This window comes from Echiichthys vipera (genome assembly GCF_963691815.1).
Source record: "Echiichthys vipera genome assembly, chromosome: 13".
Taxonomy (NCBI): Eukaryota; Metazoa; Chordata; class Actinopteri; order Perciformes; family Trachinidae; genus Echiichthys; species Echiichthys vipera.
In genome coordinates this window covers 9,141,621-9,274,715 of record NC_139838.1, presented here as the reverse complement: position 1 = coordinate 9,274,715, position 133,095 = coordinate 9,141,621, and the positions used below count along the sequence as shown (strand labels likewise).

The 133,095-nt window shown below is 41.4% G+C and overlaps 5 protein-coding genes across 8 annotated transcripts; 3 read left to right on the top strand and 2 right to left on the bottom strand.

Annotated features, from left to right (window-relative positions):
* Window positions 1-33,329: 33,329 nt before the first annotated feature.
* Window positions 33,330-49,605, bottom strand: LOC310955372 (homeobox-containing protein 1). 4 transcript variants are annotated; one of them, XM_083925186.1, is made up of 11 exons: window positions 49,466-49,605; window positions 48,475-48,586; window positions 46,794-47,220; window positions 46,420-46,505; window positions 43,057-43,167; window positions 40,957-41,163; window positions 39,291-39,447; window positions 37,110-37,192; window positions 35,802-35,897; window positions 35,535-35,653; window positions 33,330-35,201 (listed from the first exon to the last, which is right to left on the bottom strand). In XM_083925186.1, exons 2-11 carry the CDS (start codon window positions 48,554-48,556, stop codon window positions 35,067-35,069), a joined length of 1,503 nt encoding a protein of 500 aa, XP_083781312.1. In that variant the 5' UTR covers window positions 48,557-48,586; window positions 49,466-49,605; the 3' UTR covers window positions 33,330-35,066. The 4 variants fall into 4 exon arrangements, with proteins under 4 accessions (XP_083781312.1, XP_083781314.1, XP_083781313.1 ...); XM_083925188.1 differs by having other exon boundaries at window positions 35,535-35,650; XM_083925187.1 differs by having other exon boundaries at window positions 49,454-49,598.
* A 4,058-nt stretch (window positions 49,606-53,663) lies between these two features.
* On the top strand, window positions 53,664-54,842 carry LOC310955921 (gap junction beta-4 protein-like; the record flags this gene model as incomplete). The annotated part of the gene is made up of 2 exons (XM_083926001.1): window positions 53,664-54,397; window positions 54,545-54,842. Exons 1-2 carry the CDS (start codon window positions 53,862-53,864, stop codon window positions 54,840-54,842), a joined length of 834 nt encoding a protein of 277 aa, XP_083782127.1. The 5' UTR covers window positions 53,664-53,861.
* Window positions 54,843-57,144: 2,302 nt separating this feature from the next.
* LOC310956079 (gap junction beta-3 protein-like) lies at window positions 57,145-57,876 on the top strand (the record flags this gene model as incomplete). The annotated part of the gene is made up of 1 exon (XM_083926197.1): window positions 57,145-57,876. The coding sequence occupies one exon, from the start codon at window positions 57,145-57,147 to the stop codon at window positions 57,874-57,876; it is 732 nt and encodes a 243-aa protein (XP_083782323.1).
* A 1,223-nt stretch (window positions 57,877-59,099) lies between these two features.
* Window positions 59,100-69,410, top strand: LOC310955749 (transmembrane protein 54-like). Its single transcript, XM_083925760.1, has 6 exons — window positions 59,100-59,169; window positions 60,580-60,776; window positions 63,724-63,783; window positions 66,090-66,281; window positions 68,226-68,372; window positions 68,937-69,410. Exons 1-6 carry the CDS (start codon window positions 59,157-59,159, stop codon window positions 69,270-69,272), a joined length of 945 nt encoding a protein of 314 aa, XP_083781886.1. The 5' UTR covers window positions 59,100-59,156; the 3' UTR covers window positions 69,273-69,410.
* Window positions 69,411-74,486: 5,076 nt separating this feature from the next.
* Window positions 74,487-120,372, bottom strand: LOC310955546 (hippocalcin-like protein 1). Its single transcript, XM_083925409.1, has 5 exons — window positions 120,184-120,372; window positions 83,439-83,607; window positions 80,477-80,758; window positions 77,407-77,512; window positions 74,487-74,635 (listed from the first exon to the last, which is right to left on the bottom strand). Exons 2-5 carry the CDS (start codon window positions 83,532-83,534, stop codon window positions 74,538-74,540), a joined length of 582 nt encoding a protein of 193 aa, XP_083781535.1. The 5' UTR covers window positions 83,535-83,607; window positions 120,184-120,372; the 3' UTR covers window positions 74,487-74,537.
* Between the last annotated feature and the right edge of the window lie 12,723 nt (window positions 120,373-133,095).

Sequence of the window (133,095 nt, the reverse complement as noted above, 5' to 3'; positions counted from 1 at the left end):
GGATAGATTGATATATAGGTAGATAGATCGATAAATAGATACTGTAGATGGATATATATATATACGTAGATAGAAAGATAGATATATAGATAGATAGATAGATAGATAGATAGCTTTATAGATAGATAGATTCTGTAGTTGAATAAATAGATAGATAGATAGATCGATAGACATACATACACATGGAAAGATACATGGATGGATGGATGGATATATATATAGATAGATAGATAAATAGATAGACAGACAGATAGATAAATAGATGGATGGATAGAACACATACTACTAGACAATAGAATACAAGTATGTGAATAGAAACAAAATTACAGATGAGGGCCATTTTCCACATCTAATATGTATTGACTTATTATGTAGGCTACTGCAGTATAAAACATTTTCATATCAAGTGTATAATAATTGATATAAATAGGATAATGATAGATTATGACACATCTTCAGTGTTTCATTTGTTCTTGTTGTAATTTAGTTCAGTGTGTGCCCTGAAGATGTGGCACTTCCATTCCAGGCTTTGCACTGCCCCTTAGTGGCAGTGCTGATCATGACAAACAGTGTGTCTCTGAAACTGTTGCTGAGGAAATTGGGTCCAACCGAAAGAAGATGCCTGTTTGTGGTCTAATCCCCCATTTTCCTCTTCACTTCTATTGATTCAAAAACACTTATGTGCAAGTGAAAAGCACACTGATGAGAATGTCTGGAACAGACAAGGGATTGATTCCTCTGATTCAGATGGTGGTAATGAACCTGTCACACCATTGAGTGGAGGTCAGAGGTTAGAGCTGGCCTCAAGCATACAAAGCAAGGGCGGACCATCTCTTGTGTATTGGGTCTTTAAGCATATACAGTAGCGTGCATTATGTGCAAGCGGATGCTCTTTGAGCAAACAAGCAAAAATTGCAGGTCATTTGTCAGTCTGCTGCCGGAGTGAAAACCATTAGGATCGACCGCAGCTGTACCCAGGAATGCATCTGCTCAAAACAAATGAAGGTAAAAATTGTCTGCAATAAACACTTATGGGAGGCCGAAGACCCGCTCTAACTATCAGCGTTCAGCTTGATCTATCTCTGACCGTTACAGTGTTATTAGTGTTGGGGGTTGCAAGGTTGTCCCGACTCCTCTTGTCATTGACAGAATGGCTAGCATGTGAGCTGAATATCAATGGGCTCATAAAAGGAAGAGTTACTTCTCTTGGCAGGTGGAGGGGTTCCAATCCGATAGCTCGCACTCTTGCCTTCTGCTTGTGTGGACTTCCCCTGTCCCCTGACATACAGAGCCACAGTCTGGGGTAAACAGGGGCAGATGGAAGAGGGTTAAAGACTGGGGTTAGGCTTATATAAGCCGCTGCTATTCAAGATCTTTACATCTGACCAATTTCCACGCCCCAAAGACTCCAAAAATATGGCAAGGATTTAGTGCTCCACTAGAGTTTTATCCTTGTCTGGGCAGAGGAGCCAGAGAAACAGCATTCAGAGCATCAGGGGACTCTGAAACTCCACTAAAAGTCAAATTAATACAATTCTTTGGAGCTCCTTATGGTAGGTTTCACTGCAATTTTTACAAACTGCAGTATAACAAGACTTGGAGTCATGCTTGCGGCTCTCTGCCATAGAGTACATAAAAGAAGTGGATGTAGCCACTGTGACCTCACCCATTGTTTTGTGGACTACCGTTTTGAGTTGGGGAGTTTGGCTGTTGCCATCATGTTTTAGTCAACATATTTGGACAAGTTTGGCACTATGCACAGAGCTGTGGCAGCAACTTGTCAATCACAAGGTAGCCACCCCCTAGAACACAACCTGTTTTATGGTCTGTTTTACTCTAAACAAAGTAGTACAATCATTTACAAAATGAGCACCTTGCTGTATTGGAAAACACTTGAAACAAATGACTGAAACAATAAACTCATTAGGAGAATGTTTATTGAGGTAATTAACCATTTGAGAAGTATGGTCGTTTCTCATAGACTTCAGTGGGTGCTGTACAGTGGCTGTCCACTGCTCCCAAATAAAGGATGGGTTCAAATGTGGACATGGATTCTAATACTGAACGTATGTGACAATAAATAATAATAAAACAATCAGATTTCTTTTTGCAACCAGTGAAGTCGAATGCAGGTTTAATTAGCATGGGCTTGACTTTTCCGGCCTGGTAGTTACCACTTTGGCACAGTGGTTATTTGAGCCTAATGCTAATGTCAGCTTGCTAACATGCTTCCAGTGACAATGCTAAAATGCTGTGGTTTAGCAGGTTTAATGTTTACCGTGTTCACCATCTTAGTTAAGTGATAATCAGCAAATGTTGGCATGCAAATACACTAAACACAAAGTAAAGCCGAGGCTGGTAGGAATTACATTCTATTTGTTAGTATAAATTCAAATATTGGATATTCAAAATTTGACCTGATGATGGTGCGAGATACAAGTGAAGAGGTCACCAAAGTGATATCAATTCATCATAAGGGGAAACGTGAATGTGTAGACCAAATGTCATGGCAATCCATCCTGTAGTTGTTGAGAAATTTTACTCAAAACTGTTGCAGATAGCAACCGATTTAAAACCTTCCCCCTGCAGGAGAACTACGGTGACCGACGCAAAAAAAAACAGTGGTGGGACACGATTAAAAAATGAATCTAATTAATTATCGCGATTAGTCGCATATTAATATTTACCTTGAGAAGCAATATTTTTCAATTTTTTATTTTGGTATATGACTTAATTAGTGAATAGACACAAAAATTTGTTTGAACAACAAAATGTTATCAGTGAGCACTAATTTTTTTTAAGCTTCTTCTTCTTCTTTACTTCTTAAACACATTTGTTTTGTTTTATAGAAAAGTGGAACCCTAAAAAAAATATTTAGAATAATATCCTTGGCATAAAACAGTTAAACAGTTAAACACAGATTGCTTTTTCTCCCATGTTTTCAAAAACACTTAAACAAAAATGATCCGTCGACTAATGACAGTCCCTCCTAGGAGCGTTGTCTGTGCTAACTTTAGCTGCAACATGTTCGGAGGCTGAAGAGCTCCGGTGGGAACCAAAGTCTTTGGTTCCAAATTTTCACACAACCGTGCTCTTTTTAAAACCCAAATGTCCACCCACTGAACGCAGCTTCTTATCGGTTCATTTCTCTTGTGCGTCAGTATTACGGGCCGGGCAGGAACTCGTGCAATGAGAAACACTCTGCACTGTGCAACAATAAATTGCGATTAATTGCGTTATTTTTTTTTGTTGATTTGTTTTTTCTGTAATTAATTAATTGTTATTAACACGTTAAAGTCCCAGCCCTAAAAAAACCTCAAATGGCCCTATCTAGAGCCAGTGTTTGGTTTGTCTGTTTTGGGCTACTGTAGAAACATGGCGGTGCAACATGGCTGACTGAGGAGGAGGACCTGCCCATATGTAGATAGAAACGGCCCATTCAAAGGTTACCAAAAACACAATGATTCTTATTAGTAAGTGATTATGCGCTAAAGAAAACATATGTAATAATATTATTTTCCATTTCTACCAATATATCTCCCTGGCTCGTACACAGTGGACCTTTAAGTCAACAGTAGTAAATAAAAAAGAGACAAATATACAGATACAATGAAAGATGTGGAGAGATAAATTAAAGGAGAACAGGAATTTGTAGGCGTCAATCCTTTAGTGTCACACTGTCAGTGGAGGGTTTTCCTGCTCCTGGGTGGTTTGGGCAGGGAAGCAAGTGAGAGAGATAGCTGGGTTCAGCCTGAGGGTTACGCTCAGTTTAGCATCACTACAAGGCCAGAGAAACCTTTTTTCCTCGAGAAAGCTTTCACAACTGTCACACCTGCTTAGGTCTGTAAAACCTCCCTGCTCCCCCTCCTCTTACCCTATCTCCTCTTACCACCCTCCCCCCTACCTCACCAAAGGGGAAAAAAAGCTCTCCCCTCACGCCGTCCCTATAGCCTCTCACTCTGTCACTGTCACGCCCACAAGGTGATTATTTTTGTGTTAAATGACCTGGCTCTACGTGTAGCATTCTGCTATTCCTCTGGAAATAAAGACTTACTCCATATTTGCATTGCGAGACTCTTGTTCTACCACTTTGAGACTCTCGGAGTTTAAGGAAAATGCCATTAGTGAGGGCACTTACATATTTTGCTGGTGCTGCAGAAACAGGAAGGAAAAAAATGGCACAGAGCCTGCAGGTAAAAACTTTCATTTATCCACTTAACAATCCGGAGGGCGAGAAAAAACATGGCAGATGCAATCACAATGTATTTTGCTTTAATAAATAAATAATGTGACATTTCAGGTTCCGTTATTTCTGACAGAGCTGAGAGGAATTGAGGAATTACTGTTTGAAAAAAAGTAATAGCTCACTTTGGTGTAAGAAAATGTGAGAATACTTAATGCTCTAATAATTCTGCTCCTGTTACAGCTTTTTTTTGAAATGTGAACATTATTATTCCATCCTTGTGTTCACAAAGTGGAGTGAGACCAAAATAAATTAGCACTTGGAAGTGATTAAATCCCTTTGTCTTGTTAGTGAAAAGAACCCTAGAAACCAAAATCATCCAGCAGTAGCATTCGATCAATTCTCCATGGTAATTGAACTGAAATAAAACCCTGACATACACTATATTGCTTGTAATAGAATAGCATTACCCTTATATGCTTAATTTACCTTCCATTAATATATCATTAAAATGGCATTAATCAACATTTTATATGTATATTAATGTCAATAAAGGGCTGTGAGTATTTGCTAACACTGATAATATCATTCATTCATTCATTCATTCATCTTCAACCGCTTATCCCGGGGTCGGGGTCGCTAGGGGGCTGGAGCCGATCCCACCCTGGACAGGATGCAAGTCTATCATGCCATGCAAATAGTTTAGAGATATCTGGGGACTATTTCTTTGTAAGAAAGCAGTTCCATTCACAACAAAGTCTTTGGTAAGTCTTTTTTTCAGTGTTGCGAGCACCACAAACAGGATTCCATTCAACCTCCTTTGGGGTGTCAGTGGACATCGTATTCTCATCAACAGGTTCCTATGATATCTCACAAAAAGTTCTGCACAAAAATGTGTATGATATCTTACGAAACGGTGAACGGAAGTGGACTACGGCGGTTGCTTTTGGTGTTGGTAAGGTTTATGCACCAAAACTACTGTTACGTGACTTGTTTTAGTTAGGACACAGAACGACTTGGTTAGGATTAGAAATAAGGTTGTGGTTCGGGACATGAACGGCAATGGGAAACAAACTGTGTACTGTGTTTCGGGGACCCATCCAACACCCCAACCTGCCTCCTTAAGCGTAGATTTTCTGTCTTAGACTACGTCTTCTGCTTTTAATACATAGATTACACATGATGTGGAATACACACAAATTACAGCGCATTGCTTCCTTCAGTAACAAAAACGTGGAATCCACTTCTCGGCCTGGGTCAGATAGCCGGGTGTGCCTTTCTAACACAAAATCTGCCACAGTTGAGCCCTCGGTGTGAAAGGGGTATTAGTAAATGTTACATCCTAAGCTAAAACAGCCAGTTTCCCAAATATTTCATACCTTTAAAGAATGGTATGGTTTGAAATATCTATATGAGTGGTGTGATTTGTGCTGAAAGTAGGCCACTTCAGAGCCCAGGGGGCAGAGGAAGGGGCTGGAACTATTTATTTTCATCGATGTTCAGATTTGTCTTCGAGTGCCGTTATTATTGCTTTGGCTCTGTCTGTGCGCAGATGTGTGTGTGATTTATGTAGAACATGCTTCGCACTCATGGGCTATCCTTCTCTCCTTGACGATTTGATGTAAGTGCTCTACACTCTCCTGCTAAAGATGCACCTATAGTATTGATTTATGGTACCCAGTTGCATTCATCGGATCCAAATGAAAAGCCAATAAGGTGTTTATAGACGCATATATATCTTCACATAATGCCCGGTGGCTCGTTAACTTTTTATATCCAGCGTTACCTCTGGGAGATCGCTCAGGTAGCAGTTTGCATTCAGCCTTGCTCCTGTGTCATCAGTAAGCAAACAGAGGCTGTGGGAGACGCTTACGCTCTCAGGCAGTGGTGTTGTGCCACACGCAATTTGAGTGAAGATTTAATTGTGTTGTAGGCACATTTTAACGGGCAGTATGATGGAATATACTAGTCCACATCTCCTTGAGTGAACACACTCGTCTTCTATTAATAATGGAGTATGTCATTGAAGTCCTCACAGCCCCTACGGGTAGATTTTTTAAAGTATATCATAGCATATTTCAAGTTATTCTGATGGTGTACATTTTTGTTTGCCGTTTATTCTGGATGGAAATCTGTGTACCCTGTGATGTTTTCAGCCAATTGATTCTCAGTGTTAGATTCAGGGGGAGAGGGTCAGAGTATCAGTTTTGATATTAGCATGGGGTGGCCCAAGTTAAGCATTGGAAAATCTACAGGGGATGAAAAGTGAATGTCATATCAGGGCATTTGCTGAAACAACTGATGCTGTTCTTTTTACCGGAAAGGCAGTCCCACCACGACAGTGCATTGGCTCCTTGGATTTTCCTACACTGCCTATGCCAACAGAAAGATATCCGATTGAGTTGGCATTGGATTAAAGGATAGTGAAATTATTATGCAGATATTTGTTTATAGAGATTAGTCAAATGCTGTATGGACCTATGGCTTGGTGTGTTCTTTCTGTAAGATGTGAATCCAGAAATCCAAAATATCATTGACTTACAGTAAGTATATTTTTTGGAATGGGCATCATTCCCCTTTGTATTTTCTGTCCAATTTATGAAAAAAAAAACACAAAAAAACCTCATCATCTGGCTTTCAATTCAGCCTCTCTTTACCCAAACCAGGTGGACTATCAGAGCCAAATCCCAGTCCCTTTGCTGCATCCTCTGCAGGCTCAGTGACACAGAAACATCAAACAGGGGTCACGGCCCATTTGATTTGTCAAACCATGTTCTCTCCTGCCTCTCTCTGCTGAAAAGTGTCCTCAAAGCACAATTACAGTCAATGATCTCTGAAACAGATAGAGGATTTAGGACTTGGTTTTAGGCTCCAGTAATTAGAAATCCATTTAGGCCTTCAAATGCTGGCTGCAGATGGAGATCAGACGCCTGTCTTAGCTGTTAAAGCTCCCTAAAGAAATGTTAGGAGTGCTGAGATCCCCCCCCCCACCTGCTTTCTACCTTCAGGGCATTTAGAAAAATACCGCCGTAACTCATCCCAAATTCCGTTTTTAATGATTGTAAATGATATACCTCTCTTCATAGAGCCTCTTCAAAGCCACTATTCATTTAAGGTAGAATAGGAGGGTTAAGGAGAGGAGAGAAATCCTGCCTTTGAGCTTCTTTTTAGGGTTCCCTTTGATCGACGTCTGAGTGTGTGCGTGGCAATGTGTACAAAGACGCATATACGTGTGTGTCTGTGCGCGTGTGTTCATGTAAACCGTAAACAACAACACCATGTTCCCAAGAGCCAATGACGTGTGATAACGTACGACCCTCTGAGATATATGAGAGCATGCGTGTGCATGTGCGTGTGCGTGTCGTGAGTGTGTGTGTGTGTGTGTGTGTGTGTGTGTGTGTGTGTGTGTGTGTGTGTGTGTGCGTGCGTGTGCGTGTGCGTGTGTGCGCGCACGTGTGCCGAAATGTGAGGCTCTTCCCAGCTAATGACAGACGCCCCAGAAGTGGAAAAAGTAGAGTGCCATCACTGAGCAGTCACCCAACTTTCCCTGCATCATTACCAGTTCCTTTGGATGTTTCACGCACACAAAACGAATGCGGAGGAAAGCAATTCATCACTTCTCCGCTCCACGTATCGCTAAAAATTATTCATAGGGATTCCTAATTATGTGGAGGAGACATTTTCCTGTTCACTCCCCAAGAACAATATTCATATTTTGACTCAGCTTCCTGCAAATGTTTGCATTGTCCTCCGTCCACAGCCATAACGTTGTGTTTATCTCTGCACAGTGTATGTTAACTGCATGTCGTTTTGCATTCAGCCTACCCACCGACCGACCCCACGGCGGAAAATCATGTCACACCTGGTAATTTAAAACACAATGTTTTGTTTCTCACCTCGCTGCTCCGCTCACCATGCATGCATAAACAGAAGCGTACACCCTGTGAATATTTTGGGGGGGTTAGGCTAGCTTACACAGGCAACAAAGAGGCCATCCATCAAAGCCCCTGGGGAGTTTTTATTTGTCTTTACACATATTAGAAAACTCACCTCTTTCCTGTCATTTTGGGTAAACTGATTGTTTGGCAGGCTTGACCCCCTCCTCACGTCGAGGTTACGAGGTCCTTCATGAGTGTCGAGTCAAATATGTCTGGTTTGGCCTTTAGTTAAAGCATGCACATGCATACCTACACACACACACACACACACACAAACACATACACAATGCAAACAATGCGCCACAAGCCTGAATGAAAATACACTCACATGCAAGCCATGGGTGAAGGGGAGGGAAGTGCCTCTCAACTCAGACAACACCTGGATCCAGACAGCTGGCCTGATGAGGTCTGATGTGGCCTCGGGCGTCTGAAACTCTCCATTCCCTCGGCTACCTGCAGTGTTTCCTACAGTACTGAGGTCAAGCAGACCATCCAGCACCAGCCAAGGCTGTACCTCAGATGAATTTTAAAGAAATCTTTTTTTTTTTTTTTGTTGCAATGCTCTTGCAATGTTCTGTGGAGCTGTGTGCATTAAATCCCCTCATCCTTCATCCAGCAATGGCAGTTCAGTAAAGGCTACTTTACTGGGAAAGTCTCGAAGTAACTCTCAAACCAAAGCTATACTGTACTTTCTTCACTTTTGATGACAAATTTGAACAATAAAAGATGACGTTATATAAATGATTCGACATACATCACTGTCAAAAACGATCAGTTTAAGCGGAACATTAGACCTTAATGCATCCTTCAATTACAAACACGTTAAATGACATTTTGAATGTTTTATATCTATAGCTTTCATCACTTCTTTCAGCACATACCAATCAACACTTCAGTTACTTTCAGCACACGCACGTCAACTGACATTTCAAATGCTTCTTCTTTTAGCACTTACCAGATAAAACTTACCCTCCATCTAGACTGCAAGGGGTCATACACAACAGATACACTCTCATTTTAATGTACGTGGCTGTCTGCCAGCCTCGCAAGACCATCCTGATCTTGCAAACTCCATTGTATTTTACTCGCAGATCAAAATTTGGAGAAGTTTGAGGCGGATTTAAGTGTGACTAAACGAGAAGTGAGTGTTCAGTGTAAACAACAGGGCACCTTCCGCGGATGAGATGAGCGCAGCTATTGAGCAGCCATTCGCTAACGCTTCTTTCTCTTTGATCCTTCTATCGGAATATGGACCGGGCACCTGAAATTGTGCCTTTTTATCCGTAAATTTGCCTCACATAAACGGCAAATATTCTTTACCGACATGTTGTGCACTTTCTGTGTCTTGCCTCAACGCTGTCAGCACCAAAAGATCTTTTTTTTCCAAAGGTTAACATGCAGACCTTTTTTTCAAGAGCTCAATTTGGTTTTAATTAGTCAGTTAGTTTATGTTATAAAAACAAGGTGATACGTCATTATTGACAGCTGTGACTCATGATTGGTCAGGCGGGTGCATGGGCGGGACTTAGGACTTAGATACTGCCTGATCACTACTCCGGTTGCAAAATTACCACATGGCGGGGCCTGTATCCAGGGTATTTTGGCTTCGCTATTGTACAGTGGGAGGAAGTAGAGACAAATCAGCCATCTTAATATACAGTCTGTTCCCCATGCCTGTACTGGCTAGGAACACAGCACACTCAATCAAGGGATTCAGTGATTGCAGTCACCTCTAAACTTCCCCAACTACCATCAGGCTCAAGTACCCTGCGAGTTAAAGCTGTGTGAATTCCATTAAGATATTCCACCCCCACCCCTTTCTCCTTGCGGTTTTGATTATCATATGAGCTAAGGAGTTAATAAGCGTATTAATTACCTGTGTAGGAGACAAACCAGCTCCCAGAGGCCCCCCAACACCACCATCACCTCCCTTCCCACGCACCAACCAAGGATTGTCAGCATTGTGTTTAAATGAGCCATCGTCGTCTGACTGTCTCCAAGGTCAGCCGAGGCTCTGCTGTTAGCACAGTACCCGCTGTGGGAAGTCTCTAAAGCCACTCGCTAATGAGAATAACTAGAATAATACGAGGTCAAGCAAGACGACAGAGAAATCGACGGAGGGACATGGAAATGAAGAACTGAAGTAGAAAACGAGAAGACAATTGTATTCCTCCTGGAGACTGGATGTGATCATGGCTCGATACTTAAGTTTCTAATTATCTCTCTTTGTCAGAGTGAGGTTACTGTTAGACAGTGCACAAGCCTGCACACACACACTCACACACACACACACACACTCACACACACACACACACACACACACACGCACACGCACTCGCACACGCACACGCACACGCACACGCACACGCACACGCACACGCACACACACACACACACACACGCGCGCGCGCAATCAATGCCAATCTTCAACCCGTCCAGCGCGTTCTCACTCCCAGGCCGTCAAACACAAATGTTTTGTCACGGCCCTCTGCATTTGATACCCTTGAGTATTTGTATGAAATACACTGGGGTTTTCAACTTTAAACCCATCCACGGCATAATTACATCCTCAGAGCAAGTGCTCCGTAAGTGAAAGGGATTGAGTTTGCATGGGAAAGAGGTCCAGCTGGTGGATGGGTCAAACAAACACTGGACAAACCGAGACTGCAGTTTGTCTGCTACAAACTTACGTTCTTTTCCTAACCCTAAGCAAATTTTTTGCCTAAAGCTAACCACATAGTTTTGTTTGAATTCCCACCTTTAACCATGTGATCCCCATATTTCAAACAGTGGCTGTAGTGGAGCGTCACAACTTGACGTGCAGGGCTACCCAGTGAGCCGACAACTGATGCCAAGCGGTCAAAGAGGCCTTATGTGACGAGTTTGGATGAGAACGGGTTGACTTCCCTGAAAAAAAAAAACTCATATTCACTTGACGTGACTCTATGTCTGCAACTCTCACCCCCCAAACACACATGAGCACAGTAAGCAACAATGAGATATTCTCTCCAAATATCAACTCGGATCTATTTGGCGCTGTGGGCATGCCAGGGCATAGGTGCCTCATCGCAGCAAGCTCCTGTGGAGGAAGCCAAAAGCACAATGAGGAAAGAAGAGCATCGGCTCAGTGTGTATAGCACATACAGCCAAGGGTCAGCCCAAGTCAGCACACAGGAGGAGCCCACAGCCCAAATAACAAGCAGAACAAACAGGAGGAGGCCGGATTTCTATTTCTCAGCTGCAGACATTCTCCTCTGAATGCTTATAGGAACGTGTATGCACCAGTGCTGTAGGGATAGCAGAATATTAACTTTCATAAACTGCAACAGTCAAGTTTATTCTATTTTTGACTCTTTGTTAATGTTACAAAAATAAACTTACAGACATACAGTAGATTCACTTCAGTTAGTTGACACAAAATGAATCTACATCAATTCTGTTGATCAGTTAAAAGAACTTCACTGATTTCACACATCAAAGTCTGTTTACAGGTCTTGGGGAGTACTGCTGCTCGTTTGAAAAGTTTGAAAATCTTGGGCTTTGGAATTAAACAGAAGTGAACTTACCAAACCTCTATAGCCCTCTTCTCATATCTGCTTGAGGCGAGGCTTGAGGCTAAATCAGCCACTACTAGCATAACACAACAATATCTCAGACAGAACTGCTGGCCATTTTCCCCCTCTGATTGGCTAGTGCTTGCTGCCTTTGTTGGTTGGATTGGTTGGGTTTAGGCATGAGGAGTGAGACTGGTTAGGGTAAGGGTAAGAATATCAGGGTAGCCAATCAGAAGTAAAGTAGCGTAGGCCATCCCTTCGCCATCCCATTCCAACACGTCTGTGAGCATTGAGGAATGACATGCAAAAGGGAACTGGAGTTGTGCTATTTAAGGGTTTAAGCAGATGACATTAGCGGTAAATGGATGGTGTCGCTCAGGCGCTCTTTGGTTTGCATTCTGACAGAACAGAATTTTGGGAATGCTCAAATTAATTCTGATTCAAATATGTCAGATTCAATGCGACTGTTCACACTGTCAAAAGCAAATCAGATATGGGTACATATGAGCGGAAGAATCAGATTCAGGTCACATGTAACTGCAGTGTGAACGTAGCTAAATCCCCCCCATACTGTATGACAGTGCATCAGCTTTTGAGTCTTTGGGTAAGTGAAGACCAAATTTTACTGCATTTGTGTTGTACCCCAGTAGTGACACAGTATGACACCGTGACTTTTTCCTCTTTTGACCCTCCTTACACCATCCAAGGAAAACAAATATAAAGATCAAGAATTGTTGGCAGCTGAGTTGCATTATGGGTAATGTGGGTGCAATGTTTTCAGAAGGGAGAAGAACGCAAAAGACGATAGGCCTATCTCTGGTTCTGCTGCAATTCAGATTCTTAATGGTATAACTGTCCATCGGGAGTCTGATCATGTTAGAGAGGTGCAATGCTGAAATCAACTAAGTCATTTAGCAAACAAATCTGCAAATATTCTCTGTTTATAGCTGTCAAACAGGATGATATCTTTGAGGAGAATAAGGCCAAGTTATTATTTGCATTTCTTGCCAATCTCCTATCTCCATTGATGGTTGAATCCTGATCTGGCCCAGCTTGAACTTTTTTGAACGGTAGCAACTGATGTGCAGACCCAGACAGCTAACCTCATGTCCTTTAACTCTACCTATATATATCTCATCCCTGCCTTCACACTGGTTGTGTCTGCTATACTTTTCTCTCAAGGTTGTGACGACGAGTTCAAATGCTGATTTTATAAAAGCCCAAGATTCCTTCTGATCATACTGGATGCTGGCAGTGTCTCTTGCCCTGGCTATGCTAATGGTGATCATTAGTACAACCATCTTTAGATTTCCACTGCCTCTCAACCTTTTTTTTAAGAGTTTCTGTATTCAGTCTCAGATGAGGTGAGAGTGAAGAAGAAATTGTCAAATACAATTTGAATCTATATCATCAATAACATGGTGCTTTGGCTTTGAAAAGACATTCTGTTCACATTTGTGTTAACTGTCTCCAGAATCTCCATCCCAACCCCTCTGTATACACTCTTGTAGACAGATGGAGACACAAGGGGACAAACACCTTTTTTTATTTACATTTACAGCTGGAGTATGACACCTCTGCCAACAGGTACTGTACACATCATTCTTCTATTGATTTTGACCCACCGCTCACATGTCACTTATACAATATCTCTCTAAACCAATGAAAACATGACTACAGGTCAAAATGACCCATGATGTGGTATATAAATCATACAATGATATTGAAATGACTGTGTCCCCCCTGAATGAGGAAGTCATATTTCATGAACTTAAAAAAGAGGTGATCATGTTTTCTTCAGCTCAAAAAATCAAACCTACAAATGAATAGGAGTGTTAAAAGAAAAGTTTGTGAAATCTGGCTTTCTTGCCGAGTGTTTGATGAGAACGTTGTTACCACCACGTATGTTAATATGAAGCTACAGCCAGCAGATTCTTAGATTAGCTTAGCATACATAATGGTAAAAGCTAGCCTGGCTCCAGGGTTGTAGCACTAATTGAGTTCAGACTTGAGTTCACTTGTCTTGACTTCGCCTTCTTGGTCTTGGCCATTGAGAACTGGTCATGCAGTTCCTTGCTGCTGATTTGCGATCACTTGTACAGAACGTTACCTCAGTTCTCTGCATTGACTAGTTTGATGTTAGAAGTAAGAGGACAGATCAATCTTGTTTACAGATCCATCCTAACTCCTTAATCGTTATATTAACTTTGAAAAGACACTATTGCCTATTGTGGTTTGATCAGGACTCGATTCAGTCTCAACCGCCTTTGGACTTGAACTTTGTCTTGACTCAGACTCAACTGGACCTGGCCTTGAACTCGACTTGGATTCGATAACATTGGTCTTGACTACAGCCCTTCCTGGCTCTGTCGAAGGTGACAAAATCGGGATCATCTCTATGTACCCAGAGCATGTTCATGATATAAACTAACGTAGTTAATGGTCAGGATTGTACCATGTACTGCTGTCACTGCTGGAAAAAGTCCTTCAAACTATTGAAAATACAGATATCGCACAAAACTAGTCAGCCACTAAGGCACAGATGTTACCAAAACTCCTCAATAAAAGAAATTTTAAAAAACTGTCCACAGTTAGGTGTCTGTGTTCCTTGGCCCCTTAAGCAAAACCCCTTACCATTCCAACCCCAGTCCACCAGTTTATTTGAAATCAGTCGAGGAAATAGTGGACCGTTTGATGCTGAGAACCTTCTGTTTCAGCTGTTTGACCCTCGACCACTGCAGTCCTCTGTCAACTGCCAGGATGCAGCTGTGTGTATCTTCTCCCTTCCTCCTCTTTTTTACCCAGATCGATCTGTTTACAGCCTCCGGCGGTGACATGGAATTTGCTGCTTGCAGAAAAACATTTGGTGCAAACATAGAACATCTAGGTAGCCAATTCAATCCTAGCCCAGGTCTGCTGAACTGTGGTTTTAGCGCAACTTCATGAAGCAAACAATAATGTGAGTGAGGAATTACAGGCATGAAAAACAATCAATACGTGCACACTGGCTCCGGCAGCGTCAGCTACCAGCTTTTTATCTCCAGGTTTTTGATTTTGGTTTTTGTTCGTCTGCTGTGTCTCTGGATGTGATGGTCTCTTTTGCATTCATGTGACAACGCAGCGGCCATAAAAGTGAAAAAAACAGAAGGGAGGGTAACGTAATGGCCTTTTTTGAAGTAATAATGTACTGAGTTGATATATTTATATGAATGTCTCAAAGAGTTACAGTGTCTGTGTGTGTGTGTGTGTGTGTGTGTGTGTGTGTGTGTGTGTGTGTGTGTGTGTGTGTGTGTGTGTGTGTGTGTGTGTGTGTGTGTGAGGTTTACTTTCCTGCTTCATGTGGCTGCTGCACATCATCAGTGAAGTGAAAGACAGCATTCTGGCATCTTTTACACTCCAATACACAGGAGAATAAATTCCCTCGCAAGACCACCTTCTCCACCACACACACACATTCTCTCACACACACACACACACACACACACACACACACACACACACACACACACACACACACACACACACACACACACACACACACACACACACACACACACACACACACACACACACACACACACACACACACAGCAGCAGCATCCTTCTAAAAAAAAAAAAAGCATAAACATTAGGCAGGAAGAAGTTGCTGAGAAGTGAAAAGCCGTCTAAGCTGTTGATCCTGTTTGCTGCTTTGAAATTTTCAAGGAAATCTTCCCTTTCAATCTTTTTCACTGAGGGATGAGCTTTTGGCGCAGGAGGCTGGCAGAGAAGGAGTCTTATCTATGGCGGGGCAGAGTAGCACTCTCTGAAGCTCAGCACACTCAGGTGCTTCATCTCATGTGTCCTCTGCCTGTAAGCCTAAACCCTTATGAAACAGCAGGCAGCTGGAACATGAAGTCATATGAGGAAGTGTGGTCTGGTAAGCCAGAATCTATGAGCGACACGCTAACGTGATACAAAGTGTCTAAATGTTGAGAGATTTGGGCAGATGGCTTTTGTCAGGTTTGTGGTCCAACAAGTGCTCCTACCTAAATGGTAGAACGTGTTGTCTGCTGTGGCCCCTGCAAAACCACTCATGTGGGCGTTACAAAAAATATACATTAGAATCTTTTTTGATCTGCCACCACTATCGTATGTTTAAAGACTAGGCACCTAAAACTTGGTCAATGTTAGCGAAAGACTATGGTTCTGCTGATTGTTGGTAGGAGATTAGATGTGAGCAGCTGTCCATGGTGCTGTTTTGTCTAGGCAACTATCCAGTATAAAGGTCTATTCAGACCAAAGCTATATTTTTCCGTCTTATTTTTTGCTACCTGCCCAGCCCGTAAGGCAGGCACAAGTTAGCAACCAGCCGGTGAACATATTGAACTATTTAGCTGCTCCATGCTGTGTCCACTAAAGCATCATTTATGTAGAAAGTATATATTTTTTAATGTTTTGCAGTGGGAGCGCCGTGTACATTATGCTATGTTAACACCAGCAGCGTGACGAGGTGCTGAGCATCTAGTCTAGTTAGGACAGACAAGATATTGGGTGAGAGAGAAGGGGAGACATGCAGCAAAGGGCCGCAGGTTCGCCTCTTTACATGGGGTGACTGCTCTAAACACTCAGCCAAACGCTGCACATTTGACATTTTTTCTGGTCCCCCAGAGCTTAAAAGTTTAATCTTTGAGTAAAACTAATCTGAGTATCCATGTATGAACCCCAATAGTCAGTCTCTCCCTACATTCTCCAGCCTTCTCTTCATCCAAAGCAAGGGTCGACATGTTGACTTCTGCAGATATTATGTAGAATAGCAACCAGACGCAACCATTCAGTGAGTAATAGACTCACATTTGTCAGGTTGCCTGAAACATGACTCCAAATAAATGTTATTGTGCTGCTAACAAGTTTGCCCAACCTATTCTCACTCCCCACTTATCAAATATGGTGGCTTGGTCAGTGACCCTCAGGCTCTGATGAACTACGCACAGGGCATCCTTTAGCATCTGTATTAGATGCGGTGGCCTTTCCACAGCTCGGCAGTGGCGCAGAGAGATGAAGTAGTATAAAGAGCGACAAAGTTCGCATAGGGAGGATAATGATAAAAAGAGTGATGGTTGGAATGCAGGTTTGAATAAGTCTGAATGTTAACCAAACTTGTTTTGAAGAGAAAATGTAAGGCAAATGTAAACGTTTCTCCCCAATTCTCCATTCAGTGCGTTTTGATGCAGTTTAAAAACCTGATTATATTTGGGTTAAGAGCATACTCCGGTTTCTCAAACACCATGTAAACAGTTCTCATACCCGGGTTAACAGACCTGGGGAACTCCTTAAGTAACCTCGTTCTCGTGCATGTAAATGCTTTACCCCGATTATTATCAGGTCATCTGCACATGTGCTGAGGTTAGAACTCCTCCCTCCCCACTCAACAACAATAGAGCGTTACCTTTAAACCGAGGGAGGACTTCGCCACGGCAAGTAACATCACTACCAATTCTGTCCAAAAGTCGGCCGTTTTCTCCCCGTTTGTGATTTTGACAAAGGTGAACCAGAAAATAAAGCCGTATTTCGTCTAGCTGTATGATGGCAGAGCGCCACCTACGGAACCGGAGATCGAGTTACTCCCGTCATTTTACATTCAACCCTTTTTCATGTATACAAGGGGAACTTCAATAATCCGATTATTCCCTTAACCGGGGTAAGGCCATTTTTTCCGGTTACTGATGTGCATGTAAAAGCACTGATTGTAAACACAGAATACATACATATTAGACGTTTGAACAAGCTACCATGCTGCTGTTTTTCTGGTGAGGTCGGTCTCTTTTAGTCCGAGTTGCAGGACTGAATGGGAATTGGGGGAAGAATAAAAAAAACACCTTTCTGGAAATTTCCCCTTAATCCAGGTTCATCCCGCAGTGGCCTTTTTCAGGCAGCCTGCAGTGAAACACTGAGACTGCACTGGGCTGATCCCACTGTGAATGTGTGTTAAGTGTGTGAGGGTGAAGCAGGGTAGCAAGCGTGCTCAGCAAAACCCTTCCCTGGATGAAAACAAGAAGGTTAAAACATATGTGTAGCTGTCGTTTGTGTCTTATTTGAACATTTGACGGGTACTGGTTTGGTATTTCAATAACCAGGGGTTGGATTTCTTTCAACATGAAAGCTTTTTTTTTTCTGCAACTCTTCTGAGGGGGGTGATGATGGAAAGAGCGAAGTAGAGAGAAAAAGTTACTGGTGGCAAAAGAAAGAGAGAGGGAGCGAAAATGATATAAAAAAACACATATGTGCCTCCGAGGAGAAGCCTCCGAGGAATTTTGCTCATGTTATTTTGAACCTGCCCAAGTTGCTAGGTGCCGCTAAGGGTTGCTATGAATTATGAGAAGAATAAATCAAGAAGGTGGGGGGGGGGGGGGGGGGGGGGGGGGGCATGGTGCTATTGCGACAAGTCTCTTGTGGAAATTCTTATCTGAGTGGAAGAAAGGGGACAGAGACCCTGACAGATTCAGGTCACAGTGTGTGTGTGTGTGTGTGTGTGTGTGTGTGTGTGTGTGTGTGTGTGTGTGTGTGTGTGTGTGTGTGTGTGTGTGTTTCCCTTTATTTGTCCTGTAAAATTGGACATGGTGACAAAGGTTCATACTCATCTAGTCTTGTGTCATTCTTTCAAGGGCAAATGACCTATTTGGCTGTTGCTGGGGTCTATTCACTGACACTGTATGCACACATGCTGTAAGAAAAATCAGAGCGCCGGAGTAGATGGAATTTTCTCTCACATTCGCACGGATTCTTCTGTCAGCTGCCAGTCTGAAGGTAACCTTTCCCTCCTTCCCTTTATCATCATCTGCGTAACACCTTCTTCCCACTCCGTTTCTCACCTCCTTTTTCTCGCCGCACAAAAGGACACCTCGCTAAAAGGTGAGCCTGCGATGAGATGAAATTTAATCAGACAAGAGCGGGGGGACATTTAATAGATCCCCTAAAGGAAGAAATAAACACTTTCCCTCTGCTTTTATAAGCAGTCCAAGTGACAGCCAACTCAACAGAAAAGGCCCGTAATCATAACATAACTGTAACTGTCCGTGCTACAAAGAAATAACCACTGACAAATTGAATTGCATACTTCTCATGCCACTTGTGTCATCAAGTGTTTTGTGAGGCAACTAAAATAGCAGAGAAATCATTTACCAAGGCAGCGGACGGCCTGTGCAGTCAGCAAAAAAGGCGACGGGTCATGAATTCTGTTTTCCACAGGGAAAAAGAGGATGAAAAACACTTCTGAGGGAATGAATGATAGAAGAGCCACGGTGGTCTTAAAGCCTGACGCGGTCAAAACACACCGTGTGTGTGTGTGTGTGTGTGTGTGTGTGTGTGTGTGTGTGTGTGTGTATGTGTGTGTTTGAGTGTGCTTGTGTGCATGCAGGGTTCATGTGCACAGCGCTTTCTTGATGTTGAGGCGTCCATGTGTAGGTGTCTTTGTGTGCCTGAAATGTTCTGAATTCAAGTTTGTGTACATCAACATGTATAGATTTGAATGCAACTGTGTGTGTGTGTGTGTGTGTGTGTGTGTGTGTGTGTGTGTGTGTGTGTGTGTGTGTGTGTGTGTGTGTGTGTGTGTGTGTGTGTGTGTGTGTGTGTGTGTGTGGGTGGGTGTGTGTGTGTGAGAGAGTGAGAGAACATGCACCCAATAAAGCCCTCTCTGCTGGTCTTTCATTGCTCTGCCTGGTCTCCCTGGGAACCGGGCAGAGAAGTCATTGAGTCATTAAATAGCCATCAAATTATATTCAAAAACCATAAAGCATTTCTTCCCCCACTATGGATTGCTAAAGCTTTACAGGGGTCACAAGACCTTCTTGTTTTAAGGGCTGTAAGTTGGTCTATATCACAGCATTCCATTCATTTCTGTATAGCAACTAAATCAAATTGTTATGATTTAAACCAGATAAGGGCACGGTAATGACCTGAACAAAAGTTATATTCACAGAGCCTTCACACTCTGATTAACAGCCTGGTCATGCATTAGAAAAGTAGAAACAACCAGAGGGCTGATAGAACAATGTCCAAGCTTCAGAGAGAAGAAAACACTGAATATGTCAAAAAAGAAGCCTAATGTGTATGAAAAAAATATCTTTTTGTATTGTTTTAAAAATGACTTAAAAAAATAACAGGGAAACTATGATGTTATAGACATAAAGTGGCCAAAATTCATCCAACTTGTTCATTTTTCATTAACTTCCAGCAGTTTTTGCTTTCACTATTTTGGTTAATTGAACAGTAATTGTAGGCAACAGTTTATCAGCTGTTATGCATAGAATAGAATATAACATATCCATTAAATATAACTTAGTCGGGGGTTGACACTTTACTCAGTGATAGAAAAGGGGTCCCTTAGAGCCAAAATACTCCATTAGTAGCATGTTGCACGCGTAGCTGCACGTAGAGAGAAAAAAACAGACAAGTCTGTCCGTAAAAGTTGTCTCATGCGGTGCTATCCGGCTACTAGGTCTGATGTAACACCCTTTCAAAATACGATTTCCGGGTCCAAGCACTCAGTTGAAACAAAACAGATAACAACGGCCGAACATGTGAACATTTACGATCACCTCCTACTTCAGTTAGACGTTTTTCTTATCGATAAGAAAGAGGTAAAATGACAATTACGTTGTTTTTTTTAAAACTCAGATCCGTTCAAACAACGGGTTTTAGAAAAGATATGGATTTAACGTCATCATCATCTGCTTTCAAGTTTTCCTGTCTTCACCAGAGCCAAACTGAACTGAATATAATATGAAGCCGATCCATTTTAAACAGAAGACGTTTTTAAACTTTTGGTTCATCCTGCTGCTTTTTAAATATTATTCTAAAGATTGTTTAGCTTTAATCATTTGAACCATGCTAACGTGACTGGAGGAAGACAGATACAACTCAGCTCAAGAATAAACACAATGAAGAGGTGGGTCTGTCACCACAGTAGCACACAGTGACTTAGATAAGTAACTTTAATCTGACCACTGATTTGGAAATAGTAACACGTTAGACTAGCCTACTGGTTACTGAAGAAAGTAGTCTAGAGTAGCGTTACAAAGTAGGCTAACGCGTTCATCCCTGGTCATCACTGACACTGACAGGCTGCCACACGTTTGTGATGAATGAAATGATGAATAGTTTAGATTAAGTTTCTGGTAGTTTTAATGAATGATAGTTACAAACTACCTCTAAGCTATAGAGACACCGAAATGTCATGATAATAAAACTCTGCGCCGTAGTGTAGAACTAAACAGGCATCACTGCATTTTGCTCTGAGCTTTGGTCTGGCAGTGCTTGTACTGGCTGGCTTTAGCCTGTGCGAGTAGTAAGGTGAGCAACTGTACGTGTGGTTTGGTCAACATTCTCATTTTTTCCTATATTCCATCATCAGATCTTTCAGTCACAGACATTTCCAGGGACAGGTCACTGAGAACAGGGACGTCTGGTCACCCTAAAGCAGTGGGCAGGAAAGCGGGGGGTCGGGCTCAGATGGAGTCTTTAACTGGCTATGTTTACAAGGCAGCAAATGAGGCTGCTTGATTATCAACATTTGAATAGAATACAATTGTTTTTATTTTCATTGTACAGGTACAACACAACTGAATGAAGTCCTTTCAGTGCAAAACAGTTGAGTTAAATGCATATATACTTATATTACTTAAAAATATATGAAAGAGGTCGTTAGACCTTGAATAGAATAGAATTACTTTAATGATCCCAGACTGGGAAATTATTTAGCTTGATTAAAACATAGAACATTTCCACTGACTTTTTAGTCACAGGGTGGTGGTCACTACTTGTTGTATACAGCCCATACATTATTCCTGAGTCTGTGTAATTAACAGACATTAAGGGCTTAATTTTTTTTAAAACTCAATAAATAAAAAAACCCAAAACAAAAGAGGAAAACTTGCATATACCAAACCAATACCAATTTTATTGGCATTAAAGGTATTCCAGTTAATTAAATGTCAGTCAATCTGACTATTTATTACAAGAACAAAAAAAAAATCTTTGGGTCATTAATTGTTGTGACTATGATGTATTTAATTTTATAAATTCAGCAGAAAAAAATCTGTCGGAATGTTGAGTTCATGTGACATCATAAAGCACATGCAGAGGAAAGTGGGTGGAGCTAACGCTTGTGATGTCACAGTGATGCATCAAAGAGAATGAAAGTTTATAATTAGGAACCAACTTCACCTGGAACCACTTGCTCAATTTTTTTTGACCGGTGAACTACAGATGCAATTTCTGCAAACAAACAGCCAAAATTTGCTAGCAAAACAAAATCTTCTTTAGACAAGAAACGTCAGTCAACGTCTGCTAAGGACAACTACAGTCTGCTAAGACAACTGAAGTCTGCTAAGACAACTGAAGTCTGCTAGGACAACTGACGTCTGCTAAGACAACTTAAGTCTGCTAAGACAACTGAAGTCTGCTAAGACAACTGACGTCTGCTAAGACAACTTAAGTCTGCTAAGACAACTGAAGTCTGCTAAGACAACTTAAGTCTGCTAAGACAACTGAAGTCTGCTAAGACAACTGACGTCTGCTTAGACAACTGAAGTCTGCTAAGACAACTGAAGTCTGCTATAGAAACCAAAATCTTCTACGCACAACTACAGACGTGCCATGGATAGAAAAAACACCTCAGTAGGAGAAGATGGACCAGCTGATGGTCCACAGGTCTGTCCTGCAGCTCCCGCAACCATCCCTGATTTGCAAAATGCGCTCAATCGTGCAAATGAGCAGATCAACAACATGGGAACAGATATACACAATATGTTGGAGTGGAGGGATGTATTACTGCGTGAAAGGGAGCTTTTCTGCCACAATTTGCAAAATTCCAACGTGAAAATGGAAGAGTACGTCCGGGAGAAGGAGGCTGAACGGTTGGCTCTCAGCAAAAAGAATGAGACTCTCTCTGAGACGCTAACAGGGACGAAAAATATGCTGCTGAGCAGAGAAGCTGAACTCTTGCAAAGCGAGAATGCTTGGAAAGCAAAATACAGCGCTCTCGAGGAAAAGTTCTCCCAGGATCTTGTTGATAAAGAGACCAAAGACAAAACAATGGAGGACTTAAAGAAGGGATTTGAAGAGAGCTTGGAAATGCAGCGGGCTAAACACCGACAGAAAATGAGCGGGTTGATGGAAGAAGTCCAACAGAGAGACGGTACAATCGTCAGTCTCGACAAAGAAAAGAAGAGTATCTCTCAGAAGCTCACAGAAACCACAAACCTTCTGAGCACCAAACAAACTGAACTTCTACAGAGCGAGAATGCCTGGAGAGCCAAATATAACGCTCTCCAGGACAAGTTCTCCAAGGATCTTGTTGATAAAGAAAATTGGCAGAGCAAAGAAAAACAGATGGAGGACGAATTCAACCAGAGGGACACAATGATCGTCAGTCTCAGCAAAAAAAACAAGAGTATCACTCAGGAACTCGCAGAGACCACAAACCTTCTGAGCACCAAAGGAAGTGAATTCCTACAGAGCGAGAACGCTTGGAAAGCAAAACACAACGCTCTCGAGGCAAAGTTCTCCAAGGATCTGGAGGATAAAGAGAAACAAATTCAGGACTTGAAGAAGGAATTTGAAGGGTTCCTGGACACAATGGAGTCTGAATTACTGAAGAAAGTAAACCAGATAGTGGAGGGAATCCATGAGAAGGACGCTGAAATCTCCAATCTCAGCCAGGTGAAGGAGAGTCTCTCTCAGAAACTCAATGAAACCACTGAACAGCTGAGCTGCAAAGAAGCTGAACTCTTAGAGAGCAAGAATGCATGGCAGGCAAAACTCAACGCCCTGGAGGAGTCCAGAAAGGTTCTGTCTGAGAAACAACAGAGCTTTGACCTTCTGCTGATAGAAAACCAGAAGAAAGTGGACTCCATGGTTGAACAAATCCACCAGAGAGACACCCAAATCCTGGATATCAGCAAGGTGAAGGAGAGTCTCTCTGAGAAACTCAAAGAGACAATGAACCTGCTGAAGAACAAAGGAGATGATCTCCTACAGAATGAGAACGCCTGGCAGGAAAAATTCAACGCTCAGGACAAGAAGTTCTCCAACGTCCTGGCCGAGAAACAGCAAAACTGGGAGACTACAGTCAAACAGATGGAGCAGGAGACAAAGGAACTGGAGGATATCTGTCTGCGGATGAAAAAGAAAAGGAGAGGCTTGTTTCGCACGATGGGGGACAGAGAGGTAGAGCTGCAGAAAATGAAAAGCAAAATGTCCCAGAAGAAGATGAAAGAGAAAGAAAAGACGGACAAAGCTGAGACGGAAAACACAGCAAAGGTGGACGGTGACAGTGAGGGAGAGGAGGCTGCTGGTTCTTCAGACCAGATTGGACAACAATAGCTTCCTCTTCCTCCCCCTTCACCTCCTCACCCACCCTCCACCGATCCTCCCTCACCCTCAGCCCCATCCCCTCTACCTCTCCTCTTACTATTGAATGACGGGCAGCACAGTGGCTCAGTGGTTAGCACTGCGGCCTCACAGAGACACTTGTGTGGAGTTTGTATATTCTCCCTGTGTCTGAATGGGTTTTCTCCTGGGGCTCAGGTTTCCTCCCACATCACAAAGATATATACTTTAGGCTAATTCGGCACTAAATTCCCCCCAAATTAATAAGAATAAAAAATTAAATCATAAGTGACTTATGGCCAATTGGACACTCTAAATTCCCCCCAAATTAATAAAAGAATGTAATTAAAATTTAAGAAAAATGAAATCACAAGAAACATAAGACTAATTGGACACTCTAAAGCCCCCCCCCCCCTAATTAATAAAAATAATAATAATAAAATCAAATCATAAAAAACTTTAATCAAATAAAAAATCTAATTAAAGTTCAATGTGTTTGTGTCTCTGAATGAATATATCATAACAAATGTATGACATTATGGTGACTATAATAGAAGTGCTGATATCTGTTTAAGTCATGATTTAAAATGGAAATAAAGGATTAAATCCACTTCAAACAATGGGTTTTTCAATTATGATTTATTTTTAATACCGATGAACTATTGACTTGTATATTTTTTGTCATTTTTTTTATAATGTTGTCAGGCAAAAATGTGTTTTTAATTAAATACATGTTTAATGTATTATCCTTTCAGGCTGAAAAACAAAAAAAGTAATGATTTCAAAATAAATTAAGATGTTACACTTTTTCCAAGGTTGCATGGGTCAACTGGATAAAGGCCTTTACACAGCAGGGGAGTCTTTTTCCTGCAATTCATTTGCACTTTAATATATGTTTTTTGGAACTGTTGTTTTTCTTATTTTCACACAAAACGTGAATAGTACACGGTGAAAAAGTGGCGTTATTTTTTCAGATCAAGGTCGATTTTACGGGGCATACGTCTGAAATGCTAAGGTGACCTCTACAGACCAGGAGCTAGTTGCAACAGCTCTTTCCCTGTTAAAGCCTATTTACTACATAAGCTAATTAATCATTTTGATTGTTTGTTTGATCTAGACACAGCTATGTAAAAACAACAACTTGTGGATTCATTTTTGTAAAATGCTGTAACCATTTCTTGAATAACAGTTATACTTTGGTATGGCTACAGGCACAATACCACAATGGCAACCTTGACAGGGCTTCAAGAAGTCGACCGTCCTCTTACTCTTCTGTTTCTGTACAGAGATGCACCAGATTCTTTCTTAAGTGAAATTCCAGCGTAAATTTGTGCCAGGGTCTTTTTCGGCAAATACACTCATCAAATAAGCCATCCAGACAATTTTTTTCCGTGTAACAACTATTAACGGAGAAATCCCGGAGAGTCGCTAACAGCCGAATGTGGCTAACACTGATTACCTCGGGGCAGCATGGTGAACGCATTAAAACGTCTTTTTTAACCACTAATACTGCTCATGATAACACCAAACCTCTGCAGTAGCATGAGAAGAGTCCTTACACATAAAACGAAGCACCAACAACATAGTTGTTGTAGTTAACCTGGAGTTTATTAAATTTAGAATGTTTTAAAGACTTACCAACTGGCCCCTGTACCAGCTCCTCTCATAGTAAAGTCCATTCAAGTCGATTACCAAAGTCAATCCAAAAGGAAGGAACTCACTGATGCTTTGGTTAATGTATAGTGACTCTTCTCATGCTAGAGAGGTTTGGTGTCATCATGAGCAGTATTAGTAGTTAAAAAAGACGTCTTAATGAGTTCACAGTGCTGCCCCGAGCTAATCAGTGTTAGCCGCAGTCCGCTGTTAGCGACTGTCCGGGATTTTACCGTTTATAGTTGTAACACGAAAAAAAATTGTCTGGATGGTTTATTTGATGAGTGTATTTACCGAAAAAGACCCTGGGATGATTTTACACCGGAATTTCACTTTTAAGAGTTGTTGAAAGTTTTTTTTTACTCCCAGGTTCTCTTACATAGTGTAGGCACAGACATGACAGCGGTGTCAATCTCTTCGTCTCACTTTCATAAAGAACATGAATTTTTCCAAAAGTCATTCATTAAAAAAACCCTGTGGAGAATTCAGTTCCTTTGATGGACACAGTTTGAGAGGTGACTTTGTTCTCAACGGAAGACAAGTCTTTTGAGAAGTCAATAACTGCCCCGATTTGGTTGTTAAATGACAATTAAAGAGTTGTTAAAATTCTTGCTGATTGATTTTTCAGCACAATAGCCTTGTCATGCAACGTTTTGAGGTCTAATTGGCGCTTGGAAGCAGGCTGAAACGTCTCTGGCCTAGTGATAAGAACTACAGCCTGCAGGGTCCTCTCCATTATGCTACGAATTAAATCACTCCAGGAACATGTTGACCAATCCCCTCGCATTCACAAACCAGTTATCTAATTTCATTTCAATTACAGCCTATCCTAACGCAACTATAATTAGACTAATTAGGTAAGATCGCCTTTTTGCACTGCAGAAATGAACCAAAAAGAGGCAGAGTGAAATGCAGTTGGACTCCAGCATCCAGAGTTTGCTTCAGGCTGTTAAATGTACCAGATGGCTGGGGTTTTACTGCAACATGACTATTCACTGAGTGCCAGACAAGAAAAACACAGAGCTGTGCTAATTTAACTTGCAAATGTGTCAGTGTGATCGCAGACACTTGCTGACATCCGTCGTATTGTTTTATCCCGTGAACCAGCTTGAGCGGGCGAAAACAAAAGCGAAGAGTTCTCTAGCGGAAAAGGAACATTTCCACAGGGTTTTCAAGTTGCTGCTAAAGTCATACGTGAACATTACAAATGCAGGTTCATGGGAGTTTTTTTCTAGACGCGTTGAGTGTAAAATAAGTGGCAGCAGTTCAGCATTGTTTATGACACGGTAGCAACAGCTCCATCTGATTCCAGAGGTCAAAAATCAACAGTGGACAATGTCTCCCTCGCGTGGTTTAAGGAAGGAATAACAGGTAAAGAGACAACGGTTTGCTCACACATTTTGCATCCAACCTGTAAAAGGGCCTTTAAACATTAGCTCTGCTTAAACACACACAAACACACACTAATAAACTCATTAAATGAATGTATTATAACATTTGGAGTATCTTCAGACTTCAGCCTCAATGCCAAACTTTCAGCACACGGCAGCTTTCTGAGGGATTTGGGGCAAATTCTATCATGTTGGTGTAATTACATTACATCAGTCACTGTATCCACGGGCCATAAAGCACTAATGTTTTTCTAAATGCCAATTTCCTGAGACAAGTTCATTTCACTGCTTTGAGTGCTGCCAAGTCTCCATGCACACTGCTCGACTGGAAATCAATTAACACGTTGGGCAACATAAAAAATGAGTATATGTAATGATTTTCTGAGCACATTTGAGGAAATCTGTTCTCCGGAAATGCTAAGAGAGACTAATCATTATGCAACACATCCTGCATTACGCCAAGATACTTTGCTTCACTCCAGCCTGTGGACAATTAAGAAGCCTGTCACTCTGTGTTAGCTCTAGTCTTGTGTCCTCAACATTACCTTTCCAAACAAACACAGGACTTTCACCGAGGAAAAAGTTAACGCTAGTCAACTTAATCAAGTCCAAGTCAAGTTCAAGACCAGGTCCAGTCGAGTCCGAGTCAGGACAAGTCCGAAGGCAGTTGAGGCCAAGTCAAGACCGAGTCCAGAGCAACTCAAGTCCTGTTCAAGACCATAATGCCAATAGTGTCTTTCCAATGCTAATATATAGAGAGATTAAGGGGTTAGATCAGGGCTGCCTAGTCCTGCTCCTGGAGGGCCACTGTCCTGCATGTTTTAGGTTTCTCCCTGCTCTAACACACTTGAGTCTGAAGATTTTTCAAACCTGTGACAGGCTTCAGCTGCTTGATTATGAGCACATCATTAGATTCAGGTGTGTTGGAGCAGAGAGAAAGCTAAAACATGCAGGACAGTGGCCCTCCAGGAGCAGGGTTGGGCAGCCCTGGTTAGATGGATCAACTCAAATAACTTGACTAGTTCTCAGCTTAGTCCAAGACAATTCCCAGTCCAAAAATACAAAGACAAGTGCAAGAAAGTGGACATGAGTCCAGGCTTAAATACCTCAGCCCTGCAACATTGACTTAATTCCATAACGTACTTAATCTACGTACATAAGTTTAATTACACAACAAAGAGCCCAAAATGGCTCCTATTAAGAGACACGCTTATGACGCAGAGTTTAAACTCAAGGGGATTAGTCACGCAATAGAACACGGGAATAGAGTAGCAGCGAGACAGTTTAACATGAACCAATCAATGGTGCGGAAGTGGAGGAAGCAACAAGACGACCTGCGCCAAGTAAAGAATACCAAAACAGAGTTTCCGAGGGAACAGAGCGAGATGGCTACAGTTGGAGGACAAACTCCAACAGTGGGTTGTTGAACAGAGAGCAGCGAGTAGAAGGGTCAGTACAATCACTATTCGACTGAAGGCGACAGCGCTAGCTCACAAACTTAACATCAATGAATTTAGAGGTGGTCCTTAACGTAACCCCAGCCTCCACTGTAGCGTCTTTTCTATGCAAATTATAATGCAGTGCGCCTTATATATGAAAAAAGTTTCAAACTAAGCCATTCATCGAAGGTGCGCCTTATAATGTGGTGCGCCTTATAGTGCAAAAAATACGGTACTTGTTTTAACCTAAACCATGAACCTTATCTAAACCTACATAACCAAGTCGTTTTGGGTCAATTCACAACATTAGACGCGTATTTGATACTGCGACAGTTTCACAATGTGTGCTGCTTGCTGGAAAATACTTGTCTTCTCGTCTTTTTCCTGTCAGTTGATGTCATTCACATACAGTACAACAGGAAACAAACATTTAGAATGTCTGCGTCTGTGAAATGGTCTTTATGTTTACCTCGAAACATTATTGACGATGCAGATTTGTTGTATGGGAATGCAATTTTCCAGGAGATGGTTTATCCTTTCAAAGCTTGGACAACTCTGTAAACTCCTAAAGGATTTGTTCAAATTCTGCCAATATTGATTTAATATGAGATTCAAGAGAGGAACTGTTGCGAAAGGTTTTGAGGACAGCTGCAGGGCTGAATATTTTTCTGAAATGTGCTAGTCATTCTAATAACATTTTTATCTGTATCTGCTGATTATTTTGTGCCGACCTTCACTCCAACGTTTAAAGGAGAACTACAGTCATTTAGAAAAAACATTCCCAAATCCACAAACTAAAACGCCAAACCCAAATTTATGATGGCATCAAGAAGGAAGTGTGGAACTGATGGGACTTTCTGGCTCATGTTCACAAACACTGATTGAACATTCCTAGGCCATGGAAATAACATATCGGAATTCTTCATTCAGGCAGTGTTACCCTATAAAGCTGAGGTCAGTAACTTTCTGTAAAAAAAAAGAAAGAAAAAAAATCACATTTGCTGAAATTGTCACTTTATCCTGACAACACATTAAGACGGACGATAAGGCTGCACCTGACACAGTGTCAATAACCGCTCAGAAACTGTACTTACTGTCTGTGTTTTCAGAAACATACTTAAAGGTTGAATATGTAGAATGTTTATTAAAAGCTACCTATTTAAAAAAAAAAAAAATAATTATACACTCACAGGGCGTTTTGAGGTGTAAAGAATAAAAGCATTGCTTTTCCACAAAAAAACACATTTAGTCTGAATTAATATTTCAATTTTTTTTTGATGGGTTAGGCAATGACTTTCTGTCACGTTGTTTCCACTGTACCAGCCAATAGCAGCCAGCATTGCTGGTTGCCAGGGTTGTCTGTTGTTGCTATAGAAACAAGAAATCATTTTGAGTTGAGAGCTAGCTAATGGATTACACACCACTCAAACAAGGACTTCCAGCTGAAGACTGACTAACGTTAAATTCTGCTGTAAAATGTATTGATTAATGGAAATTAGTGGTTACCCTGTATGATTCATCACCGACATGGCGCAGGCTGATCACTGACACACTCGGCAACAAACCTGGCAACTCGACTGCTGGAATTATTTTCTGTTGTTGTGACTACGATCTTGAGACACTAGATGACAGTGTTCTGCTCATTCTCCAGATTCAGCCTTTAAGTGTACCATTTAGCTGTAAAATTAGAATGTTTTTTTCCGGCCGGTCAGCTGGTGGTTTTGGCTCGATAAACGTTCTCATTTTACCACTAAACCGTACACTAAAATATGTTTCTAAAAACACTTCATGCTAGTAACATGCAATACAGTAACCTAATCTTGAATCTTTGATCAGTGCTAAGTAGTTTCACAGTTTGATCGGAGTTCTGAGCAGTCACTGACACTGCGTGAGAGACTCCTCGTCTCTGGGCGGATGTGTTTTTTCAGGCCCATTGGAAACAAGCAGATGCCATTAGGAGCAGACAGGAACAGAGGGTGGAGGTTAAGATACTGTACAAGACTTTTTCCACAGGTCTTCTGTCTCATTGTGTCGTCACGATATAGTGTATAAAATAAATCATTTTGCATAAAACCATACCGGCTTCAGCTTTAAACTTGCATCATCAACGAACTCTAGTAGTTCAAAAGTTACCTAAATGGATATGGTTTGTTTTGAATCTGGAGATAAAATGTTGTGAAAGGTTCTGTGGAGTTTAAAGATCCAGGGCTGAATATTTTGGCACCTTTTTATTCTGTATCTGCTTATTATTTTGTCACGACCTTCACTCCTGCCTTTAATACCATCTCTTCCCTCAGCTCAGCATCTTTTTATCATTCAGCCTGGACTGCTGGTCTGAATAACACACAGCAAGACGTGCACACATATTGGACTCAATCCTGATTCAAACAAAATGAGGTCTCCAACTTGACAGATTCTTCAGGCTGCACCACATTTCTTTGATTTATAGATGGATGACAATGCTGCCATCTTGTGTTCTATACAAATTTAGCTGCAATTTGGCCAAAATATAGTCTTTTGGGAATGGTGACATTAGGACACTTGCGATAAGTGTAAATGAGTTCAAAGTTGATCTTTTAGTACCATTAGAGAAAAATAAGATAAGCTTACATGTATATCACATCAGGGTACAACCATAACCTATGTTTTTTTATCAGTGGTCCCATTCTTTACCCAGTAATTTAGTCAACATATGTACAGTAGGACAAGATTTGGTTGCCTTTAATTATTGTTATGCAATATTAGCTGAAAGACTTAGCCATACCTTCAAACCAAACCTTGAAGTTACAGAGAATTACTCACGCCATTGTTCAACTACCTCTGATTTGAGTTTTTACGATTTACAAGCCTTCATTATATAGGCCAGACAGGAAATGGGGTGAGAGCGAGGGGGAGACATGCAGCAAAGGGCCGCAAGTCGGAGTCAAACCCACAGCCGCTGCCTTGAGGACCCACAGCCTCTTTACATGGGGCAACTGCTCTAACCACTGTGCCACCGGCCGCCCCTGATTTTAGTTTTTTAACTTTTGTTTGTTTATAGTTTCACTGAGAGCATATGCTTTTGTGAACCCACACAACACATTCACATCTGGAAGCTGCCCAGTACGACCACAGTCTGGCCCCTGAGCAGCTCCACTGGAGCAGTTGGGGTTAAAGGGAAATTCCAGTGTATAATCATCCAGGGTCTTTTTCGACAAATACACTCCTCAAATAAGCCATCGAGACAATGTGTTCCTGTAACAAATATTAACGGAGATATCCCTGACAGTTGCTAACTGCCGAATGTGGTTAACGTGGAGGGGCAGCATGGTGAACGCATTAATACATCTTTTTTAACCACTAACACTGCTCATAACACCAAACCTCTGCAGCAGCATGAGAAGAGTCCGTAAACATAAAACAATGCACCAACAACATAGTTAGTGAACCCAGAGTTTATTAAAAGACTGTTTTGAAAGATTTACCAACTCGCCCTGGTACCAGCTCCTCTCATAGTAAAGTCCATTCAAGTCAATTACCAAATGCAATCCAAAAGGAAGGAGCCCATTGGTGCTTCAGTTTTTTGTTTAAGGACTCTTCTCATGCTGCTGCAGAGTTTGGTGTTTTCATGAGCAGTATTAGTGGTTAAAAAAGCTGTTTTAATGCGTTCATCATGCTGTCCCGAGCTAATGTTAGCCGCATTCCGCTGTTAGCAGCTGTCAGGGATATCTGCATTAATAGTTGTTACACAACAAAATTGTCTCGATGGCCTATTTGATGAGTGTATTTGTTGAAAAAGACCCTGGGAGGATTTTACGCAGGAATATCACTTTAAGGGCCTTGCTCAAAAGCCCCTCAGACGTTTTATCATCGTCATATCGACACCAGCTAAATGCTTCTATCCTAAACCTTCATATTCATATTAGTCCCATATTGTAAAAAGTATAAATCAGGTTGAAGTGCTATATAAATACTGTGAAACTATCTTAACGCTCAATCCAGAGAAATGCACACATCTCGGCCAACTTTGCCTTAATAAGCTGTCAGGATATATGCTGTATATAATGTGACCCACATGAATTGTGCAAATCCATAAAAAATTTATTTTCAAAGATGAGGGGACAAGAAAGGGGACAGTGATGTACCAATAAGCTGGATGCCAACTGCCGTAAATTGGAAGTGCGCAGGCACGTTAGTGTGTATTTGCCGTGCTGTCCTTTCTTCACAGTATAAGCAGTTTTGAAGGGTGCCTTGTTTCTCTAGGTCTAGTTACTTTGTTTTGATGTGGGTAAATTGTATTTCTGTCAACCGTCTTAGAACCTCAAGCCATTTACACTTAAACATTGATGTGGGAGCGGACAGGAGCTTCATGGTGCATTTAGGTGCACCTCGTAAACTCTGAAATGTATTCTCAAATGTCCACGATGGCCGTTTTAAATGTTTTTTTCTTTCTTGTTCTTCAATACAGCATTCTTAATGTAACATGCGAAAAAGTGCATTTTCAGTTATTCCTCGGCTGAGATGAAAGTGCAGAGACTGCGAGAGTGCAGATGTGGAAGACCCTGAAACATTGACCAATCAGAGCAGACTTTTCTGGATGGGGGTCTTAAAGAGACAGCAGCTACAACGGTGTTTCAGACAGGGGTAACACAGGTCCATTCAGACAGTGTGAGAAAAAGTTTTCTGAACATTAAAGCATGTAAACATGTTCTAGTCATAGAATACAATGTTCCCTTTAAATCACTGGAAAAATAAATCCAGACTTATCACAGCCATTGTTTACAATTTTATTGTTATTTTCTCATTGTCAGATAAAAGCAGATAGAGAGGAGCATATTAATCAGAAACAGCGCGCAGCTTTGGGGTTTCGCATCCAAAGCTGGACGAGAGAACTGTCTGAGGTGAGTATACATTAACAATACGGGGCGAACCCCAATGTCATAAATGCTACATAACACTGTCCATATCATAAACAGTCACAATAATGGCTGCTGTCACTTTTATGACAGTTAGCCTGTAACACATTCATGACACAGAGATATTCTGAGGTAAGCTAGAGTTGGCTAGTGTTGTACTGAGCAAATAAACATATATGTTCTGTATATCTATAGTGTTGTGACTGAGTCATATACTGTTTCTGTGAGCACAGTCGCTCATCTCCACCTTGGCATAGCTTTGGCATAAGGAGGTAACACGGTAGCGCCCTATTGGAGGACATTTGAGAACAACCATCTTTGTCCATTTCATGAACATTTAGGGAGCAACTCCCAAGGCCTTGGGCCAGTAGATATAGGGGACTAAGTTATGCAGAGTTTAAGTCAGCTATTCAACTTTGACAAACAACAGTTTCTATATAGTGCTAATGTAATTTGAAGGAAAGCACCCATAGACGTGTATATTCTCTGGGTTATGTACATGTCCCAGGCCCAAAACGTCCCAAACGCAGGTGGGCCTGCAGTCTGGAACGCTTCCCTCTTTTAATTATAGTGAGAATCACTTTGAAGTGCAGCTTTGCAGTCATACAAAATTACAAGAGCTTAAGCTTTAGCTTATTCCAATAAAAGAGAAGGTGCTTATAGCATGTAGGCTGACGCATTCTTTTTGATCACATTTGTTTTAGCGTTCTTCCAAACGTTAAAATAATACTAATCTGAGTAGACTTATGTATCTAGTCTAGCTTCACTGGCTGAGTTGAGACAGACTTTGAAATGAGGTTATACGACAAAAACGACCAAAACAGCAGCATTCAGTATAACAAAGAAGACAGATGACAGAGATGCTATGATATATTGTCCTAGGCGTGTTTTGCTAATATAAAAAGGTATAAATAACACATCCTGTTTTGGTTAAACACAGTTTAGATGAAAGAAATGAAGATGAAGAAAATAAAAGCATGTGTTAAGACGATTCTTAACTGTCCTTATCCACCAGTTTTGGGATTACCTGAGATTCCAGTTGTCCCTCAGGGCTTTACGGATTTGATAGCAACAGCACTCGTTGATTGATCGACTGAATGAATCAATCGACTGATTGAGGTTAGAGTCTTACCAACCAGATTGGGTCAAAGACATTCAAGCAAGCGGAGGGCATTCGTATCATCATAAACTAGATCCTTGATACCAGAAATGATCCCCACACGCAAACACACCTGACCTGCAGGCTCAGCGAACTCGTGTCACCAGTCCATCAAACAACCACCCTTTGAAAAGGCTAAAGGAAGGCATGTAGCAAAGAAAAGGCATAGCTTTAAATGGGCGAGGTATCCTTTACATAATTCTCCCTCTAAGGAATTTAGGCTTTTTAATACCATCTTGGAATGCACTATATATTGATATATATATTTATATACTGTATATTGCTGTTAATATAAGCAGGATTACTGTTGATAAATACAGTGGCCTCCTGACCATCAGAGGCACCTCAGCGAGCTTCAGCACCCTTCTCCCTTTGATTTTTGGGTGCCATAGGCCCCGAAGGCCCTACATAGGTGGAGGAGGAGACACATATTGTTTTCCTATTTCATCTCATTAAAATATGATCCAAACTTCCCCCACATTTGGTCACTCTTCATCCACAGTCTCCCTTTTTGAATCCTCCTCTTTCTGATCAAGGACTTGAGGGGTGGGGCTTGGCAGGGCTGCAACCTCTGTAGTAGCCAATGAGGAGGGATCTTGTTGGTCAACAAGCCTGTCTTCCTGTGGAAAAGAAGGGGTGCATAAGTGAAACATTGGGATACACACTCTGTATCCACTTGATTAGAGCCACCAGGGGTTAAATGCATAAAACTCTGTAGATTCATGTGTTTGTGCTGCTGCCTCAGAGACTCCCTGCTGTTTCTTTATTTGTACTCAGCGAACTGGCTCTTATGATCAGCCACCTCTGACCTGGCTAACACTCAGCATGTGTGTGGAAAAGACTCGATGCCAGTGACAACGCTGGCAGTCACTTTTCAGCTACAGTTACCACAGCCACTGAAGCCTCCCACTAGTTGCCTGTTTGTTGTTTCTTCTTAAGTAACTGGTTCTTACCTGCTCTGAGAACCGATGATTCACCTGATCAGCAAACTCATGCATCTCTCCTTCCTCACCATTTGAGTGGCAGCTTGGACTTGGCACCTCAATTCCATGGCTTTCCAAAATGGCAGCTTCTGGTTGTGTTTGACAGGGAAGCAGAGGATAAGAGATGGAAACACGGGAAATATAGATGTGCAGGGACATGTTTCAGAACATTTTGTCAACTTTAATCTCATTAAAAGTTGATGTTTAGTAGAAACATAGAAGTGAGAGGGTCCTCACCGATATTTGCTCTTCTCTTCATCTCCTTCCGACGGTTGGCAAACCAGTTGTACACCTTCAATGCTGTCACACGCTCAAACTCAGATAGCTTACAGCCTGGGTGATGAAATACGCGAAATCTCTCACTTAGAGTGCCAGCAAATATGGCTAAACTGCAGGATCTCTGTCATCATCTATGACAGTATCTTTCATTTTACAGCAGCATCATTACATCATTTAGAAAAATAGATTCAGTTCTACACAAAACAAACACCAGGTGCAGGTTTAAAGCAGAGAGGGACCTTCAGTAAACAGCTCTGCTACGGTTGCTAGAGCTGTGCTACAGCCGCAACATGCCTGTCTAACATGTGATGTTTTTTATTGTTCCAACGCACTTGTGAGGTGTTTCAGGGAATAAATCCCTTCACACCATGACACACTGATGTCAGATATGGGCCACTTCAAAAATGAATGTGAACAGTCTAGGTAGAAAAATTGGATCCAGGGGGAAAAAATGTCAAAAATCTGACTTAAGCATTAAAGTGCAATTCCGGCACAAAATCACCCCATGGTTTTTTTCGACACTATACATTAAATAAGTCATCAAAACAGTTTTTTCCGTGTTCGAACTATTAACGGATAAATCCTGGAGAGTCACTAACAGCCAGACGTGGCTAACATTAGCCCGAGGCATTACGGTGAATGCATTAAAACAACTTTTTAACCACTAATACTTCTCCAAATATCCCCGTCGCTAATAGTCGCCAACAGCCAAACACGGGTAACACTGATTAGCTCCGGGTAGCATGGTGAAAACTGCTTTTTTAACCATTAATACTGCTCAAAATAACACCAGACCTCTGCAGTAGCAAGATAAGTATCCCTACACATAAAACACAGCATCAATGTACTCGTTCCTTTTGGATTTCCTTTTTGGTAATCGACTTGAATGGACTTTACTATGAGAGGAGCTGATACTGGGGCCAGTTGGTAAATCTTTCAAAACACTCTTTTAATAAACTCTGGGTTTGCTAACTACGTTGTTGGCGATTCATTTTATTTATATGTGCCGAAAAAGACCATGGTATGATTTTGCGCCTGAATTACACTTTAAGTCCTGTAATGTGAACGTAGCCCAAGTTCAGTGAAAGAGTCACAGCTCAAACACAACTTCCAGCATACGATGGCTGGCTTTTGTTGCCACTGTGCACAAGATTACTGGATATACATATAGATATTGCAATTTGCAGTTGCTCATGGAGGAATTGTTGAGTCGCTGTAAATCATAAATAAGGACATTGTTGACAGGAGCAAGCCTCGGTACAGTACCTGGTTTCTGAATGACAGAGTTGCAGGCATTGGCAATCTCTTCTCGCTTTGCTTCATCTGGGTACTGGTTCTCCATGAAGAAGCTGTTAGAGAAAAACATCGACAGTATTGGAAACACTTAAATCATATTGCACCACCGACTACACATTTATTAGAAGGCGGCACCAGTCTGAGCCATGCTAGGTACCTCCTCGTTTTACACTTCATCTACTCTGAGTCTTTGTATTGAACCAGAAGAGAGTAAGGATAATATTTATACAGTGGAAGAGCTTCAGGAGAAGTATTTACTGTGGATGAATAGATTAATGGATGCTTTAAGTGGATTATTTTTTTGCAATTCAAGTATTGCATGCTAGAAATCTCTTCAAGATTCTCTCGTAGAACAGAAAAGTTACACATCAAGAATCATAGTAACCTTTTTCCCCTCTCCAAATGTTCCTCTCTCATATCTAGCTCCTTCCCTCCAAGGCTGAATAAGAATCATTAGCTCACATTACTAAACACACAGGGATCAATTTCTTCCAGCTCTCTTTTCCTTTCACCCTCTGAGCTGCCCTATCCTGTCCACTCAGACGCACACTATCCTGCTGTCTCAGACGCACACATATACACACACTACATCATCTTCACCTCTACAGTATCGTCCTTGGGGCTAAACTAGCTCATAGGGATCAGCACTGCAGTAGAATTGCGTAATCCGGGGGGACTGCTGGTGAGTGTTGTCTGAGGGCCTGTGTAGTCTTATTACTGTGAGTACCCAGACTGCACCCTATTCTTACAGCAACCATGTAATAGAGAAATCAATTGCACACAGCGGATAAGGCTGTAGAGGAATGCTGAATCCTCTTTCTCTGCATCCTTCTGGGTTACTGTCTGGGACAAATGAGTTACATAGAGTGACACAATACACCGGATAGAAAATGGCATACTACTGCAACAGTAAGACACTAAAGGACATTTCACCCTGGGAGTGTTATTAACATTGACAATTACCTCAAGCAATGCTGCATTCCTATTATATGTGAGTAACAATCCATGACTTGATGCTTGAACCAGTGCTGATGTGTTCAGATTCATCTGAAGCCATCTGTTTTCCGCAGACTTTGGTTGCTCTTGATAAGCTTTTTTTACAGTTCAATGCAAACAACAAACTCAGCAAGTAATCGTGTTTCCAATTCAATTGTCAATGCATTGATTGATTGTTTTCGCAATGCAACGCTTTGTTTACAAAAGCGTGCAGCCTTTTGGCCACATAACGGAAAGCAGCGCAGAAAACATTGTAACGTTTTGTGTGTTTTTTGAACTCATTGTCATCATCCGACCAAATCTGCAGTAAACACTCCACCTCCGTATCACACCAACATGAAACTTTTGCTGTCATTGTTTTAAATTTCTGCGCATGGTCCGTCTTCCTTTTTTCTATGTCCCAACAGGCGCACATAAAATGACGTCAGAACCGCTGTAGACCTCGTGCTCGTACACGTGCAAACGTGCTTTACAAAAGCCCACCTCTCCCAACCGGGCCATGCACTCACACTGGTCAAACGAACTAGACTTAAGCCATGAAACGTGCTTTGGCACGGTACGGATGGACAGTGTGAGTGCGCCCTGAATCGCTGAGCCTCTATCCTGTTGTTTGCATGGCGACCTGTTAATCAGAAGCTAGACGAGCCTTAAATCACATCCTGCTTTATTGTTTATTTTACTGTAAATCATTTACAAAATGAAAATCGTACTGTTGAAGAAGATTGAGAAAATAAACTCATTAGGAAAATGTCTACTGAGGTAATAAATCAAATGAGAAGTTGGGTAATTTTCTCATCGACTTCTATACTGGATATATTGGTCTTCGTTTCGGAACCAGTGGAATCCCCCCTTGGTGGACGCCCGCCCTTTTTGACATTTTATAGAACAAAAGTTTATTTGATTAATTGAGAAAATAAGAGTTAGACCAATCAATGATGAAAATAATTATGACTTGCAGTCCTTGTTTTGTTTATATACAGTAAAACGCGATTTGAAGTTATTCATTGATGATGCTAGAATAAAGGTCAGTTTTTATTAGGATTAAAACTGAGTTCCTGAGTAAAATTTCATCCTTTACAGTTGACGATATATGAAAGAAAGATGTATAACAGAGCCGAAATCCTGACTCTCTCTGTAGCACCGAGACCCGCTCACCTCTCCATGATTGATTGGCACTCCTTCCTCCAGGTGAACCTGCTTCCTCTACGCAGCCTCAGAGGCCCACCCACCATCCCTGCCCTGTCGCCTGCCATGATCCCTGTCCTCCAGTCAGGCTCCTCCTTCACCAGAGACCGCATTGATAAGGTGGCCCCTGCAGAAAACATGCGACAATGTAACTGTTGAGAATAAACAAAGACAGTGATTGTGTTTAGACTACAGCTGCATGTTAGTAACGGAAGTCAACATTGACTGCTACATTAGAACTAGTTAGTTTCATTCAAAACTCACCTCTTAATTCAGCTGTAACATTTGAACTTACACTTTAAGTTAATTACGGTGAGTCAACTGTATTCAAAACATAGTTGCAGAGAGTGACGTTCCCCAGTGCATCATTCAGACTCTAAATACTAACAAAAACAGAAAATTAAATAAAAAAAGTGCCTCCTCTCATTCTCATTTGAAGTAGCTACCATTTGAAACATCAGGTGTTTGTCTGTTTACCTCAATAAAAATACACCCCATCTCCACTGAATGCAGCATAAATCACACCTGTAACATCGTCTACTCCAATTAACTGGAACTGCAGAACACGACACAAAGCCTTCATGTCTTCATAATAAACATACACTTTTGTAGTCTGACAGGAAATAACCTCATGGTATAAATGAAAGAGAATGTGTTCTGACTGAAGTCTTGGAAAACCAGTAGGGACTACTTTATTATATTTAAAAGAGATGTCATTACTTCTCATTATGAAAACTGCTGCGAGTTATCCCCTACACCTACTAAACAGAGACAATGCAGACAATAACAGTGTTAAATAAATGTTCATTTAAGTTCACCAATGCTCTGTCTCGCTTCTTCCTCTTATTAATTTGTTGTATTAAATATACGGCATTATATATACGGCCTTATGGCAGACCTGCTTTCTAAGTATCGACATCAGCAACTGAAAAACCCAAATCAGTAGACCACAAATAACTTCCCAGCAGCAGCCTGTTCATGATAAAATGAATGTAATGCAACCCGCAGAAAAAAGGGTGGATGGATTAAGCAATAGTAAACGATTAATGAATTAATTAATTTAAGTTTTTGCTTAAATCATCATCTGCCCATTATGAGACTATGAGCTTCTTAACTACTGTACCTAGCAGCAGAGACAGTGTTTGCCACAGGTCTAATGGTGCTGACTTAACCTCCACAAAAATAAGGATTTAACAGCTAACACGACTGCCATCAGCAGGTAAGATAAAATACTTAGATGTTATTTACAAAAGTATTAACACTCAAATATGTTCTAAGGCATCTTTTAAAGAAACTAAATCCAGTGCTTTTTAAGACCTGCATCCATCTGTTTAACCAAGTAATAGAGCAACTTTTACACTGTGCTCAAACTAAACCACATGTGACATGTAGCAGGTGCGACAGGCTGCTTCTATAGCAAAGTCCAGAGGGTTTCAATAGTATGGAACTGTCCCATTTTTAGCATTCAGGGTTCAATCTTGCAGTTTATCTCTGCCACCTGAGACTGTTGAAATGCATCCCAAGCTGACAGAGAAGCTACGGGGTGATTGGCATGCAGGCCGGCTGATGTGCAGGCGTCCCCTGTGGCAAGCTGCTGAAGCCTGGGGACCAGGGCAGAGAGGGGGCGGGCGGTTACCTGGCTGGGCCTGGGCGGCTGCGGCAGCGTACCATGGCAGCAAATGCATCAGCAGCTCTCTCTGCCTGCTCCACACTGGGTTGGGGTTGAGGTTGGTGTTGGGGTTGGGGAGGCTGCCACTTGCCCCTGCTACCGTCCCGTCTCTGTCCCCTCCCCTGGCCCTGGGCGTGGGACTCACGCTGTGCTGGCTTTCACTCCACCTAAGCCCTTCAGTCGGGACAAAACCAACGGTCAGGCAGGCCACAGCCAAGGATTCAATTATGGACACCAGTTTAGCCTAATGTCACTGGAAACTGAGAGTTAATTGGGTTAACTGACACACTCCTGTAGACCCGCCAGGCAGTTTTTAGTAATAATCAATGTTACCACAAATGCTTTACAATGTATTCCAGTGTATCTGCCAATTAAGTAACTGCTTCTTTTTAAATTTATGATGGACAGGTCAATAGGAGCCTGCATCAGAAGCAAAGCCTTGTGGCCAATGAAGAAATTAGTTATTATTGTTAGTATCACTGTTAATAACAAGTTTGTTAGCCATGTAGGAATGAAAACCAGCACCAGAGTACCTCCAGCATCAGGGCTGAGAACTACAGAGGCGCTAAGGAAAAACTTGGGTGGGTGGGGGGAAAAAAATAAAGGATTAAGATGAAGTGTAAGCAGATGGTCCACCGGCGGTTTGGTTTCATAGCACTGATCATGTAAAATAGGACAGAATTTACTGTGAATATGTGTTGCCTGGCACAAACCAATAAAAGCTCTGAGCACCCTTAGCACTCACTCGTGTGGTAAACTGGAGCTGTTTAAAGCCATACCGAATGTTTAAAGGTCCCAAATTAAACTCATGTTCAGGTTCATACTTGTATTTTAGGGTTCTACTAGAACATGTTTACATGCTTTAATATTCAAATAACACATCATTTTCTCATACTGTCTGTCTGAATATACTTGTGTTTTAGCGCCTGTCTCTTTAAGACCCCCTGCTGAAAGAGTCCAGTCTGCTCTGATTGGTCAGTGTTTCCGGGTCTTCTGCATCTGCGCTACTGGAGTCTCTGCTCCTTCATTGTAGCCGGGTAATGACTGTAATTGCAACGTAGCGGCACTTTCTACCTATATACAGTATAGTTGTGACATCACAACCGTTTAAACTCACAGTTTTTGAATACGAGCTGTGTGCATTTCTGTGTGGATTGTGCGTTACTTTCACAGTATTTATATGGCACCTTAACCTGAAATCTCACTTTTTACAATATGGGACCTTTAACTATATCCCTGTATCCTAGGACATGGAGAGGTCAACACCTATCCAAGCTGTTACTCTAGCCTGTACGGACAAACCGCATTCACCCACTAAAGTTTCATTTGCAAACCAGAAGCCTTAACATTATTGATTAGCATCTCCTGTGACAGGACTACCTTTATCATTTGTCTTTCCTCTGAAATTATAGATTTGTCTCGTGTCCTTCCTTGACCTCACAGCCCTCGAGGACCAGGATGGAGTAAGCGCGAGGAATCAAGAGGTGTGCGGGTTTACCATGCAGGAGGATGGAGGTAAAGAGGAGGACAGATGGCAGGGGAAGGATAGCAAGCAGTGGTTCACATTCACTTAACACAAAATCCCCTTTTCATGCTTTCCTTCCTACGTTACCTAATCTATTATCATTAATCTGACATTCAACCTTGAGGCGCTGATCTGCACTTTCTCATCATCAGTCTTTCTGTACCTAACATTCATCATCCTTGTTATGATCTATAATCCCTCTCCTCTGCTCTGTAATAGTCAAATTCTACATTGTACTACATTGTAGTAACTACACAACACATCCCTTGGAGAGCCTGTCAGCCCCTCTCTGTAATTCAGACTCAACCACAGACAATCTTTGATCTTGTATGTATTTCACTACTGTAAATAGTCATTGCTGTAAATTTAAATTTGAGTTTTTTCTAATATATTTAGTCTGTATAATATTTGTTGTTTGTATATCTGGACTTTTGTTATAAAAATAATTTCCCCCTAGGATTATAAAAGTATTTCTGATTCTGTATCCAAAACACTTCTGTCTCAACCCTACAACACTCACACTGCCCCGTACGGTGCCTCACCTGGGTTATTTCTCTCCAGCAGGTACCAGCGGTAGAAAGCTCTGCGTTTGGAGTCGCTCATCTCCAGGCCTTGCTGCAGCAACCACTGGGAGATGTAACTCTGGCTGATGCCTGCGTGCAGGAGGCAAGGCATGTTATCTTAACACATTAAAGTCATTGATTTATTTCATGGTGCTCCAAGAGTATCTGTACTGTGGGGATCGGCTGTGAGCCAGCTCGGAAAAAGACTTCTGTTAAGCTAATGAAGCCGTCCCAACATCAATACCTTAATTAAGGACACATGGTTTGGTGCAATACTTTGTGAACACGCTGCTACTTCTTGGCTATTTGAAGCCTTGGCTGTGGACGCAACAAACCCTTCTCTACCCATCAGTAGCACCTAGCTATAAGCTACTGCATTGTTCTTCATCCATTATTATATTTAACAACCAAAAGTGCATTAACTGACTGCTTGAAAAACATGTCTAGTAAAGTAGTTATACCTTTACCCCCCTAAAAAGAAAACGACTTGTTGGGTTGTTGATAGAGGCTCATTGAACTGAACATTGTACCTTATATTGTATAATATGATGTGCTGTATGTTGTACAATATGGCGTATAATATGATGTGTTATAATTTGGGTTGCAAGTTGTAATTTAGATTTTCATATTTATCCGTCAGTTATTTTTTCAATTCATTGATTAATAGTTTATTAACATTTTTTATCCGTTAAGGATGGGAATTGAGAATCAGTAACATAGTGTATATTGAAATAGGAATTGTATGCCTCCGAGCTTATCCATTCCTGTTAGCACTTTTTCTGACTGTTGTGCAAAACATGGACGTCACACTCCGGAAATTTGCAACAAGAGCGAGCAAACGGTCCAAAGCATGGCTTTATAATAACATTAGCACCACGCAGGCAGGCTTAGCAGACCTAAATAAAAAAATAAAAATACACAAATGTTCTCTCATTTAATGCAAACTGTGTTCAGATTCTGAGATAATGAAACAGTTGACACCGAAAACCTGTGTAGGCTGACTTTTTTTACACAGAAAATTGATCAAGAATCGATGAGAAAAGGAAGTATATTGCCACATTTGAGAAGCTGGACCAAGCAACTGTTTGGATGGCAAGGCATTTTTGCTTAAAAGATTACTTTTTAGAGTTATTCTAATAGAAATGCCTCTGATACAGACTAAAATGCTCGACCGCGTATCAGCATGTTATTAAACTGTATATTTGAATATTTCTCCATACTGAGGTCCATAAACAGTCTTGAATTGCATAAACTGAAACGTTGAGACTCTTGTGGATTCAATGAGATGTATTCACGTGTGATGATGTTAGTCCCCATTGTAATTGACAGCATTCTTTTAAACTTGAGCTCACTGTATGAAATGAGTTGTTGTGACCTTGTGAAACTTAAAAACCACAAAATAAAATAATGGCGCATTCAGAATGGCTTTCCAAGGTATATTGACATTAAGCAGTTTCCATCTGAGCAGTTTCCAGAACAAAAAAATGCAATTCTTGCAGAAATCACCAAATAGCAAACATTTTTGTTCCCACATCACAACCTGGATTTCTCTATGGTAATCCTCAAGGTCCGGGTGTCATTATGTGGTATTTTGGAGGGATTTTTGACTAATTTTTTAGGACTGTCGAAAACAATCGATACTCGAAAAAAAGCAATACTAAAACTTAGTATCGGATTAGATACTAAGTGGAAAAAGTATCAATACTTTTGCCATCAATGTTAACACCCGCCGTTAATGTTGACAACTCTGAGCTGACTGAACACAGCTAGCGCTGCTGCTGGAGGACCTTCGGTACCAGTTTTAGTTGAAAATAATCATCAAAAGTGCCTGTTTTTTATTGTTCAGAATTTGATAGAATAACAGCTGTGGCTATAGCACTGCTGTCCTAGCATGTTTTTTAAATAACCAAGGCACTTCAACAAAAACCTTTATTTTGTGAAAAAAACAGTGAGCACAGTTAGAGAACAGTAGCCACTGTGTCAAAAGAGAAGATTTACACAATGTTTTCTTCTATAGGATTCAAAAATGAACAGGAAGTGTAGAGACCACAGCTTTGAATGACTTCATGCCCAACTCCTGCTGCAGAAAACATCCCCAAACCATGACACTTCCTCCTCCAAATTTAACTGACTTCTTTACACACTTTGGGTTCGGTCTTTCCCCAGTCCTACGCCCAACATAATGTTTCCCATCAGACCCAAATAAATAATAAATCATCACTGAAGTCACTCTGGACCAGTTCTCCTTTGTCCACACAACATGCTCCTCAGCAAAGGCAAGTCTAACCTTTTTATTCTTTCTGCTTTAGATGAGAGGTTTGGTCACTGCAGAGTGGGGTTTAAGTCCAAATTGTCTTAAATGACGAGACACTGTGTGCCGAGACAGATCCTGGAGAGCAACTCCAGCTGCAGTGTTAATCCGATTCCCCATTGAGAGTCTTTGCATACTCCTGTCCTCTTGTGCACTTGTCTTACGTGGATGACCGGCCTTTTTGAGGGACTTAAATGAATCTGTGTTCTTGTAAAGTTTCGATATTCTTGAAACCACAGACTGTGAACGCCCAACCTCTCTTGCAGAGGGTCATCCATTTGGCCTTCATCTGGACAACCGGCTGTCTCAGGGTTTCAGTCTCCTTAGAGCAGCACTTACAAAGTAACCAGAAGAGCTTCAGATAAATAGGGTGTGTACAACAATTAAGTAAATTGTCACCAGGTGCCAGAATAACACCAATAACTGGGAGGTATAATTTTGTTCACTGTTTTCTTTCTCTCACAAAATACAGGTTTTTGTTGTAGTGCCTTGGTTATTTAAAAAAAACAAACATCCAAGTACAGTAGTGGTATAGCCTCAGCGGATATTCTATCAAATTCTGAGCAGTAAAAAAATAACAGTATTTCAGAATAAATCAAGTATTAATGATTTGTTCTCTAATTTTGATCTCCAGTGTAGACACTCAGCAAGTGTTGGTGATCACTTAGTAAACTTTCATTTCTTTATTTTAATGTGCAACACTGTAACAGGTTTCCAAATTACTGCAGCTTACATTCTCAAATAAGGTTGCATGCTCCCACACAGCACAGTCAGACAGTGACCTTCATCTCAACCAGTCTGTGTTTTACACAAGTGAACGCTTTGGCTCACAGTACGCTGGAGTTAGATACAGAACTTTTCTACTTATTGAACCAAGAATTAATCTTAATCAGAACACCAAGAATCACATTCAAATCAACCATGAGATTGTCAAAGGATTCCCATCCCTTCATTTCAGCACTGTTTATAACTGCACACTTGTGACATTTTTCCTCGTAGCTGTTCAAAACTTCACAAACAAAGCAGCGTACCTGTAACTTGGCCGACGATTGCCTGAGAGATCCTGCGATTGTTGAGGAAAGTTTTGATCTCTTCTTTCACCAGGTTGCTGTCTCTCCTGTATAAACAACATCATGGCATTAGAACGATTACACGGTGGTTAAAACAACAGCCTTTGCTCTGACTAACCTTATTCACTGATGCTTCTCTTTTCTCAGCCATCCCTAAACACCTGACCTGAATTACCTCCAGTAAAATTCTGGAGAATAAGCCTAGGGCTCAGGGGACAGTAGCTGTCATTATCTGATGTTATAATAGTCTCACTTTGTCTCTACCATCCTTTTCGTCTTGCTTCCCAGCTCTCTGATAACACTAAGCTCCATCGTGCTCCTCTTTCCCTGCTCACCTCATGTACTCCTCCACCTTCTCCTCCAGGTCCCACTCCTCCTCTCCCATCATGTCGTAGCTGAATGACCGCTGAACTGCCACGCTGGGAGGGTAGAGGGGTGGAGGCGAGGCCTCGTAGCTATTGCTGGGGGACAGAGCGGCGCCGTCCAGGCCGGAGGTCTGGGTGGTAGCAGAGGCTAGGGAGAGCGAGGAGGAAGAGGATGAAGATGAGGACGGGGCTGGAGCGGCTGTGGTGGGGGTGTTGTTGGACGGGGCGGGTTGGGAGTCGCAGTGTGACGGGCGGTGGTCCGGGTCGAGCCTCTCCAGGGACTCCAAAGCGTGGATGATCTGAGGTTTGGTCATGCCGGATAGACGTAGGCGCTGCAGGAGGTCAATCTGTTCGATGGTGTAGCGTGGCTCCACCTCACAGCACTCCATTCTGGCATCTGCAGACATAATGTGGAGGTGTACGTTTGATCAAGTGAATCTGAGACTGGCATTTTGAAGGAAATACAAGACCAATTTTGTAAGTGAATATGAACCAACTGTAGCTCTATTAATACACCAAAGCTCTGCCTGCTCAGGTTGATTTCTCACCAGATAAACAGCAACCCAAGACTTCACAAAGCGTTACCAGCACATATACTGCTATATTTATCTCTATGATAGATCTTAAATTTAGATAGTATGTCACAAACTTTTTCAGAACCTGCAGACAAACTGATGATTGATGAAAGGATTATTAATAGATGAAAACAGACATTCAAACATTACCCTCCCTTTGTTGGTGTTCATTCATCTTGAATAATTCAAGTTCTTCTAATACCGAAGCACTTTGACTAAATACAAGACTGGTTTATAAAACTGAACTTAGGAGAAAAAAAAACACAGACTACATTATCCTCTGAAGAACCTTTGGGTCATTCAAAAGAAAAAAAAAATTGGCACCCTTTGAAGCGCTTGGCACAGACACATGGGACTAACCTTGCTCGATTTGTCCAGGGCAGAATTAAAGTAAGATCACCCCAGCATACATAACCTAACATCAGGTCTATTCAGTCTAGTCACATCCATCCATCTTTCTAGGTCCTGTGCCTGTCTGTCATGTGCAGGGTGGTAGGAAGCCTTGCCTTAGCATTCTCCGTTAATTGACAGACTACAGTGTGAAGATCACATTCAACTCATTTAGATACTCTTGCAATTTGACATGACCGTGCATACTTGAAAAGAGACATCTGGGACAACATAACGTCACGTTTCACCCATCTGAGGCAACCCCTCTTTAACTCAACATAGGTATGAGTTTATTATTTTTCACATCAAACTTCATATACAATACTTCCACCCAAATGCACAATGTTACACTCCAACAAGCAGAGCCACTTTAAAAAGTAGATCTCGTTAAATGGGGCTGCATGCCACATTTACATCAGGGACTCTTTACATTTTTAAGATGTGTCAAGTCCAACAGTGTGGCACATGTAACGTTACTTTTGTTGACATACAGGACAAAGTTAACACGCCAGATACAAAAACTTCGCTTTAAGTGTTGTTATGTTTTCCAGTTAAGTGTGACAGTTTTATCACGCTGCTATTCTGGGACCTTTCCGTGCAAACATGTACGATTCCGAACGAAACAGCCAACCAGCTTTCGCTTTAAAATGAAGTTAAGCCGCGTCCTGTCCCCGAGGTTATCTTACCTGACGGAGGGGGTGACACAGACAGGCGCCCCGGGAGTGCTTCGGTGCGAGGGGTCGCAGCGGGGACACACCACTGTCGCATGGCTCCGCGGAGTTCAGCTCGGCTGGACCTCTACAGAGTCAGACAGGACACTCGCTGCAGTGTGTTGCGGTTAAGCTGCCTCTATTAGCATGCTGGCAAACCTACAACAGATGACTCGCTAGCAGGCTAGTGTTGGCTAAGCTAACGCCGTGAACTCCGGTCGGTTTCCCTGAGCACCAGCTCCAGCTGCTGCTTGTTACCTTGTTGAGTTAAGTTAGCCAGTACGAGTCAAACACACAGCGGAAGTCATGCGATGTGGCCATCAGAATAAAAGTCGTAATGACATGACCTCTCTTTGCTTCAGACTACTCTCGCAAGAGCAGATAAAACAGTGCTGAAGACCAAATATTCACTTAATATCATGCATTTGTTTAGGTAACCTGTAAACGTCTGGCAGGGGCTTAAAATCTTTCCTAAATACAATACCTAAAGGATAGGGGTAAAATAGAGTAAAAGTTACAAATACGTTACTGTATGTTTTGTTTTACTGTACTCACACTATCTCAACGGCAATGCGAAGTTTATCAAAAGTCATATTTGTACATATTTCAATGTGATTATTACACTGTGTGGTCGTTTCTGAAAACTCGGTGTGGAAATTTCGCTTTAATTTTGAAGGACATAATATACACTAATGTTGAATGTGTTTCTATTGACACTTCAGTGTGTCTCGCCTTGGCTAACAACTCGTTTAAACTTGCACTTTAGAAGTTACACGGATAGTAATAACGTTGTGCGGCTATGTCTGAAACCTTCGTGGTTAACCAAGCACACACTTGGTGTTAGCTCCAGGGGCTGGGGCACAGCCAGCTGCTAACGAGTTAGCTCGCTAGCTAGCTAAGTTAGCCGATAGCTAGCAGCGGATTGTCCCAGCACCGCGGAGCACCTCTCACTTACATGCTCACTTACCCCCCGGCGGACGGAGGGGGAGGCGGGGGGAAACTGTAGAGAAAGTGGCGGTCCACCCAAACCCCGCTGGAGAAAGTCACTTCTCGGAGGAGACGGTGGATTAAGGAGCGGAGGGTGAACGGCGCAGGGTCATATTGTCTTTCAGCTATGCAGTGGGGAAATACTGTATGCAAATGTGGGGAGTCTGTCTCAATTTATGACCCCTCACCCGACACCACTGTCAAGCTAACAAGGAGTATGATTATGAGTTCCGGTCGTACTGTACTACCCACTCAAAATATCACAGCTGGGTTTAAACACCACAGTGTACCGCAATGAAAGTAAAGGTTGAATGTCAGCAAACTTATTAGGAAATTAAAATACCAACCATGCTCATAATTACACATATCTAGTCAAGGAAGCATTTTCCAACCGTTAAGTTTATTATCCTTTTATTTTGGTCAGCAAAAGAAAACTATGTTACTAAATCTGTACCTTGACGCAGCACCACCCTACATAAGTGCGTTTGTCTGCGGATATAAGCTGCCCTTTTCATATGCAAGCATTTATATTGACACAACACGACAACAATGATGATATAATAATAATAATTATGATACAGTCTAAAACCAGCAATGCAATTAATTAACCATCAATTATCCAGTTGGCTGCTAATTTGAAAGGGGTGTTAGTACTCCTGAAACCCACAAGAATCATCATCTCCAGCACTGTGATGCTTTCAGCCTCTTAACCTATTGCTTGATTCAACGGTCTGTAAATGATCACTTCAAATATGTGCATTTTTTTCATGTAGTTCACACCAACTACTTTGCATTATGTGTGCAGACAAATTGAGGAGAGCCAAAGTAACAAAGTGGCTGCACAAGTCACTTTTTGTTGTACTTCTTTCTTAGTGCGTCTCTGTGCCCCTAATGATCAACATGTACTTTTAAGATTTCTGCAGTAATTAGGATTTCACACAACACTACTGCTAGTTCAGGCAGAGAGAAGAGAGAGGGCAGCAGTTGCTCTCGTGTGAGTGTTCGGCTAGTTGGTGCTCGCCATGTGGCCACGGCAACTGCCTGAATCACACAGACTTTACTGCCATGTTGAGGACCCTGAATTATATGACGCTTATTCAACAATGCACAAAGATATTATTAAAGAAACAAGCATCTATTGTGCAGTGTGTGTGTGTGTGTGTCTGTGTGTGTGCTTGCGTGCGTGTGTTTGTGTGTGTGTTTGCTTGTAGATCTTGTGTAAATCACAAGTTTCATCTCAGTACAATATTATATAGATTATTTGCAACGCGGTACGATTGCGAACGAGGCAGTATTTACCGGTATCACAAATTCTCAAAGTGATTTTGATTCAGCTCAGGGGCATTAAACCATCAACTCACAAAAAGCAACTGAAATATGATTTGTGAATGTTATTATTGAGCTCTTCCAGACTTTAAAATAAAAAATAATCTATACTTTTTCATAAAAAGGATAAATATTAAGTGGGAATTTCAAAATAAATGCATATCGTTAAGATGATATTTCATCGACACACTTATCCAGATGGATCATTACACCCCAACGTGTGCTGGAACAAAGCCTACTGCATTTATATTTTTGACCATTTTAAAACAATATGAACAAGGCGGTTATTTGCAGCACCCCTCCAATGACCATCCTTTTTTTTTAGAAAAAATACTTAATTTGCCATATTTTAAGCATGTTAATGCATGAAATCACTGAAAGCAGATCAGAGGAGAGCGCCATCATGTTGGAGAGTCATCTCAACATGATGGTGGCAGGGGGACAAGTCATCCCTCTTTCAGGCCACAGAGGACAGACACTCCAAGAAAAGGAGCAAGGGTGGGAAAAGACAGCAAACTCAGCAAATCAGTAAAAGCAGAAGAAGAAAAGTGGTACGGAATATTCTTCTAATGGCCGGCTCCAGAATTTCATGCTGAGGAAAATAACATGCACCTGTTGGTGGAATTAATAAAACAAAACAAAACATGAATAATACTGTATGTTGGTCAGTTGTTTAGAATTTTAAGTTGCACTGTCTTATATTTAAGGATTTGTATTGTATACAAGCGACTGTATATTGTTTTATTTGATTTTACTCTCTTCTAATGCAATATTTGTACGTGTGTAACGTGAAAGGGCTCGAGCATACATTTCATTGTGCAACCCTGCTGTCAAATGACAAATGAATGAACCTTGTAAATGTTTTTTAAGAGGACAAGCACCGATGAGTCCTCATCAGCACCCTATATCCTGAAAAATAACAAATTGAATGCCAAGCTTTTCTGAATGGTCATCGAAAGATTAAAAATACCTGAGCATTTCTTTGAGGGACATTTTTCAGGTTATACCAAGAGTCTAATGTGGCTTAAGAACTTTATTTAGAGTCGTAGCACCTTCAAATGCAGCAGCAATGCCACGTTTTATGGCACAGAGATGAGAAGGAAATTATACAGCTCCAACACTGATTCACCACTGAGTACTGAAACATGACTTACATGAATTATGTAAATCATGAACTGTTTTAAACTAAATACTCTACCATATATCACAGCCCTGGGGCAGTGTACATAGACAAACCTATCAGGAGTCTCTTCACAGCAACATAACCCCTCACTATCCCCCAGTCAATTTCAGTCAAACGCAACTGGACTTGGTTATTGGTCTCTGAAGACGTTTCACCTCTCATCCAAGAGGCTTCATCAGTTCATGTACGCAACTGACCAGGCTGGGATGAGAGGTGAAACGTCTTCCTAGACAAATAACCAAGTCCAGTTCCTTTTGACTGAAATTGCTTTGGGGATATCGATGACCTGGACTAAAGAGAACATTCAAAGGCATAACCCCTCACTGGCTTCCCAGGGCCAAAAAGTTATCAAGCCTCTGAAGCCTACACTGCGATGAGCAATCGGCCTCTTTCTAAGGTGGCTTCAATCTTCACAGCTCACCTGTTCATGTGTTTGTAGTTATGTGGTGTGTTGGTGCTGCAGTGTCTCTCTCAATGATATCATGTCATGTTGTCTTGGTCCCTAGCTGGGCAAGATTTCCTACAATTAGTTCTCATGGCCCTGCAGGTTACTTTGGGCCTCCCCCTCCCCGAGGCTTTACGTCACAGACAGTTTTGCTGGAGAGAGTGAATATCTGCTGCTGAGTAATCTCATATATACGAATATATACAGTTGAAATGGTCCAAACCCGAAGGAATACATACAGTATATTCTCTATCCAGATATCATCCATTGCAGAGGTGATAGGCCAAGCCGCGGACCACCTCATGGACAATATAAAACTCATCATGGAGGACCAGCAAACTGAGGGTGAAAGAAAAATGAATTATTTTATCCATCAGGAAACAAAATAGCTCAAACATTTTATGAGTAAATATCTAATGTGTGATGTGACAGTATTTTGTAAAGGCTGAATTAACATAAAATATTTGCACACAAAAACAAAATGAGAGGTTCCTCCTCTCAGCCGGTATATTTACATGCTTTTACTTTTATTATTTGTCAATTTGTCAATATTATTTGCCACATAAGCATAGCATAAATGTATCTTTCCCAGATCTCTGTTTATAGACACATCACAAAGGGAGCAGTGTATGTACAACCATGGTGCTGAGCCCCTTGGGCAGTTTTGGTGGTACGGTGCCTTGCCTTGCAAAGCAGCCCATCTGACCGTTGCCAGACCATTAAAGGGTAACTTGAACGGGCAACCCTGCTGTAAAATTACAAAAAAATTAACCTTGTTAATGCTTTATTAAGGGGACAAGCACTGATGAATTCTCATTCGGGGTGATTATATCTTAAGAGGGGTGCTCAAGGGCATCTCAGCAGTGCCCAGGAGGCAATTTTGCACTTCACAAGCTGCCAGTCCACTCCGTACTTGATCCATACAGGAACTTAAACAGGGGACCCTCTGGCTCCCGATCCAAGTCCTCATGGACTTAGCTGCTGCACATATACATATAGATATGAGAGTGGTATTAATCTTTCATCTAACTCAACAAGCGAAGCAAATTAGGGTATTTCACAACATGTCGGCTATCTATATAAATGTCTTATATCTTACTTACAGGAACTTGTGGTACTATGAGCATTAGTATGTAGCAGCCTCTCTCTATCTCTCTCCTGCCTGTTAATCAAGGTGTTTGCTACCACTAGTGACTGCAGCAGAAGAATGAGTCTCTGTTTGCTTTGTTCGATATTCCTCCCTCCCCTTCAACCTGTGCCAAGAGGGCAGTAGTAATAAGTGCTATATTAAAGAGCCTTTGTGCCTGACGTGCAGTTCAGTGTGTGTCCAAGCATTTGAGCACTCAGCAGAGTGTCTGCCACATTTTGTGGCAGTTGGTGCTTTGTTTTTCTTCAAGGTGGTCCAACCTAACATCTGAAACCATGAATTGGGCCTTCCTTGAGGGCCTACTAAGCGGGGTGAACAAATACTCCACGGCGTTTGGTCGGATCTGGCTCGCCATCGTTTTCATCTTCAGGCTCTTGGTCTTCCTGGTGGCCTGCGAGAAGGTCTGGGGTGACGAGCAAAAGGACTTTGATTGCAACACCAGGCAGCCCGGTTGTCACAATGTCTGCTATGACCACTACTACCCCATCTCCTACACCCGACTTTGGGCTCTCCAGCTGATCTTTGTCACCTGCCCGTCCTTTCTTGTGACACTCCATGTCTCCTATCGAGAAGAACGTGAGCGCAAACACCGGCTTAAGTATGGAGAAAACTGTGCCCCTCTGTACGATCACACAGGAAAGAAGCGAGGAGGTCTGTGGTGGACCTACTTCCTTAGCCTGCTGTTTAAGATAACGGTGGATGGTGTGTTTGTCTTCCTGCTGTACTACATCTACGAGGCTACATTCTTCCCACCATTGGTGAAATGCAACATAGAGCCATGTCCCAATGTGGTGGACTGCTACATCGCCAGGTAAGGGTACCTAGGAAGGTTCTAAATAGGTAGAGGTCCTGGAATCTCAATTGCTGAACTTGGCCTCTGACCTCCACTTGAAAAGTTAAGTTTTCTAAAGCAATGAACAACTATTAATCTTACACTATCTGTCTCATCTCACTTCAGGCCCACAGAGAAGAAAATATTCACCGCCTTCATGGTGGTGACGAGCTTTGTGTGCATCTTCCTCACTCTTTGCGAGGTCTTCTACCTTTGTGGGAAGAGGTTCTGGGAGTGCAGAGGAGGAGGACCTCGCTCCGTTCGAGAAAATTCCTTCATGATGACGAGAACTCCTCTGACTGGGAAGGAGAACTCAGCGTTCAAAGAGCCGCTCACGGAGAAGAAGTTCAAGATGGTCGACAACAGCATTGGGGAAGCTAGCAAAGAGAGCTCAGCCCCAGCGTACAGCATAGCTGTCTCCTGAGAGACATGTATCACGTGTATGAGATTGATTTGTGAGAATAGAACTGTTTGGTAGCTTTTTGTACTGTTGATAAAAAGTTATTTACCATTTATCTAAAATGTTAGTGGTTTTAAAGGAAATGTTGTTTACAAAGGCCATGTCTTCATTTTTTTCATTAGTGTATCCAGGCTTGTTTGACTGGGGTGGCCTATGGGGCACTGATTTATGCTGGGGTGGCATAACATATGTAAGCACACACACAAACACACACACAGTTTACATTATCTTACATTCCTCTGTTTAACAATGAAATGTATGGGGTGGCCAATCAGGGCCCCAGGCCACTCCTTGGGCACAGCCCTGCTTTTTTTTTTTTTAACATAAAAACTATGTAATGTTTTTGTCCAAAAATAATGTTGGCTTTTTAAAGGTTTCAAATAACTGATGTACACTAAAGGTGATTTATTGTACTTGGACTATTTATATGATTTTTTGTTACACACGATTATTTTGTTATCTGAATGGCCACAAAATAAAAATGCTTCACTTATTCTAAGATGTGAGAGCTACTGTGTGTGTACTTTAACACAAACTGATGCATACATTATGTCATGAACTTGAGCAGGAAATAAAGAAACTCAAATAAAAAACCATTCTATGAAATTTGCTTTGCCACATACCTCTCTTTGTCCCTGTACGTAATGAACTGAATACCTTTGGGATCATTTAGGGCATTTTTGAACGAGAGCTTTGTGAAATGTGCAAGGACATCTTTAATGAAAAACGAAACATGCAGGGCAGATATAAATGGTTGCAGGAGTATCAGGAAATTGAACCAATAGAGATCTAGATTGTGGATTACAGCATGTTCAGAAGTAATCAGAAAAAGCACACGGTGTTCCCAAATGTCTTGGGTACAACATGATCTACTCATGGTTACTGATGGGAGTATCATTATTGACAAAAGTTGATAAAATCACCACTCCTTCAAGTCCCACTTCGATGACAATTAACCACATCCTGCATTCCTCCAGGACAGCAGACCGAGAGTAGAATTCTAAAGGACAGTATCATAAAACTAAGTGTACTAATAAGGCAGGGACCGTACAACATTCTTACTTGATAAAAAATGAGCAAGCAAATGCTTGTTATATCTGATTTTGCGATATTGGCGCTCCATATCAGGTGTATTTGACGCCAGAGTGCTTGCACAAACAAATGCTAGGGGGTGGCCCTGTTTAATCCAGATTAATCAAAGGCAACAAAGGGGCATATCTTCACATCACGGTGACCTAATGGAGCTGATACCGAGACACCTGTTAAGAAATGCGTTGATCACAGTGGACAAACACACCTAAATAGGGTCTAGTGAGGCGTTATTGTTTTTCATCATACTTTGTTACACTGCAACCAAATTTTTGGTCTGGTCAAACCAAATTCAAAGTGAGGGGACCCCATACAATACAACTACTTTGGAGGTTTAAAGGTAGATGGTACCCACGGAATGAGTCATGAAATAAATCTGGCATACAATAGCTAACAATAGCTATGGAGGGTTAAGGTTAGGGTTAGTTAAAACACAGGATTAGGGCTACATCTTGTTACAGAGATAACGTTAAGGTGTGTCTACGCCTGCACAGTGTGCCATTCTGTGGGTATGATCTAGCATCTACCAGGTCCAAAAGTAAATTCTGGGTGGATGCCAAAAGTGGCCACACCTCCTGATTATGGCCAAGAGGAGAAAGGTTGCCTGCTGAACACATTCTCATAGTCTATTTTCCAGGGGACAGGGGACAGGGATGATGGACTGAGCGGAAGACCTGTTTTCTTCTGGTAAGCTAAGACATTTTATTCTTTGGTTCTGTCAGTCATATCCAGTTTGAAGACTCCCTGCAAAGCTTACAGCATGACATCTAACGGCCGAACTGGACTACACTGGAAAGCAGGAAGAGACTTTCGAGCTTTGGCTTAAAATTTCATAAAAGTCTGTTAAAACTGTTCATCTGCACTGTGGAAGGTTCTCTGTGTTGAACATCAATTTCATAATTTGTTAAAGGCATCTTTTATTTAAAATACCAAACCTTAGTTGAGGGGATTGAGGTTTTATAAATGTCAAACAAATGGTATGATCCGAAAAGAAAGAAGAACAACTTTCTAAAATATTCAGTGACATATTTGGAAGCTATTACAGAATATTTTTGTATTTTAAAGCCTTGTATTTGTCTGAATAACTTCCTAACTCGGCCTTTGTTGTGTTCTAGCTCTCCAGTTTTCAAAATCTACCTCCGTGAAGACAGACCTCTGAAGAGTCAAAGCTGAACTCATGGATTGGAAATTTCTCCAGGGTCTTCTTAGTGGAGTCAACAAGTACTCCACTGCCTTCGGACGTATCTGGCTATCAGTAGTCTTCGTCTTCAGGGTGTTGGTCTTCGTGGTGGCTGCTGAGCGGGTTTGGAGCGACGACCAGGGACACTTCGACTGCAACACCCGCCAGCCGGGTTGCACCAACATCTGCTATGATTACTTCTTCCCCATCTCCCACATTCGCCTCTGGGCTCTCCAGCTCATCTTCGTCACATGCCCTTCCTTCATGGTGGTGCTGCACGTGGCCTACCGGGAAGAGCGGGAGCGCAAGTATCGCGTCAAGCACGGCGAGAATTCTCGGCTGTACGAAAACCCGGGCCAAAAGCATGGCGGTTTGTGGTGGACTTATCTGATGAGCCTCTTCATCAAGACCACCTTTGAGATCACCTTTCTCTACTTGCTCCACTACATCTACGACAGCTTCAAGCTGCCCAGGAAGGTCCAATGTGATGTCAGTCCTTGTCCTAATTTGGTGGACTGCTACATATCTCGGCCCACAGAGAAAACCATTTTTACCTACTTCATGGTGGGGGCGTCAGTCCTGTGCGTGGTGCTGAACATCTGTGAGATTTTCTACCTGATCGCTTTCCGGGTGGTAACCCTCAGACACAGAGGCAGCACACACACCTCATCTAGAAAGGTCCACCCTGACATGGACTGTGGTGGCTGCAAGTCATCTCTTACATCCTAGCTGGAAACCTAGTATATTCTTCCTTACAATAGGGTAATAGGGTATGATTATTGTGATATCATAATATGAATATCATCATTTAAAAAGTAATTGTATGTATAATTCTATATTGTATTATGACATAAACAATCCTACGCTCTATAATGATATTGGAATTGTTTTTCCCACAAGTGTAATACATATTTCAGCACCAAAAGAGAGCTGAATGAGTCGTGTTGCTGCACATCATGAATGAATCATTGTTAAATGAACTGAATGATCAATCATATCTGTGACCAATGTCATCATGACAACAGAACTGACATCATGTGTTTCTTGTATCCCCTAAATGTCAAACACGTCCAATAAAGTTTTTTTTTTCAAGTAAATAATAAAAATACAGCAAGTGTTCATGATTTTAATGGCGCCATTTCTCCACCTGGTGGCAGCAAAGGCATGTGTGTGCAGGATGTGAAGCCTTCAGAAAACAGGGCATAATCCCACTCACACTTTATTAATATGATATTCCCAAACACTTGGTGGTAGGCTAGTCTTTACCAGGCCGCCAGAGAGGAAAGCACAGTTGTCTCTCATGTTTTTTTTTACTCGAGGCTTTGATCCAGATTTTGACACCGGAAGCATAATAGACAAATTATTATTATTATTATTATTATTATTATTTATTTTTTTATAATTATTTATTTTTTAAATGACCATTTTAAAACATTATGAGTAAATAGAGTTGACCGCAGTATACCTTTTTCATTAGTGTTACATTACCTTAACCTGTATGGATGGCAGGTGCTGAGAGCAACAGGTGGTGCAGGTCAACGACGACGAGTAATTAGCAACGTTGGTTTCAAAATAAAAGCATGAAACGTATTCTCGAAAGAGAGTGCACGTAAGGAGCACTTGGGGCGATGAAATGGTATTTTAAATACACATTCACGACAGACTATTCATCAAATATAATTAATTAACCTTTGTAATGTTTTCCTCTATTTGCTTAAACAAGAAGTTCTTGCCATTGCCCTTACTTTAATCCAGCCTACTGCGTAATTGCTCGAGGAAATGTAGATTTGTGGAACTCCTCCAAAAGTATAGTAAAGTGTTTATCAAACTCGATACACTTTTAGTGGAACATTCTTAGATCAATGGAGATTTTATTTTGAAAAAAGAGAGAGCAGGAGCGTCACTGCCCTCCTGGCTGACTGAGGTGTTCATATGAGAGCAGAGGACACGCTGAGGAGAGCCACGCACGACGCTCACCGGCAATTAAAGCGAATGGTGACTTAATAGAGATGGCCGGTGCAGGTAATACATGGGCCCGTGAAGTTTATTGAAATGTCAACTGCAGGCATTGCTTTGTTTGAAACTTTCCTAGTGTTTGTGTGGGTGTGGTAGCGGTGTGACACACCAGTCCGGGGATGAACAAGCTGTGAATTCGCATTATCAATAATAGTTTTTATTGTTTTTTTGGATAAATCCCATCAAAAGTTGAAATGGTTCCCTGGCAGATTGAGACCATTTGAGTTAGTCAAAATCTCGCTCCTGGTATTTTACCTTCATTTAAATTAGGAAGACAAGCGAGGCACTTCTTATCTATTTTAAACCCACATCCTTTGGCCCACATGGACGTGGTTGGAGTATCTGAGGCCGGGGTGTTGTGCCGTATTCAGCACCCCTGCCGTGAAATGCACCCCTCGCATTATAGGTGATATTCTGGATCAGAAGGCTGTTGTTTCCACCTATAGGAGTAGCTTATATACACACTTTTGAACCTATGAATTGCAAGAAAAGCTGGGATTCTATGTAGGAAACACTAAGTCAAATACATTACATTTGCTCAAAAGATCCATTTAATTCATTTTGTAAATATGGCTGCAGTATATTTCCACAGAATATACATAAAGCTGTTGTTTTGTGTTCGCTATTATCCAAGTTTGTGTTTTTAAACTCTTTAAAATAGTTTAAAGACTGTAAGTAACCGATGTTCTGACCGTTGTGTGTTACCTGTATATAAGCTACTCCTATAGGTGGAAACAACAGCCTTCTGATCCAGAATATCACCTATAATGCGAGGGGGTGCATTTCACGGCAGGGGTGTGTGTTTTTGTCTCAGTGAATGCAGCAATGTTGAGTTGTGAGGATGAAAGCAGTGAGCAGGTTCGAATCCTGCCTCCCAGTATACAGTGAGAAATCTAGAGGTGTACCGTAACTCAGCTCATCAGTCTCTGTGTTCATGTGTATGAGGCATCAGGAGCTAGCTCTTTTTCACATGGTGGGGTAAAATTAAGAGACACAAGCTTGTATTAGGTGTATGGGTTTAATGAAAGTTATTAAGTTTTTAATTTGTCATGGGAGAGCAAGGTGTGGCCTGAGCTGCTTTTCATGAGTATTAAGAAGGCTGCAAGACTACATGATAATCATTTTAATCCATAGCCTGCAGCAGTTGATTCAACATATTTATCCTCTTCACTCTAGCTTTGACTTTTTCTGCAATAAGTTTCCGATTTAGTTTGTTCTTTTTGATCTTTAGAGACAAAAGTTCCAGTCTGAACCGCCTGTACTGTAGTTATGTGCTCAGCAGCTAATCATTGATACAAGTGACATCTCTGCTGTGCTTGTGACCTGGCTCTGTTGTCTCTGATCAATACAGCATGGGTGATGTAACGGCACCTGAAATCCCTGCAACTCTGTTTTTTGTGGGTCTTTTTTCCCCAGGATTGTGTTGTGCCAGCCTGGAGGAGCCCAAGACCCTGATGAAGATGGGTCTGAGCATGGTCCTCATTGGTCATGTTAACTTCCTGTTGGGAGCGCTGGTGCACGGCGTGGTGCTCAGACACATCTACCTCCACAAGCAGGCCCGAGCCATGGAGTACGCCATCTCCAATGTGTTCGCTCTCACCTCCGGCCTTGTGGTGAGTGCACACGATTCGTACTGATCCTGTAGGAGTTCTGCAATATCAAGAAGGGATGACAATTCTGGGAATATTAAAGGGAAACTATGCCCATTTTCCAAACTCATTCATGTTATTGCTATAAGTCCATAAATATTAGTAAACATGGACAACTCTCTCCTAAATCCAAAAACTAGGTGTGCTAAAACTCAAATCTGTGATGTCATCAAGTATAAAGTATAAAGTTGCACCATAGACAGTGAGTTGGGAACGATGTTATAGATGACACAGAGAGATAAAGTTTATTTGAGTATAAAAAGAAAACAAACAAAACCAGTCTCCCATTCATTGTCTATGGAGCAGCTCCAGCATTTCTACACTATGACATCACGCTTCTGAGACTTCTCTGGTGTCTGGCTTTAAGAGAGAGTTGCTCATGTTCACAAATATTGATTCAACTTTTCTTAGACTATAAAAATAACACATGAATTTAGAAAATGCGGGTACAAGCGGCCGGAATGGGTTTTCTCAGGAGGGTGGCTGGAGTCTCGCTTAGAGATAGGGTGAGAAGTTCAGCCATCCGTGAGGAACTCGGAGAACCTTTGCATTGAAAGGAGCCAGTTGAGGTGGTTCGGCATCTAGTAAGGATGCCCCCTGGGCGCCTCCCTAGGGAGGTGTTCCAGGCACGTCCAGCTGGGAGGAGGCCTCGGGGAAGACCCAGGACCAGGTGGAGAGATTATATCTCCACACTGGCCTGGGAACGCCTCTGGATCCCCCAGTTAGAGCTGGTAAATGTGGCCCGGGAAAGGGAAGTTTGGGGTCCCCTGCTAGAGCTGCTGCCCCTGTGACCCTGGATAAGCGGTTGAAGATGAATGAGTGAGTGAATTTAGAAAATGGGCTTTAAGGAGTACAAGGGACTTTTCCAACTTGTCCTACACATCCCCATTGGATTTTGAAAAAAACAGATGGATAAACAAACCATGAAGGAAGAGTATTTTCATTCCAGTGTGCTCTTCTCTTGGAATTTTCCATCAGCTTTGGTTGCACCCCGCAGATCAAAAGCTACAAATGCATCTAAAAATGTACCAAGAATTGATTGTAAAGTACCGTGGAAACCTTCAAAAATCAATAATGAAACAAAGGGATCTTTGTGCTTGTGCCTCACTGGATCTATCATTAGGGCTACTTGTAAAACCACATTACTTTATGTCCATAGGAAATACATTTAAAGGTCCTATATTGTACAAAGTAAGATTTCTACTTTGTATTATAAAGCAGGTGAAGGTTCTATCAAAACTTGCAGAGAAACACAGCGCACATTCAGAAACTGGGCATTTATGAGTCGCCAGGGATTCTGTAGGCTTGTGATGTCATAACTATACTTCATCCATCCATCCACCTTATCCGCTTGTCCGGTTGCGGGGGGCCGATCCCAGCTGAAATCAGGCATGAGGCGGGGTACACCCTGGACAGGACGCGAGTCTATCACAGGGCACATGGAGACAAACAGAGACAGACAACCCTTCACACTCACATTCACACCTACGGGCAATTTAGAGTCATCAATCAACTTAACATGTGCATGTTTTTGGACTGTGGGAGGACGACAGAAAACCCAACAATGGGAGTGCAGATAAGATACACCTTTATTGATCCCCATTGGAAAAATGTGATCGTTCCAGCACCACAGTAGATCAACAGAAGTAAAGCAGTAACTCCAGTACCACAGTAGATCAACAGAAGTAAAGCAGTAACAGAAATAATCAATAACGGGTACATTAGCTAAATAGAATACAATAAAAAATTGAATTACACAAGAGTAACTGAAAGACAAAATTACATGTTAAAGTGGTAACATGGGTGGTGGGATGCAGAAGGCCCAGAAACTCAGACAGACAGTAGGAGAAAAAAAAAAGTGTTTTTTGAACATGAAAGCATTTAAACATGCTCTAGTACACTGATTCCCAAACTGTGATACTTAAGCTGTCTCTGGTGGTACTTGAAGGAATCTCCAAAATAAAAAAAGGACACCTCAATTACTAAATTAATATAATACTTCAACTTTTAGGAGCCTTGAAATGTAATTTAAAATAAGTTTACTAGTTCCTATCGTATTTTTATAGCTGGAAAGTTTCCAGCAATTTACCAAAAATGTACCGCTCGGGTGCAACACTAGCTGTGGCAGGTTACCTACAGTGTCTCAACCACATTTGAAGAATGCAAGGTCACTGTAAGGTAGGAAATCAATGACACCTCTTGGTATGTTTGATCAAATAGTTCAGTCATGTAATTAAAGCCGAATTACGAGCTAAACTGGGATAGATGAGAGTAATTAGAGGTAAAATGGTTGGTTTGAAAACACTGACCTGACCGTTCTGATGCTACCCTTTCAAACAACAATAAAAAATCCCATTGGGAATAAACCTTCCTGTCTTTAGCTGAACAATGTCGGCGTACGCTGCTGTGTTTTTACTTTGGTCTTAGTGGTGAGAGCCTAATATTTTCTAAGGTACTTCGTCATGTACAAACTCTTAAAAAGACAAGTATGAACCTGAAAATGAGCATGATATGGGACCTTTTTAATATAATTACCATTTGAAAAATATATCAGAACAGTCACGGATTTATCTGATTATCTCAAATTGATCATTCCAATCTTTAATCTGAATTAAATGTAACGTTAAAGAGCCACTCTGTCATGAGCTTTTATTTCTCGTCCGGCTCCGCAAAAACAACTTTCAAAGCACACTAAGGAACTTACAGACATATTTGAAATGCTTGTAGTGATAGCACAGCTGTGGTGTTGAGAGAAATCTTTGCACTTTCCTGCGTTGCTACCTTGAGCGTGTCTGACACTGGATGAGAACGATGAAGGGACCTATTATTACATTTCATTTTGTAGTGATTTTATGGTTGCAAATGAAGATGTATGAATATTCTTTTAATCTCCTCCGTCTTGTCTCTGCAGGGAATCGTTGTTGGTATTCTTGCTATCATCCTGTCTAAAAACAAGAGGAGCAGAGGCCTGGTTAGTATGTTTTCTATATTTTCTATGAGCAGTGCTGCTGTTTGCACTCCATGATCTCTCCTACGTTGTCAGATCAGTATTTCCGACACGCTCTCTGCCACTTTTGATCCGTCTACCTGCACGTACACTTTCTCTTTGAAACGTTGCACTTTATTCGCAGCTTCTGTCTCTGCCTGTCTAGTTAGGAAGACATTGAAAACCCTCTGTGAGCTCCTGCATGTTGCCTCAGGTGTCTGAATCCAGGCCTGCAGAGCTGGAATGGTTTCTGTGTTTTCCTCTCTCTCTCACTCCTCCGGCCGTGCAGCGCGGTTCCTCCTCTTGTTTACTCAATCAGCTGTAGGGCTGCTCAGACGGGACTGACGAGACAGAGAGCTGAACAGAATGAGTAAGCCTGGGCGAACCTGCCAAGATAAACCACTCCCCGTTTTCTTTTGTTAGCAACAGTGAACTGGGCAAACTCCTCATCCGTTTTAATCTCATTCAGTCATCACAGACATCACATTGCATGAATAACAAGTAATCGCAACACTCCTTTTGTCATGTTAACACAGCACTCAATTAGCACACGTGCTCGCTACAGCAGCTTCTTATCTCGATCAGGTTCTCCACTTTTGACTCAGTCCTCTTCACAAAGGGATTTTAAATGTCTCGAGGCTCCCTGTACCCGTGTCTCACCATTTGTACATTTATCAAAGGCTTGGTTCACTGTGTTTTCTGCTCACTATCTGACTTATTATTGCTCAAAGCTGATAGCGTTAGTTTCTAGAGCTGCAGCTTCTGACCGAGAGCCGGGCGTTAGATTTACCTGCATGAGTATGGATTTTTTTAGGGCCGATACCTATTTATAATACATATTCATTTTTTTTTCATCAGCCTTAGCTGATGACTGATACGGACTGCTGATTTTCTTGAGCCGACACTACTTTTGCTCCCTCAATTCACATCATCAAAATGACACATAGATGAAAACAAATGTTCATGTCTGTAAATAATGAAATGGAAAAAACAATCTTCGAACGCAGCATTACGTATCAGTCCACCTCTCAATACTATTAGAGGCCCTATCCTGTCTGTGGCGTGCCAGTTTGTTGCTACCTAAGATGTAAATCTTTAAAGAGGGGTTACAAACACTTTCACTTCAAAAAAAGGTCTCCGTCAACAGCTGGACTTGAGTTTTGATCACTTAAATGAATGAATAAATGAATAAATAGTGCATTTGTTTTGGCAAACAGCAGCAGGATGGTTTGTGTTTAATTGACTCAGATCCTAATGGCGGAACATGTGTCACCCCAAAATCCTCGTCACAACTTTGTAGAGCACAAGGTGACATCTTCATGTCTTTTCCTGGGATTTTCGGGAGGGGGGCTTAAAGAGACAGGACTATGTTGGAGCGTTTCTGACAGAGGGTTAATATTCACGTGTCAAAACATTTAAACATGTTCTAGTGGTAACCCAAAATACATGAACCCTTAAATGAACATAATATTAATTCTTAATGCAGAAAATAATTATAAGAGATGTTGGATTACTCACAGAGGTATGATAATCGCAGTTTAATCATTCCAATCCTTTGGTTCTTAAGGTGACATCGTCTTATGTCTTTTGTCTTGTGCAACCAAAAGGCCCTAACTCAAAGATATTCCCTTAACTGTTAAATACGACAAAGAAGAAGCAGCAAATCCTGAAGTCTGAGAGGCTGGAACCTGAGAATGTTTGGCATTTCTGCTTGAAAATGACTGAAACCATTGATTATCAAAGTGGTTATTTTTCTGTCAACTAATAGTTTCAACCCTAAGGATCAGGTCTCGATCTTTTCTTGGGAATTGTTGACCGTTAGAAAAATAAAAAATCCAAAAGTAAACTCTCTTGTTCAGGCTTACAAATGTCCTTTAGGAAATGAGAAGCTCCGAGTAAATGACGTTGTCACAAAGAACACTCTTTTTTTTTCTTTTTTTTTTTTTTTTTTTTGCAGTTTATTGACTATTTTAACGTAATTTAAAAATAAACTTAATGGAAGTCAAAGTTTTTTTCATTTGCTTCCATATCTTATTTTGTTAATGCTTGCCTGCCGTATTTGCTGTGCCTGTATTAATATTGCTTTATTATATATATATATATATATATATATATATATATATATATATATATATATATATATATATATATATATATATATATATATATATATATATATATATATATATATATATATATATATATATATATTATATAAAGCTTTCTCTTATCAGCCTTTGGGTACTTGATCCCTAATTGTTTTTTTGTCTTTCCCTCTGTTCCTCCCGTAGACGTGGTCACTCTTCACAGTCGCTCTGGCCGCAGCTCTCATGGCAGCAGCCTCGGCCATCGGACTCTCTGTGTCTGTGGTGAGAGCCATCATTCACGGCGGGCGGAGCCTCCTGACTCACTGCCGCTTTCCCGATGCCATTGGCTACTCCAGCATCACCAACGAGTGTCCTTTTGACCCCACACGCATATATGTGAGTGTATTAGTGTGTATGACAGACGCTGAGACCGAGGCATGTCTGTGACCTTTCCTACAGAAGTTGGCTCTTTTGAAACAGCTGACCATTGTGGCATTAACGCAACAGAGCGGGGTGTGGCTGCACATCACTGTGGCTCTGCCCTTTTTGCTTGCGTGTACGTACGGTGTGGGAGAAGGAGTGTAAGGCCGGATGCCTGTCTTTTCTGTCACTCAGTCGGTCACATTGTGCAGCTGATGGGCCGGTGGCAGAAATGCTGACCTGACCCTGTCTGTACACCTCCGGCTGTGTTCTGTTCCAGTGTGCTACAGATGAACTGTCAGGACTGCTCAGCCTCACGACTGCAGCCACACATCAGCACCACTTTGGCATTTTAGCACGGCTAGTAGTCTACAATTTGTCAGTTAGGTGACCTTTGTCTTAAGTGGGATTTATACTTGATGTAAGTCCTGCTGTAAGTACATACAGTGTGGCTTTTAAGCTATAGCTCAGTGTCGGATTTAAGCCATTAGTAGCACCAACACAGCATTAGACAGATGTACATCCCTTGACAGCAGTTGATGTGACATTTTTATTCACTTTGTGACACAAAGTGGGTGGGAGTGTTTTGACCCGTCTCTTTATTGGATAGGAGACTGCCCTTCTTTCATCACAAGACACAACCCATTGATATTTATACGTAGATGCCACATTCAGGCTTGTGCGATGTGTCTCAGCTGCCGCCATCCTGGGACAAGCATGGAATTAAAAGTTTTTTTTTTGTAATTGGTGTATTCTAAGTAATAAGTGTCATAACATAAATTAAAAATTGGTTGAGAGGCTGAACTATGTATTAAAAAAATAGTGGAAATACTCTGAGGGCCCTCTTACACCTTACAAAAGGCCCAAAATTGTTTAGTCTGCCCATCACGACTCAGCATGAGAATCTATCAGCTAATCTACTGACCAGTGACTTTGTAATTTCTTCCCTCAAGAGAGTAAAGTCTGGGTCCCAAAAGAGAAAAGAGGAAAAAACCCCAAGCCCCAAACAACTGCTAATTCATTTCTTTTAAACGAAAGGTGGCTAGCTATTAGCAAATTCCTCCTACGACAGCTAGCTAGCAGCTACCTAGCTGAGATTGACACAGCTGCTATTGCTAGCCAACTGTAACTTTTACTACCTGAATACAGGAGTTAGTTAGCTTGTTAGTCTAAGAACACACACATTATTATTCTCTTAAGCAAACCTCATTTAACCATAGTTCAGTACTTGTCAGGGGTTTGGGGTTCAGGTTGTGGTGGTAAAGGGCCCAGGATTTGGTGCTACACACCTGTCCATTCTGACCATAAACTGTATGTGAATAGAAAAAGACAGACTTTTGGTTTGGTTTTACCTTGTAATAAAGTAAAAATGTTGACCAAATATAATAATAAACCAGATTTATCCATTAGAAGTCAGTACAGAAGTTACTAACTTTGCCTTGGTCTGCTGAGACTGCAGACCATGCTGTTCACTCACTTGTTTATTATCAAGGGACCTTCCAATATGGCTGCCGGAGGGCCCATAACCCCTAAAAGTGGTTCTGATATTCATAACAGCTTAGAGGCCCTAATGTTGGCTATTCAAAGTTTATTTTTTTGTGCTTCCTGCATATTTCATCGTGATTTCCAAAGACGGCTCCAGAATTTGAACAGTAAACTTAAATTCTCTTTATAGTCTGCGTGCCGAACAAATGGCAGCTTGTTCTCTTTGAATTCCCTCTACAATTTTACTTTGATACATTGTGCACAGTGAAACTCCCAGACTCGCTGCTGTGTTTTTGCACCACAGCCGTCTGAGAATAATAAGGTTCTATGTCACATCATTACCCACACTGTATCCCTGCTGCTCATGCCGCAAATTGTGTTCTTTATGGTCCAGCTGGTGGTTGCTGCTAACTCTGCTCCTCCATCCTTCCCCAGAGTACCACTCTGATCCTTTGGGTGCCTCTGATCGTGACTTGTGTCATCCAGATGGTGTTTTCAGCCCGGTGCTTTGCTGTCTGCACTTCATTCCTTGGTCTAACTTGCTGCCCGAATAGGAAGAGAACCAGGGACTATGGCAGAGCGGTGAGATTTCCACTCAAACATATACTGTGCTGCTTTATAATCCCTTATTATTCTCATGTCATACATATTTTGATTACTAGAACATTTTAGCATGTTTTAATGTTCAAAAAAATCATTATATTTTCCTTCTGAATATACTTGTAGTCACCCTCTGTCTCCGTGTTAGCGCCTGTCTCTTTAAGCCCCAAAGTCTGCTCTGATTGGTCAGCGTGTCCAGGTCCTCCACATCTATCAATCCACAGAGTAATGCACACAGTTTGTATTCAGAAACTGTGCTCTTAAACGAGCCGTCAGGAAGTGCACTACATGGTCAGGACTTCTATACAGTTGTGATGACACAGCTATACTAATATAAAGGCGGTGTGCATTTCTCTGGATTGATCCGTTTGATACTTTGACAGTACTTTTTAGCACATTCCCTGAATTATAATTGAAAAAACAATAACAAGCAATCTCAATGTTTGCAATACAGGGCTTTAAAAATAAAATCCTTTTTAGATGGTACAGAAGACTGAAGTGATATTTTAAAATAGGATTAAAAAGCAAATCAATTTCTCTCTGTAGATCAATGTGGTGAGGCCGATGGAGGAAGCTGCTCGTCCCCGCTACACTGAACCTCCAACACGCTACATTGAACCTCCAAGACGCTACCGCGAACCTCCAAGGCGAAATACTGAACCTCCGAGGCAGCAGCGCAGCAGACCTCCTCCCCCTCCACAGCATCCTCCACATCAGCATCGGAGTCTTCCTCCCTCGGAGGGACGGCCTCTTCGCCAGCCGCATAGAGAAAGGTCGGAGAGAGAAAGGCAAGAAACGAGGGTTGGCAGCCAGCAAAGGGCACCGGAGCAGCACCAACTGCTGGAGAGGGGCACGCTGGAAAGATCCAGCTTCTGGATTTAGACATTTGACGTGCCAGAGCTTCTGGAAGAACAAACGCGATGGGAGTATACACTGTAGTGCTAGCTACAGAACTTGGATTCAAACATCATACTCACAACCCTAGTGTCCTGTCTGTAGTACTTAAAAACTATGAACTCTGTGAGCTGGAGAGGTTTTTATTTCTTTTTATGCCTCTTGCTTTTAATGTATGATTTTTCTGAGGCTCAGACTGTTTGCACAGTTTGCCGGATCACAGTTATACGAGTGTTTCAGTTCTTGTATTAAGGGTCAAATTAGTCATATCAGAATAGACAGATGAGGCGAATCCTTAACTGTACAAGTATTAATTCAGAGTTAAAAGAGTGGTTTGATATTTTGGGACACTTGCACTTCCTTTAATGAGAGTCAGAAGAGATTAATGCCGCTCACAGTAGGTAAACTGATAAATGATGATGACGGTAAATGATTCTTAACTTGTCTTAGCATTATGACTGGAAGCAGGGGGAAAGCCTGGCTCTGTCCAAAGTAAAGAAAAGAAATACTCAGCAACTCTAAAGCTCACTAATCAACATATATTCAATCCGTACAAAAAGTGAAGTGTAAAAACAAGTTTTATCAGGGACTATTTCTTGGCGGAGAGCAGTGAGAGCCTTGTCATTTTTATACTTCAGCTTATGTACGGAGTCGAGAGTTTGCTTAGCATGAAACTGGGATCTGGGAAAAACATCTAGCCTTTCCGAAGTTCGAACACATGCCTACCAGCACTTCTAACGCTCAGTATGTTTCCCACTTGATTGATTTGTACACAAGCAGTAAAAATGACGAGTTGAAATATTCTCACAGTGACTCCAGGAAGTCATCAAATAACTGTTACACCATGTAAATTCTTCCTTTTTTTTTTTTTTTTTTACTAACTAGGCCACGCCAGCGGTTTCCCCTGCTTTGTGGTAGATGCTACATTGTAGCCACCAGACATCTTACTGAACAGATACGGCATAGTCTACTATGCAAGCATCAACATATCGGCTTTGCTAACATGAGCTATGAAGGGTTACGGTTACAGTTAGGTTAAATGACGTTACTTGTAAGGTTTTAACTTATTAATTCAAATAACCGTCTGTGTGTCGATACCTGCACATTATGCTTGTGCCGTTGTTCAGTGGCATTGACGTAGCATCTACCCTGCTTTCTTTTTATGCTAGGATAAGCTAATCATGATGTTTATCACGGATGTGAGAGTGGTATCGATCTTCTCGTCTAACTCTCGGCAGGAAAGCGAAGATGTGTGGTTCCTAAAATCAGGACTTTTCTTTTACTGTTTGAGTTTAGACACAATGGAGAAAGTTTCAGCAAAAACAGGGAAAGTTTCTTCCAAGTCAAGAAATGAAGTGCAGTGTGTGCGTGTGTGCGTGTGTGTGTGCGTGCGTGCGTGTGTGTGTGTGTGTGTGTCCAAGCTTACCACTATGTTTTTAATGCCTATGTGAGAATCAAGTGTGAATGCAAATCCCTAACCCCACCCTTGTTAGGTCAAGAGAAACTAGTGCCACAGGTTTATGTATTTATTTCGACAAGTTAAGTCGGCAAGTAAATAAAGTTTTTAATCAGAATTATGCATCTATGCCGTGTGTTTTGTAGCTGAACTGTGTGTGAAATGTAATGGCAGCAGCAAGTGACCTGACAGGAATGACTGGTTACACTCATGTGTAGACACCCTGACAGGTTGCTGCAAACACATTCACCTACGTTCTGTCAGGGATATGTTAATAAGGACCCATGGTGCACTTTGACAGGCTGTTGCACTCAAATGCACGACTATAATGTTCAGCTGTCAGACCGGACATTAGCTCCGTCCACGTTGAAATACTCTGCATTCCTTACATATTTGAAATAACCAGAAATGAGGAAACAGTCCACACGTGCAGCTTTGAAACACATAGGTATATTTCAATTTCAGGTCCAACAGAACAAACATGACATCCTCAGCTGAGGTTTTCATGCAACAGAAAAATAGGAAGTAAGGAAAGAGTGGCTGGGAAGGAAGAAAGAAAGAATGGGGCGTATTTATCCAACACAAGGTACCAGTTCATCAGAGGCAGTGAGAATAGAAAAGGGTTAAACTGTAGTAGATCGGGGGTAGCAATTGTTTTTCCTTATCCTACCAGCAGAAGGCAGTGACACTATAGGATCCCAAAAAGCAGAGGTGCAGCCGGTTAGGAAGCTCCTGTGCAGATGTTTGGTACAAGTTAGGTCAGTCCTGTGTCGTGGATACAGATGCACCAGCAAGGCTCTCATTGGTAGTTCACTTTGCCACCACTGCACACAACGATTCTATTTGTGAGGTAGTTAAATACTGGGCAACACATACATTAGGCTAATATCTGCCATTTAAACCTTTTTTTAAATTTAATTCATCAATTAAGTCTGGAATAAGAGGTTTTCCATTCACATTTACCTTACTCTGTTATTTGTTTTATCTCATGTCAGGCGGGGAAATAATTTTGTGCCGCGGTTTTATTCCTCACCTTCTTAAAAATGTAAAGTGATTACAGTCTAAACCCCCTTTCTGGAGCTGCTCACCCACCCGAAGTGATTGCTTTAGTCCCGATTTCAATAAAGCGTCTCATTGTGCCATTTTTTTTTTTACATAAAAAAACAGTTATGGAATAAACACTGAAGCTTAAGGTTAAAGCGAATTTAAACTATAATTTGGAGTTTCAGTTTAATCTAAAGCAATATAAGTTTTGAGTGTAAAATCTGAAAAACAGGGAAATGTAGTGCAGTAAAAGGTACAATATTTCCCTAAATGTAGTGTAAAGTGAAAATGCTCCATTAAAGTAGCCTGGTATTGTACGCGTTTCCAGTAAATGTACTTAGTTAAAGTTCACAACTTCTAAATACCAAAAACACTTACACATTATACTTATCGGCCTATACAAGTAAAGAACCTGAGTGTCCCTTTCCTAAAAGAATGATCTATGGATATATCTACAATAAGCAATTTCACTTAATTCTCTAGTCTGCCCAACATTTAGCTTCTTCACAAACCGAATTTGTGTTGTGTTTAACATCCAAAACAGAAGATGGCAATAGTGATCTGACGATGGGAGCTTGACATCATTAATGCATGGGGGTGGTGCTGGTATTCCTGTATCCAGTGGCTATGTTTACATGTGCACCGTATTCCAGATGGAGGTTTTTAGCCAGTCAGAGCCGTGTTTTAATACTCCAATTTGAAATAAGTCTTGCAATTCCTTTAAATTGGAGATTTGATGCCCTGTTTCGATTTGCTCCACTATCCTGGTGAAAGCCCCTTTCACACATGCACTTCAAACCTGAAATTATCTAGACTTTTACCCGGAGGAGCTGTATGTGAGATCGCGAATGTCCGAAACAGCTCACTGCCTGGAGAAGTCACAGCGGATTTCTATCATGCTGCCGAAACCGGAAGAAAACAAACATTCGAGAGTGGAGAAGAAGGGTGATTTAAACAAAGACACCGATGAAAATGTCTAACTGGAAAAACAACGAGACCCAGGAACCCCTTTTGAATTTTTCAGACAAATTCAAGGAGCGGCAAGAGACTTGGTTGTTTATGACCAAATAACGAGCCGGCTCCGGGACCTCTGTGTTATCTGCGTTGTGTCGCCTGCGTCGTGTCCTACCTCCTGCACGCTCTACCCAGTTTCCAGTAGCTAAGAACACGTCTAAAAGGGCAAATTTGGACCTGATTCTTCGGACATTGTACAGTTCCTATTAAGTAAGTAAAATAGAATTATTAAAAATATTTCTATCAGTGCTAATGTAAACACAGCCACTGATCTCTGTCGAATATGTCTGGAAACCCTGAAAGCTCTAATCAGAACAAGTATCTCCTGTCTCACGAAACATGTCCCTTCATCTAACTGCTCTGGAAGCGGACTAATCCAGGTTATAAAAGCATTCAGCCGGAGAGTGATGAACGAGCCCTTAGTGACTTCTCTGTTTGTCAGAGGAAGGGGGAGAGAAGGGGGAGAGAGGGGGAGAGAAGGGGAGGGGAGTGTCCCAAAGCAAGACAAATACTCAATCATTTCTGCCTGGTACGGTGCTGAGGAGGCTGCAGAGCTACAAAAAGATGCTGCTGTGCATTAACTGTTTTTGTGGTTTTTCTCAGTTCATAGGATCATGCAGAATAGTGACAGGTTACAACTATCTTAAGTTTACTGCTCGTTGTTAAAGAACTGTAAAATACTTAAAAATTAAGAAACAACACAACATGGTATAATACTTTAAAAGTTAGCCCCAAGCACGCAGTGGGTATCCACATGCATACACACACACACACACACACACACACACACACACATTCAGAGCAAATGCACGGCCATACTTTATAAACACATAGCGGCTTAAACAATATGTGCTACTGGTGTCGATCAAATGCAATGTGGGATCCACTTATGTCAATGTTTATAATCTTCCACAAATGCACAAATCCCAAAGAGATCAATCTTAACTCACATTCTCTCTCTCTCTCTCTCCCTCTCTCTCTCTCTCTCTCTGTCACCATTAAATGGAATATATTTAAAAACATATCAATGTAAAAGCACAATAATAAGAATAAAAATGAATAAATAAAACATGGAGGAGGAAAAACTATGTACAAATTAAAAACACAAAAGAACATATGAAATTTAAAAATCAACAAAATGCCAGTAAAAAGCAATAAAAAGCTAATGGGATCTTAGGCCTTCTTTTTCTCAGCAAAAGATCATAGCCGTAAAATACCAACCCCCCCCCCCCATTTCCACTCACCTCCACCCATTCAGCTCAGACCAGGAAGCTACGCTACATAATACTGCCTTTCAATGCCAGAGTGTGTGCACCATACATGAAGACAAACTTCATCTCATGATATATATATATAGACGTACAGTATATACATGATGTACATGTGTGTTAGAGGACAAACTGAGCGATCCCCACCCTGCAAAAATCCACTCTTTGATCCCCGGAGATCCGTCGTTCCAGAGAGAGAGAGATATTCAGGAACATTAGCGGACGCCACTGTCGACTGATCAACAAATGTATGAATGTCCCTTCGTTTTTCCCAAATAGAAAAATGAAAGTAAAATAATAGTGATGGCTTTGCTTATCCTCCTTAAAATCCCTCCTCCATCCTCGCACACAACAACGGGAAAAAAAAAGATGATATGAGAGACGAGAACCATCATGCATTGATTTGAGTGACTGTTTCAATAGCAACAGAGAGGGTGGGGAGGAAAAAGGTCGTGGCAGAGGGGTGGGGTTTCAGAACTGGGAGGCCGAGCTGGGGTCGCACTGGAGTAGCCGGACGATGGAGGGGTCGCTTTTGGCACCTTTGATGAACTCCTCCAGCGACAGTTTACCTGCATGGTGGAAGGAGAAGGACAAAACAAGGGGGGAAAACTTTACTTTGAAGGAACATTTACCCTTGTTGTTCATTATGTCTTCTACTGTCTGCGTTTGGATCACAGAAGCTGTACAATGCGGACAAATATCATATAAATATCTAAACAGCTATTCAGCCAGGGGTCGGAACCTTAGATATAGAAGAAAAAAGTTGTCCGCCAAAGAGGTAATCTTTTCGGTCCAGTTTGTCTTTTGTGAAGCTAGAGAAGCTACTGGCCCGATTCCCATGAAACTTGTCGGAAGGGTGACGAATGAGCCGAGGAAGAAGCCACTTCATTTTGGAGTGGATACACAAATTATTAACGATACCAGATAGAGCATTTGGCCTTGGCTGAGGTCTGTACTCTCTGAATTATATTTTGTGTCATCTTAGCTGGCGTACTTACATTAGCTACATGTAAAGAAACCTTCAGAATCACCTGGTTTGGTTCAGAACAGCTGGAAGGTGTGTGAACCCTGCATCTTCACTATGAGGTGCTGACTTCTGAAGTGTGGCTGCGTTTAGCCACAGGGCCTAACGTTAAAGTGAAATTCCAGCGTAAAAACAGCCCAGGGTCTTTTTCGGCAAATAAACTCAACAAATAAGCCATTGAGACAATTGTTTTTGTCTAACAACTATTAACAGCAATATCGTGGACATTCACTAACAAATGCAGCCCAAACACTCGGGGCAGAACGGTGAACGCATTAAAACGTCTTTTTTAACTAATACTGCTCATGATAACACCAAACCTCTGCAGTAGCAAAAATAAGAGCCCTTACACATAAAACAAAGCACCAACAACGTAGTTAGTGAACCCAGAGTTTATCAAAAGAGTGTCTTGAAAGATTTACTAACTGGCCTCGGTACCAGCTCCTCTCATAGTAAAGCCCATTTAAGTTGATTACCAAATGCAATCCAAAAGGAAGGAGTCCATTGATGCTTCAGTTTATGTGTAGGGGCTCTTATCATGCTACTGCAGAGGTTTGCTGTTATCATGAGCAGCATTAGTGGTTAAAAAAGACGTTTTAATGCGTTTACCGTGCTGCCAAATGCTAATCAGTGTTAGCCGCATCCGCCTGTAACTGCTGTTAGAGACTTTCCGGGATATCGCAGTTCATAGTTCATACACAAAAAATGATGAGTGTATTTGCCGAAAAAGACCCTGGGATGATGTTATGCCAGAATTTCCCTCTAAGCTAGATGTTTATATTCAGTAAATACCTGAAAGATGAAGGATGGTAAATGGTTGTACTTATAAAGCGCCTTTCTAGTCTTCTGGCTACTCAAGGCACTTTCACAGTGTTTGTCACATTCACCCATTCACACAGACATTGACACTGATGGCAGTGGACATCTACATACCATCTAATCTAACCATTCAGACCACATTTACACACCCATGCGCAGCACGGGGACGGCGACCCACTCTTCCACTGAGCCACAGTCGCTGGCTGCTTGTTTAACCGTAAGATAATTTTCTATGTCTATCTGTGTTGAATGTGAGGTTGGGTGACTGGCTGAATACATCACTAGTTGTCGATTTTATTTTGCTGATTTAATGTTCTCAGCGAGCGCGAGCAGCCGCCTGCTTCGGCAGCTGGCACAGCGCTAAAATGCGAGCAAAAGGCCAGCAACGGCAGAGAGACAGAGCAGGGGAAAACTGTGTGTAGAGCCAGCATATTCATATATATCTCACTCAGTGAATTAAAGATTTATTTCAACATGTGTTTTATGACGAGTTAACAAGGCAATTAAGCCAACATCTTAGTTCAGCGAAGGAGACATTTTTCATTCAGGAGGTGTACGTTTGAATTTTTCTGTTTAATAAGCGCATACACACACCTGCGGGGAAGATATCACCAATCAGAAAACATTAACACATCACCCAACACAAGCTGAAAACTGAATATATGACGCGTGGGTGTGGAAGCTTTGAAGGCACTTCCTTATTGAGTTGAGCTGAATCATTAAAGTATGTGACGAATAATGTTACATATTTATTTTGCTTTTGAGTAGTAGAGTAATATAATTGATTACATGTGCACTTTGGCTTTGGTGAGGCATTTTTAAGATAATCTGTCGCAGTAGATGTGAGTAAAGAACAGAGGGCTAATAACACAACCAGTACTGTGCACAATTAGGATGGTTAAATATAAATACGGCCCAAGAATGATGTTGTACATACGATGATTCATCTGAGAACAGGTCGGATTGGCGGCTTGTCAGTCTAGTAGAAGAAAATTGTTGTTAAATGCCACAACGATATAGAAAATGAGTTCCAATTAGGGTTTTCTGTACTGTCCTTTTTACTGGGAACTGCGCAATTTCCTTTAGTAAGATAAAAAAAGAAAACAAATTGATTTGCACAGATGATGCACACAGACTGAGCTGGCTGTGCGTGGGAAACGTTTAAACGAGCCAGATGAACGAGAAAAAAAAAGCCATTTTTCAGCATAAACTTTGGTCTTTAACACGTTTTATTTGTAGCATTTATTTTCTTTCTTTTGCTATTCAGTGTACAATCTAGAGATGTACTACACAAATATGTTATGTGGAAATATTTATTGTTCATTGGTACTGGAGGATGTGTGTTTTACTGTAGTATATAAAAAAAACTAATATATGTGGTCCAGAAATCCCCAGAATCCCTTGCTTCCAGTAAAATGAGCACATTTCAAAGATTATTTTTTAATAAACTGTCACATCTGTCCCTCACCCTCCCCGCAGCATAGTTACCCCTCTCACCATCATTATTGAGGTCCATTTGTCTGAAGATCTTATCCGTCCTCTTCTCCGGCGTGGATTCATCCTCTGGCATCTTCATCACAGATGACACCATCTTGTAGATGGCCTGATAGACGGAGCGAGGGAGCGAGGGAGCGAGAGAGCGAGAGAAAGAAAGTAAGCAAGGAGAGAGACAGGGAAGGGTCGGGGCGGGAGAACAGAAAGATCAGTGAATCCGAGCCAGCGGGGACCCATTAAGGAGGCTCAGCAGGAGAGGACTAAAAACACGACTGAACTGCAGAATAAAATCACCGTAGTTTTCAAGATGTTGATACACACACACACACACACACACACACACACACACACACACGCTTTCTAGTCCACATGATTCACTGACATGTGTCACCCCTGATGATAAGAGCTGCTCCCTGGCCAGCTTGTTCATGAATACCCACACGGGGTTTGTATGGGGATAAAACCACGCCGCCGTACCACGCCACAGACTGCATACCAGCAGGGTAGGGGGTGTATTGATCTGATACTTGGACATCTTTATCTGTTGACTGATATGAGCGTCCCCTGATAGCCTTAAATTAACCCCTGCAAGTGAGCACGGAGAAGCTCAGAGTACCGGCTGACCTCAGACGCAGATCTACAATCAGCTTGCTGACACTAGATCAGTGTCACCGCAGCACCTTCAGAAGGGATGGTAGCTTGCACGGAATAAGCCCTCTGTGATACCAGCTGTAAAATGTTATCTCCTGGACTATAAAAGGAGAGTTCATATCTTCCTCTGAGAAAAAAAAGGGGGGGATAGCTGGGTGTATATTGAAAAACAATGAGACTACCTCGCACATTTTCTGGCTTTATATTCAATCTTTGTCATTTGACGCTGATCAAAAGTTCTCAGTTATGTTGTCTCGCAGTGACCGTACCCTAGCACTGACACATGGTTTGGCTGCATGAGTTATTAGTCTGGTTTATAATCTGGCTTCTTTTAAACCAATCACAGTAATCTTGAGTGCTGTATAAAGCATTCTATGACTTGATTTGTAATAGAACAATGAAAACAGGAAGTGAAAAGAGTATTTACAAATGTCATATCAATCTTCTGAGCTATGGCTAGAATAAGCATGTCTCCCAATATGTCGGACTAACGCCTTGCTGAGGAAGCCTGTTAGATGCAATTGAAAGCTACGGTACGTAAAAAGCTAGTAAGTGTGCCTTAAAGGTTGAATGTGTAGACTCTTTATTAAAAGCTATATTTAAAAAAAGAAACACACCCAGGGGCCGTTTTGAGGGGTACAGAATAAAAGTATTGATTTGAATTCATATTTAAATTTTTTTTGATGGGTTTGACAATGGCATTCTGTCCTGTTACCATCGTACCAGCCAATAGCGGCCGGCATTGGGGGTTGCCGGGGTTGTCTGTTGTTAGGCTATAGAAACAAGGAAGTCATCGCTGTCATCTGTCATCACTTGACAGACTCGGCAACGACCCTGGTAACCCGACTGACAAAATCATTTTTTGTCGTTGTGACGACGATCTTGGGAGCTAGATGGCGGTGTTCTGCTCATTCTCCATATTCAACCTTTAAGTATCCAACTAAAGATTTCGCAGACTCATTTTCTGTACTTTTTACACATTTTCTATACGTTTTTTCTGATTTTGTGGGGGAAATATTCTTTCCAGAACATTTAGGCCTTTGCGCCAGATTAAGTCAATAAACATTCAAATATCCACAAATCAGAAAAAAAAAGTGTTATTTGATCAGCGTGTGCAGGGTGAGGATATGGTCTGTTGTCTGGTAATGTGGTGTAAAACAAATCTGACATCCGCTATCAGGACAATATCTTTCACTCTCTCTCTCTCTCTCTCTCTCTCTCTCTCTCTCTCTCTCTCTCTCTCTCTCTCTCTCTCTCTCTCTCTGTATAATGACACAATGGGCCCCTCCTATCTCATCCAACAGTGCGTAACCTCAATGAGCTTTGAGATAATCCCAGTATTCTGCACACTCAGGGATAAACTCTGGTTAAATTTAATACGCTAATCTATGAGAATACAGAAGACACACACACACACACACACACACACACACACACACACACACACACACACAGCGAGACATATGAGTCTCTATTTCTTACCTTCTTGAGGAGTGACAGGATTACATAAAGCACTAATGCAGCACTGTACTGACCAGCCTTCATGCAAACTGTTGCCTGTGTTAATATTGCAGTCAGCACATTACAATAAGTATGCCTTTTAGAGTCTTTGCATATCGGTGCTTGAGCCTCTTTGCAAATACGGCTGTATTAACTTACATAATTAAAGTGAGCATTTAACATAAGCGCTCTCTTGACTGCTTCTGTCAGTGTAAGAAGTCTATAGGATTGGTTCTGTTTACTAAAAGCAAAGATAAATTTGGTAACTTTTATGACATTACTTTGGGCTCTTCTGTCACCACACGTGTCATGTTAAAAATCTGCACGTGAATCATATTTGGGATCCTCTTATTGGAGATTTGTGCCTGTGACCCAGCATTCCTGGGGGGCAGTAGCTCAGTCCATAGGTGACTTGGCTGGGAACCGTAGGGTAGCTGGTTCAAGTCCCTGTGTGGACCATGTATGGAGCGTGGACTGGTGGCTGGAGAGGTGCCAGTTCATCTCTTGGGCACTGCCGAGGTGCTGTTGAGCAAGGCCCTCGCTCTATCATCTCTCCTTAATTGCATTTATAGGTCCTGGTTGTGCATGTGTGTATTTCGGGCCTGTGTTTGTAACATGTATAATTAAATTATTAAATTAAATTAAATTTTCCCCGTGTGGGATAAATAAAGTAATTCTTCTTCTTCCTTCTATGGCTCTGAAAGGAGTCCCTTTAACACTGATGATGTAATCATGGTAATCTCAGCTAGGACTTGGAAATTAAATATTAATATATAGGAACATATTGCCTTCCTGTTTAGAAGTCTTAGATAATGAGCAGCTACTACAAGCAAACATTTTCCAACTGGAAAAGTACCCCACATCCTTTTCATTTCACCCTCTGCCCCCAACCAAACTTCATTACCAAGAGTCCGTTGCTCACCTGTACAATCTCCAGCATCTCATCGCGGCTGATGTACCCGTTTCCGTCCAGGTCATACATGCTGAAGGCCCATTTCAGCTTCTGCTCCAGCTTGCCCCGTGATGTCACGCTCAAGGCGATGATGAACTCCCGGAAGTCTATCGTCCCGTCGGCGTTGGTGTCGAATGTTCGGAAGACGTGCTCAGCGAACTTGGAGGCGTCACCATAGGGGAAGAAATTGGCGTAGATTTTCTTGAACTCCTCCACATTCAGGGTTCCACTGGGGCAATCCTTCAAGAAACCCTGAAGAAACAGATGACACGAGGCGAGACAAGGGTGAAAATAAAGCATGTTAGTCTTCGGACAACGTCCAGAAGATTGTCCGAAGTTGTTCTTTCACTTGTCGTGTTGATTTAGACGAGGGGTGACACCTCTGTAGAGTGTGCAGGAGGTCATGATGCAGATCACACTGCGGTCACATGGCTGATTCGTAATCTGATCATAAATCTTAAACCTTCCTTGAACTTCTCTGATAATCTTGGCGCCAACGCTAACAAGTTCCTGAATTTCATCGTCATGTAAATCACCCGTCTTTATTCGCCCACAGATGTTTGTTTTCTTGCGGTTTCATGCCAGCCGATACATAGAAACATCATCAACACGCCCACTCGCTCACTGTCCATTCTCAAATTTTGTGCTCTACTGGACATTACACTGACTTTATACAAGGAGGCTTGCAGGGCAGAGTCTGTTTAATGTCCGTTTGTACATTTGCTTTCTTGCATTCAGCTCTCCTGGTTAATGTCTAGATACTTTTAGGTTTGCAGTGTCTATGTGAAAGGGACTTAAATCCCTCCAAGACATAATATAATACATCTCTTTGATATACGTTTTACATCAACAAACCCAAATAAAACTATTTCTAAGCAATTTGGCAGTCAGGAATCAAATTTCTGTAACCAAATCTTACAGGCAGTAAATGTTTCATTCATGTAAGGTTTCGCTCTGAACAAACTGAAGGAGCCTTTTCTCGGGTGTTTGAAAGTATCTACTTTTACAATGAATTTTATAAAGCAGCATTGTGCCTGTAAAGAAAGGGGAAGTAAAAGTCATGTCAGTCTTGGTCTTTGTTCAGCAGAAATAAAGCTCTTTTTTACAAAGGCCTTTAACATAGAAGCAGATAGGTGACAAAGTCATTGTCCAGATGTGAAGGCTGAAATAAGTTTTTGATCATGTGAAATATTCTCAAGAGTGAAGGTGGAAAGTCAACCCAGTTGTATTCCTAATAACATTCATTCATTCATTGCCAATATCATTTTCTCAGAGAGCATCCCGACCTTTCTCAGCTCGATTGAGAATAAATTCTCCAAAAAAGACAAGACCTCAGGCACCTTGACATCCTGTGTAATATATATATAAATATAGTATATGTCATGTCCAGCATCCTGGAGCTATCAATCTGCTGAGAGCGAGCGCCATCAGGGCCACTGTCAGCGTTCAGCGGTCAGTATGGCTTAAGTCACAGGTCAAGCAGGGGACGGTTTAACATGTAGCTGTTATTCAGGACAGCTCGTACAGCTGTTCCATAGGTTTAATCCATGCATAGAGCCATATAGCCATTACACAAACACTCTATCCATGCACACAACACGAGATAACTCTTGCGGTCAGGTCAATGTGGCACCTCATCTTGCCAAGGCTTAACAGACTATGAGCAGGTGGTGTTCTCACAAACATTGTCACATTCAAGGCGGCTGTCAGTGTTGTGGATTTACAGTTGGAACACTCTACAGACCAGTAGTTAATCATGAATTCCAGAAGGAATGAGTTGTTGCCCAAAGCGAAGAAGTTCCAGTATCTCACGATCTTGTTCATGAGTGAGGTGGAAATGGAGTGTGTGATGGACAGGTGGATTGGTGCGGCCATTGTACCGGACTATTGTAGTGAAGAGGGAGCTGAGCTGGAAGGCAAAGCTCTCAATTTACCAGCTGATCTATGTTCTGAACCGCAAATATGCTCATGAGCTTTGGGTACTGACCAAAAGCATGAGATTGTGAATACAAGCAGCCAAAATGAGTTTTCTCCTTAGGGTAGCTGGGCTCAGCCACAGGGTTAGGAGCGCAGACATCCAGATGGAGCTGGAGGTAGAGCCGCCAGTCCTTCATGTCCAAAGGGTCCAGTTTAGTTGGTTCAGGCATCTGATCAGGGTGTTTCCCTAGAGAGGTTTTCTGGGCGTATCCAACTGGTAGGCAGTCTCAGGACACTACTGAAACTCACTGTACACTACCTGCCCAGCACCAAACAGCGACACGCCTGAAACACTGTGGAGCGTTTAGCTGCTGAAGAGCTTTAGGAGTTTCCCTCAGGAGGTGGTGGAGACCAAAAACAGAGCTAAAAGAGAGTAATTGTTGAACCAGAAATAACATTCCTAAGAAATGCAACTGTTCTCTAACAGGTTTACCACATCAGACTTAAAAGGTGATTGTCTGTGTTCTGTTGAAAGCTTGTTAAGCCGGCCTAAATCAATTAATGCAATCTCACTGTAAGTAAAAGTTGTCAAGTAAAAGTACTTGTCAGTGAAATGTACGTCCTATCAAAAGTGAAGGTAGTATTTGATCTGATCATTGACAGAATGCGAACACGATTTAATTACATTTTTGTGAGGAAACAATGTTTTGAAGTTGTGGTTGTGAAAAATAAATCCTTAAAGGGTAATCGTGACTGTTTTGATTGAATAAGCATTAGTGTTGGGTAGGCTTCACGGCTGTGCATCATTATTTCTGCAGGAAGATAAGTACTCGATTGGCCCTCGATCTTGGAATGAACCACTCGTGCCCATCCCTAGTACTTCAAGTATAGTACATGAGCAAATGTAATTAGTTGTTTTCCAATGCTGAGTTTGTAGCATCAATAGTAGTAGGACATTTACTTTGACTTGGTACCAACCAATAATGTCCAGACTGTGTAAAGTGTAGCTACGTACCTTGTACCACTCCTGAAGCTCGTGATCGGAGAATTCAGTATTCTCCCGGAGGTCCTGCAGCATCTCTGGCCGCAGCTTGCTGTTCTGTTTTCCCATGGCAACGGGACGGGAGCCTTGGTTTCCTTGACAACAACGGTGACTATGGCACTAGCCAGGCCACTTTTTCCACCTGTCAATCAGAGACAAAGAAACAGGAGGTCAGCAACAATTAACCGGAGGAGGATGACCTCCTATGACAAATGAGACGGAAAATACAGTTGAGTCACTGTGCAGCAGATAAAAATATGAAGGATTATGAAGAAGGATTCTCAAGCATGACTAGATACAGGTCAGTGTCAGCTACAGTGGATAATAGAAGAAAAAGCCTTCCAAAGCCAAGATGGTTATAAATAAGCCAGTTATTTTATTATGCAGCTGCACATCATTTGAGTTTGTGCAAATGAAATCACCAAGCAAACAACGGAAAAAGAACACAAGGCAGTTCCCAACAAGATGCTGACAACATGGCTTACTTCACACTATTTTTTTTAATCAAATCAAAGTGAGCCATGTCACATAATTGTGTCCCAATCTCCTTGACACGAAATGTTACGCAAACCACAAGTCGTCAAACTGCTGCATCACATTCACAAAAAAATTAAATAATCCCAAACCCCAAACCCTGGTGACGTCAAGCAATCTGGCCAGCTGTGTGTGTGTGCCAAATCAGCTGTGCGGTGTGTGTGTGTGTGTGTGTGTGTGTGTGTGTGTGTGTCCAGCTCTTCTAATCTTCATCTCAGCTCAGAGCTCCCTGCCTGGCAAAACACGATTTCAGAGACGCAACTACGTAACGACACCATCACTTTGACCCTATGATTGCCTTAAAAAAATCCTTTAATTTATAAAAAAAAAGTATCTTTTAATAGTCGTATCAATAAGGCAGTTTTAATGGAATTTTCATGGGACCCGCGGTTGCGATATACAGTATTGATGTACCTAAAAAGATTATTTGCATGTTTTAAGGAATCGTTAAGGGATTTAAAAACAAACCCTCAAAATAAAAAATTAAAAAAAAGAATCAGTTACTTTAAACCTTAAAATTGTTTATACATAAAACATACCCTTTAAATCCTTTACAATACCTTTTGCAATGGAACTGAAAAATGAAGGTTTTTCTAAGGTGCAAATGAAGGGACTCATACAGTATAATGTAATGTGAACATTAAGTGTGCATACAATCCATTAAAATCAATTAATAAATGATAGACCATTCATTTATTCATGAAGTATTTCCTTGCTGAGGACACTTGAATTTGCACCTGAATGGAAAAATGGAAATCTCCTTATTGTAAGACGTTATGACCACATGTTTTTTCTTTTTACCTTTTCGAAGATTTTACAATGTAAAAACTTTTCAAAGCAGGATTATGTATGTTTCGCTGAATAGTGGCTACTGTGACCACAAGTGGCAATGGACCACTCACTGAGGTGGCAGTAGCTCAGTCCATAGGTGACTTGGCTAAGATATGTAGGGTCAGCTGGTTCAAGACCCTGTGTGGACCATGTATGGAGTGTGAACTGGTGGCTGGAGAAGTGCCAGTTCATCTCCTGGGCACTGCTGAGGTGCTGTTGAGCAAGGCAACTGCTTGGTGCGCTGGTCAGCCCCCTCGCTCTAACATCTCTCCTTAATTGCATGTAAAGGTCCTGTCTGTGCATGTGTGTGTATTTCGGGCCTGTGTGTGTAACATGATTAATGATAATTAATTAATTAATCATAAAAAATTCCCCGTTGCGGGATAAATAAAGTAATTCTTCTTCTTTTTGAACAGCGGCGTGTTTTCCCCTATTCATTTACTCCAATGACACCTCAGAAAACCCTTATATTCCAGCAAACCAACTATGAGATGAATCCTGACCATAAAATACCTGAATACTGTTTCTAAATGAATACTGTTGATAACTTCTTAGTTTTAATCTAAAAACATATTAGAACTTGTATTTAAATGATGAAGTTCTTTGGTGTGTTTTCAGGGTTGAATTTAGGATAAATACATGGTATTTTAGTGGATCATAGCGCATGTAGAGAAAAAGAGCAACACACTTGTGCTTGTTAAATTTGCTTCCCTGTGCTAGACGGCTAATTAGCTTCTGCCATCAAAGCGGTCGCTTCTGTGTGTGTGTGTGTGTGTGTGGAAGTTAAGGTGATGTAAATTACAGTATCACTGAGGCTTGGACACTCCTGAGGCCGACCTCACTGACCTCCCGTCTCTTTTCTCAGTCGAGCTAGGTAATTGCACAAACAACTTTGACTGTGTGTTTGTGTGAGAAAGTGAGAACAAGCGCAGGCCTATGTGTGTGTGTATGAAAATGAGAAAGTCAAACAGTATGCGTGAGGCACATAAGGTGGACGGTGTGGGTGTCGGAGGTCTTTAACGCTGCCTGGCGAGAGCTTCACATTAGCAGAAACAAAACCCACACGCCTGATTGTCTCCTTGCTCTACTTAATACAATTAAACTCATATTAAGTCCCTCATCCCGAAGACCAAATGCTTGTTTACTGACAGTAATGCTTGTAGCCAATTCCCAGGCTACTGGAGGGAGAACTGACGCCGTTAATTATCTTCTCTGTTTGGGGACTGGTGAACGCTGCACACCGAGGATTAGGAAAAAAATACAATGGCCCTGCACTATGTGGCATTCAAAATGCAGCGTATAGCCACACTGTCAAGGTATGATCATAAAAAAAAAAGCTCAAATCCCTCTTTTTCTCCAAAATAGAAGAAAAATTTGGTTCCTATCATTACATTTCTGTCTTCTTAAACTGAAAGTACACATCATTTTAGGCCCATGTCTGTCTCTTCCTCTTCCTCTAGTTAACTAGGACTGGTTATTATCATACCTCAAAGGATGTGATTTTAATGTTCTCATGGTGTTCCCCAGGGTTCTATTTTAGGCCCATTATTGGTTATTTGTACTTGTTGCCTTCGAGCCATCTTACTAAGAAACACAATGCTCATTACCATAATTCTGCTGATGATATGCAACTATATATTTCCCTGTCCCCTAGTGAGCCGAGCTCTACTACACTATCAGTATGTATCAAGGACATTGAGAACTGGATGTCTTGTAATTTATTTATTTATTTACAGCTAAACAGTGACAAGATGAAAATCCTGGTTATTGGGGAAAGATTAACAGGACAGGACATTTTGTTTTTATTTGTCGCAACTGTCTGGAAAGTGTCACACAGGTCAAAAACCAGAGCCACAACAGCAAAATTAAAAATGGGATTTTATCATTTAAGAAATATCGTGAAGGTAAGGAGCCGTTTATTCCAGCATGCTGACAAACTCGTCCATGCTTTTATTTCCAGTTGAGTAGACTAATAACAAGCTGCACAGGAGAGTTTAGAATGCAGCTGCTACATTTAACTAGAAAAGGGAAATAGGACCATATAACATTACTACTATATATTGCAGTTGTTTTAATTTGCCTTCCTACATCTTAATGGTTTTAACTCATATGTATTATTCATAACTGTTTCGATTGTGTTATTTATATCTAAAGTTTTATCTTCACAAAATCCACATTGTGTTTGTGGCTGCAACTTCCGTGTGCGGCACATGTGCTATAGAATTAAAGTTTTGCTTGTTTGCTACATGTGAACAATTGCCTTACGTTTTACAGTTAATGTGACATAATTGGTATTCCACACAGCACAGCTTAGTCAGACTTTAGCCTTATACACAACCTAAAGGCAAAGGCAGGCACAAATTGAGGAGTAATTAGGTGGCGTCTGCAGTGCTATATGCTATATATGAAATCAGTCCCGCTGTTAAACAGTAATTTTGTGTTTTTAGTTGAACAGACAGAGTACAGACAGTGCACCGCTGTGTCTCAGATGAGTGTTTGGAAAAAACACACACACACACACACACACAGACACTTTTAGTACCTGTAGAGATTAATAATAGCCGTCCACGCTGTCCAATTGTCATTTGGAGAACAAAGCCACAAAACAGTCTGTACCTCTGTGTGTGTGTGTGTGTGTGTGTGAGTGTGTGAGTGTGTGTGTGTGTTTGTGTGTGTGTGTGTGGGTTGGAGGGTGAATAAGAAGAAAAGTTTGAAAGAGAGGATGAGATTTAATTGGGTAGATACAGATTTGCTAATTAAAGGAGCTAATGCTTCCTGATGACACACAGACATTCACAGCAGATTGTCACCCTTATTGGCTTGTAGCGAAAGTGAATAAAATAATTCAATGAAAGAAAAAGAAAGAAAGCAGAAATTCAAATAAAGTACGAAGGGGTTTTATTCACAACAATGTACACTGTATGCATAGTTATATTGGTTTTATGAAACTCAAGTTACTACTGTGTGGATGCAAGCACAACAGCTACTTTGCATGTCAACAGGTTAATCTCCATAACAACTGACTGAACGCCACCCACTAATGAAGACCATATGATATGGTCGAAAGCTCCGGGAAACTATCTAGTGTACTGTGAGTTGGATTTGTTTTGGCAAACTACTATTTCCAATGTCAAGAATGAACTTCTTCTCAAATCCAAGTGGGAAAACGCAACTTCTCAAACGTGTTTTGAGAGCGTAACCATGCAGAATTCAAATAGTTCAAGGACTTTTTACATATACCATTGTTCTGTTATGTGAGACACTTATTTTGGCTTATATGGCCAAGCAACCATCCTAAAAACGTGGAACCCATCAGTTATCGGAGTGACAATGATATAGCCTCTGGAGACAAGGCCAAAATGTATGGGTTTCTGGTGTAGCCTGCCGATGTCCTGATAAGAATTCCTTTTCCATTCACAATCGTGATTGGTTAGAACTACAACTACGGTCTACAAATGGAAACCACAATGCTTCTGATACCAAAGTCTTGTCCCGTTAGCTACAGATTCTATATTCATATGCAGGTATATGTTGGTAAAGATTAATGTTGGTTTGAACTAGGGTTAGACAATATTGAAATTCCTCTAATGACGATATTGCTTTTAGAAAAAACAACAATATATGTTATATCGTAAAAAAAAAAAGCGAGAAATGCACATAGATATAAATATCTATGGACTGGAGACGCATACGTTGCAATACCCGTAAGGGGCCACAAAGGGGTCACAATGTATGGGCATTAAGCACTATGTTACAGGAGGGCATGCTGAGATAAATATATCACACCCATCAACTATCATTGATCAACATTGATGTATGGAATAAGAATAATGCAGACCTACATACAAAACAGCATCATTGATCTGTTTTAACGGAAGATTATCCCTCTACCTCACCTACAAACATAGACTCCATCAGTCAACACGTTAGCTAACAGGCATTGCATAATTAGATATCGTCCTGTTATCGTGGACACGTGAGGACCACTCCAGTATCGCATTGAACAATAATCTCGTCATATCTCCCAAACCAAGTGTGGACTAACAGCCAGTGCTACCAGCGCTAACTTAGGCTACAGCTGCAACACCACACACAGTGGCTTGGTAGCTTAGTAACCAGTTTTACGCGATTAAGATGCCAAATTGTCCAGAGCACGCAGTGAAAACAGCTCTGAAAGCATTACAGAAATCAACCCTGCCTGTTCAGTGCTGCGTCTGGGTTCTATGAGACCTGCAACATGGCTGCAAGAGAAGGTGTTTAATCGCCTAACAGCCCTCTACAGGTTTGGAGACCTTGGACACCAAATCACAGGAGGAGTCCAATGAGTCAATACTCTCTACGAGCTCAAACCACACAACAGTCCTATACACACTGACCTTTTCACTGCACTCACCATATTTCTTTTTTCTTTCACCCAGCTGTGACCTGTAAAAGCTCGCCACGCGCCTCCCTGTAGGTTTGAGAATCACAGAGCAGTAAAAAATAATTTTGTTCTGACCTGCCACGGTTGTTTTAATCACCCTGTGGCCCCCAAAACCCTAACCCTGCTTCCAATCCCTTCTTACTATCTTCCAATCCCTATTCACATGTCGTTCATCCCTCCATCCTGAGGCACAAATCACTAATCCATCACTCCAGTCTAAGTGCCCAGTGCTTGTTAGTTGTCGTTGTCCAACCCCCGCCATATATCGACACGCACGCACACACGCACACACACACACGCTCTGCCTCTTGAACATCTGTTCCAGAGCTACTAAGCGGGTCACCAACCTCTGGGCTGATGATCCCGCAGCAGAGAGGAGAAAGGAGGAAGAGACAGGGGACAGAAAGACGCAAAGACATGTAAAAAATGATGTAACAACAAAGAAAGGATAATAGAGAAAAAAGGCAGCCAAAGTGAGAGAAAATCAGATCCAAGGACGAGAGGTGCTTCCAGAGACAATGAGTGTTATCATGTGCTTGAAAGTCTTTTGCCCAAACTCTAACATGAGGGATATCTGTGTCTGACAACAGAGTATATATCATCACTTTTGAGCCACAGCGCAACTGGGAGAAATCATCATCATCGTTTCTTTTTTAGAAGACAAACTGTTGACAATCTTTGAAAAACCCAGGTCATTGCACAAAACTTACCATACAAAGCTTTTACATTAAAGCCTGGAAGGGAAAGGGGGGATAAATTAAATGAAGGCTTAATGTTCTGCATAATTGAGGGCTAGCCGCCTTGAGTGACAGGCGGGTACCGTCACAGGTGACTAGCATAGACTGTAGGCTACAGTCGTCTTAGCTCTATCCGTTTTTGGAATAGCCAGGAGTTAGGCGGTTAGTCAGGCATTGTTAAGATGGCTATGGCCAGAGCCGTGAGCTTTACTTTGGTTTTTCATAAACTCATAGCTGACGTCCACGTGATACCTCCATGTTTCATACAGCCTATGGCAAAATATTACAATTTAAAATTCAGTAGATACATCAAAGTTACTGTAATGCCCCATTATTTTGACAACTCAGGAGTTAGCTTGTTTGTTGTCCTTACAGAAGTTTGATGGGAAGGCGATAACAATAAACATGCAAGGACTAAGATGTATTAGCTTAGCTTATAGCAGGGCTGGAGGTGTGGGGGGCCGACAAGCCTCTACCAAACCAGATGAAATGCTACTTAAGGTACCTAAGTTGTCTTACAGGTTCATAGCTGGTTTGCTAAAGTTAGCTAATCAGCCTGCATTTAAGAATCAACTGCGATAGTTCATTGTTGGAGCTTTCCTGTGATGACAGGACTTCTTGTCGCAGTCACCAGAGCTAACGTTCAGCTAGGTTTATGATAGCTGGCAGTCTAATGGACAGTAAACACCAGAGAGTTAAAATATTAACTGGCTGCTTGTTAAAGCACAATTTCTTGTTTTCTAGTTAAAACCATGAAGTGATGATGCTAATTATTTTGAGGGTTGGGTAATTACAGTAACTACTTTTTTAAATGAGTAATACGAAATAACGTAATGACTAAACTGTCTTGACTGTCTGATATGCATATTGAGCAAGGAGATATGTCACTTCAGACTATGTTTTAGAATAGGAAGTAGAGTCCCACAGTGGGGAATGTGATAACTCTTTTTTATCATGCAGAAAATGTACATTTTGGTGGGTATTATTTATGATTTGATGACTTTGAAAGATCTCCAGGGTTTATCTTTGAGGAAACAGAGGCTTAGGTAAATTGCTTTAATTAGAATATGTGAGGGGCGTACAAACTGTTAGAATCTACATGGTGGAAGCTTTAAAATAAAAACTTTCAGGGCTGACTTTGGATTAATCTTTCATTCAGGCTGCCAGAGGCGGATATTTTTTGCCAACAACATAATTGGATTTCTTTTTTTATATAAGACCATTTTATTGCCCCGAAACCCCCGAGAAGCTCCTATTGCACATCAGTGGACACTAAAAATAATTTAATTCCTTGAGTTAGGTTAGCTAGTCCTTAAGGAGGATTGGAGCAAGTTTCACTGCAGCTTTTACAGACTGTTGAGTGAAATCCTCCCACACCGGGCTGCAATGATTTCTCTGGGAAGCCATGTGATATAAAAAATATTAAAAGCATATTGACTAGCTGTGGTCAGGGAGGTACCTTCATCGGAGAGGTAGATGACTCTGGTCACGCTGGCTGGACAGTAGCAGGTTTTAATAAAGAGCATGTGACAATACGGCAACCCAACTTTGGCTGCAATAAATTAAAAGGAGAAAGAAAGGGTGGGGAAACAGTCGGAGAAGCTGTAAAACGTGCAGGAGGAGTATGAAAAAGAGAAAGTCAGAGAGAGTTAGAGAAGACATAAGTCCAATTTGACAAGAGGGCCCTTATTTTTCTCCCGATGAATGTGTTTATAGACAAGACATTGCCGCCTTCATATTGCCTCAAAAAAGGGATTGAGATAGGGAGAGGAAAGAAAGCGATGGGACTGAGGTGTAGATAGACAAGGAAGGGAAGGTTTGAGGTGGCATGCGGCACTAGAATAAAGCAGAAATGAAAAAAACGACAGGCACCATTGATTTCCTTTTCTTCACTCGAGTGTTTTTCGCCTCCCGTTGCCTCTCAAAGCGCAGCAATCTAAAAGGCCACCTGAGACGGCAGGCAGCTTGTACCTTTCATTCATATTTCTTCCTCTTTTTCCCCTCAGTCTCAAGCTCTTTATGTTTTTATCGTTCCCTGCAATTTCCCATAATTTCTGGCCAACAATTCCCTTTTCTTCTCCTGGAATTTCTATCCGTTTGACACGTCTTCTCTCTGTGTCACACTGGAGTGCATTGTCTGCCTTCTCTCTTTTAGATTGTTCTCGCTGAAGATTGAGCAGACTTTTTTTCCCCCTCTTTCTTGTCACTGGTGATGATGACTCATGCTGAAGATGCAGTGAGAGGTATATTGTAGGGCTGCAGCTATCGATATTTTTTAGTAATTGAGTATTTTACCGATTATTCTATCAATCAGACTAATAATCCGGGAGTAATAATTCAATAGGATAGGAAATACTTAGGGGCGGCAGTAGCTCAGTCCATAGGTGACTCAGCTTGGAACCGTAGGGTCCGAGTCCCTGTGTGGAGCATGAATGGAGTGCGGACTGGTGATGTGCCAGTTCATCGCCTGGGCACTGCCGAGGTGCTGTTGAGCAAGGCACCGAACCCCCAACTGCTCGGGGCGCTGAGCCATTGGCAGCCCCCTCGCTCTGTCATCTCTCAATTAATTGCATGTATATAGGTCCTGTTTGTCTATGTGTGTGTATTTCGGGCCTGTGTGTGTGTAACCTGTATAATAATAATAATAACAGAGTGAAAAAATTGAATTTCCCCTTGCAGGATTAATAAAAGAATTATTCTTAATAGTATCATCTGCATGTGCTTCCCTGCTGCAGTGAGGCAGAGCCAGTTGAAAGTCATCAGTGTCGTTTCCTTGAAACGTCGTTAACGTACCTCGTGTCACATTGAGTCAGGTTCACTCTGTGGAGAATGGATGCTTGCCGCTTATAAGATCTGAAACTTTGTACAGTTTCTGTCATTTTCTCTGTACTGTCTCTAGGGCGGAAACAATTAATCGAGTACCTTGAGTTACACGATTACAACAATGCACCAAGACAAAATCTCCTGTCCTTACGTCCTTTCATATATGCATCAACTGATGTGTTGTCCAGTGTCCACAGCAGAAGCCCATATATTTAGTTTAGCAGTCAGCATTGGCATTGTTAACAGTACACTTCTTGAGGGCTTACTGGGGTGGGCCTCCCCTTTTCACCCCTACATGTTCCCCCTATGTAACATAAACGACTTTGCTGATGATGTCCAGCTCTACATCTCCACTAAATCCTTCTTCACTGCACCTCACTCCGTTTTCAGAACTAAACATGGAGAGGCAGAGTTTTTATGCTGCAGGTCTGCTGCAGCTCTCAGTTCTTTTAAATCAAGACCGAAGACTTTTCTATTCGACGCTGCTTTTCAGCAGACTGCACTGTAACTTCTGTAACTGTAACCATCTTTTATGTTTTAAAAATGACCTTTTATGCATTTTAAATGTATATGTTTATGTGCTATTCCTCCCAATGCTTTTACTGTTTTATGTGATGCACTTTGAAGTGCCTTGTTGTTGAATTGTGCTATACAAATAAACTTGCCTTGCCTTGATCAACTACATTAACCTGACCTCTCGTTTGAAGACCAATCAAATTTCATCACCAAAAGTGCCTTTTTTCTTCCTACATCTCTGCCCCCCCCCCCCCCCCCCCTTTCTCTGCTGATACATCTCTCACCAATGCATTACATCCAGACTCAACTACTGCAATAGCATTTTTATGATACTTCCTCCAAAGGGCAATTTAGCTCATAAAAGCTGTGTGATGAATGTCTCTGGCAGTATCCTTGAATGCACTCTAGGCGAAAAAAACGGCTGTATGAAACACTGATGCACAGTTGATATGAACTTGTTAGATGGTTATTGCTTATTTACACATCCAGGAGATACAGAGTTTGGGTTCTGGTCATATGATGACTGGAAGTTCAATACTCACTCTTATTTTAACTCTGAATTGGACTCCTGAATGAAATATCTGGATTTTTAGATGCTCCACTATGTCCACCAGCTATTTGTCTGCTGGATGTTTTGTACTGACCAGGTCATATTTTTCAGAGCTTTTTCTGCCTGTTTTGTGAGAAAACAATGCCAATGAGAGCAGTAAAACTCAACCCAATCAGTGAAGCTGCGGTCTGTTAAACCCAAACAATTAGCTGAAAGATGCTAGCCCTGGGATTGTAAATACAAATGTGTTCTTTATAGCCACTTTAATGGACCTAAAGTCAGTAAAAAAAAAATGGTTCTTCGGGATATAAGAATAACAATATGGTCCTTAAAGAATACATCTCCCATCAACCCTGTTATTTCATTCCCTCCTCTTTCCACAATGTGACCATACTGCCACTGTTCATCTGGTAAAGGATGCTGATCAATGACAATCTATTCATCAGGGTGCAAAATGTATTTGTTTCCATCTTAAGAGACGGTGAGAACAAAAGAGAAGAAGAGGGAAGGGATGGATGAGAGAGGAAGGACCGATGAAGAAACAGAGAGTTATTGAAGGAAAAGACATTAATGGAGTGGTTAAAAATAAGAATGAGGGCTGGTCCTCAGTGTGGAGCTGTCCCTCCTGCTGCACTCAGAGTTTTCAGAGCATGTCCAAAACCTGTTAATAACTCCCTGTCTAGGAGGGAGCACACACGCAAACACGCGTCAATTCACAAAACCTCATAGTACTCTGTGATCGCCATTCTTTCGTTTAAAATGGCTCATGTATTAAACATAGAGCCGCCGATGATTTGTTAAGGACTGACACAGAGGAGATGAGAATATGATGAAGTAACATTCAGGGTCACATAAGTGCACATGGCAAAGGCTGAAAAGGCTTATGTGGTAATGACTTCAAAGCGAAAGGATGAGAGCCGGAAAATAGAAAATAGACGGATAGAAAGGACAGTTGGGGTAAATCAGGGATGTCTTTCTTTGATGGAACCCATTGTGAAATAACTACAGATGGAAAAAAAATCATACTCCAGAGATTATTGTAATCAAATTGAGAGAACTGCAAAGGGAATTACTCTCTCTGTTCGCCTAAATATGTATCCTCTTACAAAAGGTGTTGAATATCTGAAACCCACTTGCTCAACAAGTTAATTTGCCTATAAAACATCAGACACCCACTTGTCACCCAAACCAGCAAGCCCTCAATCACGCATACTTTAAGCCTGGGTATTATTTGAATGGCGCAGTGTGACAACGGGCTGAGATTCCTGTAATCACCACTTTATCCGTGCAAGAAAACTAACACATTTGAGAACCTGGAACCATCACATATTTTATATTTTAAAATATGAGGATCCAATGATTATCAAAATAGTGGCAAACAAATGAATAAATTAATCGTTGCAGCTCCAATGCAAGTGATGATGAGTGGAATATAAGGGAGATCCCTTATACTGTATTAACATTCACACACACACACACACACACACACACACACACACACACACACACACACACACACACACACAAAGGCACTTGATTTAAGAATCTGAAGTAGATTTGCTTTTGAAACTAGTGGAACTTCATTTGCGTACCTGTTTTGAGAAAAATGTAACATTTTAAGATGGTACACATAATGACTGTATCTTTTTTTCTTAAAGATAACATTGGTATAGAAATACACTTTAATAACTCAGTGGAGCCACAAAATAGGGGAGAATCCCGGTCCCAGGGGTCAATTTACGCCATCTGCTGGCTGCATGTCAGATTACAAATGCGAAGAGGGCTTTTAAACGTCAAATATACTACTAATAGAATTAGATTTTTCATCATTGTGTTTTTGCCAGTCGAGCCAGATTGTCTGAATTAGCTTTGACACACACTTCCCTCTGGCCCTGCAGGACAACAGTGACAGAGTTCTTTTCAGGATTTCAGACCTCCATCTGGGAGGGAGCTGACCTCATTTATAACACATCTATTGGAGGGCAATTCTATTTCCATCTGGGTCACAAAGACAAGAAATAATGTCCTCCATCTAGAAGTAACAATCTGGTTTACGTGACTGAAAACTTGAGTGCCTCCACGTATCCATTACTTGGGCTCCAAGGAAGCAAATACAGATTAATCCTCCACTATGACATGTGGGAATATTTACGGGCCCTGAAGTCATGCAGGTGAAGCTCTTCCCGCAAGTCTATGGACAATAAGGCGATTTGTGATAATAGCTTTCTTGGCAATGAACAGTGATTTAATTTTCCTGAAACACTGACACCCCCATCCATTTAATAAGAAGCCATGTTTAGAGAAACACTGTATAACTGCTTTCCAATCATCCAAAAACATACAACTTTCTTCCAAGTGTTTTCCTTTAACGATGCCCTCGACCCCAAAATTATCTGTTGAAAATGGCTGTTAAATTTTTAATCAGAAAGAAAAAAAAATCATAAATGCACAAACATGTCAGCATACAGGAATGCACACATACTCTTGCAGGGTAGACATACTGTATAAGCCTTCTCACACCAACAAGGATTTATATAATATTTATATAATATTTCTCAAGACATGTGGAAAGCCTCCTCTGTGCCATTCCTTATGAAACATTTAAACTGAAAAGCTCATCCTCACTGTCAGTGACTCAAATTGACTGTGTAGCAAGTACACATTTATCAACCAGCCACAAAACACAGTCAAGTTTCTACTAGAACATGTTAAAATCCTTTAATGTTGAAAACAACACATTCTTTTTTAATTCTGTCTGTCTGAATATCCCAGTATTCACCCTCTGTCTGAAACATTCCGTTTTAGCACCTGTCTCTTTAAGACCCACCTCCCGAAACAAGCCCAGTCTACTCTGATTGGTCAGTGTTTCCAGGTCTTCTGCATCTGCACTCTCCGCATCTCTGCACTGTCACTGCAGCCGGGGAATGAGTGTGACAGCACTGTAGCTGCACTTTCTAATTATATATAGTATAGTTGTGACATCACAACCGTACAGAAGTCCTGATGCTTCGTTTAAAGACAATTTCTGAATACAGGCTGTGTGTATTTCTCTGTGGATTGAGTGTTTTTATACTTTCACAGTATTTAGCCCCTTGAACTGCTTTATAATGAAAAAAAGAAATGGAAATCTCACTTTTTACAAAATGGGACCTCTAAACGCACTTTCCTCTTACACCAGCAATTTCACACATTCAGATGAATAAAGTGCATAGAGAGTGGAAAGGATCACAGAGAAAAAAGTGCAGAATGCTATTATCTCTTTTTAGATTTTTGTTCTGTTAATGGCTTTTAATTTCAACACTTTTGATGGAGGCAGTAAATCAAGCATTTAATCAAGTGGAGCTTTGAGCACTCAAAGCTGTTGCTCCAAGCTTGTGTTCAGCAGCATACGGCTCAGGTCAGAGCTGCATCTGTCCCTGCATCCACAGCAGGGGCGAGAGCTCGAGCTAGCTTCCCGACTGTAGCGCACACCATGTGTTTGTGTGGGAAGGGCCAGGTTAGAGGAGACGGCAAACCGAGTGTCTGCACAGTTGGTGCATCAAAGGGAGACAAGCTATAACATTTGTTGATTACACAGTCTGTGAGTCTTAGAGATGGTATGGGTGGAAAATGTTAGGTTAGGCTGCATTTAGTGATGGGCTGACAGAAGGAACAGAAAGAGAAGAGGAAAGGAAGGAACAAGGAACACGGATGGATAACTAATGCCACTTTTCTCTTCCTCCCTGTCTGTTTTCGTCTCAGTATCTGCTCCTTGCAGTGCTATGACCTTTGTAATTCTAGCACAGGGCCTGAGCATAATAATATATGAAAATCCATAGCGTCTGCTGCACGATGAGCTTGGAGGCTTGGCTGCTGACAGGGCCAGTCGTGGTTCTCCGCCCAGACAGCCTGTTATATCAGCAGCAGTGGCCTCGCTCCCATGGGGGGAGATGCAGCCACAAGTTATCTCGTCTTCCTCTCGGTGTCAACTTGACCCCAGCAGTTGAGCTAGCCACAGTTCAGAAGCCAGGTTTCAGTTCTTCAAGAACACAATGATATTTTTAGATGCACTTTAAGACACAGAGTACTGCTCTCTCAAAGATAATCCAACCCATTGTCAGGACGCTATGACAGATATTCATGCTCTACAACAACCAATGCAAAAATCCATGCATTCAGAGGAGGCTTTTTAAGCAGATTACCTACCACTGTCATGGCTGTCAGTATTGATTCTAAGGACTTAAATGAGATCAGCAAATGCTCAAACCTTTCATAACCTTAGATGTTCTCTTTATCATCGCACTTTACTGAGGCAATGAAATGGTAATTTTTACGAAAAGAAAACGTCCAAATATTACACTTAAATAATTTTGCAATTGCTCAACAACAACTGACTTTTCCATCGTATGGTTACTAAACATACAATAAATAACTAATGAGACTAAGCACCACTAGTTCTCGCCCATGCTAACATGCTAAAGCATAGCAGCCATACAGCTATCAGGGTAATCCTGTGGATGAACTAAGGATTATAGGAAGATTATTGGAGCCGTCCTCACAAACGATATGGCATTCACAAGAACATATTGCACGTTGAGGTACAGGTGGAATTTATGAATCACTTTGCTGATTGGAGCAGGTTCACTGAGTTCAAAGGTTTACCATCGCCGACCATATAGGTCATTCTTTTTTCTTTCTTTTTTCAAACTCTTCTTGTCACCATATGTTACTGAATGACACCTTGAGGAAAATGTTGTTTTTCTTGTGTGTCTCAAACGTGAACGCAGAATGCAGATTTACTTGAATTCATTCTGTTTTCGGATTCTTTGTTCATAGCGGCGGCGTGCAAGGAAAACTAGTACTTGAGTCCAGTCTCAGTCTCGAGACCACATTTTTGAAGCCTTGCACTCGTGACTTTTTGGCCTTAGACTGGGTTATTGAGGACTCGTCAAGTTGTTCCTTGGATTAGTTGTATAGAACATTGCACTGTTTAGCCTCTTTTTGTTTGTAATTATTTTTTAAGATTATTTTTTCAAGCCTTTATTATATAGGACAAACAGGAAATGGCGGTGAGAGAGAGAGGGGGAGACATGCAGCAAAGGGTCCCAGGTAGGAGTCGAACCCGCAGCCGCTGCCTCGAGGACCTTCAGCCTCTTTACATGGGGCAACCGCTCTAAACACAGCCACCGGCCGCCCCGCACTGGCTAGTTTGATATTAGAAGATAGATCAATCTTGTTTATAGATGAAACCTAACTCCTTAAATCTATGTTTATTTTAACTCTTTCTATGCTTTTTATGTATGACTTGTCCTATATATAAAGTTTGATGTTCATTTTATTTAATCACTATACTAGCATTGGAAAGACACTATTGCCTGTTATGGTCTTGAACATGACTCGATCAAGACTTGAACATGACTGGAGCTCTGTGCTTGGTCTTGCCTTTGGACTTGGTATTGACTCGGAATCAACTTAACATGGTTTTGGACTTGACTTGGACTCAAATAAGTTGGTCTTGACTACAGCCCTGTAACATGAGTTGAGTAATGGATTTAAAACTGATCATTTGAGGGTGAAGTATTCCTTTAAGAAGAGGTCACTGATAAATCTCCACATCAGTTGTACAATAGTTTCTGTTTTCACAAGAAAGTCAATGGGGACATTTATTAGTTTCGAACCACATGCATTTAGTCTATTCTTAGACCGAAATAATATTCTAAGATTCCTATCAATGATTTAAGGGACATTGTTTCTGCCAAATTGACCCCTAAACAAATCTATAGCATCCAAAGATTCCCCTCAGGGGTCACAAGTTCTATTTCTGCTGCCGAGGTGAAGGAGAATCCTGATATACTTCTATCCTTAGCTGCAATCGATCTGCTGACATACGACACCTGTCTTCGATATCTTCTCCTTTTTATTTTCCTCCCTCCTCCTTCCATCTCCCTTCCCCTCCAAAACACGTCTCCAATGTCAGTTTGTCGTATTTTAACAGCTCCTGATCTTTGCTAAATGCCTTGGGCCTAGCTTGCTGCTGCCTGAGCTCCCCTGGTATCGTTGCTCTAGATCTTTCTGTCCTACTCCTGCCAACGTAAACTGGCAACAGGGCTGCGAGAAACCAGCCCTCTGGCCTTTCTCCTTGTTACTAAACTACCCAAAAGTGGGGTCGGTTGTGTCGTGTTTTGCTGGTATTCATGATTGCTGTCCCTGTGTCCCGGTTTAGTTGCCTAAACAAGACACAGGAGGAGTAAAGGAGGCTCAAGGGTCTCTAACCCTTGTAGTTGAAGTTGCTAACGAATCATCCAAAAAGTTGATTAGTTAGTTAGTACAAACCTGCATGTGTCAGGACAGAAATTGGATTGTTCCAAAGTCAGCAGTTCAGCAGCTTGATCAGTTTGAAAAGCTTGCAGTCAAGCTTAGTTGTAGCTCCGGTGTAAATGATATTGTAAGGGCAAGTTAAATAGGACACAGAATCAAACTTCTCTCCTTTCAACTTGCCAACAGTATCACATTGCCTGGGATGTGAAGTGTCCCACAAGCATTGAGTGCTTAAAGGGTTACTGCACTGTTTTTTTATCTCTCCAAGGGCTCTATAAAAGGGGACATCCCTTACTGAGATAGGCCTCCAGGGTGAAGGGCTTTCGAGGCACCAAGGTGTATTTAGCTCATGTCCCAGAGCAGCATGTTGCACAGCAGTAACAGCCCAAAAGACGCTCACGACCATTTGCGGGAATCGCAAGCACCCTTCTGCAGTCACAAAAACACAAATATTGCACATACTGACACATGCTTCCCATGATAAAATGGCAATTATTCTCCCAGCATCAACTTCCTTCCTTTACTGCTAGAGGAAATTATTTGTTTATTCAGGTCAAGGATGGTTCTGTGATGAGAAATAATCGATAGACAGCTAGGGTTTGGGAAGATGTGGCACTTTTAAGATGTAGTTTTATTGGAAAAATGCCTTTGTATGATGAAGAGCAAACCCCAGCCTCACAAAGAGGTTAGTTATAACAGTCTTTACTGAATTAAAAAGGGTTTCATCTCACAAACTTAGCTAACAGAAACAACCAGCTAACATTAGCATGTTGTTTAGATTAATATTAAGATACTACTGTCTGTGATTGTTAGTTCACACGCACACGCACACGCACACGCACACGCACACGCACACGCACACACACACACTCACACACACACAGGCCCGAAATACACACATGCACACCCATAGACATGCAGTTATGCCGGGTGTTCTCATGCATTTTTCGTACATAAAACAACGAAAAGTAATGTGCAGTGATTCCTGTGTATTCCAGATTTTTATTGTGTGTATTCCCTACCGTGAAAGCATGTGACGTAGTATAAGACAGCGAGACTCCTTGTAGGGAGGCAGGTTGGGGTGTATGGCTGGCATGTAAAACACAGGACTTTAGGCCAGGGGAGTGGGGTTCAATTTCTGTGTGGAGTAAACCAATCCACAGCCTCTGATCCTAACCAGGTGTTTTTCATGCCTAACTGTCGCCTTGTGTTGGCTAAAATCAGTCACGTAACGTTGTCTTTTATGCGTTGTACTTCCGGTTTAGCGTATGTTGATTTCCGGTCCATCCTGCGGTTCGTCAGCTTGTTTTAGGTAGGTGTTTCTACTTTATATAGGATTTGCTACAAACGTGTTTATGAGAACACGTTGAGTTATGAGCACATTTCAGGAGATGATTGGCACCTCTCCTACCAGTCCACACTTCCCTTCTTCCACTTCCATTTCCTTTCAGAGTTGAACTGCACTACAGATATTTCTAACTGCAGCACACAATACAGATGCAAATGGTAGAGCCCAATTAAGTAAATCATAGTCTAAAACTAGGCAAATCCAATTTGTTTCTCAAATCAGTGTCACTGTTACCTGAAAGTGATCTGATAGGATTTGTGTGTCCAGACAGTTAGGTATCAGTAACTAATATCTATGCTGGTTTTCCGACGTAGAAGCATGAGAAATGGAGGTCCATCAAGTAGCAGAGGACGATATTATAATTGTATAGTATTATGTAGAATTGCCGTCCATAGCGCTCTGATAGTAACAGCATGGATTCGGCTCAGCACTATCATCACTTGAGATTTGAAGTCTTTGTTGCACGTGACGCAAAAGACACTTTGCCGTCTGATTTGAGCGGCAAGAGAATCCTGACTGAGACTTATCTGTAGTAATCCAATTGGAATCATATTTTAAGCCACCTCCAAATGTGGTTTGGATATCCTGATATCCAATCAGGCTATGCCAAAACGTTGTCCAAAACGTAGGTAGTGTAACCAATCCAGGACAAGTGTCCCCTCTAAGCTGACACTACAGTGATGTAAGTTGGATATTTCATCACAAAGACCAAATCATAAATGTCATTAGGCTAGATGTCAAAGAGTTCAGTTTAATGAGTTGAAAGCAGGATCCAAGTCAGGGTGAAAAATCAAAAATACAAAAAAAGCCGATAGAGGAAGAAAAAAAGTGACGTTACGGTGAGAAAAACAGAAGGGAACTCTCCAGTCATGTGGTGCTCAGGAGAGTCAGATGGGAGAGGCAGGAGCATCAGTCTCTTCCAGCTGCTTGCTGGCACACACACGGACAACAAGGTTACGACCCTTCTGCCTTTCACTTTTTGTCTTCCCTCCCCCTCTATTTTCCTTCTATTTTTCCACTTTTTCTGGCACCCATCTTTCTTTCTATCTCACTCCCATCTCTTTCCACCTTCATCATATTCCTCCTGCAGACATTCTCTACTGTATGACATTTCCTAATCACCCAGTGAAAAAACACCAGCACAGGCTGATGTCAGCTCCATCCTCCCATTCACTCCTTGGCTGATTTTACACCACGCATCCTACACACGGTAATCACAAATGCTTCGAAATGTGTGAGTCATATAACATAATGCATTGAATCAAACTATAAAAATAACGACATTTTTGGCTGTGTTTGTGTTTATGGATCGTGTATGTGTAGGGGAACTGTGGGTGTGCGGATTTTTGCTGCTCATAGTTTGTGTTCTGCTGCTCTTTTGACCTTAAAATCCGGTTATCTTTACATAATGCAACATGTCCTTAGAAGATCAACAAAATCCCCATGGTGTTGCAGATTGCGTTGATTTGTGCTCTGACGTGTATCTAATAGTAAAGGGGTTAGAAAAACAAGAAGAGTGTGTGTGTGTTGGGATGCCTAAAAGTCATCGCATTAATTTAAGGCAGAGGACATTGCTCTATAATATACTTACGAAAAGAGGATTTTGCCTCCACTTTGCATTCTCACAACCATAATCTAAGTCTAACTTCTCAGAGGAAATGTCTAGAAACCAAAAGTCAAAAGGTCCCTTGATTCCCAAATAAGGCATATGTCATGCAGCATATGATATGCAGAGAGGTGGAGAAAGCTTGGGAAACAACCTAAATCTCATGCTTCACTGAGGGGTGGGGGTACGAGGGGTATGCCATACTGCCAGTCCACATTATAACTGTCTCACTTTCATATTTCCTGCACTGGTGATGAAAAAAGAGAGAGAAGTTGTCTAAAAATACCATCAAGCCCCGCCTTTTGTCAGGAAGGGAAAGGGACCACTCAGCGAGAATTTCCCCTTCACAAGCAATCATGTCGCACCCAGCTACGTGATGGAGATATCCCACAATGCAGTGCTGTGACTTGTACACAACTGCCGCGTGGGGCTCGCTCTGGGCTCGGGTGGAAAGATCACACGTTCAGACAGCTCTTCGTCTTTGCTTGCGGACCCTCTTATGCTCTCGCTCTGCATCCTCCCTCCTCATTTCCTGGAGGCTCGGCTGTGAAGTTCACACATCAGTCTGCCGATGCAGGGAAAATAATCACATCCACGCTGGATCCATGGAGCTAAGGATTACAACTGCTTGAGGTGTGACTTACTACACCTGGGTGATAAGATATTCTGTCGCTGATTATTTTAGCACTGCATAATTAACATGTTCCACATTTAAATTCTAGGGGAGTTCCTTTAGAAACAAGTATGCTATGATACTCACATTTCACATTTTACATGATGGAATGCTGAATCCATAAAAACAAAGGTATAATTTAGTAGACCGTATGAAAGAAGTGGATGTAGTTAGTAAGAGTGAGGCCGATGTGGACGTGCCTTAATCTTAGTAAATATTTTCCTACTGAGTTCATGGTCTCAATTGCTAGTTTTTAGTCTCCTTCTACAACATGATGTTCATTTTGTAAATGATGGTCCCATCAAGTAAAATAGACAATAAAACAGGGTATGCTTTTGGGCGGGGCTACCTTGTGATTGACAGGTCGCCAGCATCAAGGTAGAGTCTTTATTGCACTGTAGACTACATTTTAAGAGCCATGAACTTGCTTTTGGGGGTTGTCCATGTTTCGTCTTAGAAATGTTTAAAACCCTTTTACAGTGTGTGATCAATTCATTAAAGTTAATTGTAACATTTTGGTCACCTAAAAATGTCTTGTTCCGCATTGGACCTTGCTAATCCAGCTGGCTAGCATTAGCTGGCAATTTAAGGGATGACATCAGTATCCTGAGCTGCCAGCCAATTGAAACTTGGTAAAGTTAGCTTAGCGCAGTGCAGTTGAAGCGACACTGGCTTAGCGCTTCCCCTGAGCTCCACCCTCTCATCCAAATACGCAACCAGAAAGATAATATATTTACAAGATAGCAAGGGCCAAAATGCCAAAACTCAAGGCTTCATAACGGTAGTCCACAAACCAACGGGTGAGGTCATAGTGGCTACATCCACTTCTTTTATGTTGAGTATTTATGTTTTACTCAAGTGAAGCTTTACTTCTGTGTTATTGTTTATCATAAACTGTTATTAATTATTCATTTAAATGGATCCCCATTAGCTATAACCAGGGCTACAGCTGCTCTTCCTAGGTTCAACAGGAAAATAAATAACCACAGCAAATTAATTAAATATAGATTCAAACAGTAATAATATATATATATATATATATATATAATATTTACACATCCAGAAGTTAGGGAGCATCATTATCATTCATTTGGAGTCATGTTTCTGGCAAATGTAACAACACAGGTCGTAATAAACAATCAATAATACTATGAGGCAACTAATGAGGCAGATAATCAGATAATTATTGCAGTGTTTTCCCTACCATTATATTAGGGGGGCCCTCCCAACGGCACCCTCCGTCCCCCTTGAAGGTCAAGTGATTTTAATGTTATTTTATATGTAGCGCCTGTTTTGACTTCTTCACGTTCAGAGACTTTTACTTTGAAATTGTTTGTTGTGAAGTTACGCTGTATTTCCATTTCCTTTTTGTGGTATCTCGTTTCTTTTCCTGCCGATGATGCAGTCGTCACTGATGATGCAAGTTCTGATGCTACCGTTACAAGATTCATGAAGCACAATGATGCGATTATTTTATAATGATGTTGTTTTACTAAAGTGCATGCACTGGGTTAAGTCTGTTCATGGTATTGCTGTAAGACACACGTTTCAGTAATTAGACTGATCCCAAACTAGTTGCACTAAGTGATAAGCTAACTGGCTATCTCCTATAGCTTCCTTGTATTCCGGTAAATGTTCAGGTAACATGGTTACCTTTTGTGTTTAATACTGATGTAGAGAAGATGCAGATTTAAGTTACAGTCCTTAAATGCATACAGTATATAATGCTGGATATAAGAAATAACTCATAAACTAATGCATTTGTTTATTTGTGTTTTATTTCAGAAACTGTACGTCCCCCCCCCCGTCCCCCCCCCCCCCCCCAAAAAAAAAAGCTGTAAACCTAGGGGAAACACTGTATTGTTTCTGGGGCCGCACACTATCTGTACATATCTATGCTTTCAGCTATAGCTCCCGCTCAAATTCTGCCTTCTGCCTTCACTTTCTCCTTTTATCTCCAAATCTCTAATATTCTCCATCTGTGTGAAAACACAAATACAATTTATATCTCAATGTGGAGAACAACAGCTTGCACGACACTCTGATCAGTGACAGCTTGTTAGCTTCAGTGCAGGCAGTCACTGTCACTGCTTTCATTAAGACCACGTCTACTTCATTGTGATGCACTCTAAGTATTCTGCTACAGATCTACCATATGTAAAGGACAACAGAAGCTATTCTTTTTACAGCTGGCAACCAACCTGTTTATCCCAGCCAGGCTGCAAGAAACATGGGGGAAAAAGGTGTTTGTGTTCTTGTGATGCATGCAGGATTCTGACACGTGTAATTATCACATCTAGGAGGATAATGAAACAGATCTTTTTATTCAGGAAATACTTATTATTTTTAACAGTGTGGATGATAAAAAAAACGTACATTTTCTTTGGACAGCAAATCGGCTCTGGTATTGATTCAGATCCAGCGAACAGAAATAATACTGACTGATGAGGGCTGAACTAGAATATATAAATATAAGAAAGTAGAGTTTACTGTGGCAGCACAACAGCAACACTTTGGACCTTAATAAATGCACTCAAAAAATAATAAAGTAGCTCACTTCCACTCACTTCTATATAATCTTGCTCTCCCAGAACATAACTGGCCTCACAGTAGATTCTGCATGATTTGCAGTCAATTGTTAACCGAACACAGCCAGATGGATTGATTCGCAAAATTCGCATTTGCTCAGCATATTAATCTGGGAACCCTCGGTTGGAGATCTTTTGGGAAGGGGCGGAAATACTATTTGCCGATTGGATAAACCATCTCTCTATCAACAACATATGGGCCAAATCAACCAATAAGATCAACTAAGTGTATCACGACGAGGCAAAGCTCAGAAAGTAAACAACATTTCGGTAAAGGATATTTGCCGTCGGTTTAATGTGAATTTACGGATAAAAGATACGATTTCAGGTGCCCGGTCCATATTCCAACAGAAGATTCAGATAGAAAAAGGCTAGTCAATTTTGCCATGCTTTAAAAATATGTTCCCTTGAACTAATGGGTTGATTTCTAGTTTTGCCGGTTGGGTCTAGTACGATATTATACAAAAAAAGAAGTAGTCTACAACAACAACCCGTTTCGACTCACGGAGCTAAATACAACTTGTACTTTACAAGTAATCAGCAATATGACAATGTGAGTGTCTCACAGGCAGGGCCAGGCCAAGCCGAGCTGAGCCATGCCCTGAAGGAGATCAAACAAACAAATATATAATATTATATATATATAATAATATATAATATTATTCAACAACATGCGAGCAGTATGTTTGGAGTATCAGCAGCAAGCGCTGTTAAAAGCGAGGCAGCAAGGCTCCAACAAATGTAAGGAGGAAGGCTGCCAGCAAGCAAACATGTCAGGGATATGCAGTGTTTTGGTCAGAAATATTGAATGTAAATACAACTTTGTTTACAGGAAAACCCTATTTTATTTATTCATTCATTTGTTTGTTTTGGGCATGTCAGAGAGATTAATCATCATCACACATTATCTTGGTTTACAATTCACATGACCGAAAGGGAAGCGGGGGAAGCGAAAGCCTATCTAGTCCTGCCCCCGTTACCCACAGGATACATTATCTTCATCATACTATTTTTCTCATGTCCTTTGACGTAACATGTTTCAACAGCAGGCTGTAATCAGAGCTGCTGTCCAGCTCTAGACAGACAAACAGACAGTGTCCATATTAGTCCGTCATGAGTGAGCAACAGTCCCGTCTTGTTGCCTGTCATGTATCTCTCCACTGTTCCCATCCATCCAGGATGTATCCGGCCAGAAAGGTCACGTCCGGGCATGCAGGTTCAACAGAACCAGCAAGCCTTGTTTAGAATTTTAATGCAGTATCAAATATTTGTCCATTGTCAAGTCAAAGATGTCACTAACTACGTGTTCAACCACTACCACTCACTGCCATACATGCTGCTGACTACTTGTTTCCAGTTATTAATTGTTATTAGGAAGTCGCATTGGTACGTCTGACGACAATTCCCCAACGCAAAAGCTGCTTCAAATTCAGGTGCCCAGAAATGAATAAACATCTGCTATAATTGCCATGTTGCAGGGCAGCTGTCCTGTCCTGGCTCACATAAATCTCAGGTCAGAAGCAGCAATACTAACAATAATCAAACACTAGAATGTCTTATTTGGAGAATTGGTGCAAGTTCCTGACCGAAATAAAAGTAAAAAGCATGTCCACTACTGTCAAATGAGAGAAAGAAAAGAAAGCAGCATCGTATGATGACCTGAGAGGCAGACAACAACACATTTAATTGACTCAGAATAATCCTGCTCATTTGCTCGCAGCTCCCATGAAAAAGGTTGCAATGTGATTGCACCAGCAGCTGGAGAAATGAGTCTGCAGTCATAACGGCTGCCTGTAAATGCATCCAAGCCAGCCGGCGCCACATCGATTTTTCTATTTCTCTCTGTTATTGCCCAGAGAGCCCAGCGAGAGGCTGGCGGGGGGAAAATGCTGATCTTAATTGATGCCGTCATGGTATGAAACAGGTTATAATTTTTCACATGGAACAATTTTCTCCTGCTCTTCTCTCACTGTGGCAATACTGCTCTTCTCTCACATAAAAAAGGAAATTACAGGCAAAACAGCCACGACTCTGTTTATATTTATGTGGACACAGCTGGTGGTTTATTCTTCCATCAAATTCCTCACATTCTACGAAAGCTTTGATGTCCCACAGGAGCAATTGGCTTATAGACAGCACTCAATAATAATAAATACAAAAAGAATACAGCAGTGAATAATAATGGCAGTCAATACAATACACACAAACATACTGTAGGCTAAATACACAAGAATGCAGACGTCGCTGTTGTCATTGTCCCTTGTAACCATAATCATCAGAGAAAGCAGCAAAAGGAAAAAAAAAAACATTACATGCACAGCTACTGTAGCACCAGGCCAAATCACGTAAAAATCCAATAGCTGCTGGAATAAAATACCTCATGTATTTGTTTGTGTCACCTCTGGGGAGGTAAAACCTACACTCTGATGGAAGTGAATTAAATTGCCCGCTTCGAGTGTTATCAGCCGAATGAACAGGTGTTATCAGTTGTTATCACGTCCACAGACATGCGGTGGTATGGCCCTACTCTACCTTCTACAGTAGTTGGCTCAGAGTAGGCCGCTATTATCTGTTGTGAAGCTGAAGCTGATGATTTTTTTTGTTATTGGAGGTAAAAGTTTATGAATAATTAGGGCCGCCTCCCCAATGTCCCATCAATTTGAGAGAACGTACCTAAACAGAGAGGCTACGTCCATTTGTATACAGTCTATGAGAATAACATAAAGTAAAGAATACCTTCTAACGTAAGTATTTTAGCCCAAACCCCAATCTTTTCCTAAACCTAACCAAGTAATGTTAGTTTTGTTGAATTCACAACAGGATTCTCAGAGCATTAAAAATTGACGCCAAGAGGTCCTGACCAACCGTTGCCATGGTAAAAGATCATAACGGCCTTCTAACCCACATCTATGTTCCTATGATCCCATATCTATATCCTTGATACTACTTGAAACAAGTGGTCTCCTGCTACAGTCAATGAAGATCTCTTTGGTCACAAAACTGGAGGAATTTGAATTTTAAATTGCAACTGAGTGAACAGATGTCTCCTCCTTTAGTAGAGGAATATGAAAACACCTCTCTAGTGTCACTATAGTCAATGTCAGACCTTTTAGAGAAGAAAATAACTTTTTTGAGTGGATGGGGGACTTAAAGAACATACCTGTCTTTATAATAAGTCTTTTAGTCATTTTTGTATTTGATATAAATAAAGTTGGAAATGGACAGATCCCTGAAGAGGAAGATGAGAATGTATTGAGAATGAGAATGACAGAGAAACATTCACTCAAACGCTGCTATCTGCTTGACAAAAAAATCTATTAACCAACAAACAATATTAAAGTCTATGCTATACTTTCACAAAAGCCTATGTACAAGTGCGTGGGATTGAATACTATATAAATGACGAGCAATCTTGTTTTTTTCCCCCTTCCAGATGTCCCAAAATAAGATGTAGCAGGGTTGCTATGCACCTTTATCCCTCTCCTTGCCTTATAGGCAAATTGGAAGGGGTCCATGGGACTTTAATCATTTACTGGCTTTAGTGATATCTTTAGCTAAGTTCTTTCTGAAGTCTGTTGTTCCAAAGAAGACTGAAAAATAGATGAAGTGACACTTAGTCGTGTAGCGCAGCTTGTCAGGAGTTTATCGCCCAGGATTTTTCCTCTCCTTGATAAGACTGAAAGATTTAGACACTGCGGCCTCATCAATCAGCCATCGAAAGTGTCTCAGGTTCTCACAGAGCTCATGATTAAGATTGTATGCATCGGACATTAAATAAAACGTTGAAACTCCTCTGCCAATTCACTGTCAGACATACCAGAATACTGCATTCCAATCATGGATTTAATGCCTCTACCATTTATCAGCTCTCCCTCCATGTTATCTTCACACAATTCTTACCGTTCTTGCTTGTCTCACAGCAATTCCCTCCAAAGTCCCAACCTCTTCCCCCTGTTTGACCTCTGACGCCCCCTCGACAAGTGCACTGAGAGAAACGCTGCATTCCGGTGCAGAGGGAAGTCCGAAGTTTCGGACCTCCAACTAGGCAAAGTACGTTGGAAAGCCTGTCAAAGAGCATGAGCAGCTCAAGTGAAACGGATGACAGACAGGAAGCTCTGCAAAGAATTTTTGATTGGTCAGACTTTTATCAGAAATATATGAGAATTGAATATTTTTGAGTTTCAACACCTGCTGGATTTCTTTTACATTTTAGTGTGCCATACGCTTATTAGGAGCATTTTAAGATTTGAAAAGAAAAGTGTAAAAATGCCAGAAAGGTAAGTATTGCTTTAAGTTTAGCTAGGATTCAATAGTTATTTAAGGGAATAACTAATCCAAGGCTTACTATTAGAAAAGTTTGTATACAAATGGCAATGACAAAGCCCCCGCCCACCTTCAACCCAAGCAGAGGTCTAATTAGCCAGAATAACACCTGTGTGGGTGTTCCTGGTTTTTGTTTCTTAATTTGATCCAAAAACAAAACACACAATAACAATTGGTAACACAATGGTAATTAGAAGAGAACTCCCCGTCGAAAGACTCTGCACCAAAATAAAAGGAAATGAGAGCAGCTTTAAAAATCTATGGCCACTGATAAATCACTTGTCCAATTATCTAAGTGACTTAATTCAAAGGGGAAACTGACAGGGTCCAGAGGCCTTTCTACAGTCCCCTTTATGACCGATTTGCATATAAACAATAGTGCATTAGGAACAAGCGACAACCATCGGTGCTGAAAAATGAAACCAACTCAAGTGCCAACTGCAGTTTCTCGAACGGCCACTTCAGGCCAGTTTCCACAGGGAGTCAATCCCCAAAGAGCCCCATGTCAAAATAGGCTGTACGGTGAACCGGGAAAAGTTTTTTAGAAATTGATTTACGCTCCGCAGTCTGGCATCTACAAAATATTTAGTTCATAATAAGAACAAGTCATGCTAAGCTACCAAAAGAAAGTATGTTGCTGAAATTCCAGTAGATTATCTTCTGTCAACCAGGTGATGTGTAAGTTCCCACCCTCTATTTTCCAACCATATCCAGCAGGAGATGGAGCACTTCTATAAATAGATTTTGAGACAGAAGCGCATCGTTACTGCCAGATGAAGCGTTCAAAAACGCCATCTTTCCATTCTGTTGACAAAAAGCAGCTACCTTATTGATTTAACACGATCACTCGTTGAACCATGCCATAACCCACCACCAAAATCTTTTTACGCTCTAAAAAAAAAAAAGTTCTGCATAAAACATAGATGCATGGATAATTGACTGGCATTTCAGCGACAAACCTCTTTTTGGTTGCTTAGCATGACTCGTTCTTTCCTATGAACTACAGATTGTGTAGATGCCAGACTGCAGAGTGGGGTGAAATGATAACAGGGTTCCCCTAATGGCCTAAAATTCCTAACTTTACAATCAGGTGTGAGTGTGTGTGTGTTGTGTGTGTGTGTGTGTGTGTGTGTGTGTGTGTGTGTGTGTGTGTGTGTGTGTGTGTGTGTGTGCGTGTGTGTGTGTTTGTGTGTGTGTGTGTGTGTGTGTGGCACTGATGCGTTGATTAAGCCCATGTGAGGAGAGTCTTCGTATACCCTGAGTCTCCAGTGCTCTGGACTGACTCATTATCTCACCATCAGAGGTAGTGAGAGGGTCTCCCTGTTGTCAAATGTCTACAAAAACACTGCCGCAGAACTTTGTGTGTATTTGTTGTTCATTGCCTGCTTTCTAGTGTATAGTAGGGGTGCTGGAGAGTTTGTTGTGTCTCCAGCCTTTTTGTCTATCAAAGGTCTCCCGTTTGTGTTTGTGTGACAGGTGGGTGTCGTCATAGAAGACTGTAGGCTTCATTCAGCCCGCCTCAGCTCTATCAAAGTTCCACCTTTTCGCATATTTTTGGATTAGCCGGGAGTCAGGCAATGTCAGGCACTGCCAAGATGGCGACAGGCGGGGCCACCCATACTGAGCTTGATTTTGGTTCTTCTTTGGGTGACGTCACAGACTACGTCCATATTTTCTGCAATCTGTGGTTAGGAACAGTACGCATAAGTGCATAAAATGTTTCTTTCTATGATTAATGTGTATGTTAATGACCTCCAAAGGCATCATTACAGCCCCCACCCCCACATCCTTATTTTATTTCATGATTTCACTAATTTACTTACAATAATATTCCTCTGCCTATTTAATCAAGCTCAGGTCTGTAACAAAATTAAATAATGTAAAAAAAACTACATTCATTTTTTTTAAAAGTCACATCACAGGTTCCAAGAGGGGTTTTGCAATTAGATTTGTAGGCTCCCCTGGTGGCCCCATAACAAATGTCCAGCACCCCACCATGTCTCATAGAGCAGGTAACATACTGAAGAAAATTACTATGACTTATCCACAGAGCAGCGATAAAAATCCTTCATAATAAGGTTATGTGCATCAGAATATATATATATATATATATATATATATATATATATATATATATATATATATATATATATATATATATATGCTCTGCAAACTCTGCATCCCACTAATGTTGCTATGTCCACATATGATTTGGGGTGGATATAATTAACCGTGATAAATAATAGCGAATACTCTCCTGGCAGATAATAAGGGCACAGTTTCATGAACAACCGGTCTTACATACCGTAAAGACACACCCTCTCCCCTTACTTTACCATCTCATGAGGGTGCTGATCTCAAGGGCCGTGACTCTGCACTTGCTGTCAGTTTCCTCCATTTTATTCCTTAAAGACCGCACATTAGCGAGCATAATATGCGGCACGGCTGTTGTCTCCATAATCTCTAGGGCGCTCCTCCCTTCCTTCCCCTCTTGGTGCTGGTTCTGTTGGGGTACAGTCCACAGCCTACAGCACTGAATGAGTCATTATTAGCTGCACTTGAGTCTGTGAGGCCACAAAAAAGACCGATGTCGAAAGAAAAAAGCCTGCAACCCCAATGGAAGTACAGCGGATCAGACAACAGAACAAACACATCCCGCCTGTCCATGAGTATCAAACAAACAAACAAAGGGAACAAAGGGCCACTGACTGCAACTTTCTTGTTTGAGAGGCGTAAAGTGGGCATCTCAATCAAGAGAAACCACTGAGAAGTCAGGGGACAGCCACGGAAACAAAATATTGTTACTTTTCCTGTACAGCTTCTCAGTCTTAAGGGACTAATTAAACTATTAGTCCCTTTTTAGACTTTAGCCTTAAAGGACAGAGAGACAAAATGAACTAAAACATTTACAGAAAAAAGGTGAAAGGCAAATTGCAAAGGGACAGGAGATCTAAAAACTAAAAGAGTGCAAGAGATGAGGAGGATATATTCTATAAATATTCTTGTGGTGCTGAAGCGAAGTGATAGGTGGAAGAGGAGGAGGATACACAGAGGCAGAGGAGGCAAGAGGTAGAGGGAGCTTTGAGATATGATCTAAACAGAGGTATTGCTTGAGTGTGCGGCAAGCGTGTGTTCTCCACCGTGCCTTATCAACTGAGAGCTTTTGGTCCTTTTTATTCCAAAGAACACACAAACACACTGGCTCGCAAACTTTTTTCCCCCCCTGACTTCATTAGCTAAACCACATGCCGAGCTCTGGGAGTAATTGGCTGCCCTTTCAGCCTCCTAATGGCTAGAGGAGAGGAGAGAACGGGAGGTGAACTTGCAGAATTACTGTCATTTATCCAAAATCTACACTCGAAACTTTTGTAACTTGCTTTCATGCATGTGATTTACTTTATCCCTTCGTTAGTTAGCTACTTCATTGTTTTAATCCGCTGCTGTTTTTCTCCTTCCCCCTTTTATTAGGAGTAGGGTTCTCATACCGGTTCTGTCAAATTATTCCAGACCAGTGCCTTTTAATTGGATTCACTGGTGACACTGCATCTAGCCCTCCCTACAATGAAGGATTTAAACAATCATGTTGTTTAAGAGATAGTTCAGATTTTTTGAAGTGGGTTTGTATGAGGTACTCATAGTCAGTGCGTTTACATGCACATCAGTAACCCAAAAATGGCTTTACCCCGGTTAAGGAAATAATTAGATTATTTAAATTCCCAATGTATACATGAAAGGGGGTTAATTGGGAAAATGACAGGAGTAACTCGACCTCCGGTACAGTAGGTGGCGTATCGCCAACATACAGTTACAGAGTTGGGAGGGGGGAGTTCTAACCCTGGCACATGAGCAGACGCGAAACCCGGTAGTAACCTGAGAATGCTGTTTACAGCGAATAATCGGGGTACTGAAGGAGTTCTCTTGGTCTGTAAACCGGTGTATGAGGACCGGAGTGCGCCCTTAACCCATTTATAATTGGGTTTTTATTATTGAACCTGAGTATCACCTAGAGTAGACGGCAGTTAGCATGCCCCTAAAACAGGCAGGAGTACTGACTTTGAAAATAAGCAATGAACTGCTGTGGATGGGGGCAGCAGCTAAACTTATTTTAGCCACTGCAAAACGGCTCACCTAAAATAATCTACATCAGTTTAACCGTGCACGCTCTTTAGAATACTTTCACAGCTTTACTTTGCTGTCATACAGCCCTGTTAAGTTTACATTGTACACACTGTACAATGCTCTCATCAAAGCTGCCAGATTCCATTGACATTCATTTTATTTTGCAAAACACAGCAGGAGTTGGTCAACCGCTGCCTTCATTGATTAGTTGTTAGTTCTTAACCATTTTGAAACAGACTGAGGCAATGGTAGACCAGCAGAATCTGGTGGCTTTGACAAGAGCATAGATAACAGCTTCAGTTCCCCACATGTAAACTTAAACAGGGCTGTCTAGCAGCAAGGTAACGTAGTAAAAATATTATAAATATAGCATACACTTAAACTTATCTTGATTTTTTTTTTTTAAGGTGGCTAAAATACATTTGGCTTCTGCCCCCGTCCACAGTAGTACACTGTTAGCCTATGTGCCTGTCCTCCTTCACGCTTCTCCAAACTGCAGGTAATCACTGACTATGGATAAGTATTAAGGACGCTATGACAAGGACCAAACTTATCACTGGCTGTGCTCTAAGCTACATGAAGCATCACATTGGAATCGATTGGTAACATCTTTGGTTCAGGCCCCGTCTGAGCAGCTTCTCTCCCGGCCTTATCGCAGGCTTTATCAGACTGAATGTGACAGGCAGGAGACGCCCCTCCCAGTAGGATCAGGGCAGATTATGTGGCCGGCAGCGCGCATGGGAAACACAGACCTTGTGTCGACCGATGCAGGCCACATCCCACTCATCCCACTCCCCTACGTATGAAAACACAGCCACACAGAGAGAGGGCTTACAAAGCATGAACACATGGTTCTTCCTTTCAGGGTGAGCTCTCTCAGTCTTCTCTGATTCTGATGTGAACTGTGATATCAACTGAGGTGAAAGAAGCTACAAAAAATAAAAAGCAACTAAAATTTCATGGATCACAGAGATTAAAGGTTCTCAATCAGATACCTAGTATAAGCTACAAGAACATAAAATTGTCTGCCAGAGATTAAGCAGGTTTGACTTTTTCATTTGAGAGTTTTTAAAATTTTTGTATTCCTGCTTTTGTTGATGCTATTCTCACACTTTGGAAGATGGTGACAGTCAAAAATATGATTCCATCACACCAACACAGTCCTAATATAAAGTTAGTTTTTAAGTGTTTCTGTGATTAGTGCACACATCACACATTCAGAAACTATGTCTAGCTGTCAAGACTTCTGTGCTTGTCATAACTTTACTATATATGGGTAGAAAGTGCTGTTACAGTCATTCCCCGGCTGCTATGACAGTGCACTGAGAGCGCAGATGCGGAAGACCCAGAAACACTGACCAATCAAAGCCGACTGGGCTTTTCAGGAAGGGCACTAAAGTGGGGCACTTCAGGCGGAAGTTGAATACAGGTATGATCAGAGAGACAGAGAGAAAAAGAATATTGGACATTAAAGCATGTAAACATGTTCTCATAGTTACCCAAAATACAAGTATGAACCTGCAAATTTGCAAAATATGTCCCCTTTACACCTAAAAAATAACTGAGAATGTTTTGTTTATTGTTGTTTTTTTTATCTACTTTAATTTTGGGGGCTTATTTTTCTATTAAATACTCTCTTGCTTTAAAAAATGCCAAAGTTGACTGTTGGTAGAAGATGGGATACGAACCAGAGTCTCTGCTGTCAAAGTTGCGCTCGCAAATGTACTGTATAACAACGTCACGCTACTTCTACAACCACTGTCATATCAGACACAACTAAAAGACGTAAACATAGGTTATTCTATGCATTTGAACTGTTTTCTGTTTTGCTGACGGCCTAATAGCATATCATCACGGTGATAATGGGGAAGTGGTATTTGCCAATCACTAGTAACAAAAGAGTACTACAGACAAAATGAAACATAAAGCATAAACAACCATTTCCTCCCCATTACTGTGTTACCACCAGACCACAGAGCCATTCCACACTGAGCCTTTATGTCCATCTCTTTGCTATTATCTTAATGATTATGCTTACTTTTTTTTTTCCTTAAAGCCCACAAGAGTCGTCCTCCGAGAAAATTCATCCATCATGCTGTCAGAAGATGTACCAACAGCAGGTCTCTGCGCGGGGAAGTTAGCCCAACCCAAACCCTGAAGGCAGCTCCGGCTCCACCGAGGTCTCTGAGCATCATGGAGCGTTCAAAGGTTTTACTTGTCTCTCTCCGGAAGAACTCCAAGACACTGAGCCTATTGTGTTTCCATCCCATGATCCACCACTGACCTGTGTTCACGTGGCAAGACAGAAACCTTAATTCAAAGTGACTTTCAGGCCGTGCACTTATGGATTCCATGCATACATGCGGTCAGGGGCATCTTGTCAAGAATTTCTAGCAGCGTTGTATGAAAGCAAGGTCACCTATATGAGCAACACTTGACAGTCCCTGTGAAAGCCTGCAGAATAGAATAAAGAAAGACGTGCATTGTGCACGGTAGCCACTGAAGAGATGATAATGAAACCATTTCCTTTTCCCCATGCACTGCAGACCACCTGCCTCATTGAAACACACCTTGACTACGACATCTATCATTTGCTCGGTGCTTAACACCTCAGGGTTAAAACCTCTCCTGATGTGCATACAAGTTATAAGTGTGTGTGTGTGTGTGTGTGTGTGTGTGCGTGCGTGCGTGCGTGCGTGCGTGCGTGCGTGCGTGCGTGCGTGCGTGCGTGCGTGCGTGCGTGCGTGCGTGCGTGCGTGTGTGTGTGTGCGTGCAGAGAGAGTGGTGCTCCAGAACACATTTATCTTCTTACATAACAACTAGACTAGCATTAGCACATGCAGGCTAAATGCTGCCTCTCCACCCAACCAAAACCTCAGCAGCAGGATTCGGCTTGTCTCACATCCCGAGCAAATTGAGTTGAGCAGGTTTCCTTCAGACATGATCCCCAAATACAAATCAATTTGTTAAGGCCGCTCCTCCACCGTGCACCTCACTCTCATTAACCCCCGGGTCACAACAAATGGCAGCCGCGTTATCGGACCTCTCATCATTCTTTTCATTATCAGCCGCCCCTAAATGACAACTGCTGAATGATCGCAGCACCTTTCGACCCTTCAACTGTCACTCATGTGACTCCTTTGGATATTCCTGCGTTGGTAGTGGACTTTACTGCACAAGATTTCACTTCTTTGTGCGTCGTGCAAAGAACCAGTTAAATCTCAGGGGATTATAGAGGAACAGCGTGCAGCAGCAACAGCAGCAGCTGGGTGGCATTTGGGAGAGAAAACTTAGAGACAAATGGCAGCAAAGCAGAGCTTGAATCAGACATAAACAGGCATGTTATCCAAAGGAAAAGGAGAGCAGAGGTCCTAAACACAGAAGTGACAGATGATTATTAAAGATGGCATGTTATATACACAGAGGACCACTGAGTCCCTGCTGGGGTAATATGGCCAAGATCTTCTATCCCTATAGAGTTCATTTCATATCTCTATAAAGACATATATCACGATATATCATGTTTTCTGGTAGTTCAAGATTTTTTTTTGTGTACTACTGTGTTAATTAGAGTATTTTCAAATGTTCTTGAGAACTTCTGTGCGAAATGAACGTAATGAGCAACGATCATAACACAATGCCTCGCCCAAATGACGTAAATATTGCTGTAATGCAGTTCAGCTGCTGGCTGACGGACACTGATCAAACCCATAAAGAAAAATATATACCTAGACACATTTTTATATCGTTTTGGTAAAATATTTATTCCTCTTCTGTCGGACTTTACCTCAATATATCACGATATCTGCTCGCATATGTGAAATTGCGGGTTATGTAAACAAGATGAAGTTAATCTCATTGACCCTTGCGGTATTGTAGAGTTTGATTATAAAACTGCAATGTTGAAATTATATTCCCACAGGTATTTCACATAACATTTCCTGAGAAGACAACAAAATCGTGTATCGCAGAATCTCAATATGATTTTTTTTCATCCAGCCCCAGCCCCTGCCCCTTATTTGATTGATTTAATCCGCAATCAGCAAGATATCTCCAATAGATATATTAAAATATCACATTGGACATGATATGTGAGATGCAGACTGCAGCTATAAGAGGACGTGGGCTAATGGAACAGACCAAAAGCTACATTAAAACCGCACTGGTTGGTTAGTAAAGCTGTTATCAACCTATTACAGAGCAGTAAGATCTTTTCAAGTCCCCAACCTGAGACTCAATAATAGAAAATATAAGTTTTCATCTCTGATCACTCAACTGATATTATAGCAATCCTATTATTATAGGTAAAGAAACCGCATATGCAGCTATCTTAGATCTTATACATTTCCTCTACATTTAATTTATCTGATTTCATTTTCGATGAATTTTATTTTACCTGTATTCTTACATATACCTCATAATATTTGACTTTAGAGTTTATTGGTTATCCTATAATATATATTTTTTCAATATACCTCCCTTGTGTTTTTGTAAGCTGCTGGAAATTCAGTTTCCTTGCGGGAGTCATACCAAAGGGATCAATAATGACAAGTCTAAGTCTAAGCTACTATAAAATAAAAATATTTCATTAAACTTACCACAAAAGGAAACACATATAGTATCATTATTATTATGATATATAGCCTAGAGAGAAAGAGAGAGTCCATGAGAAAAGATAATGTTAGTGCATGTGCTGTGACATTAATCAGTGTAATTCATTACACACTTTCTGCAGTCTCAATAGGGACATTAGCCTGCAGCCTATAGTATTGGGCTATGGTAAGAATAGTAATAATAATAATAATCATAAGAGGATGCAGTTCAATCTCTTTCCTCTTCCCTTTCCCTTCCAGTCTGCTCTTTCAGGGAGATGAATGCACCTCATGGCTGTAAGACAGAGGAGAGCTGGAGGATCCAGAGCACCACCATGCGCATCCATCCTCAGCCCCTTGTCCCGCGTTCAGATCATTCATAAAAATGGCAGCTATTTGCATCCTATTTGCTGCACAAAGGAGGGTTTTCGTCCTTTTACTTTATTGATGAACTCGATCAAAGCACTCGGAAGAGTATCCGACCTGCGCGGAACACTACCCATCTGTCTTAATGCACGCAATCACACTGCAGGGGGTTAACGGGAGTGCTTTCAGGTCACATACTGTCGGCTATGCTCCGCTCGGCGGGTTATTGTCACCGCACAGCCGAAAAACAACCGCCGTTTCAGCGGGGAAACAAAAGCGTCTGTCGCTCTCCCAGAAGACGAATTCTTTTTACCAGAGATTAGATTACACAAAACAGTCATTGGTAGCTAAACATCTGCAATGTATATAAGAATGTCGACTCACTTCCTTACCCGATAAAGCCGAGGTTGTCTCTGTGGTGAGGAGGACGGTGTCCCTGCTCCGGTTCAGCGGGGCCGGTGTGCAGCACAGCCGGGTGGAGTTGCAGGGATGCTCGGCTCGCTCTGGACGCCTTCCTCCGGTGCTCCTGGTGTACAGTGCTGCTGGATCTCCGCCCGCTTACTACTACTGCTGCCTGTGCTTCTTACTGCACACTCACACACATACACACACACCGACTGAGTGAGTGACTTAAGTGGCCCTTGGCTACAGCAGCCGAGCCCTGCAAACCATGTTACCGTGCAGGAGAGAGGCAGCGGTGATGGTGCCGCGGTCGGGACTTGGGACGGGACAGCGGTGTGGGACAGTGTGCTGGAGCGGTGAGCGCCGGTGAAGTGGATTTAAAAGGGGGGGATGGTTTCGTTGGGATTACGTGGTAGGGGTTTAATTAGACAGCGCAGCGTCCATTGGCACCGACGTTGCGCACAGCCCTCCTCCTACAGCCCTCCCCCCGCTCTCTCTCTCTCTCTCTCTCTCTCTCTCTCTCTCTCTCTCTCTCTCTCTCTCTCTCTCTCTCCCCCCCCCCCCCAGTAAAACAGAGAGATGTGTCACAACGTAGAGGGATGGCGCACGTGTAGCCTGTAGTAGGCCTGATATCATTTACTGCGCCACATTTTTGTTCGTAGTGACGGAGACGAGGATTGCGTAAATAAAGGTCGCAATTAAGCACATCACATGTACTATAACTATAACATGTAAAAAAATCACTGTAATATTCATATTGAACCAGACAATTATTACTTATTATATTATTATTATTTAATATATCCTCCAGTATTGCTTTTTGTTTCTTTCCGTTTTGTGAAACTTTTGTTTGATTGAAGTATGATGAAACTGAGCTGAGCATCTGATCTCAGATGCGTCTGCAGCCAGATTACAAAAACCACGAAGAGCAACACATCAGAACATGTAAATCAAATTGAATTGAAATAGTATTATTATGGGTTAATGATACTATTTCAATTCGATTTTATTTTACAGTGCATAACACAAGTTATCTCAGGACACTTTACATATAGAGTAGGTAAAGACAACTCTCTATGCCTTATTCATTATTTACAAAGACCCAACAATTCCCCATGAGCAGCAACAAGTCACACTTTCTTTAATAAAAGTAGTAATAATTATTATAGTTCTCATAGCCAGTATTCATCCAGCAATCTTGTGCACAGAGTGGCAACATAAACCTTCCCTATAACAGGCAGGAACGTCAGACAGACCCAGCTCTGTGGAGGACCGACATCTGTCTGCACCGGTTGGGGAGGAAGAAAAGAAGAGAGAAAAGATGGACAGATGTACAGAGAGAGACAAAGACAGACAATAGACAGAGAGACAGACATACTTCCAGAGATCCAGGCAACCACAAAGTAACAGTGACTATAGTGATAGTTATAGTTAAGTGAATATAACTAACATGTTGTGGCTGTTTATGTACCAGAGTGATATCAATAGTAGAACAAAATACAGTTAGGGTTATAAATAGAATATGAAAAATAATAATTCTGGTAGTAAATATGATCAATGATACGAGTAGTAGTAATAACAGCTGCGATAAAGTGAGAAATACGACTTTAGGGAATGCTGCTACAATGACTTATAATGATTTTATGGCTATGAATATTATAATTTATAAAAATGAATGATATTATAAATGATTAATAGTGATAATAGCAGCAGAAAGCGTCACGCAGGACCCTGGCTGCAGGCAACACCACAGAGACCTGCGAGACGACAAAGCACAAAGACTTCAGGAAGAAGTGAATTAGTAACACGCATTGATGAGACATGAATTATACAGACAGAGAGGAGAGAAGCTCAGAGTATCAGGAACAGGATTACCCCCGGCAGACTAGGCCTATAGCAGCATAACTAAGGGCTAGTAAGCCCTAACTATAGGCTTTATCAAAGAGAGAAGTTTGAAGTTTACTCTTAAATATGGGGACAGTGGAGAGGAGCTTGGTAGCTGAAGGCTCTGCCTCCCATCCCAGATATGACTGAGCCTAACCAACAAGAGCTTTGTAGGTAAGGAGAAGGATTTTAAATTTTATTCTACATTTTACAAGTAGCCAGTGCAGAGAAGCTAATACAGGAGAAATATGTTCTCTTCGGTTTGTTTTTTGTTAGTACTCGAGCTGCAGAATTTTCTGAACAACTGGAGACTCTGAACAGACTGATTGGAGCAGCCAGATAATATTGCAATACTGGACTAGCTTTTAGTATTACACAGGTGAAAATATGCAGTTCTTCTTAGTTTTACGTGGGAGTCAAGGGTAAAGGCCCAGATTCCTTACTGTGGTGCTGGAGGACAACACAACATCATCAAATGAAACAATATCTTTAGATACAAGTACAATAACTTCAGTTTTGTCTGACTTTAACATCAGAAAATTGCAGGTCATCCAGGTTTTTTTCCCTTAATGCACACTTAAAGTTTAGCTAACTGATCAGTTTCTTCTGGTTTGATCAGTAAACATAATTGGGTATCATTAGCATGGTGTCAACAATGAAAATGTATGGAGTGCATCCTTATAATATTTCCTAAAGCAAACATATACTGTATAAGGTGAATAGAATCTGTCAATATCATTTAGACGATGAGTCGCCTAATCCATAAGTCGACTGACCGTTCTGATAGTCAAATAAAACAATTAAAGTAATTATTTTTTTATTTTTCAATTATTTCTTTATTATTTTTCCGTATTTTTAAATTCCAGACATTTAAACGGTAGTATTGCCTTTAAAAAAATAAAAAATAACAATCTCTATAATAGACTATGATTTTGGTTATGCTGTGATAAACCATGGATATATGATGGAATCACAAACCACCCTTCACACACATGCACACACACACACAAACACACACACACACACACACACACACTGAGGTTCACCATCTGTGCCAGACATCCGCCATACTTCGTCACACCTCACCGATCTTAAGAGAGCTGTGGGAAGGTTTTTCATTAAGTCCAGAGCTTGGAGATGACTCACAGTCGGTGGTCTCTCCGGACCATGTCTGGTTTCTCATTGAAGCGACAGCAGACCTGCCTAACCAGTGCCACTCGGACAGAAAAATCAGAAATGACACACTCCTAAAGGGAGTACACGCTCAGAGCAGAAACAATTTCCCGAGACAATGTATGCCATGATAGATTTTAGACGAGGAATGTGAAGCAGTGAGCTTGGCCAGCTGCTTAATCTGCCACTGTGGCGTATGGTCATCATGTCTTATTAGCCCTCAGTTATTTAGGCACCACATACAGTTGACATGGCCAGTGTCCGATCTCTGTTTACCATATTCTTCTATATCCTCCTTATAATAAAGCTCCACGGTCATTTCAATTATCTTCTATTTCACAGTATGATCACAACATAACAGTCAATTTCCCATCTCTTTAAAGAGTGAATGGAAAGGTTGTTGGAAGTTGAAAGTTAGGTGTCTGATTATAAGGACTTTTTGGATGAACGATATTGCCAAGATATCATACACTGGCATATAGATGAGGGAAAGGAGAAGGAACCACAGCGGGGTCGGACAAATTACATGCAGAATGAGATGCAAAAGGGGAGGCGTAGTTCAGTGTTCAAAGTCTCTGGCCAGATGTTTGGGTGGGAACTTGTACTTATGGTTCCAGGGAAGTGAAAGGACGTTGTTGCAAGCATGAATGAAAGAAGGTGAAAGTCTCTTTTCTTGGTGATCTCCTTTGTGAATAGTACATTTTTGAATATACTGTGAAACCTTGTAGCTTCAACACTGAGAGCAAAGGGGAAACCTGACCCACTTCCAGGTGCTGATCCAGAAGGACGAAAACTTCTTAATATCATTGACACCACTACAAAGGTTGTGTTCAAATAGGATTCTATCACTGTAGTTTTGCTCAGTGATAATGCAGTTGGTTCTGCAGGGTTTGGAAACTGCCTCACACTGCCCTCTGGTACAATGTACAATGAGGTATTTATCTTAATCATTTTTAAACAGATTGTACTTTTTTGCTCAGTTTTATGTAGTTTTTACCCGTTGGAGGGCGCACGTGGCCGTGCACAGAGAGAAAAACATAGGCGAGCCATGTGGCTTCTGCGGCCCAGGTAGCAGCTTTAATTAGATATAATTGATGCTCTCTGGACCACTTACGCAGCCCATGTATTTTGGCTATAAGATGGAGATCATGGTAAACACCAACTACACATCAGCATGTTAGCACTGTCACTGTGAGCATGTTAGCTGACATTAGCATTTGAAGCACCGCTGTGCCTAAGTAAAGCCTCATAAAGCAGCTAGCTTAGCTGTAGATGCTCAGTCTTTAACCATAACCACAATCTGTCTTTGTAAACCCCTAACCTGAACCTATACACCCTATCTTATTTGTCATAGCCAACGTTTTCCTTAACTTTAATCACACCATATGTGAAGATATTGTAGAAAGAATAAGCCATGAAACACTTTTTTTTCATGTATCAACTGTTAACGGATTAATCCATAGAAAACGAAGCACCAGTGAGCTCCTTCCTTTTGGATTGCATTTGGTAATTCACTTGAATGGACTTTACTATGAGAGGAGCTGGTACAGGGGCCAGTGGGTAAGTCTTTAAAACACTCTTTTAATGAACTCTGGGTTCCCTAACTACGTTGTTGGTGCTTTGTTTTATGTGTAAGGACTCTTCTCATGCTACTGCAGAGGTTTGTGGTGATTTTGAGCAGTATTAGTGGTAAAAAAACAACAACAACATTTTAATGCCTTCACCATACTGCCCCGAGCTAATCAATGTTAGCCACGTCCGGCTGATAGCATCTCTCCCGGATTTCTCCGTTAAAGGTTGAATATGGAGAATGAGCAGAACACCGCCATCTAGTGTCTGAAGATCGTAGTCGCAACAACAAAAAATTATTCCAGCAGTCGAGTTTCCAGTTTCGTTGCAGAGTGTGTCAGTGATCAGCCTGCGCCATGTCAGTGATGAATCATACAGGGTAACCACTAACGTTAGTCAGTCTTCAACTGGTAGTCCTTGGTATGTGGTGTGTAACTGGTAGTCCTTGGTGTGTATGTGGTGTGTAATCCATTAGCTAGCTCTCAACTCAAAATTATTTCTTGTTTCTATAGCAACAACAGACAACCCTGGCAACACGCAATGCCGGCCGCTATTGGCTGGTACAATGGAAACAACGTGACAGAAAGTCAAAAAAATTAATTCAGACTAAATATATATTTTTTATGGAAAGCTATTTCTAAAAAAATATAGCTTTCAATACATTTTCTACATATTCAACCTTTAATAGTCGTTACACACAAAAAAACTGTCTTGATGGCTTGTTTGACGTATGTAAGTGCCGAAAAAGACCATGGGGTGATTTTGCGCCGGAAATTGTACTTAAAGTTAAAAAACTGTTTTAAAATTATGTGGGGTGTTGCAGGATTGTCCAATACACATGTTGTCTTCTGGACATGGGTTTATTCTGGAGCGTCAGTGGTCTGTTCGTTGACTTTCAGTGTTGCTGAAGATCATACCACAAACCTGGCGGGGAAAGATCATGGAAGTGTGGATGATAGGGAACAAAGCCTGGAAGTGGAGGCTTTGAGAGTTGTGCGTTCAAGGCATGATAGTGGGTATGTGTGTGTGATCATGCATGTACTCAGCTCAGAGGGATAAGGGTGGATGGGAAGTTGCAATGCAGAGTTTTTCTCTTGTTTATACTCAAGACATTTTGACCTGAAGGGGTGCATGAGTTACTGTAGCAAAGAAACCAGCTGTGTCCTGCTTTGTTCCCAGTGTTCTCTCTGCCCCTCGTCTCACCTCTGTGTTGGTTCCCCGAGAGTGAGACGGGGACAAATATCTGACTCAGCTTTTGCTTATTTCATTAGTTGTTCATAACTCTGTCTTTCTGTCTCTCTGTCCTGTGAATGAGGACGCTGATGTGATTGAATTACCCTCTCCTCCTCCACCCATTCCCTCTCTTTTCCCCCTCTCTCTCTCTTCTATGTGTTTTGCGTACTGTTGGCACTTTCCCTCCTCGAGCCAGGGTTCAATGCTGTTGTTGCACTTTCTCTGGTCTTGCGTAACCATGCAGCGGTCGTGTTGCGTTGCATCCTCCATCTTCGCTTTCCCAGGCGGGATGGTCACTGTGGGGAAACAGCGTCCCAGAAAACTGACCTTCATTTTCAGTATTCTAGAAAGTGTGTGGAGCTGGACTCCCCAAAGGAGAGCGTCGTCAGACCCGTTTGACCTTTGCTGATGTAGATTAAAGCATTGGGATCTGCTTTAGATAAAGGCTCACACTCTTAAATGACAGTAGCCACAATCAGTTTATTTCATTATTTATTGATGTAGGTGTTTCAGCTTTCTGCCGTTCTCAATGTCACTCACCACCGAGGGACACACAGGTGTTTAAATACAGGAATTCACAGGAGGGCAATAAAATCAGCTCTGTGTGAGGAACATAGCCTATAAAAATGTTAATTCCATGCTCTTTACTCATCTGTTACATGACATCATTCACTGTGTGGACTGTCTTCTTGCCTCTAAAAAACCGGACTGGGTAATCCACACAGTTAAAAGTATAAAGAGTACCAAGGTTATAGGCCCTCCCTTTAAGTTGTGCTTCTTAAGGGGGGGGGGGGGCTTTTTACACATTAAAGTCTGTTTACAAGTCTTTGGGAGTGTTATATATTGCCTCACGTGATTTTGTTGGGTCTGAAGATGACGTCAAGATAAAATGCATTGCTTTGTACAATATATATATATATATATTTATTGTACAAAGCAATGCATATGCATAATTAATTAATTTGAAATTAATTATAAGTTAAAATTAGTTTTTTTCAAATTCTACCAGTTACAATTATATATATATTATATAATATATAGAATTGCAGTCAAAGACAGAAACCAGCAACAGAATGACCATTTTCTGCCTAAAGAAACAATTCTCTCCTCTCTGTCCACATGTACATCGAAACCGTAAGTAGTCACTGAATTCATCCCTCCTGTCCATAATGAAGCAATCCTTGAGCAACAATATTCTAATGTAAATGATGCAGAACAAACTCCATCCCTTCCAAACTTCAAACTTCAAACTTCAGCTGAAGTTAACATAAAGTTGCAGCAGTCTCAGTCGAATCAAACAGATAACCCTCCAAGCACTGTCAGACACACTTCAACCTTTTCCTCAAGGTTGTGTTTCTTTAGGCGGTGTTTCAGCATTTTAAACTTATTCTGATACGCTGCTTAAAAAAGTAGCTTTTAAAAACATGGCCCAGGTTATCATGCAGGTTGAGCAGTGTGTGTGGGAATAATTGGAGGGAGAGACCTCTGTAAGAGCAGCAGACCTGTCAGGGCCATATTAAGTGTTAGCTAAAAGCAAATTATCCACCTGAGTAATTAGGTCAGCAACAAGGATGTTGGCTAATGATAATGGTGATGATGGGGATGGCTGTTTGTGGTGTATAATTTGATTTAGCTTGAGAGTCCATGGTGCATTCACTTAGACTCAGAAATGGTGAACTTCCAACTTCTGACAAGTAAAAGTACAATGAAAGGGAACGTTCAAGTCTGAATTCCGAGTCAGGTCGCCTGTCTACTGTACTTTATGTGTATTTTTCTTATTGTTTTGTATTGTACAGTTTTCTGAACACTACCGCTGGGAGGTAAAGTTTTAGTTGAGTTAAGGTTCACTCTTATGTGTCTGGGACATGAGGCAGTTACATCTTACCGCCAAATCTCACAGAATCTCCAGATTATATCTTTAAGTAGAGTAAATGCTACTAGTGCTTAGTTACATTCCACCAGCAGTTACATCCCTATCAACAGCAAAACCCCAGGCAAAACAAAAAGTTCCATTAGCATGATCCAAGTAAAATCTTTATAGGACTCTCTAAGGTGAGTTTTTGCCAATGTCTTGTGCCTTTAAAACACAATAGGAGTTGCATATAACTTACTGTGCCACTTCAAAGTTAGCCAAAGGATATTTTTTTCCACTGGGGTCCAGATTTTGACTAACATGCTAAATTCTGCATTTTACGACTGCTTCCCCTCTCTCCACACACAATACTACCTCAGGCTGCGAGTTTGTGTCTAGAAGAGTTCAGCATATTATCAAAAATAGAAATATATATATATTTCTCCTGCGAATAACCGTCAGCCTCTTCAGTATTTGCGCGTTGTCCTGCAGGCATCACTATCAGAGCAAGCTTATATTTTTTAGCTGAAATGCTGGGGGCTGTTTTTCACCTCCCAGTGGGCTCCTGCAGCTAGAATAAGCCAAACGCCAAACAAACAGAGCTATGGTGCATTCAAGGACCTGATTCCAGCTTATGGATTACAAATATGTTGCTAGGATACAGTTTACGTTCATGCTTATTCCTGCCAGCTATTGATACTAGAAAAACACGGCAATACACTTACACCCATTTTTTTTGTTTATGGTACAAATTATTCATCTAAATTAGCTGACACTAATGAACTATTCTCTCATGCCAGGTGGTGATAGTAAAAAAAAAAAGATTAATGCTTCCTGTCAGAGTTTTCCACTGCTGCATCTGACCCAAGCTCCATGACATGTGGAAAATCCATGAATGAGGACATGTAACAGGATATTTATCTTTTCAGGAACTACAATGGCAGCAGCTTTGACCTGAACCTCACCTGCATCTCTAGCAAAGACACTAGCTCTGCAGGGGAGCTCTGCCTCAGAGACACGAGCGTTCAATAAAGAACACATATCAGTTCAAGAGAGAGGATGGTAGTTCACAAATAGCCATACTACTATGTCCCTGAATGTATCATCACCCTTCCACCTGCCCTGAACTTCAACCTTAACACACAGTGGAAGACAAATGTTACAGAACTGCACTAATGCAAGCTCATTTGCACATACACCATTGCATGTTTTGTCTCTTTTAAATCACAAATGGTCTCCTAATCACAAGTTCAACGAATTTATTTAGTTAAAGAATATTAATCTATTTTTAAGAACTCTTCATATTAATCTCTGACCCTGTTTGGACCTGTTCCAATAAGTTCAAGCAAGTCAAACAACCACAAATCATAAAAGCATAATATATTGTATCCGCAGTTTCAAGGTGATCCGGTAAGAAATGATCCACTGTCGCCTCTGCTTACGCCATGGTTTATGTCAAAGGACAAGTTATCATAGCCGCAGTGTTCATTTAGATCTACAAGACCTTCTGCTGAAGCTCACCTTTGTCCAGTTGGCTTGGGACTGTCTTGCTGTACGACTGCATAAATATATATGTGTGGTTCAGTGTGGTTGTGGGTGGAAATGTGCAGAAAAGAGTGTCCGGACTGACAGCACGGTTGCTGTGAATCAACCCTGAAGGTTTCTGGAAAATATAAATCTAAGGCCCAATCCAAATATCCTTACACCAACGCACTTGTAGACTTTACGTGTGTGTTCCCCGGAAGTGTGTGAGTGCTGAGAACTCTCCAGATTCACAGTTCATCCAGTTCACAAGGGGCCTCAAGGGGACTTTCTGCAGAGTGCTTGTGATGCTCACACTTTAATTAACCATAATTCACTGTAACGAATGGACGTTGTTAATTGCTGAGTAAAAAAAAATACGTAAAACAAAGCAAATACTATACGTTGCTTGAATCATACACAGTGTAAATAAATAATATTCAACCAAATCATGGTACATGAATATGCAGATTTAAAGGGTTAATAGAGGCAATCAGAATGCTTTTTTTTTTTGCAGCATAAAAGCTGTGCAGTGTTATGTCAAATATATAGAAAAACGGCTGAAAAACAACAAGCAAGTTCTGCACAGCTAAAAAAAGTTATGTCACTAGGGTATTTTCACCAGAGGATGATCTAATAATGAGATTGTGGATTTGAAAGTCCTCTGACCAGATGGTCTGTCAGGAGGAAACCAGGTTTCCCTCAACACCTGGCCATTGTGTGACAGTTAATCCCACAGCAGCATATCACCTGTGTTCAGACAGAGGGATTATACCACAGCAATTTCTGAGAGATGAAGAGGGACCTTCTTTTTGTAATCCCAACAACAAAAAAAAAAAAACCCAGAGGCTGTTTTGCACACCTTGTTTTAAATATGCAAGCAAATCCTGTAGCAAGGTGTGTGTTAAACACACACAATACTGCTGTAAAACACCATTCCTAGTCGAAAATGTCTCCGACCAATCAGCAGTGAATACATAAAAGCCAGTGGGATGAGACACAATCTAAGTGGCCACTGCGGTGCCTGTTCCAGTGATGTGTAATACGTCAGGGCTTGGTTTCACAGAATGAACCACTGCAGCCAGACTGAGACGGCTAGTTTTAATGCACCTAGCAACTCTCACTAATGCTTTGACTGCAAACTGTGATGCTTCCACTTAATCTCCTTTGGCTGTGAGGAGAGGATGTTCTCACCTGTAAGATCAACGCAGGAGGACTTAATGAGTGTGTAAGAGGGGGCAGGGAGCTGTGACTGAACTGATGATGATGATGAATGAGCGTCCTTAATAAGCTCCTCAGCTGCACAGATATGAAATTTGTACTCACACGCATTTGCGACGGGTGAGATAACTCTACTTCTAATAAACTGTCTTGAGGTGAGTGACCTTGAGAAATATATATAATGAGGATCACCAAGTCCCACTCAGTGACATACTGTGCTAAATAAAACACAACTTCTGCATTCATCCAGCCTATTTTCCTCCTCAGAGAATTATGCAGAAAGAAGCCACAGGAGTGCTTTCCATCCCCACAACAGTCCCTGCATCATAACCTAATCACGAAATTGGCAGATGGTCCAAGGTCTTCCAGCCCAAGGTGAAATATTGCTGCTGTCCTTTGTCCTAATGAAGCAGGGTCTTTGGTGCTGAGAATGAAGAGTGCCATCTTCAGATGAAGGCGAGTGACTGTGCATAAAGCTACAAAGAGGACTGAAAGAGTGTTCATCTGTGAGTGCATCTGCCATCGTGATGAAAGTTTCCTGTTATAATAAGGCCTTTCAATGTGAATGTCTTTGGCATTCTGGCTTTGAAAGCACTCTCATTCTGAAGATGACAAAACTTGGCTCAGCTCTTTGCTTTCCAGTTACTCCATCTCATCTCATCTCATCTCATCTCATCTTCATCCGCTTATCCGGGGTCGGGTCGCGGGGGCAGCAGCTTTAGAAGGGGACCCCAAACTTCCCTTTCCCGGGCCACATTAACCAGCTCTAACTGGGGAATCCCGAGGCGTTCCCAGGCCAGTGTGGAGATATAATCTCTCCACCTAGTCCTGGGTCTTCCCCGAGGCCTCCTCCCAGATGGACGTGCCTGGAACACCTCCCTAGGGAGGCGCCCAGGGGGCATCCTTACTAGATGATCCTGAACCACCTCAACTGGCTCCTTTCAACGCAAAGGAGCAGCGGCTCTACTCCGAGTTCCTCACGGATGCTGAACTTCTCACCCTATCTCTAAGGGAGACTCCAGCCACCCTCCTGAGAAAACCCATTTTGGCCGCTTGTACTCGCGACCTCGTTCTTTCGGTCATGACCCAGCTTTCATGACCACAGGTGAGGGTAGGAACGAAGATTGACCGGTAGATTGACAGCTTTGCCTTCCGGCTCAGCTCTTTTTTAGTCACAACGGTGCGGTAGAGCGACTGCAACACCGCACCCGCTGCTCCGATTCTCCGGCCAAACTCACGCTCCATCGTCCCCTCACCAGTGATTTTAAATGTAGAGGACTAAATACATAAACAGAGCTACTTCATCAGGTTAACTACATGTATGGTTTAGCCTGACTGGAACTTATTGTCTTCAGAAATACATAGTAAATGGCCACTGATCAACTGGATATTGAGCTCCTTTTATCTTGTGAATCTCTTTGCATCCTCCAGTGGTGGAAAGTAATTAAATACAAAATACTGTGCCTCTGTACAATGTTGAGGTACATGCATTTTTTTTTTGGTAACTTACATTTCATACAATCTATGTAATACTTCAACACTAATACAGTTCATCTCAGGCAGAATTATTGTAGTTTTTACTCGATTAGTTACTTTTAAAATAAGATTTTGAGTCGTATACATATATAAGTACATACATATAGTTAAATAGATCAAACTCCCCTACATTAGGTATTTCAGAGCTCTGCCTTTACCAGCTACAACATTAAAATACATATATGGTAGCCAATGATTCTAATTTGAATGGTACATTTTGTAAGATCATTACAAAATGTCCCAATTTGATTCCAACAAAAGTTCATTAATATTATTGAATGAATAGTATCACTGAGCCTGAGTCATGCCACTATGTTTAGTTTTTCATTACAGTGTTAAACATAACGTTACCTACCTGATCAGTCTTTATTAATATATATTATACTATACAGTATATATATATAGTTTGAGCAAATATGTCAGTGGCATTTTGTACGTTGCTTGTTGTTACGGTAACAGGTAGAGTTGCTCTTCCTGATAATATCCATCTCAAATGATTTTTCTGAATAAATCTATTTGTCTTTGAAACCTGTTTGTGTAAGGTGTGTGTAGAATGTTATTCACCACTTTAATAAAAAAGGAGATTGGTAGTCATGCCATTGTGGGAAAATGAATGAAAGTCAAGAGATAACCTCCACCAGCCACGTACCTGTCACCCTGGTGTAGTAAAACATATGGTTTGTCCTTTTTATACAGTCTATGAGTATCCCTCTTCAAAACATAATCCTGTTTTCATCATCTGCAGTCACTACGACGAGTGCAGACAAACTCAGCTGAAAGTTGCCAGTTAACACAGTCACTTTAACATGGTTAAACAAAACTCAGAGCTGGAAGCACATCTACTCTTTCTCCCTCATTGAGAAGGTTTATATCTGGCCTTAACCCGTTCTAGCTTCTATCAGAGCTTCTACCA

What these genes read in the sequence shown, in the direction of transcription:
- LOC310955372 (XM_083925186.1), bottom strand. Translation starts at nt 48,556, where the DNA reads ATGCGACAGTGGTGTGTCCCCGCTGCGACCCCTCGCACCGAAGCACTC. An exon ending in AAGGTGGAGGAGTACATGAG is followed by an intron (nt 46,506 to 46,793) that starts GTGAGCAGGGAA and finishes TTGTTTATACAG; the next exon opens with GAGAGACAGCAACCTGGTGA. An exon ending in AATCGTCGGCCAAGTTACAG is followed by an intron (nt 43,168 to 46,419) that starts GTACGCTGCTTT and finishes TCCTGCACGCAG; the next exon opens with GCATCAGCCAGAGTTACATC.
- LOC310955749 (XM_083925760.1), top strand. An exon ending in CTCTCACCTCCGGCCTTGTG is followed by an intron (nt 60,777 to 63,723) that starts GTGAGTGCACAC and finishes TTGTCTCTGCAG; the next exon opens with GGAATCGTTGTTGGTATTCT. An exon ending in TTGACCCCACACGCATATAT is followed by an intron (nt 66,282 to 68,225) that starts GTGAGTGTATTA and finishes ATCCTTCCCCAG; the next exon opens with AGTACCACTCTGATCCTTTG.
- LOC310955546 (XM_083925409.1), bottom strand. Translation starts at nt 83,534, where the DNA reads ATGGGAAAACAGAACAGCAAGCTGCGGCCAGAGATGCTGCAGGACCTC. An exon ending in AGATGCTGGAGATTGTACAG is followed by an intron (nt 77,513 to 80,476) that starts GTGAGCAACGGA and finishes TCCGTCTATCAG; the next exon opens with GCCATCTACAAGATGGTGTC. An exon ending in AATGGACCTCAATAATGATG is followed by an intron (nt 74,636 to 77,406) that starts GTGAGAGGGGTA and finishes TCCACCATGCAG; the next exon opens with GTAAACTGTCGCTGGAGGAG.